Source organism: Mesoplodon bidens (assembly GCF_964165515.1).
Source record: "Mesoplodon bidens genome assembly, chromosome: 13".
Taxonomy (NCBI): domain Eukaryota; kingdom Metazoa; phylum Chordata; class Mammalia; order Artiodactyla; family Ziphiidae; genus Mesoplodon; species Mesoplodon bidens.
In genome coordinates this window covers 17,376,709-17,503,589 of record NC_138169.1, presented here as the reverse complement: position 1 = coordinate 17,503,589, position 126,881 = coordinate 17,376,709, and the positions used below count along the sequence as shown (strand labels likewise).

The following is a 126,881-nucleotide window of genomic DNA, read 5'->3' as shown; positions in this document are numbered from 1 at the left end:
TGGAATTCAAAGCCCTTTGCCCTCCATTTGAGGTAATTCAGTCATGTTTCACTTAAACTGTGTTAGTCACTGGGTGCTCCTTCAACAGAACCAGACATCCTGATCCCTACCCTCGTGGTCTAATGCAGGCAGGCCTTGCTTCAACTTGCTTGATGTGTGGGGAAAGTGGGGTGGCGAGCATCCCCACCACGAGGTTACTCAGCAGCACAGCACAGAGCTGCAGTCATAGCTTTCTGTGCTCGAATCTGGGCTTAGCTGTAAATGGCAAAGGTGTGGCTGGGAATGCTGATTCACAGGGCTGGGTGCGCCTGGCCAAGAGAAGGTTGAAAGCAGGGTTATAAGTGCCCTTTTTTCCTGTACCATTGGTGCAGGTGAAGCCCAGTGCTCCTGAGGGACACAGGCCAGCACTGGGCCAAATGTATCCCTGACAGCTGAAAGCAGTGCCAAGTGCAGTTCAGAAGTCTCACTACTTAGAGCCAGGAGTTAGTTAGCAGGCGCTTTATCTCAGTGTCCTACGGTCCTCTGTGGAAATTCTAACTTCATGCGGTGCTCTTCAGCAGTGATCCCTTTGCTGTGATGTAGAGCTCTTAGATATTTGAGTTATTGAAGATTCACGTGGAAGGCTCAGGCTTAGTTATGGTTTCTTTCATTTGGATTCTGCCTAGTCAAAAATTCTTAAGTTCCAAAAAGTCGGTCCCCTGTTGGGTGGAACCTGTAAAACCTGCCACTGGTTCGCAGGCGAACAGAAGCTCTGAGGAGTCCTGAAATAGGAGAGCCCCTGGGCTTCCTCCAGCACCCACTGAGTCCTAGGGTTCTCACTAGACCCCAGGAAGACAGAGGAGTGGGAAGCCTGTTAGGAAGAGGAAACACGGGTTGGAACTGGGAGTCGGGAGGTCTGCCAGGCAGTGGGCTGCAGATTTCTGCCTCGTGAGGAATGAAAGACAGGAAGTGGGTGTCCAGAGGACAAAGGCAGAGGGCAGCAAGGTGGCCGCCTGCCAGCATTCCAGCCTCGGGATTCTGGGGGCCAGTCCTCTGCCTTGCCACAGACTTGCTCCTGCAGGCAGGTTGCACGTCAACTTTCTAACGAGAGTTCACTCAACCCACTGGATCTTCCTGGGTGCGGCAAGCTCGTGCACCTAACTTCTAGTAGTTGAACCTTTTCCATTGGAGACAGTGGATTTCTTCCCACTTTCGGTCAGTGTTGTGGCTTGATTATTTTAGTTTTTTTCTCCGGGTATACAGTAGCCGTGCCCAGCTATGCAGGCTTACAGGGGGAGGGCAGAATCCTGGCTTCAAAGAGGAGATTGAGGACTTGGTAGTTCAGGGAGGAGCAGCCCAGCCTTGGCCTCTGAGATGACGAAGCGCTCTGCAGATGAGTCTTGGTCTTGCCAGCTGGACAGTGGTGGAAACGGTGCTGCGTTCCCCAACGCTGTCAGCAGGTTGGGCCCCAGCCCCGGCCAGAGCTCTGTGAATGGAGAAACACCCTAACGCACCCCGCTACCATCTCCCACTGCCCTGGCCTGTTCAGCAGCCACTGGTGTTTTCGGGGCCTGCGCCATTGGATGTCACCTACTGGGTCTCCCTGCCTCCATCTGGCCTTCACTGAGCTGTTCTGCCAACAGGCCTTCCCGTGAGAGCTGCCCCGGGCTAAGGGGGGTGGGAAGAACAGACAGAACTTGGTGCCACATTGGATGCAGAATGTGGCGATTAGAAAATGACTCTGGCTTCTGACCTGAACAATTAATTGCCAGAACTGAGCTAAGGAAAAGAGAGTGAGTCCTGTTCTACCCAGTAGAGTAACTAAAGCTAAAAAGTTGGGATGAAAGCATAGAAGTGGTATTTAAAGCCTTAGGAAATATACAAGCTGTTCTCAACAGTGAGAGGTAGGAGAATGGCTCCCACAAGGTCCTGTGCGTCGAGGCACCCGCCAGCACACATCCCTCACAGCCACGTGGGGCCTTGCTTTGGTGACAGAGTCCCTCTGAGCCTTAGTTTCCCGATCTGGAATGGGAATAAAGGTGCACCTTACTTAAAGTGTTAAGCGACTATTAGGCACTGTTCAGGTTTACTGAGTTTTCGTGTACTCCACAATTTACCAGTCTTCATGGAGTTAAAATACAGTTGAAAAAATCAGACTTAAACAGATGCACACACTTTCTTTATTCAAATGACCACAGCTTCTGTAATACTTTCAGTTCATCACTGAGGAAACTGGTTATCCTTCCACTGTTGAGGGGTGAAGGCTCTTCAGTCCTAGTCTAGGCTTTCAAAATTGAGTGGCTGCTGGATAGATAATAGGGTCTCTACCATCATCCTAGGCCAGTCCAGGATCTTGACGTTTTCCTGGACACGCTGAAGGACTTGGCACAAGGAGTGGGAGCTGAGTGAGCCTGAGTAGAGGTGGTCCGGGTCTGCATGTCCTAGGATGTCTGGGCAGTCCCTCCGCTGCCACGGCTCCACTGGGGAAGGGCCCAGCCGGTCACCCTGGTCAGGTTTCAGGAGTGGCCCTTAGGAGCCATTCCTTAGGAGGTCAGCTTAGGCCTTAATCATTTTGCAGCCCAGTCCGAGCAGAAGGCTCGCAACAGAAGCATAAAGTGTCCTGGCTACAGAACACAGAGGGGGGCCTGCAAAGGGTCCTGGACTTGTTCTTGCAGTAACTCAGCTGGGACAGAGTCTGCCTGACGGATCCTTAACATTTTGGCTGCTTAAAGCCAACAGTATCAACCTCTAACCAGATTCTGCAAACAAACCAAAGCTGACCTTTCATTGGTCCAATGTTGACATTTTAATTTTTCTATACTTTTGATTTTTTTCATAATAAATGCTTCCTATGCCCTCTTTTACTTTATTGTACTTTACAGCTCTGCTGCTTGTTTTGAGGGAAAAGGTAACTGCTACACTGTAAAGCTACCCCGTCAGTCACTGTGGGCCTGTATTCTCAAATCTCAAGGCTTGTCTTGAACACACTTGGAACAAAAGACTCAGTGGGCCAAACTCCCAACCTGTTTTCACATAAAGAGCAACGTCTTTCTAAGCCTCTTGGCTCTAGTCAGCCCACAAGACAGGAGAGAAACAGGAGCCAGACTAGGTAGAGGGTGAAGGCTACTCTTTTTCTTTTCTTAATTTTTATTGGCATATAGTTGCTTTACAATGTTGTATTAGTTTCTGCTGTACAGCAAAGTGAATCAGTTAAACATATATCCACTCTTTTTTAGATTTCCTTCCCATTTAGGTCACCACAGAGCATTGAGTAGAGTTCCCTGTGCTATATAGTAGGTCCTTATTATCTATTTTATGTATAGTAGTGTGTATATGTCAATCCCAATCTCCCAATTCATCCCAACCACCCCCTCCCCACCTTGGTAAGTTTGTTTTCTACATCTGTGACTCTGTTTCTGCTCTGCAAATAAGTTCATCTGTACCATTTTTCTAGATTCCACGTATAAGCGATATTATATATTTGTCTTTCTCTTTATGACTTACTTCACTCTGTATGACAATCTCTAGGTCTATCCATGTCGCTGCAAATGGCATTATTTCATTCCTTTTTATGGCTGAGTGATACTCCATTTATATACGCATCACATCTTCATCCATTCCTCTGTCGATGGACATTTAGGTTGCTTCCATGACTTGGCTATTGTAAATAGTGCTGCAATGAACAGTGGGGTGCATGCATCTTTTTGAATTATGGTTTTCTCCAGATACATGCCCAGGAGTGGGATTGCTGGGTCATATGGTAGCTCTATTTTTAGTTTTTTAAGGAACCTCCATACTGTTCTCCATAGTGGCTGTACCAATTTACATTCCCACCAACAGTGCAAGAGGGTTCCCTTTTCTGCACACCCTCTCCAGCATTATTGTTTGTAGATTTTTTGATTATGGCCATTCTGACTGGTGTGAATACCTCATTATAGTTTTGATTTGCATTTCTCTAATAATTAGTGATGTTAAGCATCTTTTCATGGTTTTTTTTGGCCCATCTGTATGTCTTTGGAGAAATGTATATTCAGGTCTACCACCCGGTTTTTTGGTTTTTTTTTTTTGCGGTACGTGGGCCTCTCACTGTTGTGGCCTCTCCCGTTGCGGAGCGGACGTGCAGGCTCAGCGGCCATGGCTCACGGGCCCAGCCGCTCCGCGGCACTTGGGATCCTCCCAGACCGGGGCACAAACCCGTGTCCCCTGCATTGGTAGGCGGACTCTCAACCACTGCGCCACCAGGGAAGCCCTACCACCCAGTTTTTGATTGTGGTGTTTGTTTTTTTGGTAGTGAGCTGCTGCATGAGCTGTTTGTATATTTTGGAGATTAATCCCATGTCAGTTGCTTCGTTTACAAATATTTTCTCCAAGTCTGAGGGTTGTCTTTTCATTTTGTTTATGGTTTCCTTTGCTGTGCAAAAGCTTTTAATTAGGCCCCATTTTGTTTATTTTTGTTTTTATTACTCTAGGCAGTGGATCGAAAAAGATCTTGCTGTGATTTATGTCAAAGAGTGTTCTGCTTATGTTTTCCTCTTAAGAGTTTTATACTATCTGGCCTTACATTTAGGTCTTCAATCCATTTTGAGTTTATTTATATTGAGGTATAGTTGTTTTACAATGTTGTGTCATTCTGAGTTTATTTTTGTGTATGGTGTTAGGAAGCGTTCTCATTTCATTCTTTTACTTGTAGCTGTCCAGTTTTCCCAGCACCACTTATTGAACAGACTGTCTTTTCTCCTGAAGTCTACTCTTAAAAGACTTCAACAAAGCATTTGGGAGATTATCTATCCTCTGGGTCAAGGTGGGGAAATTGGGGCATCAAAATATCATTGATGAAATAGATTAATAACTAGTTGAATGACCCTGTTATCCCAAAGGACCTTGCCTTTGTCCTCAGCCCTGCCCTGCCCAACATTTCTCTTGATAATTTGTCTGAGGACACAACTTCCAGGCTTAGCAAATTTGAGGAGGATGTGAAGCAAGGAGAGGGAACCTAACCATGATCCAAGGAGAGCCCTGAGGCCTAGGACAGGGGGTCAAATCAAACACGGGGAAGTCTGATGGAGAGAGCTACAGCAAATGAGAGCTACGCACCGGACATCAGTGACAGCCCACAAGAATCCCGAGGTAGGTGCTACTATCACCAGTTTTACAGAAGAACTCACCCAACCCCCGATACCACCACCTGGTAAGTGGCAGAATAAGCCCTAAACACTGGCCTGTGACCTTAACCACTGTATTTCTCCCCATCACAGAATTGCTGATAGCCCCTACCCTCAGAAAATACAGCTGGGCCATTAAATACTGCTGGCTCAGTGGCCTATGCCTCACTCCAAAACACTTTCAATCCAACCACTACCCAGAGGAGACAAGGACTGTTAACTGCCGCCACTGCCCTGTTCTTCCCAAGTCCAGTGTATGTTCCACATTGTGGGCCAGAATGGTGGTCAGTCATCTCAGACTTGAAAAATCTCATGATACAATATAGGCAGGGCAGATTTTATTACCAGTGTCACAGACCAGGAGTTTCAAGCCCAGCTAATTTTGCCCCAGGTCTTCCTGCCTCCAAAGCCCGAGTTCATTCTCAGAAGGTAGTTTCAGAAGGTTTTTTTTTTTTTTGGCTTAAACAAAAGCAGGGAAGTTTCTGTAAACAGAGAAGGACTGTGCAAACAGCTTCCTATTGGAAGTGGGGGACCACTGACCCTATTAGGAAGCAGGGAAGAGCTGGAGTTTGGTTGCCTGAGCCCTACGTGACCCAGCTGCTGCCCAGAGGGGTGTGCAGACCTCCCTCCCAGTAACGCTGTAGCAACATGGACTACTACTCACTGAAGTAGGGAACTGCCTCACACAGGGACGACGACGCATGCCTCCTAGCAAGTCACAACCAAACAGGCTTCAGTGTTAAAAGGATGAGTCCCCCATCGCTGTCATTAAAACAAAACAACAAACCATAAAAACAAATGAAAACAACTGTCAACTGCTGTTCTGATCTCCAATAATGGTGGACTGTAATTCAAACCAATCCTGCTAACAATAACTTTAAAATGTAGATAAAATACAGACAATATCTTTTGAAAAGCAATGGAGAAGGTTCTGCTTCTGCTAATGATGGAAGAACTCCTACTCCATCCAACCCTCCCACAAATGACAGCTGTAAATTCTCAACAAAATGTAGAAAGCAACCTTAAGGCAGCAACCACACTGAGGAGCACCTGGAGGGGAGCTGACAGTTGGAAATGAACGGCACTGGGTAAGTTCCCACTTCTATGGCTTTTTGTCTGATAACAGGCCCCAAGTGGCACTCTGGGGGGTAGTTAAAACTTACATAGAAACCTGGCTTCAATAAAAAAAGTGTTCGAAATGATCCCAGCACTGTGAGGGAGTAAATCCCAGAAACGAGAGGGAGCCCCACAAGCCCAACTCTATGATCCCTAAATATAGACTCCAAGCAGCCAGCTAAAAGAACTAAAGAGACGTTATCAGCTGCTGCTCACCAAAGAGGAACCCAAGTTTTAAGTCTGAGTTCAGCCAGGTTAACTGCCTACTTGAAAAATATTCATCAGCAGAATTTCTACAGTGTATTATTAACAAAATATCCAGGATGTAATTCAAAATTACTGTACATACAAAAAAGCAAGAGAATGATCAGTACACGAGAGAGAAAGCAATTAATGAAAACTGACTTTGAGATGATCCAGATGTTAACATTAACAATCAAAATTTTTTTTTTTAGTTGGCTGCGTCAGGTCTTTGTTGCTGCGTGCGGGCTTTCTCTAGTTGCGGCGAGCAGGGGCTACTCTTCGTTGCGGTGCGCGGGCTTCTCATTGCAGTGGCTTCTCTTGTTGTGGAGCATGGGCTCTAGGCGTGCAGGCTTCAGTAGTTGTGGCATGCGGGCTCTAGAACACAGGCTCAGTAGTTGTGGCACGCGGGCTCTAGAGCACAGACTCAGTAGTTGTGGCGCACGGGCTTAGTTGTTCTGTGGCATGTGGGATCTTCCTGGACCAGGGCTCGAACGCGTGTCCCCTGTGTTGGCAGGCGGATTCTTAACCACTGTGCAACCAGGAAAGCCCAACACTCAAGATTTTTAAATCAACTGTTATACATTTGCAGCAACATGGATGGACCTAGAGATTGTCACACTGAGTGAAATAAGACAGAGAAAGACATATGATACCACTTATATGTGGAACCTGAAAAATGTGTACAAATGAACCTATTTACAAAACAGAAATAGAGTCACAGATGTAGAGAACAAACTTATGGTTACCAAGTGGGGGAGGGATAAACTGGGAGATTGGGATTGACATACACACACAACAATATATAAAATAGATAACTAATAAGAACCTACTATATAGTACAGGGAACTCTACTCAATACTCTAATGGGAAAAGAACCTAAAAAAGTGGATATATGTATAACTGATTCACTTTGCTATACAGCAGAAACCAACACAACATTGTAAATCAACTAGACCCCAATAAAAATTAATTAAAATTTTTTTTTAAATAATCAACTATTATAAACATGCCTGAGAATTATAAATGCACAAATAGGAATTGTGAACAGGGAAACTAACAAAACCAAATAAAAATTGTAGAACTGAAAAATACCATACCTGAAGTAAATTTAATAGATGGGATTAACAGCACATTGAAGATGAGAGATTAAAGAATCATTAAGCTTGAAAAAGAGCAAGGATTAGTAAACCTTTTCTGTGAAGGATCAATAGTAAATACTTTGGGCTTTAAAGGTCAAAGATCCATTACAAATACCCATCTCTGCCATTCTAGTGTGAAAGCAGTTATAGTAAATGAGGATAAACAGATTCAACCTGGGGTGGTCCATAGTTACAGACAGAGCAAATAGGCATCCAAAATGAGGAAGACAGAATAAACAAATGGAACCTAATGAAACTTAAAAGCTTTTGTACAGCAAAGGAAACCATAAACAAAAGGAAAAGACAACCCACAGAATGGGAGAAAATATTTGCAAACCAAGCAACTGACAAGGGATTAATCTCCAAAATATACAAACAGCTCATGCAGCTCAGTATCAAAAAAAAAAAAAAACCCAATCAAAAAAAATGGGTAGAAGATCTAAATAGACATTTCTCCAAAGACAACGTACAGATGGCCAAGAGGCACATGAAAAGATGCTCAACATCACTAATTATTAGAGAAATGCAAATCAAAACTACAGTGAGGTATCACTTCACACCAGTCAGAATGGCCATCATTAAAGAATCTACAAACAATAAATGCTGGAGAGGGTGTGGAAAAGGGAACCCTCCCACACTGTTGTTGGGAATATAAATTGGTGCAGCCACTGTGGAGAACAGTATGGAGGTTCCTTAAAAAAACTAAAAATAGAGCTACCATATGACCCAGCAATCCCACTCCTGGGCATATATCTGGAGAAAACCATAATTCGAAAAGATACATGTACCTCAGTGTTCATTGCAACACTACTTACAATAGCCAGGACATGGAATCAACCTAAATGTCCATCGATGGAGGAATGGATAAAGAAGATGTGATACATATATACAATTTGAATATTATTACTCAGCCATAAAAAAGAATGAAATAAGCTATTTGCAGTGACCTGGATAGACCTAGAGGTTGTCATACTGAGTGAAGACAGGAAGACAAATGTGATACCACTTACATGTGGAATCTAAAAAAATGGTACAAATGAACCTATTTATTTCTGTTTTGTAGAGTCACAGATGTAGAGAACAAACTTACGGTTACCAAGGGGGGAAGTGGGGAGAGGGATAAATCGGGTGATTGGGATTGACATATACACACGACTATATATAAAATAGATAACTAGTAAGAACCGACTGTATAGCACAGGGAACTCTACTCAGTGCTCTGTGACGGCCTATATGGGAAAAGAATCTAAAAAAGAGTGGATACATGTATATGTATAACTGATTCATTTTGCTGTACAACAGAAACTAACAACACTGTAAATCAACTATATTCCAATAAAAATTAATTTTAAAAGAGTGTGGCAAAAAAAAAAGAGAAAAAAGAAATATAATCAGTCTTGTTGATCTGTGGGACAGCATCAGTCTAACATACACATAACTGCAGTCCCAGAATGAGAGGAGAGGGAGAACCAGGGCAGAAAAAAATTTTTTGAAAAAACAAATGGCTGAATTTTTCCAAATTAGGGGAAAGTTCAAGAATCACAGCAAACCACAAGTAGAATAAATGTAAAGAAACCCCTACCCAGGGACTTCATAATCAAACTGCTAGGAACTAAAAATTGAAAATACTGAAAACAACAAGATAGAAATGGAGCATTATATAGGGAAACAACATTTCAATTATATGAAATATCCCACAACTTTGTGAGTATACCTAAAAAAAGTACTGAACTGTATACTTCTAAAAGGGTGAATTTTTTGGTATGAGAATGACATCTGAACTCACCAAAAAAAGGCCACTTCCATCTTACTCTCCTGGATCACTCACACTGGGGGAAGTTAGGTGCCATGTCATGAGGACACTTAAGCAGCTGCATGATGAGGTCCACGTGGTAAGAAACTGATGTAGGTCTCTTGCCAACAGCCAATATCAATGTGCTGTGATGTGAAATTCTGGAAGCAGATCCTCCAACCTGAGTCAAGCCTTCAAATGACTGCAGCCCTGGCCAATATTCTGACTGTAATCTCACAAGAAACCACAAGCCAGAATCACCCAACTAAGCCAATTCTGAATCCCTGACTCACAGAAACTGTGGAAGATAAATGTTTACTCTGTTAAGTCACTGAGGTATGGGGTGATTTGTTATACAGCAATAGATAACTAATAAAACTGACAATGGTAAATACGTGGATTAAATATAAAAGGCTTTTCTCTTAATTTCTTTAATACATATAGCTGAGCAAAAATTTTAACATTGTATGGCATACACTGTAAGTATTATATAGTGTATAAAGATGAAATACCTATAACAACTATTGCATAAAATGCGTACCCTTCCCCCATACCTTGCCCTATGCATCTCTTCCATCTGGCTGTTCCTGAGTTAATCTACCTGTAACAACCTGTGTCCACTGATGGGTGAATGAATTTAAAAATGCGACACACACACACACACACACACACACAATGGAATACTACCCAGCCATAAGAAAAGAATGACATTCTGCCATCTATGACAAGATGGATGGACCCTGAAGGGAATACACAATACAATCACCTGTGAACATCTCCCTGGACTGTTGAGAGTTATTAGAAGGACAGCTCCCTGCGGTGCTAGCAAATCTTGAATCTCAGGCAACTGGGTAATGTGCAGGCTGAGGAATATCATCACGAGTTTGAACATTCACAGGAGCTTCTGTCCGATTATAATGTAAGTCTTTGGGGATGAGCATTTCTTCCCAATGCCAGTAGGTCACACTGGCCTTATAAAGTATAATATTAAACGAGAGTGCTAGAGAAATTAGCCTTTAAAGATCTTGAAATGCTCCCCTTATCATCTTCCACAATTAACTTGTTTTATTTCCCTTTGTCCTAACTACTGAAGTAGAAACAGTTATTTTTATGGAAGATAGATAATTGACTGCTCCAAGCAAAAGTAGTAAGATGTGAGGTTCATAATATATAGAAGTAAAATGTATGACAGCTATCACACAAAGGTTGGAAGAGAGGAAATGCAAATATACTGTTTTAACATTCTTGTATTACATATGAAGTGGTATAATATTATTTGAAAACAAACTGTGGTAAGTTAAAGAGGTATACTGTAAATCCTACAGTAACCAAGAAAAGAAAATAAGCCAATGAAGAGATAAAATGGAATCATAAAAATAATCCAAAAGAAGGAAAGAAAAAAAGGAAATAAGAGATGAGGCGAATAGAAAACAAATTGCAAGGTGCTAGATATAAAACCAAACATATAGGGCTTCCCTGGTGGCGCAGTGGTTGAGAGTCCGCCTGCCGATGCAGAGGACGCGGGTTCGTGCCCCGGTCCGGGAAGATCCCACATGCCACGGAGCGGCTAGGCCCCTGAGCCATGGCCGCTGAGCCTGCGCGTCCAGAGCCTGTGCTCTGCAACGGGAGAGGCCACAACAGTGAGAGGCCCGCGTACCGCAAAAAAAAAAAAAAAAAAAAAAAAAAAGTTTGGAAAATATATATAATGCTAACACCAACCATTAGAAAGATGGAGTGGCTACATTCATATCAAAATAGATTTCAGAACAAGGAACATTATTAAAGCAGATCATTCCATAATAATAAAGTAGTTAATTTATCTGAAGTACATAATAATACTAAATGTTTATGCAGCTAATTGTAGAACTTCAAAACACATGAAGCAAAAACTGACAGAAATAAGAGGAAAAATAGTCTAATCCACAAGTATAGCTGAGGTTTCTATATCCCTCCCTCAGTAATTTATAGACCAAATAAATAGAAAATGAGAAAGGACATCAAAGATTTAACACAAACTCCTTGACCTAATTAACATTTATAGAAGACTCCACCCAACGATAACAGAATACATATTCCTTCCAAGTGCACAAAGAACATTTACCGAGAGAGACCATGTTCTGAGCTGCAAGATAAATGAAAAAGGACTGAACAATATAAAATGTGTCCTCCACCACAACAAAAGTAAAAATAATAAAAAGCTAGAAAATCCTCAAATATTTGAAAGCTGGGGCTTCCCTGGTGGCGCAGTGGTTGAGAGTCTGCCTGCCGATGCAGGGGACACGGGTTCGTGCCCCGGTCTGGGAAGATCCCACATGCCGCGGAGCAACTGGGCCCGTGGGTCAAAATTACTGAGCCTGCGCGTCTGGAGCCTGTGCTCCGCAACGAGAGGCCGCGATAGTGAGAGGCCCGCGCACCGCGATGAAGAGTGGCCCCCGCTCTCCACAACTAGAGAAAGCCCTCGCACAGAAACGAAGACCCAACACAGCCAAAAATAAATAAATAAATAAAGCAAACTGTCAACAAGTAAAAATAAACACTATTATAAAAAAAAAATATTTGAAAGCTAAATAATGCACTTCTACATAACCCATGGATCAAAGAGTGGGGGCAGATCACAGGAAAAGTTAGAAAAAACACTTTGGAAAGAAATGGAATTTGGAAAGAAATGGAAACATGACATGTCAAACTTGTGGGATACTGCAAAAGCAATGCTTAGAATGTGTGTGTGTGTGTGTGTGTAGATGTATATATATCTATATATATATAGATATAGATTTTTCTTTTCGCCACGCCACGCAGCTTGGGCGAGTCTTAGTTCCCTGACCAGGAATTGAACCCGGGCCCCAGCAGTGAATGTTTCCAAGTCCTAACCATTGGACTGCCAGGGAATTCCCAAGAATTTATATTTTAAATGCTCATATTTAAATGAAGAAGAATCTCAAATTACCTAAGTTTCCATCTTAAGAAAATAGAATATGAAGACCAAAGTAAGCACAGAGGAAATAAGGCACAAAAATCAAATCAAATACAGAAAAATAACAGAGAAATCAGTTAAACCAAAAGCTGATTCTTCGAGAAGATCGATAAAATTCATAAAAATTTAACCAAATGGATGGGGCAGTGGGGAGACACAAATTACCAACATCAAGAATGAGAATGGGAACATCCCTCCCCAGAGATTCTGTAGACATTAAAAGGATATTAATAGAATGTTATGGATAACCTTAATGGCAATAAATTCGAGCATTTAATTGAAATGGACAAATTTCTTTTTTTTTTCCCCTCCTCATCCTCCTCCTCTGGCCCCATCCTGAAATGGCTGAATTTCTTGAAAGATAAAAACTACCAAAGCTCAATGAAGAGGTAATAGATAACCTGAATAGCCCTACATCTATTAAATTGAATTTATGGTTAAAAACCTTCCCACAAAGAAAACTCCAGGCCCATATGTCTTCAATGGTGAATTCTAACAAATATTTAAGAAAGAAATATTACCAATTCTACACAAATTCTTCCAGAAAATTGAAGAGAAGGAAATGCTTCCTCTATTGGGGAAGCATTTCCCTGATACCAAAACCAGAAAAACACTGCAAGATAAGAAAACTACAGACTAGGGACTTGCCTGGTGGTCCAGTGGGTAAGACTCCATGCTCCTAATGCAAGGGCCCCGGGTTCGATCCCTGGTGGGGGAACTAGAGCCCACAGGTGGCAACTAAGACCCAGCACAGCCAAAATAAATAAAAAAATAAAAAACTACAGACCATTATCCCCCATGAACACAGACATAAAAATTCCTAACAAAATTTTAGCAAAGTGAATCCAAAAACATACAAAAAGGATAATATATCATGATCAAGTGGAGTTTATTCCACGAATGCAAGTTTGGTTTAACATTCAAAGATCAATCATTCATATCAACAGACTAAAAAAGAAAAAAGCAGATGCACAAAAGGCATTTAATAAAATACAATATCCATTCATTATAAAAAACTTTCAGCAAACTAGCAATAGAAAGGAATGTCGTTGTTTGATAATGGGCACCTACAAAAAATAAGCATCATACTTAATATTGAAAGAAATCAGCAGAAAATAGGAATCTGAGGGGGAAAAAAGGTTATTCAGAAATTCATGTTTTGGGATGTGCAAGGATAAATTTTGCTCATGATTTCCCTAATCATTGCTTTAATCAACTATATAATTGACATTGTCAGATTTTTTAATCTTGTATATGCTTGTGCTTGTAATTATCCTTAAAATCTTTTAGATATAAAAATAAACTTACAAGGGGACTTGCCTGGCAGTCCAGTTGTTAAGACTCCATGCTTCCACTGCAGGCGGCGTGGATTCAATCCCTGGTCCGGGAACTAAGATCCCACATGCCACGTGTCACGGCCAAGAATAAACAAGCAAACAAACTTACAAATTCTAAAACAACCACAAAAGAAGATTTTAATAGATGGAAGGGATAAATGGAGACTGAATTACTTCAAGCTGAAGATGGCTGAAGGAATTACCCAGAATGTAGCACAGAGACAGAGACAGAAATGCGAAAAAGAGGTGAAGAAACATAGAAGATAGATGCCATTCAGACCTTCTCACTCTATTAGGAATTCCAGATGGAAATAACACTGCCTGCCACCCAGGTTTGTTCTGAGAGTTAGAAGGGAAAGATGATCATAAAAGCTAGCACATACAATGTTTACATGTGCCAGGGATGTTCTGTGCAGTCATCACTGGAATAAAGAAGAGCTAACGAAAATGTTACATCATGGTACCTCCACAGAAGTGGATGCCACGGAGCTGTTAAAGAAGCACAAGGCAGATCTACAAGTACTAATATCAAGGTGATCTTCAAGATACATTGTTAACTGGAAAAAGCAAGGTGCAGAACAATACATAGTGTGGCCAGTTCACAATTGTCCAGGCACAGACAGCTCTAGAAAGTTACAAGGAAGTAACTTAGAAGGTAACAGTCACTGCGCTGCAGGGAGGGGGGACAGGAAGAAGGCTGGCTTCACTCTGGGCATTTTTGTACTGTTTTGAGTTTTTAATTCGTGCCTGTATTAAGGAATAATAAAAATTCTATTAGAAGAAAATTGGGGGAAGTTCTCTGGTTGCCTAGTGGTTAGGATTCCGGGCTTTCACTGCTGTGACCCGGGTTCAATCCCTGGTCGGAAAACTGAGATCTGCAAGCCACGTAGTGCGGCCAGAGGAAAAAAAGAAAAGAAAATTTTGCGAGGTGGTGGGGACAGCCAGTGCAAGGGCTGGTGGCAGGAAGGAGCCAGTGGTCACCGAGTGTATGCTGACTGCGGTCTGTGTCCCCAGGAAAGCCCTGCTGTTGACCACAGACTCCAGGCCACAGGCCAGGCTGTTGGCCTGTGTTTCCTGGGACTGGATGAGGCTGCCCAAGCTGTCCTTGTCCCAGACCCCCTCCCCATGGGGCGAAGGTGCCTCAGGCCAGTCCCACTCCTAGAGGTGAAGAGAAGCAAGACATCCACCTCCTCCTCCTCCTCACGGAAGGGAATTAGTCATAAAATGATATCACTTGTCATCATTCTTGAAGTAGAAGATACATGATGCAGTAATAAAAAGTGCAGTTTAGGGCCTCCCTGGTGGCGCAGTGGTTGAGAGTCCGCCTGCCGATGCAGGGGATACGGGTTCGTGCCCCGGTCTGGGAGGATCCCATATGCCGCGGAGCGGCTGGGCCCGTGAGCCATGGCCGCTGGGCCTGCGCGTCCGGAGCCTGTGCTCCACAACGGGAGAGGCCACAGCAGTGAGAGGCCCACATACCGCAAAAAGAAAAAAAAAAAAAAAAAAAAAAAAAAAGTGCAGTTTAAAAAATGATAAAAATGCAGGGAGGCACCAACAAAAGTGCGAGGTGAAAGGCAGAGAAGGAAGCAGAAATGCATGGTGATTTCTTGTGTCTGGGAGAAATGAATATCCTGTTCCAGTCCTGAAGATGAGAAACTGGAAATATAGACCCAAGTATATTAAAGATAATGGGGGGGGGTATAAATTGCAAGTTTGGGATTAACATATACACACTACTATATATAAAATAAAAAACAAGGACCTACGTGTAGCACAGAAAACTGTTCAGTATCTTGTAATAACCTATAATGAAAAAGAATCGGAAGAATATGTATATATACATATGTATAAGTGAATCACTTGGCTGTACATCTAAAACACTGTAAATCAACTATACTTCAATTAAAAATAATTAATTAAAATAAAGACAGCAACGAGAAAAACTAAAAATGCCTTAATTTTCCAAATTACCCAGGGGAAGACATTATGGCAAAAAATGAAGAGCAAAGAAAGCAATATGGAAGCCTTAATAAAGGGGATATATGAAAAAGGGAAAAGTTAAGATCAAGAATCTGGTACTAATGTAGGTGGGATAAAGTCATTTATTAGAAGCAAAAGTTCATATTTGACCAAAAAGATAAATCCAACCACTTGTGACTCAGTTCCAAAGTAAAAGTTTGAGCAAAATACACCAAGCAAATAAATACACAAGAAAAGAAAACAAGGACGTGATAGTCATATCCAGCAACGCTGAATTTTGTTAAAAAGTATGAAGTACAACAAAAGTTTCATTAGGGTGAGGGCCATAATCCACACAGTATTTCAACTCAAGCTGTGAACCAGCATTACTTTCAGAGAGGGGAATGGGGCTGGGGGTCATAAATATGGACCGTCCATAATTTCACATCTTTAATGATAACATTTTCAGTTATTACTACAATAATTAAAAATAGAAATCTTAAAATCTGACATTGTTATGAAACTTTACTGTCAAACATATCAAACTGTAAGAGAAATGCAAGACAAGAAACTGACAGACATTAAAATGTGGTTGAAGGGGGCTTCCCTGGTGGCGCAGTGGTTCTGCCTGCCAATACAGGGGACACGGGTTCTAGCCCTGGTCTGGGAAGATCCCACATGCCGCGGAGCAACTAAGCCCGTGAGCCACAACTACTGAGCCCACGAGCCACAACCACTGAAGCCCGCGCACCTAGAGCCTGTGCTCCACAAGAGAAGCCACCACAATGAGAAGCCCGCTCAACGTAACAAAGAGTAGCCCCTGCTCGCCACAACTAGAGAAAGCCCGCGCGCAACGAATACCCAACGCAGCCAAAAATAAATTAATTTAAATAAATAAAAAAAATTTTAAATGTGGTTGAAGAATTGCATAATGTCTTTCAGTCCTGGACAACACAAGTCGGTGGGGGCGGGGGGAGGAGAATGGGTGTAGAAAGAAAAAAGTTCATCATGCCTAAGCCAGGTCTTGTGCTCTCCCCAGCACCACCTCCGACAATGGTGTCCCTCTTCTGCACGAATGACACCATCATCCATGCAGCTGGACAAGACCCTCTACCCTCATGACCAGTCAATCGATCGCTGACTCCTGTCCATTTAACCTCCTGAATGCCCTTGGAATCTGTCCATTTCCCTCCATCATCTCTGTCTCCACCCTGATCCAAGATACTAGCATCCTGCCCCTAGATTATGACAGGAGCCTCCTAATTCACCCTGACAAACCTTCCCTTCCACCTACCATCACCTGCTCTGCACATCACAGCCAGAGTGATCTTTTCAAAATGGAAACATTCTCGTACCACTCCTCTGGGTCCATGAGCCAAGGGTTTCCTGTTGCTCTCAGGATAAGGCAGAAATCCGTTACGTGACCCTCAGGGCCATGCCCACCATGGCCCTCCCTGCCTCTCCAGCTCCTCTCACACCAAGCTCCGTCATTCTGTCCTCCAGACGTCCTTCCATTCATTAAAGACTGTGTTTCTCTCCCACCACAGGGCATTTATCTGCCCAAGCCATCTCCTAGACCTGGACTGCTCACCTCTGGGCTCTTGGTCTCACTAAGGCCAACTCATCCTTCAGATCTCAGCTCAACTGTCACCTTGTCAGGGAGGCCTTCCGTGACCCACGGGTCTAGCTCAGATGCCACTATTTTTTATGCTCTCAGAGAACTCTGTTCCTTTCCTGCATAGTACTTATCCCATTTAGGGTATTACTTGATTAATGTCTGCCCCCACCACTAACACCACCACTAGCCTATAAAGAACTCTGAGAAAAGGAATCCTGTTTTTGCTCACCCACTATCTCCCCCAATGGCTTGCACGGTATCTCAAATATAGTAGGTGCTGCAATAAACATGAGAACCATGAATGAATCTGAATCAAAGCATCAATATTAGTAGATCAATCTTATTCATCTCTATTTACTGTCACAGAAAACCTTTTTAGTTTCTCATGGAATATCGGTGGAAACTGACCATAAATTTCACCCTCACAAAGTCTCATATTCTGAAAAGTGGAAACAACTGATTGCTTTCTCTGACCAAAGCACAATATGACTAGAAATACACATGAGAACTAGAAACTAAAAACAGCAAGGGCAGGATCTTATTCACTGCTGTATCTCCAGCACTTTAAATAGGTGTTCGATACATATTTGTCAAATGAACAAAAATAGGAAGATGAAATTGATGACCCCCAAAGAGTAGGACAGAGAGACAAATAGGAGAGAAAAGAAAATCAAGAAGGAATAATAATAGGAATTTTAGAAAGAAAAGAGACTAAAATGATCAAAGAAATAATGTAATTTTCCAAGAAATTGAGAACATGGATCCCCAGATTGAGAGAGCCCACCAAATACCCGGCTAAATGGATGAAAAAAAAGATGGTGTGTATGTGTACACACACACACACACACACACACACACAGGAATACTACTCAGCCATAAAGAATGAAATAATGCTATTTGCAGCAACATCAATGGACCTAGAGGTTATCATATTGTACTAAGTCAGAGAAAAATATCATATGATATCACTTATATGTGGAATCTAAAATATGACAAATGAACTTATTTACAAAACAGAAGCAGACTCACACAGAAAACGAACTTACGGTTACCAAAGAAGAGGGGCAGATAAATTAGGAGTTTGGGATTAACAGATACACACTATATAAAACAAACAACAAGGACCTATTGTACAGCACAGGGAACTATATTCAATATCTCGTAATTACCTATAATGGAAAAGAATCTGAAAAAGAATATATACACACATACATATACGTATAACTGAATCAATTTGTTGTACACCAGAAACTAACACAATCAAATATACATCAATTAAAAAAAAAAAAAAAAATCACCCACACCAAAAATGACCACACATCACCTTAACATTTCAGAACACCGGAAACAAAGAAAAGATGCTACAAGCTTTCATAGAGAAAATACAGGTCGCCTATAAAGATTCAAGAATCAGAATGGCTCTGGACTTCTAAATGGTAGCACTGGAAGCTAAAAAACAATTGATGCCTTCAAAATTCTGAAGAAATATAATTCCAAACTAGGGTTCTACACCCGGCCAAACTATTAAGGGTTTAATAAAGGATAGAATAAAAATATTTAAGACACACAAGGTTTTTTTGTTTTGTTTTTTTTTTTTGGCCAGGCCACATGGCTTGTGGTATCTTAGTTCCCTGACCAGGGATTGAACCCGGGCCCCTGGCAGTGAGAGGGCTGAATCCTAACCACTGGACCTCCAAGGAATTTCTGCAAGGTCTTTTTAAAAGTGCCTGTCGTTCCCCTTTTCTCAGGAAATTATTGGAGGAAATACTCTGCCAAAACTAGGTAATAAAAAAAGAGCCAGAATCTAAGAAACAAGGAATCTAACCCAGGAAAGATGTTAAGTTCCAGAATGACACTGTGGGAAGTAAGTACAGATCGACATGAAGATGGATGCGTGGAGCCGTGAAAATGCACCTCTAAGACCTCCACACCCAGGAACACGACTGACCAAGGCCTCAACAGCTCTCCCTGAAAATCCATGGTAGCGTTTGCACCAAGACCTCACCTCCCACGCATTACTCCTAGTCAATGACCAAGTGCGACAGGGACACTAAAGCAGGCCTATTCCTGGGAAACATAGGACTCCCCTGATGGCTGGAGACCCTGGAGGCTTTGCTGAAGTTTCCTTAGACTGCACAGAGGTCTAGGATGCTTCCACCCAACCTCCTCTCCTTCACTTGTGGTCCAATGACTCTCGCAGCCTTTGCCGGCTCCCTATTTCCCATCACTGAGGCGTTGCTCTTAATGAATTCTCCCATGTTTAATCCCATCTTGTTTTCTGCTTCTCAGAGGACCCAGAGGAAAACGAGTGGAACCAGGAGCGATCTGAGAAAACAGGGAGTTGGAACTGTCTTGCCCACCACCAGCATGGGAAGAGGATACAGTCCTGGCTGGCAGGTGGCATGGATAGATCCTGGCACACTCAGGGCTCCATTTACTAAAGACCTCACCAGTTGTGACCTGGGGAATATCACGGTGGAGGGAAATGCTGTGGTGGGTGTAACGGTGCAGGCATTTGAAAAAATCAGGGGTGGAAGCTGAGGGGACAATGCCTACAAAAAATAGCGTTGACTATTAGTATTATTAAGAATTGTATAATTGTACCGATGCCCTGCAGAAAGATAGTGAGGAACTGAGCTGTTAACATGCAGTCAATGGCTAAGTGGGGGCACCTGAGGGCCTTGGTTTAGAGTAGAAATAAAAAGATCTTTTTTTAAAAATTGAGATATAACTGACATACAACACTGTGTAAGTTTAAGGTGGACAATGTGTTGATTTGATCCATTTTACATATTGCAATTTGAGTCGCTGACAAAAAGGCCCTTATCACCTGCAGCAAAAGAGCAGACACAGTTGAATGACAAGCTAAAGCCCTAATTGAAGGAGTCAGAGCTCCAGAGACTGAATGCTCAGCCAAGGCACATCTGTTATGCAAACGAGGGGCATGGGGAGGAGGAGGTCCTCAAAACTGAGACATCTGGATGGATGACCTCAGGGATGTGGATTCCACACCCTCCACCCCCAGACTCTGGGCACGCAGAGGGGGCTCAGCCCCGTAGGGGAGCTGGCACTGCTGCTGTGTTGGAAGATGCTTCGGAAGCCTCTTCCCCACAAGGCAACAGGTGCCCCCTCAGAAGCTGCCCTCGCCTCTCCTGGCTGCCCGGCCACTAATTACAACTAAATCACAGCATAACGGGGCCTGCTAAGGGAAGAGAGAGACTATATCCTGTATTAGTCTTCTACTGCCATGTAACAAATTACCACGGACTCAGTGGCTTCAAAAAAGAACCCACTGGGCTTCCCTGGTGGCGCAGTGGTTGAGAGTCCGCCTGCCGATGCAGGGGACACGGGTTTGTGCCCCAGTCCGGGAAGATCCCACATGCCGCGGAGCGGCTGGGCCCGTGAGCCATGGCCGTTGAGCCTGCGCGTCCAGAGCCTGTGCTCTGCAACGGGAGAGGCCACAACAGTGAGAGAGGCCCGCGTACTGCAAAAAATAAAAAAATTTTAAAAAAAAGGTTAAAATGGTAAATTTCATGTTATGCATATTTTACCCCAACTTTTTAAAAAGGGAATATGTGTAGACAAGCTGGCTGGCCCTCAAGCAACCTTTCCTCTCTCTGGTTCTGGGCAACTCTAGGGTGTGTGTGTGTGTGTATGTATATATGTGTAGGGGGAGAAATCTTTCTGCTAAGGAGAGGTACAGAGAGGTCACTTGATGTAAAGGCCGCATAATACATACAGCATTCATCCCATTTGTGGGGGAAAAATACATAACTGAGCTATTTGCAGATGCACAGCAAAAGGTCCGGAAAGAGGTACCCAAACTACCCCCCCAGAAGGGGACTGTCACTTTTTATCATGAAAAGTGTATTTGAAACATTTACAGCGTATAGATAAAACTTCTGAAAGTTTTTTTTTTTAATTTTCAAAGTGGACATTAAAATGTAAAACCACTTTAAAAAGTGAAAGTCACACACTGTATGAGTCTTTTTGCAACTCTACAGCTGGCAAGTGATTAGCATCCAAACTATACCCATTGGACGATTACAAATCAATAAGGAAAAGATAACCCATAGAAGAAACAAAGGACATAAATGGCAATTCACAGCAGGAACCAGAACGGCCAATAAACAGTGAAAAGATGGGCAACTCCTCTAGCAACCAGGGATGCAAGTTAAAATCACAATCAGGTTGAAGAAAAATTGTCAAATCTGATGATACCAAGGGATGGACACTCCTCCCCTGCTAGGAGGCTATGTGCTGATGGAATCACCGTGGAGATCTGGCAAATATCTGTAAAGCCCAAGCGACAAACAGCCTGAGGCCAACAAGCCCACTTCTATTTAAATGCTCAGAAGATCTCACACTTGAACAAGGAGACACAGTCTAGAATGTTCACTGCACCATGGTTTATAACAGAGAAAAACTGTAAACTACCTAAATATAGTATATTTACACAATGGGACACCATACAGCAATCAAAATAAATGAACTAGAGCTATGTGTATCAATAGGGAAAAAAAGAATCTCTTAAAAAGTATTCGGTTTTTATAGAAAATGACATGGGGTCATGATGCAAATCTCAACAAATTTCAAAGAATTTAAATAATGCAGAAAATGTTCTGAGACTACAATGCAATTAAGGCAAAAATCAATAGCGGTGGGGGACTTCCCTGGCGGTCCAGTGGTTAAGGATCCGCTCCCACTGCAGGGGGCATGGGTTCGACCCCTGGTCGGGGAACTAAGATCCGATCCCTGGTCGGGGAACTAAGATCCCATATGCCACACCATAGCATGGCCAAAAAAAAAAAAAAAAAAAGAAAAAGAAGAAAAAAAAATCAATAGCGATGGGTATGGAGTCGCCTTCTGGGGTGATGAAAATGTTCAGGAACTAGATAGCGGTGATAGTTATACAACTCTGTACATGTACTAAATGCCACTGAATTGTACTTTTTTTTTTAAGAAAAATGGTTAAAATGGTATTTTTTTTGGCAGAAGAGCAAGTCATTTATTAAAATTGGAATTCAGAGTGCACATGAGGGTGTACTGATCAGATCTGCATTTTAGAAAGCTCACTTTACCATCACGCACAGGATAGTTCATCTTTTTTTAAAATAACTTTTCTTATTGAAGTACAGTTGATTTACAGTGCTGTGCCAATCTAAAATGGTAAATTTTATGTTATGTGTATCTCACCACTATTTTTTTAAAAATCAATAACAAAAAATACTGCGGAAACCCCGTCTTAATAAAATAATACTCTTTCGGGACTTCCCTGGTGGCGCAGTGGTTAAGAATCTGCTCGCCAATGAAAGGGACACGGGTTCGAGCCCTGGTCCGGAAAGATCCCACATGCCGCGGAGCAACTAAGCCCGTGCGCCACAACTACTGAGCCTGCACTCTAGAGCCCATGAGCCACAACTACTGAGCCCACATTCCACAACTACTGAGCCCGCGCGCCTAGAGCCCATGCTCTGCAACAAGAGAAGCCACCGCAATGAGAAGCCTGCGCTCCACAACGAAGAGGAGACCCTGCTCACTGCAACTAGAGAAAGCCCGTGCACAGCAACAAAGACCCAATGCAGCCAAAAATAAATAAAATAATACTCTTTGAAACAACTGATAAGTCAAAGGAGAAAGCATAATGTAACTCAGAAAACTGAGTAATAATGAAAATACAATCTACTGAAATTTACGAAATGAAGCTAAAACCATGCTTAGAGAGAAATGCGTAACTTTAAATTCATTCCTTAGAAAAAAGACTGAAAAAACCAATGAACATTCATCCCAGGAAGCTGGGGGGAAAAAAACAGCAAATTAAATCCAAAAAAATTAGAAGGAAACTATAAAATTAATTTAAAAACCACAATACTGAATGTCAATAGTCAAAAATTGGTATTTTAGGGCTTCCCTGGTGGCGCAGTGGTTAAGAATCCGCCTGCCAATGCACAGGACACGGGTTCGAGCCCTGATCCGGGAAGGTCCCACATGCCGCGGAGCAACTAAGCCCGTGCGCCACAACTACTGAGCCTTGCTCTAGAGCCCTTGAGCCACAACTACTGAAGCCCTTGTGCCTAGAGCCCATGCTCTGCAACGAGAAGCCACCGCAATGAGAAGCCTGCGCACAGCAACGAAGAGTAGCCCCCACTCACCGCAACTAGAGAAAGCCCGTGCGCAGCAACGAAGACCCAACACAGCCAAAAATAAATAAAATAAATAAATTTTTTTAAAAAAAATTGGTATTTTAGAAAGATGATAAACCTCATCTTAATTAAGAAAAAGATAAAACACTAATAGTCGAAGTCAGGTATAAAATAGGGACTTCACTACACTATCACTGCCCAAAAATACACACCACGCATTTTATTAGAGAAACCATCAGACTAATCTGGACAGAGGGACAGTCTACAAAATTAACCAGCCTGGACACTTTAAAACTGCCAGTATCACCATAAACAAATTCATTATGTGAAACCGTCCTAGAATGAAAGAAACAAGAGACCCCTCAGCTAAATGCAACGTGTGATCCTGGACCTTAAACCACCGTGAAGGGCACTGAGAGGACTGGCAAATCATGAGTGAGGTCTGCAGACCATGGTTAAGCTTCCCAACTTTGGTAACTGTCCCCCTGATGTGTAAGTGAATGTGACTGTCCTTATTCGTAGGAAACACACACTGGGCACAAAGCGACATGATGTCTGCAATCTACTTGCATAGTTCCAGTTCAAGGGGACCCAGGGCAGAGTTCAGCATTCAGTTCTGAGCTGGAGAAGCTTCAACTAAGGAAGGCCTGCTCCCCGTCAAAGCCAAAGGGTTGGCGGTTGACTCTCCCCACACCTCCTGTCCCCCCACAGGACAGGGAGACCCCCAACCCATGAGAGCATCCGGAAGACCTGGAGCGCACAGACTGGACCTTAGCGGAAATGGAGGACAGTATGGCCCTCTATGACCTCAAGGCTGAGGTTCTTCCCAGACTCATCATCTAAGCAGACGCCCAGCTGGGGCGGCAGCTGGGAAAACAGGCCTGTTCCCTGGCCGGGCGGGCTCTGATGGCCCAGCCCTTTGCCCTGAAGAAGCGCTGTGGCCCTAGCTGGCCGCCTGGCCCTTCAAGGCCCAGAGGCTTTTCAACAGGTAGGGCAGACTGGCCCGACCAAGACAGGAGGCGCCAGAGTCCGGAACAGGAGAGCTGGGTTCCCAGCCTGGCGTCCCAACCTGGGATTGGGGGTCGGGCTCCTCTGAGCCTCAAAGCTCCCTCCCTCTCCCCGTCCCCCACTGCCTAGAGGAAAGGTCCAGAGACAGCTTCAACCACTTGCCTGTCCCCTCACCCTCACCTGGGCCAGCAGCCAGGGCTACCTCGCTGGAGGCGTCGTGGAGCCATCTGAACGCCGCTGCCCCTGTTCGTGGGGTCAGCGACTCAGGGAGAGGCCGCCCTTCGCCTGCCTCCCAAGTGGGACGGGTCAACCGTGGCTGCTCCGGGGGAGAAGCCTGGAATCCCAGCCTGCTCCCCGCACCCTCGGCTTGCACCCGAGCCCAGGGCCCCGCAGAGGTGTGAGCTAGCTGCTTACCCGGAGAAGGAGGCAGCGCAGTACACCAGACCGCAGGGCGGCACGGAAGCGGTCTCTGCGTCTCGTTAGCGGGATCCCTCTCCTGTTGCCCCTCGCGCCCCGCCCGCCTGCGCAGTGGGGGAAAGCGGGCCGCAGCTGCGCCTGTCGGCCCTGCGGGGCCCGGCTCCCCCACCCCGCACACCTGGGCCAGGTGCCCAGACCCGAGAGGCCCGCCCCGCCAACAGCGGCCCGTGGAGGCGTGTGCGCCCGGAGAGCCGCTGGCAAGGGAGTCTTTGCTCGGGCGCCGGGGCGCTGCCCGCGAGCCCAGTGCGAGGCCGGCGCTGGCGCGGGAGGGTGGGAGTGGGGGCTGGAGGCTGCCTCCCTCGTCCGCGCGGCGCCCCTCACCCGCACCCCTGCACGTGAACCCGCGCGCCGCGAGAGCCCGCGTGGTTGGGCGCCCACTTGATGGTGGCTCCAGCTGGTCAGGTTCCCGTCCCCTCTTCCCTCCAGAGACCTCACAGCAGTGGCAGGTCAGCTTCCCGGCCCTTCCCGCTCTGCGGAGGGCTGTCCGCACCTCTTCTGAAACTGTCTGCGGGCTCTTCCCGCCGCCCTCACCCCTCTGTTCGGTTTCTCCCCCAGCAGCTCCGCTCTCCACACCGCGCCACAGCGGTTAACAGCATGGGCTCCCCGCGCAGAGGCACGTCGGCCCAAAGCCGGCCCCGCAGCACTAGGACCCAAACCGAGACCTCCTTAAACCAGCTCCCTTGCTGAGCTGGTGATTAATCTCTAACCAAAACTTCATCCCCTTTCTTATACCCTCTGGCCTCAATCCTGTGCTAACTGAACTCTAATCAACCAGCGTCAGATGACTACAACTGCTGTTGTCAATAACATTGTTAATGTGCTAAAATTGCCATCACAGATGCCATTACCACACAAACTCAGGGTGTTTCTCCAGGGCAAGATGAGTTCAGAGACCCCTGAGCCATGGGCCATCCGGCCAGAGAACCCTAAACCAGAGACGTCCTGACTCCCGGAACTACCATTAATCACAGAAATGATTAATCTCAGCCTCTCTGTTCTCCCCTTAAGAAACCCCCAACTCCAGCACCACCTGGAGGGGATCTGAGGCTTGTCTCCACTCCGTTGCTTGGGGCCTGCAATAAACACTTACGTTCCTTCACCACAACCTGCTGTCAGCTGACTGGCTTTGCTGCACCTCGGGCGAGTGGACCTGAGTTTGGTTCCATACAGGACCCTCTCACTACAGGCTCAGTGCTGGCCCTCGGTGAACAGATAGTAAGCAAAACAGAAGCTTTCAAAGTCTCCAGTCTCCTTGGCTTTGCTCCTTCCCCTCTCCTCTCCCCCCAGCCCCTCTGCATCCTCCTTCCTCCTGCCCTGAGGCTGGCACTCACTCACCTGCCCGCCCACGGCCCTAACCTGGCTGGCCCTCCCTGCTCAGCAGTCGGTCTCCTAGACACCCAAGCACTTATTCTCCTGAACTGCATCAACCCTGCTTCGTGCTGGAGCTCTCCCAGGGTGGAAATGGACCCTCCCGCTGCAGCTGGCTTCACATAATCTCAATCTCCCTCTCTCTCTCTCTCTCCCTCTCTCTCTCTCTCTCTCTCTCTCTCTCTCTCTCTCTCACACACACACACACACTCTGTCTCTGTCTCTCTCCCCCCCCTCCCTGTCCCTCTCTCTCTCTCTCCCTCCCTCCCTCTCTCTCTCTCTCTCTCACTCACACAGAGTGGGGGGTTTGCAAGAGAGCAGATTAAAGGACCATCTTTCCCTCCCCAGCAGCACCCAAGCAAGGACATGAGGGTCAGGGAACAGGTATGCTTTATTACTTAGTTCCCACAGGTGATCATCCCACAGCACGAATCAGACCACCCACCTGCACTCATTTATACTTCACAAAGAACAGGTTAATGGGACGCAGGGCAGCTTCCACAATGACCAGCCCCAAGGCTACAGGGCCAGAGAGAACACCACTTCTGCTTTGAGGCCTGGTCATTCCGGCGGCCCCCACCGCACCCCACTCCTCCAGACTCCTGACCTCAGAGGAAAGAGTAGACACCGGGTCTCACGCTAAGCGCCAGGACCCACAGAAGAGAACTGGGGAGTCCTCAAGTGGTAATTTCTCCCTTCCCACGGCCCAGCCTCCAGATGAAGAGAATAAGGCACAGTCGGTGGTGGAGAGGGAGGACGGGCATCCTCAGACCACAGCCCCGCTTTTCCTTTCTCCCAGGCAGCTTAGTCTGGGGCGGATAGAGCTGAGGGCGGCAGGTCCACCCAGAAGACTGGGTCTGGGGACCCTGGCGAGAGGAGGCGTGGCCCCTGCCGTTCTGCCCCACAGGCCTTGACAGGGAGTCAGGGGGAAGGCCACGTGGCTCCTGCCCACTTTCCCCTGGTCCTCAGGCCAGCCCGGATCCTGGCGGGCACTGTTGGCCCTACCGAGGGTTCAGCTCCGGTAGCTCCTGAGCAGGTGCCCGGCGATCACCAGCCTCTGGATCTCACTGGTGCCTTCATAAATCTCAGTGATGCGAGCGTCACGGTAGTGCCGCTCGGCTGGCATCTCTGTCACGTAGCCCATGCCACCCAGGATCTGCATGGCCTAAGGCGGAAAGCAGGGGCTCAGGAGGAGAAGACCCCCACTCGAGGGGAAAAACAGGACAGGATCAGCCGGGGGAGGGGCAGCCGGCTACTCAACCCTTGGGACCTCCCTCGCCCAGGCACCGGGGGCACTCACCTGGTGGGTAATGGCAGTTGCGGCCTCCGATGCAGCCAGCTTGGCCATTGCCGCCTCCTAACCACAGGGGATGGTGGCGTCAGAAACTCGACCTTGGGCGGAGCACCCCGCACATGGCCCTCAGCAGGGTGGGCCTGGGGGAGCCACCCCTTGTAGCAATAAACCCACGGGCCCAAGGAACTGGGACCCCGCCCAGAGGTTTCCCTCAGTCCCTCCACCACGAAAGCTCTGGGCCGTGCCCAGGGAGACCCCAGCCCCACGGGCACCTTGATGAAAGGCCTCTTGTTATCCTTCAGCACCGCAGCACGCCAGGTCAGCAGCCGGGCACTCTCCAGGGCCAGGGCCATGTCCGCCAACTTGAACTGCAACAACCCAGTCCCACCCCAGCAGTCGGTGTCTGCCCTCCCTCCCCTCTCCCTGCAAGACAGGAGGGAGGAGGGCAGAGGACTCGGGAGCAGGTGAAAGCCATCTGGGAGGCGGAGCGGAAAGGCCAGAACTCCCTCCCTCCGCGGCACCCTGCCTCGTTACCTGGATGACCTGCAGCTTGGTGAGGGGCGCCCCGAAGGCCGTGCGGTTCTCGGCGTAGTTCACAGCACAGTCGAGGGCAGCCTGGGCGATGCCCAGGGCCTGGGAGGCGATGCCGACGCGGCCCATGTCCAGGGTTTGCTGTGAGGACAGCCCTGTCAGTGGCCGGCCAGCCGGGGCCCAGGGCCCCCGCCCCCGCGGCTGGGCTCACCATGGCAATCTTGAAGCCCATCCCCGGTTCCCCCAGCAGGTTGTCCTTGGGAATGCGACAGTCCTCGAAGATGAGGTTGGCAGTGGATGAGGCCCGGATGCCCAGCTTGTCTTCCTTCTTCCCTAGCGTGAGCCCAGGCGTTGGCATGGGAACCAGGAAGGCACTGATGCCCTGGAGGCCAGACGCGCCCAGTGACTTTTTCACCAGCTCGAGGCCACGCCCCTCACACAAACCACCACAGCCACCAGCTCCGGTCCCTTCCCTCCACCTCCCTCAGAACCTCGCGGTGACGCCCTCTGCCGGCTCCTCCGGGGAAGGCGCTGCCCGGGGAGGGAGAGGGACAAGGACAGCGGCAAGTGCCCCAGAGCAAGAACAGCTCCATCGGACCAAGGAGGTTTGGATCTAGAAACTGAACATCTCACTGACCTCCCTTCGGGGTCCCCACCTTGTTCTGCAAGGATCTGTCCGTGCTGGCGAAGACCACAGCGGCCGAGGCCTCCCAGGAGTTGGTGATCCAGGCTTTGGTGCCCCTCAGGACCCACGAGTCACCGTCTGCCCAGGCAGTGGTGGCGGCGGCCCCCGCGTCGCTGCCGTTCCCTGCCCCACACGCAGACTCAGAGTCCACCGCCTCCACCCTCCGAGGGCACCGCCACCAACTCACCCGGAACCCGGCCTCACCCCTGGCTGGTGAGCCAGACCCGGGTCCAAGGGATCAGGGTCTGGCTCCTGAGAGAAGGCTCGAGGGCCGCAGCGGCTCCCACAGCTCTCGGGGTGGGGGGATGTGACAGCTGGGTGTCTTCAAGCCAAAGGGACCCCAGGGCCCAAGTCCCTCCCTCCCAGCTCAGCCGAGGCGAGCCCGGGCTCTGTGGCGATCCCAGCAGCCAGAGCTCCACCTCAGGCCCTCACTCCTGCCCCAGGAGGCAACGAGCAGCTGACCCAGCTCAGCAGCGGCCCCAGCCTGAGTCTGTCAGCCCGATTCTGAGGGGAGGGGACAGGGGCAGACCACTGTCCCACGGTGATACCTGGTTCACTGAGGGCAAAGCAGCCAACTTTCTCGCCGCTGGTGAAAGGAGTGACCCACTGCTTCTTCTGCTCCTTGGAGCCAAACTTCAGGATAGGCCCCAAGTAGAGGGACTGGGGGGACAGTGCAGAGCGGTCGGAGGCCTTCCAGCCCAGAACACCTGCCCGCCCGCGTACCCACCCCCAGGCCTCCTCTCTCCAGAGGCCCACGCAAGGGACAGGTGCAGAGGCGGTCAGGGGCAGGGAGCCAAGGCCGGGCTGCGCCCCGGATGCGGGGCTGTGTGGCAGAGGGCCTGCCCACCCACAGGAGCTTCCCCTTCACCGGTGTATCCAGGGCCCAGGCGCGAGACTCACGTTGTTGACGCTCATGATGACTCCAGTGGAGGCGCAGCCCCGGCTGATCTCCTCCATGGCGATGGCGTAGGCCAGGTAATCCAGGCCGGCACCGCCAAACTCCTCGGGCACATCCATGGCCATGAGCCCCAGCTCACCCATCTTCTTCACCTGGCCCCAGGGAAGGATGTCACGGCAAGGGCAGCTGCCGGGGGACGGTGCCCACCCTCTCCACCCCCAACCCTCCTGCCCCTGAGCCAGTGCCTGCAGAAACTCAGGTCATGTGGCCACATCCACCTACCCCGGGACCCCCGAGGCTGAGTCTGCAAGACAGCACCATTCATTCAAGCCGTCCTGTCCCCCAGTTCTTCCCCAACTCTACCCTGTGTCTACAGACACAACCAGTGAGCAGGCAGAAGGCACAGGAAGGCTTTGGGGGCCTCTGAGGTAGGGAGTGGAGCAGGGCAGCACGGTGCCACACAGACCGTCTTTCAGTCCCTTACACGCACCATACCTCCCCTCCCCAGCACAGGGCCTTTGCACATGCTGTGTCCTGTCAGTGATGCCCTTTATCAACTAGTTATTATCTCCTCCCGTCCTTGGGGCTCAGCTCAAGCATCACTTCTGCTGCATGGCCATCTCTGACCTCACTGAGTCCAATCCTTTAATCACACTCTCCTGCAGCATCTGTGCCTCTCCTTAGTGGTGCTTGTGCAGCTGTAATTTCACACCTATTCACGTGCTTGTTCTGATTAAGGTCTTTCTCCGTGACCACGAGGGCAGAGACAGTGCGGTTTTGTCCACTGCTATATTCCAATGCCAGTGAAAGAATGAATAAAGGGGAAGAAGCTTGGAATTTTTGACCTGGAATACCAGTGGTGGTCATCGTTAATTATCAATGCCCAACGCTGAAAAATGCTTTATGTGTACTCTTCAATTTGAGTCTCACCGAAGCTCTGTGAGGACAATGCTGAGTCAACCTCATGTCACAGGTGAGGAAACCGGAGCTCAGGGAGATGAAGCAACCAGTTCGGGGCAGAGCTTGTAAGTGGTGGGGCTGGGACTGAAACCCAGCACTGACTCCAGGACCTCAACCAGCTCAGACCCTTCAGCAGGTTCCTAGGACAGATTCCTTACCCTCTGTCAGCCTGCTCCCCACCTGGGAAACAGGGACCACAACAGAACCTGCGTAGCTTTGAGAAGAAACAACTAAAACCAATGGCCTCTATGCAGCAGGCTGGGGTAGAAGAGGGACCGTTGCTTTTCATTAGAAAATCATTTTAGGACTTCCCTGTGGTGCAGTGGTTAAGAATCCGCCTGCCAATGCAGGGGACATGGGTTCGAGCCCTGGTCCAGGAAGATCTCACATGCTGCGGAGCAACTAAGCCCAGTGTGCCACAACTCCTGAGCCTGCGCTCTAGAGCCCACGAGCCACAACTACTGAGCCCACGTGCTGCAACTACTGAAGTCCATGTGCCTAGAGCCTGTGCTCCACAACAAGAGAAGCCACCGCAATGAGAAGCCCGCGAACCACAACAAAGAGTAGCTCCTGCTCGCCGCAATCAGAGAAAGCCTGCGCGCAGCAACGAAGACCCAACATAGCCAAAAATAAATAAATAAATTAATTTATAAAAAAGAAAAAAAAAGAATCCGCCTGCCAATGCAGGGGACACGGGTTCAATCCCTGGTCCAGGAAGATCCCACATGCCACAGAGCAACTAAGCCCGTGCACCACAACTACTGAGCCTGTGCTCTGGAGCCCACGAGCCACAACTACTGAGCCCACGTGCTGCAACTACTGAAGCCCACACGCCTAGAGCCGTGCTCCACAACAAGAGAAGCCACCGCAATGAGAAGCCTGCGCACCTCAACGAAGAGTAGCCCCCGCTCGCCGCAACTAGAGAGAAGCCTGCGTGCAGCAATGAGGACACAACGCAGCCAAAAATAAAATATAAATAAATAAATACATAAAAAGAAAATCATTTTATATCATTTGATTCCTGTAACTGTGTTCTTAGACCATGCTGACTTCAATGAAGCAGATCAGTAAGAATGTCTGCCATATTTTCTCATTTGTCTATAATTAGTATTACTTCTGTGATTATAAAAGTTTGATTCCCCCTTCCCCAAATAGTACTTACTTCATAGAACTGTTTTAAGGACTAACTGAGACAATATATATATAAAATGCTGAGCCCAGTACCTGGCGCAAGGTGAGTGATCGGTGAATGGCACTGTTTAAAAAATTTTATTGAAGTATAGCTGATTTACAATGTTGTGTTAATTTCTGCTATACAGCAAAGTGACTCCGTTATACATCTATATAGTCTTTTTCATATTCTTTTCCATTATGGTTTATCACAGGATGTTGAATATAGTTCCCTGTGCTATACAATAGGACCTTATTGTTTATCCATCCTATATATAATAGTTTGGATATACTAATTCCAAACTCCCAATCCTTCCCTCCCCTTGGCAACCACAAGTCTGTTGTTCTCTACTTCTGTAAGTCTATTTCTGTTTTGTAGATAGCTTCATGTGTGTTGTATTTTAGATTCCACATATAAGTGATATCACATGGTATTTGTCTTCCTCTGACTTACTTCGCTTAGTATGATAATCTCTAGGTCCATCCATGTTGCTGCAAACGGCATTATTTCATTCTTTTTAATGGCTGAGTAGTATTCCATTGTATATATGTACCACATCTTCTTTATCTGTTCATCGGTCGATGGACATTTAGGTTGTTTCCGTGCCTTGGCTATTGTAAATAGTGCTGCTATGAACACAGAGGTACATGTATCTTTTCAAATTATAGTTTTGTCTGGGTATATGCCCAGGAGTGGGATTGCTGGATCACATGGTAGCTCTATTTTTAGTTTTTTAAGGAACCTCCATACTGTTCTCCATAGTGACTTCACCGATTTACATTCCCACCAACAGTGTAGGAGGGTTCCCTTTTCTCCATACGCTCTCCAGCATTTATTATTCGTAGACCTCTTAATGATGGCCATTCTGACCGGTGTGAGGTGGTACCTCATTGTAGTTTTTTTTTTTTTTTTTTTTTTTTGGCGGTACGCGGGCCTGTCACTTTTGTGGCCTCTCCCGTTGCGGAGCACAGGCTCCGGACGCGCAGGCTCAGAGGCCATGGCTCACGGGCCCAGCCGCTCCGCGGCATGTGGGATCTTCCCGGACCAGGGCACGAACCCGTGTCCCCTGCATCGGCAGGCGGACTCTCAACCACTGCGCCACCAAGGAAGCCCCCTATTTCCCTTTATAACATAATAGCATTATAAACTCATAACTGTTTCTTTTTTTTTTTTTCTTCCTCGGGGGCAGGGGTTAGGTTTGGACATAGAAAGAGTAAAGTTCCGCTTAGGTTACAAAACAAGCCAAGTGAGCAGAAACTGGCACTAGCTTTCCACCTCCTTCGTGGCCTGCCCACCTCTCAACTCTTCTCCCCTTGACTCTTCCCCAGTAAACCCACTTTTCTTGGGAGAAAAAAATTCTTCAGGAAAAAAATATTAGCAATCACTAACTAGGGACTTCCCTGGTGGTCCAGTGGGTAAGACTCCGCACTCCCAATGCAGGGGGCCCAGGTGGATCCCTGGTCAGGGAACTAGATCCGCACGCATGCCGCAACTAAAAGTTCCCGAATGCCACAACTAAGACCTGGTGCAGCCAAAGTAAATAAATAAATTTTAAAAAAAGAAGGAAAAAAAAAGAAAGAAAGCAATCACTAACTAAGCATCTCCTGTAGGCCGGTGGGATTGGGGGTGGGGGAAGCTCAGAGTCTACATCTGGCTCCTCCAATCCCAGCTGTGTGACTGCTGACCAAGAAATGTAACCCCTGGCTTCAGTTTCCTCATCTGAAGACTGGAGATCAATGAAGTAACTGCCTCAGGGTGTTTTGTTGAAGATTTAATGGATAAGTACCTGGAATACAGTAACCCCCAAATGATAGTTACTCCTGTTATTATTACTATCATCATTTTAAAACACTAGTGGACACACAGCACAGGGAGATCAGCTCGGTGCTTTGTGACCACCTAGAGGGGTGGGATAGGGAGGGTGGGAGGGAGGGAGACGCAAGAGGGAGGAGATATGGGGATATATGTATGTGTATAGCTGATTCACTTTGTTATAAAGCAGAAACTAACACACCATTGTAAAGCAATTATACTCCAATAAAGATGTTTAAAAAAATAAAAATAAAACACTAGTGGTATTATTTTTATTTTTGCAAACTGCCCTATTATCCCTGTGTCTACTGCTTTGATCCTTCTGCCTGTTTAAGCCCTGGATTCCCTTCTGTAATGGGGGGAGCTCTGACAGAGAATGATAAAAGCACAAAGCCAACCGGCCTCAATCCTTAGCGAAGGGAAACATTGAGCAACCTCTGCATCCCATCAGCCACCAAAACAAGGCAAGATCAGAAGATCTATTTCTCCCCCGAGGTCTACGACCTCAGGCAATTCCTACAACTGCTCCTACATCCACTAGACAAAGGAAATAATAGCAGGGCTCCTGATCACCTAACCAGATTACAGATATGAAAACACCTGTCCAAGATAAAACCAAATAAATGCTATCACTACTCTGAGCTAGGTCATGCATTCAGCAAGTCTGGACTGAGCAGCCTCCGGGTGCCAGAATGTGCCAGAAGGAAGGAGGCTAATTCTTTTGCTCTCTTCCTTCCACATCCATTTCTGCCACTATTTAGTGGCAGGATTAATTTGCAAACTTTCCCGCCCTACAAAGCAAGAGGACTAGTGAAGAGTTGGTTGGTAGATAGCCTGTTTCTACTGCCAGCTTTCTTGCACAAAGCAAGTCTATGTCTGTAATATAAGTATTATAATTTGAGGGAATATAGGAAAAATAAATCAAGTGGTCTGTCATTTGGCCAGAAAAGCCCCAATATACAGCCATGTCTTGGACAACTGCTCTGAGGGCAGCTCCAGAGTGTGGCGGTATGGAGGATACGGGGTAGTTTAGGCCCTTGACGATAATATTCCCGATTAGAACAGGGCTTCCCAGTTGGGCCTCTGGGACAAGCACGTGGCTAGTGGATGGAGCAGGGTTTTGGAGCCAATCACACCAGGTCTACTGGTCCATAGACAGTATGCCTTGGAAAATCACTTCACCTCTCTGTGCCTCAATTTTCTCAACTGTAATAAAAATAATAGGGCTTCCCTGGTGGCGCAGTGGTTGAGAGTCCGCCTGCCGATGGGGTACACGGGTTCGTGCCCCGGTCTGGGAGGATCCCACATGCCGCGGAGCGGCTGGGCCCGTGAGCCATGGCCGCTGAGCCTGCGCGTCCGGAGCCTGTGCTCCGCAACGGGAGAGGCCACAACAGTGAGAGGCCCGCGTACTGCAAAAAAAAATAATAATAATAATAATAATAGTATTAATAGCTTCTGGTTTTCAAGTACCAGGCACCATGAACTTGACATATGTGATCTCCCACAATCCTTGCAAGCATTCCAGGAAGCCAAATGGAGATTAGACGTGCAGCTGGGGATGCCCTCGGGACTAAATGAGATGACATGATTTCAATGCTTAACACCTAAACGTTGCCCAACTAATTTTGGTGCTCAGAATGCCGCTTGCCTACCCCACTTTGAGCTCCTTGGGTATTCCCACAGTCCAGGCACAGTGCCCGATACATTGTGAACACACAACATTCACTAAGCTGGAAAAGTGGCCCCAGAGCCTATGAGGCATGTTAATGGTGATCACAACTCCTGAATTCCTCAGACTGGAAAACAGGCGTGGAGAAGAGGCCAGACAGATTGGCTCTTTCACAAGTTATGTACTCAACAAACACCTATTGAGTATACTATGTGCCAGCCATCTTGCCAAGCCAGGGGATGGAGACAGCATGAACATCTCAAACTTGTCATTACAGATGGAGTGATACAACGGCACGGGAAGGAGGGGACTGACTGGGATCTCAGCAGCTGGCAGAAGACAGACTTGGGTTCAAACTTTAGCTCTGTAACTCATTAGCTCCATGACCTTGGGCACATTATTTAATCCTCTCATCAATCTGAGTTTCATCAACTGTACAGAAGGGGTATGTAATAATGGCACCTTCATCTCACAGGACAGTTTTAAGAAACAGATAAGCTAGGGACTTCTCTGGAGGTCCAGCGGTTAAGAATCCGAGCTTCGGGCTTCCCTGGTGGCGCAGTGGTTGAGAATCTGCCTGCCAATGCAGGGGACACGGGTTCGAGCCCTGGTCTGGGAAGATCCCACATGCCGCGGAGCAACTAAGCCCGTGCGCCACAGCTACTGAGCCTGCGCGTCTGGAGCCTGTGCTCCGCAACAAGAGAGGCTGCGACGGTGAGAGGCCTGCGCACCGCGATGAAGAGTGGCCCCCGCTCGCCGCAACTAGAGAAAGCCCTCGCACAGAAACGAAGACCCAACACGGCATAAATAAATAAATAAATAAATAAATTTATTTAAAAAAAAAAAAGAATCCGAGCTTCCACTGCAGGGGGGGCCAGGTTCTCTCCCTGGTCGGTGAGCTAAGATCCCACATGCCACGTGGTGCGGCCAAAAAATAAATAAAAAAGAAAAGAAACAGATGAGCTAACCCATCGGAACTTAGGACAATGCCGAGCACGTGGGCAGCAGTTTCTAAGCGTTAACTGTTACTATCAACACAACGCCCAGTACGTAGTAAGCATATCAACCAGCCACCATTACCACTGTTATTCCAGAAGTTACATCCTGGCTATAGGCCTCATTCTGGACAAGGGAAACCTCCAGGGCATTTTCTGGGTCCCAGGACCACCCCCCCACCCCCACCCCCCACTTAGGGTTCCTTGATTGCAGTCTCAGTGCATCTGGATGTCACTGTCACCAATCATCCTGGAGCTGATGGTACCCGTACTCTTAAACTCTCACCTGAGCCGCCGGGAAGCGATGTTCCTTGTCCACCTGGGCCGCGATGGGAAAGAGCTCCTTCTCAGCAAAGTCCCGGCACGTCTGACGAAGCATCTGGTGTGTCTCAGGCAGTTCCACAGACTGGTAGATGGTATGTAAGCAACGCCAGTCCCGAGGCCGGAGAGCTGCCAGTGAGAAGAGTAGTCAGTGGAAGGGGAATGTAAGAGGTCTTGCGTAGTAGTAGTAATAATAATAATAATAATAGTGATCCACTAACTGAGTGGTTCTCCACCACGGATGATTTTGTCCCCCAAGGGACATCTGGCAATGTCTGGAGACGTTTTTGGTTGTCTCAACCGAAGGGTGGTATGGAGTGGGTATAGGCCAGGAAAACTGCTAAACATTGTACAGGACAGATACCATGACAAAAAATTATAGGCCCAAAATGTTGATAGCGCTGCTGTTGGGAATAGCACTGAATGTTTACTATGCTTGCTAAACACTTTGTACAACGATCCCACTCAATCACCAGTATAACACCAATAACAGTAAGAGCACAGCTCTGTGACCTCAGGCGAGGATCCTAACTTCACAGGTTTCTCTAAATGTGGAGGACAGCAGTACTCAGCTCCTGGGCTGGGAGGATGAGATACTGACTGTAGTACTTAGCACGGGGCCTGGCAGAGACAGCTCTCAAAGAGGGTCCCCTTTATTATTATTCAGGGTGAGTGGGTCTTGACCAGGCAAAGGAAGCCCTGGCTACAGGTGTCACTGCTGCTACAGCTGGAGAGAAATGAGAAGATGGGAAAGGTACTGTATGCAATCAGCCACAAGCGCTAATACTGAGCACCTGTAATATGCCAGGCACCTGTGATTTAATCCTTATAACAACTCTATGAGAACAACAGTATTACTGTGGTCATTTTACACAAGAGCCAGCTGAGGCTGACAGGGGCCGAAGGTCACACAAGCAGAGTGTGGGTTCAATCCCAGGGCTGGCTGCCGAGGAATGGCGCACCCTGAACCTCCGCTGAAGGTGCAATGAACGGAGGGGAATGTGGGTGCAGCGGTGAAAACTGGGCTGGGTCAGAGCAGCTGCCGGGGCCACGCAGGCGCAAGGAGCAGCCCAACTGGGGCAAAGGCCGCGCCTTGCCGGAGGGGCACCGCCAGCCCGCCTGCGTCAGGCGAGAATCGGCCTCCGGGACCCACGCCCGCCCGGCCCGCCCCAGGCCGGAGCGCACTCACCTCCGCGGACGGGGCCGCAGGCCCGGGCGAATAGCGCGGCGGCCATGGAGGACGGAGACCTGTGACTGCACTGGGTTTCTTCCCGGAGACCTCGGGCCGCCAGCGCGGGTTCCGGGCTGCGGGGGGCGGGGCCGGCGCGCGCTCGCGCTCCGGGGGCGGGGCCTGCCTCGGGTCCTCCCGAGCCCCGCCTCCCTCCCAGGAGATAAATCAAACTGTCCGGTGTTTCGGGAAGTCTCCGAAGTCGGTTCCAGGCCGATCTTAAAGCTCTTCGCGGGGGGTGGGGTGGGGGCCCATCTCTCCTAAAATCCAATTCCGTGGCCTAAAAAGCCCTATCTGGCCTTCCCCCGCCTCCCTCCCCGGCCCCACGCCCACCGTGCCCTTGCAGGGCAGCTTTTCTCTAATACTTGTAGCTGGTTCCTGCCTCCAAACCTTTGCAGGCACCGTTCCCTCAGCTGGAACTCTCCTTCCCTTCATCACTCGCTGAGGCCTGCCCTGACCGCAGGAGGCCAGTGTTTCCCCCAACTCACTCTCCATCCCGTTGTTTTATTTATTCCTGGCACGTAGCATCTGAAATCTTATCAAGTCCCCTGTAAGTCTGAGCGCCAAGAGGGACAAGGATCTTGTCTTGCGCTGGTGCTCATTATGTAGACATGGGGAGTTGGGTTGCTGGGAGGTTGTGCAGGTGGGGTGGCACTGCTGCTTCCCTGTTCCATTGTGGTCCCACCGTCTCACTCCCAACTTGGGGGCAGACCCCCCCCACCCCTCCACCGGGAGCAGGGGGCACTGGTCCTTAGCGTCCGTCAGGACGCCTTCACCCTGCCCAAAAAACTACAGCGATTTCACTTGCCTGCCAAGGGTCTTGCATGGGCACAGGTGTGAGTCAGACTTCCACAGGCTCCAGACACCTCCCACACGCCCCCAGGAACCCAGTCTCTCCAGCTGCCTTTCTTCCCCCATAACTCAGCCAGGCGTCTGTCCCCAGCACTGACCCACACGCCAAAAGTTCTGTCTTCCTTCAAGACCTTCCTCTGCTTCCTGCAGATCTATTAAAAGATGCGGCAAAGTCTTTCAAATGTTACCTTGCACTTAAAAGAAATGCATTCAAAAGAAAGCCTCTAAATCCACAGTCCTTTTACTGTCGTTGACAAATGCTCCGAAGCTTCCTCACCTTTCATTACCCTACCTGGGCACCAGGAAGAAAAGAGCAAGAAGCAAGAGAAAGGGGGAAGTAAGTGAGTGATGTTTGTGGGCAGAGGCCAATAGACCTTCAGGTGCCACAGACCATCTAAACCAGACTTATTTTTAACTTGTATTGTTTGTGAGCTTAAACATGGATGTAAGTTTTATATGAAAAGTATACAAGTTTTCCAAAAGAGACACAAATCAGAAGATGGTTGCAAGGGGTTGGATAGAGGGAGGAAACGGGCTGCAAACACCAGGCACTTGAGGGAACTTTCTGAGGTAATGGAAATGCCCTGTATCATGATTGTGATCATGTATCCATTTGTCAAAACTCATCAAACTGTACTCTTAAATGAGGTGAATTTACTCTTAAATGAGGTATAGTTAAAACACACCTTAATGAACATGTTTTAAAAACATGTATATACATTTTTAATTCTCAAAGCACTCCATCAAAATGTGAAGCAAAAAATACTACGCCTAAAGCTCAATACTGTGCCCTAATCAGCCTAGAAATCAGCTCTACTCATTAAACCAATATTTACAGAAAGGCCACGTAAAGAAACTCAGAGCCCACCCCCGCTCCACACCTGCCCGCCCCATGACCCAAGGGGCCCAGTCAGGAGACCAGAGAGGGTACGCGCATACTGTGAAAATCTTTCTTTTATTACTGTCTCTTGTGGCAAAATAACATTTTATACAAATAAGTCACCTAGTTTATTTTGGACACAAAGACAATACAAACTGGAATGAGGACCTCAGGTGAAGGGGAAAGGGGAAGGACAGACCAGGTCATTAACGCTTCTTACATTCTGTGAAAAATAGATATACAGGGAAAAAAATAGACTTTCACCAGTTCAGTGACTTTACATGATCCTTTGTGCAACAAGGGGTAAATCCACCTCCACCAGACCCTTCTTGTACCTAAGATGTCCTGTGATGCGGAATGTGAGAAACATGGTGATCCGATGATTGGGCCCCTACGCCAGGCACGGCAGCACCCTCTGCATCAGGGGTCCGCACACACAGACGAGTCTGTGCTATGATTCTGAGAACTGTCCCCATTCCCCAACCTCACTGACGTCAGAATGACAACGGCCACCAGAAGGAAGGGACGTTACAGAGAAAAAAAAGAGAGTACCCTGGGAGCCTATTGAGGGTGGCAAGACACACTAAAGCAAGACTCACCCAATCTGTATATTAGACACAGCCTATTAAGTCCATTCCGGAAATGAGTCCCACTTCAACTGAAGAAACAAGCTGAAGATTCCCCCAGCTACTGCCACGTCAAGAATCTCCAGTCTCCGCATAGCCCCAACGCCCCCAAATCACCGCCCCTATTTGAGAACTGGATGGCCCAAAGACTGTGAGGTCTTCAGGAAGGCTGACATGGCCCTGAAAAGTACTTTCCCTGCAAGACAGCTCTGAGCTAACACATGAGGAGAGGATGACCTACTTTATCCCAGGACTACTTTTACTTATTTCCTCTGTTTACTCTTTAAAACACAGAATAAATTAAACCAGGATCTTCTTTGCAGCAGCTAAAAGGGCATCTTAGCCCAAAAGCTCCACAGGAAAAGAGAGTCACTCTCCCAGGAGACTCCAGGCCAGAGGGACAGGAGCAAGACACGAGAGGGAGGGGTGCAGGCAGCAGGCCCCCCGGCGCCAGCTGGGCCTGTCAGTCTGCTGGAATGTGTTCCCTTCAGGAGCTGCCTCTCAGGTACCAGCTCTGAACAGAGGGCACGGTCTCCCCCAGGCAGGTAGGTTTTTTCCTCCCATTTTATTGCCCACAGGTAACTGCTACCAACAGCCCAGACTCCTTAACAACATGGCCTCCTGATTCAACTTCTGATGAGTTCAGCTACTTTCAGAGAAGGTGTGACTTCCAATTCTCTCCCCAGTTCGGGTACAAAAGCTTGAATTTCAGACTTACCCTAGCTAACACCCCAGAGAGGTAATGCTTCTCAAGGTTTCCTGAGTAGCTAGACACAAGAATCCAGAGTCCCAGGTACAGAATACCAGACCTTCAGCAGCAGAAGATAGCAAATCCCTGTGCCGTTGGGCACAGACCGAGCACTTGGCCTCAAAACGGTCTCCGGTGAGACTAAAGCAAGCTCTTGGGAAGAGGATACAGCACTATTCAAGCCAGAATGCCTGCCTCCTCGGCCCTCTTCCCAGCAAAAGCTAACACCGCAGGTAAGAGACAGCCCACTAGCCTACAAGACGTGGTCTGCCTGGGACACATTTCCAAGACACACTCTACTGAGCAGAGTTCTGGGCAGTTCCAGAAACCACATCCTGGATAATAATTAAACATCAAATAGTAGAAAAACTCTCCCGACTGGGCTTCTGTCACAGAGAGAAGGGGTTATTCTGAAGCTCAATGAACACAAATCTGTTGAGGGAGCCCCAGTGAGAAACAGAAGGTGAAGAGGCAGTGCTGATGTCTGTCCGGCAGTGTATGGGATAGAGCCACACATAAGGCACCTGGATTTGCAGCCGACTCCAGTTCTGGGATTCACTGGTCTGGGGATGAGTAGCCCACCCTGCAGGGAACCCGGTCTCTTCCTCCCTCGGGGGTTGGGTGCAGTGCCAGCACACAGGGCTAACCAGGGTTTTCTCAGTGAGGAAGTTGCCAGCATCTGGCACAGCCCAGACTCTGGCCTGGCACAAAGCACTGGACCACAGTTCAAGGCCACTCACGCTCTAGAATGCAAACAGGGAGCAACACTGGTCAGTGAAAGCACAGGAGCATCTGTGGCAAAGCGCTGGCCCTTCTCTCCCTGGCTCCACCTGGCCCTTCTCCTAAGCACCTAGGGAGACAGCTCTCCAGTCACAGATACCACGTACCTGGGCCCTTCCTACTGCGACCTTTCTAGCAATGCTAAACCCTGGCCGCAGCAACAGTCTTATCAGAGGGTCAGGAGTTGGGCCTGAGCACTTAAATCGCCCACACAGTCGGACAACAGTAGGGAGCTAGGCACGGACAGTCCATCCAGTGAGGGCCTGAGGGATGTGTGAGGAAGTTTTTTGAGAACACGTCTCTCTGATAGGCCACCTCAGCTGACTTCCCCCTTTCCCAACGCCCAAAACCATTCCAAGTGGCAGTCCAAAGGACCAGAATACACATTACTTAGGTCTGACTGGCCAGGATGGTTCCAGGAACTACTTCAGTACAAAAGCAGGTACGACATGACCCAGATTAGCCCCGGGAGCCTGACTGATACTATCAGAAGTCTGGCCACACATCCTATATGCTGGGAACGCCACTGACATTTTATAAAACCTCCCCACAAGAAGCTTAGAAATAAAAAAACAAAATACAATAAGGCCTGCTCTGGCCTCGAGAGATACTACAGTTCCAAGAGCAAAGCTGACACACTGTATTTCAGAAGAAACTCAAAAGTGAGGAGCCAGGAGAAGCGGAGCAAGCTCATCTTCCCTCTGGAAGGAGGACAGGAAGGCACTGCCAGGTTGAAACCTCAGTGGAGCCCCAGGAGGACCGGCTGAGGATCCGGAAGTCAGACAGATAAGCGGCCCCTACGTAAGACAGATCCTTCAGTTTGGCAGCCTTGCCCACCCCAGTGCCTCAACTCCTGGCACCACTCCTTCCTTCTGCCCGCCCCCCCAGTTGGTTTAGGACGATGCACAGGCTGAGGTCAGAGTGTGCTGACGGTGACCCCGCAGGCGAGAGAGGAGTCTCAGCTTCCCACAGTGCCCCCGAACCTACAGAAGAGCGTTCTCTCCCCGGCGCAGCTCTGCCTGGACAGACCCAGGCTCATCAGGACAACCCAGAGGAGCCATGACTACATGAAAATAAACTTTCTATTTTTATCTGGATTCCAGGAGCCTTATGCTAAGTTTTACTATAGTACCTCTGTGACCTAAGGGGCAGGGAAAAAAGGAAGAAAAAATACTGGGGAAGGAAACACAGCACTGCTTGGCACCTCTCTTGGAGCACAGGTAACTGCCACCCCAGCCTCGGCTTCCTGGGGCCAGGTTCCAGATGTGTGTTGACAGACTGCAGCTTCAGCCACCTCCGTGCACCAGGACCTCGGACCACAGCAAAGCACCTCCCCGTCCGCTCCTGTCACAGCTACTGGCCCCCATTATAGGCATAGTCAGCCTTGTTGTGCATTATCAGCTTGTTGTCGACAAAGTAGAAGCTGTCAGAACGGGTCTCATAGGGATTTTCAATCATCAGACGAACTGCAAGTCAGGGAAAGGAAAAAAGCAAAGACTTATGTGTGAGTCTGCCCCATGGGCCAGGTGGGAAAAAACTGAGCATTCCCTTGAAAATTTGTAAACAAGCCCTTCCTGAAAATGTGAGCTCACGCTGTCAGAATAATGAGGTCAGAACAGAGGGAGCCAGGCCTTGAGAGCTGGGGAGACCTGGGGACCACAGAGGCCCCCAAACTGAGCATGCTGTCCACCTCAACAGAAGGATGCAACCAGCTCTGGACCTGGCCCTCCGAGGCCATCGCCAGCCTGTTGCTCCGTCAGAACCCCAGGGAGAGGTGCTCGCCCGCTTGCTAAGAGGCACCACAGCAGCCTACTGACTTGGTGCTTCTGGTCCCCACCTCTAGACACTCTGGTCCAAATTCAGAAAGCTGCGCCTCACTGTGCTCACATCCCGCAGGCAACCCTGACAACAAAGGAATCCCAGATGTGCGTGGATGCAGGGGCACAAAGGGCAAGGAGCCTTCTCCAGAGATGGCTCGGGGTATTAACTTGCCAACAATCCAGCAAAGGGTGAGCCTGTCTTGGGATCCAGATTTAAATCTTCTGTTTATTCAGGCAGTTGCCCCGACCTCTTTAACCATAACTGGAGGGTCAAGAGAACTGCGAGTCACCACCTCTGGTTGGTTCTGAGTCAATGGTCACATGCTGTTCTGAATCCTCTGGAGGAAATGCTGTTGCTGACCACAGTTCTCAAAAGGAGAGCTGACTGTTTCAAGTTCTTTGAACTCAGCCAGGCCAGAGTTATTTAGTTCATATCCAGAGTATTGACCCCCACGCTCTTTTAGCTTATTTGGCTTCAAGAAGAAAAAGTTACATGGCCTTAGATAAAAACCTGAAATACTGTACATAATCTTTTCTCGCAGTATCTACATATTCCAGCCCAGCCTGGGGAGCGGGCTTCAAACGAGGATCCTAACAGTTGATGCGGTCATCAATGCCCTGCCCACTTCTCAGCAATCCTCACTTTACCTGGGAACAGTACTGCTGCACCAGTCAAGAATACCTGTCAGAAAATGACAATTTTAAGGATCTGGGATTCTGAGAAAACTGGTCGGTGTACGTAGACCTTCGCCAACAATCCAACTAAACTCCACCACTACTCACAGGATCCCACTCACATCCTGACTGCTCTAGAACAACCTCCCCTAATTCCTCACAGGGGATGCTAACGTGAGAGGGCCAGACCGAAGCCATGGGAATACACAGACTGTTCTTCCTCTGTCATTCAGTCCATCTCCTCCCCGGCCCAGCATTCTCCCCCCGGCGCCTTCCCCAGCTCTTCCTCCACTGAACTACAGGGTGACTCTTCCTCAGACACGGCTTCCCTCGTGTTACTCCTTCTGCTCCGAGCCTCTAACAGCTTTCCTAGCGCCTGCTGGATCTACTCTAACAGTTTCATCTAATTAACCTTCTACCTGCAGAGAATGAGAAAGGGGTGGTCCTCAGGACTAGAATTCTACTTAGCCCACAGTTTCCCATGTAGTTCTGATTAGGGAAAAAGCAAAGAGCTAAAGGAGTGCTGAGCAGGAGCCGGTGACTAGAACACAGTGAAACCATGACTGGCCATGTATCGAACTGCACTCCCAGGGATTGTCAGGGGCCTCCTCTTATCTCCCTCAGCCACTCTCTTCCCCGCAGCAGGCATCTAAAAGGGATGGCCTGTAATAAAACCTTCAGTGCTCCCATGCAGGCAGAGTCAGAGTTTGAAACATGAGACAGGAGCAGTAGGAAACGAGAAGCCTGAGGTCGAAAGACTAGAGACGCATCATGTCCCTACTTCTCTGCAAATGAGGTTGTCAGACTAGATGGATTTCATTTCAAGGTCTGTTCCTCTAGCCTGAAGAATCCAGAATGTTGTGAAAGTCAGGGGATACGTACTGACATCCTCAGAAAGCTGGGGAAACTCATAGATATGTTCACAAGTGTTCCTACTGCTGGGGATGCAGAAGCCGAAATCAAAGTCAAAGTTTTTCAGCAGGCGTTCCCGGAAATAGTGCCGTTCGATCATCCGGAAGTTTGACACAGGTTTGTCTCCCACCGTGAACTCCACCCTGCAGAATAAATCTCTGTGAGCCTGACTTTGCCTCCTCCCTCCTCTAAAGCCAACCCCAAACCTAACCAAGAACATTCTTCTCTGAACCAGAAGAACGTCCTCCCTTCAGGAAATGCTGGTACTCACGTGGCGCCCACGGTGCGGAGGCGGAGAAATGCTGGCGTGAACTGATAGCGGACGAAGCGGCCCGCACTGACATCCACATCTCCGCCTGCCGCCGCCGCCGCCGCCGCCGCCGCCGCCTCCTCCTGGTCTGCAAGAGCACACGGAAGCTGAATCACCACCTCGGCAAAGATCACGACCGATCAGCAGTACCGACACCGACACTGATACGGCAGGGCAGCCAGTACTCACTGAGCATATGCTGTAATTCCAGGCCCCGTGCTGCACGCCTCACAGGATCCTGTGATCCTGTAGATGTTGTCTTCATTTTATCTCCACTTTACAGACCAGGAAGCTCAGACTCAGAGAGATTAGCTAACGTGTCCAAAGTCCCCCAGATATAGGCAGACCTCAGAGAGACTGCGGGTTCAGTTCCAGACCACCATGATAAAGAGAGTCACATGAGATTTTTGGTTTCCCAGCGTATACAAAAGTTATGTTTACACTTTACTATAATCCATTAAGTATGCAATAGCATTATGTCCAAAAATAACAATGCACACGGCTTAATTTAAAAATAATGCTGGGCTTCCCTGGTGGCGCACTGGTTGAGAGTCTGCCTGCAGATGCAGGGGACACGGGTTCATGCCCCGGTCTGGGAAGATCCCACATGCCGCACAGCGGCTAGGCCCGTGAGCCATGGCCGCTGAGCCTGTGCATCCAGAGCCTGTGCTCCGCAACAGGAGAGGCCACAACAGTGAGAGGCCCGCGTACCGCAAAAAAAAAAAAAAAAAAAAAAAAAAAAAAAGCTGCTATATTCAATATCCTATAATAAACCATAATGGAAAAGAATATGAAAAAATATACATATGTATAACTGAATCACTTTGCTGTAAACCAGAAAATAACACAACACTGTAAATCAACTATACTTCAATAAAAAAGTTTTTCTTTAAATGCTGTTGAAAAAAATGGAGCCAATAGACTTATTCAATGAAAGGTTGCCACGAACCCTCAGTTCGTAAAGAACACAATTTCTGCGAAGCACAGTAAAGTGAAGCACAATAAAATGAGGTACGCCTGTAGTAAATGGAGGGAGCAGGGATGTGAATCCGGGTCCATCAGACTCAAGACCTGTTCTTAAACACTAAGCTGTTTGCCTTTTATATAATCTGGCGCCTTGGGCCATATCCTAACGGTGAAGCCTGAAACACCAGCTGGGTGGCTGTGACGTGGTCTCTGCTATACAGACTAGGTCTGCTGTTGACCCAGTTAAAGTGCTTGCTGCTAACGAAAAGAATGAGGCTATAAAAGTTGAAACTATTCAAAAGGCACCTTCAAAGAATGCAAAAATTTCTGACACAGCAAAGACAAATCCCTAGAAATAATTTTGCTATTTAAATGGAAGACACTGGCCTATAGCCTTGGGGTACTGCACTTTCTTGGACTAATGCCTATTCCAGGCCATACCAGGCCCAACACTCCGAGCACCTGGGAAAAGGTGAAGCGGATGGGCCATGAACCAACACGTGAGATCAGAGAGAGGGTCCACAAGAGTAACGACGGGCTCTGGTCTAGTCCACTCCTGAACCCAGGAATGAAAGATTTGTAAAATGAATCAGAGAACATTCTAATGTAAACAAGGAGTTAGTTCCCTCTCTAGTAGCTACAGCCACCCAGTATCCAGCAAGGGTATTTTTTCCAGTTCTAGGCTGAACATAGGTGCAGTAAAAGAGGAGTCTTTTTTAGCATCAAACATCTCTGCCTGTGACAAGCCCAAGAGGAGCTGGGCAACCAGACTGAGTAGGGGTTCAAAGACAGAGACTCCACAGCCCTGGCTCCAACAATGGGATTCAAAAAGGATCAGACGGGCCTCCCTGGTGGCACAGTGGTTGAGAGTCCGCCTGCTGATGCAGGGGATACGGGTTCGTGCCCCGGTCCGGGAGGATCCCATATGCCGCGGAGCGGCTGGGCCCGTGGGCCGTGGCCGCTGAGCCTGCGCGTCCGGAGCCTGTGCTCCGCAACGGGAGAGGCCACAGCAGTGAGGGGCCCGCATACCGCAAAAAAAAAAAAAAAAAAAGGATCAGACCAAACCTTCTGAGGGATTCGAACTCATCCGAACAAGTGCTGTAGGAGGGCACTGAATCAGTGTGTGCGTATTCTTAGTGAATCAAGATCCTTAAAGGTAAAGACTGGATGGGTTGTAAATCAAGGTATTTTTACAGTATCTGCAGCTGACCTTCTTCTTGAGATTTAGTTTTATACTGAAATGACTATTCTGAGCCCAGTCTCATCCAAATCCATACACCTGAAGTAGCCCTGGGGTCCTGGGAACATCTTAAGTACTAGGACCTGTGGCTTAGAGATACGAACAGCACAGACCCACGAAGCTGGCTGGCCCTGACCCTCCCAATACAAGATTTAAGTACCCACAAGCTTGAGCCTTTAGACGTCCTGGTCAATACTAGATTACGACAGCATAAAGAATACTGGGTAGTGAGACTTCCCTGCTGGTGCAGTGGTTAAGAACCCGCCTGCCAATGCAGGGGACACGGGTTCAATCTCTGGTCCGGGAAGATCCCACACGCCACAGAGCAACTAAGCCCGTGTACCACAACTACCGAGCCTGCGCTCTAGACACCGCGAGCCACATCTACTGAGCCCATGTGCCACAACTACTGAAGCACGCACGCCTAGAGCCCGTGCTCCACAACAAGAGAAACCACCGCAATGAGAAGCCCGCACACCACAACAAAGAGTAGCCCCAGCTCGCCGCAACTAAAAGCCCGCGTGCAGCAACGAAGACCCAAAGCAGCCCAAATATTAATTAATTAATTAATTAATTAATTAAAAAGAATACTGGGTAGGGTGAGGAGACCAGTGCTCTAGCCTTGGCTGTATAATTAACCTGAGCTGAGACTTTTTCATGAAAGCCTTTTGACTTATCTGGGTTACTAACAGCTGTCTTACCAAATTTACAGGCTCTTTCTGAATAGCAAATCAGATGAGAAAAGCTTGGCAAAAAGAGTCATCAACACAGACCATGGCTGATACTCTGAAGGACTATCTAGGCTGGTGTTCTAGTAACTAACTCCAGGGGGTGCTCCATTTCCAGTGATGTGCTCCAAAGACGTACATGTGGTCCCCTGGTCAGAAATGAATCACCCTGGAACTGCATCACAAGCACAGGAAGTGTCCATTCAAAGCTACCTTAAGGGGTCCCAAGGAGATGAGTTCACAGGTCTAGGCCTTCTGTTCATCCAAAAAATGGCAGACATTAAAGTCCAAACTAGGACTTACTGGGAAATCTGAGACACTATTTAAAGGAAAGGGTGTGGGCTTCCCTGGTGGCGCAGTGGTTAAGAGTCCGCCTGCCGATGCAGGGGACACGGGTTCGTGCCCCGATCCCGGAAGATCCCACATGCCGCGGAGCGGCTGGGCCCACGAGCCATGGCCGCGGAGCCTGTGTGTCCGGAGCCTGTGCTCCGCAACGGGAGAGGCCACAGCAGTGAGAGGCCCGCGTACAGCAAAAAAAATAAAAATAAAAAAAAAAAAATAAAAATAAAGGAAAGGGTGTGAGAAGACACTGCCTCATGATCTGGACTGGAATCCTCCGTATCACCCTTCCAGAGTGTCCCCAGGACTCAAGGTTCAGGTAGGCTTCCTCATTGGAGTTTAATTTCAAGGATTCCTTTCCTAAGTGGAGGAAACATGGTAAGATCAAAGGGCAGAGGACCTTAGGAAAGTCACCTGGAAATTCTGGGCCTCAGTTTCCTTATCTGTAAAATAAGGATAATAACCCCCCACAGAGGTGTGAGGATTACATGAACTGCTGTAAACAGAAAGATGTGGAACACAGTGACCAGCACAGAGTAGATACTCAACAAACAATCAGCCTCTCAGCACAGCTTCAAGCCAACAGGCCCACAGGCAGGCTTCAGGAGGCGGCTGGAAGCAGGCCGCTGGAGTCTGTGACACAGGATGCAGTGGCATACAAAAACTCAAGCGTGAAAGACCTTTTGCTCCAACTGTCAAGTGGCTACTGCAATATTAAGGCCTACCTGACACACAAGGTTTGGCAATCTCAAAAAGCACTGTCCCGGTTTCCAAATCTCGAATTTTGAAGCGTGTGAAATCAATACTGTAGACGTTGTCTTCGGGTTTACATAAATAATCTGAAAATGAGAGAGAGAGACCAATGCCGTTAAATAATCCTCCAAATCTACCATTTCTTTCTCAAGTTTTGAAGCAAACTCAGGTTTTTTTCTTACACAATTCACTTAAAATATACCCCAAAACTTCCTTTTATGTTATAAGCAAAAGTTGTGTGGAGAGAATTAGGGGATCCAAGAAAGAAAAAATGTGCATGGGCTTGTGTGGATGAAAGATTACTATAACACTTTAGAAATAGGGATGGTAAAAGGGGATTTCTTTGGAAACACTTCAAAAATGGCCTATAAACCTTTCATTGGATATCACAACAGGATAGAATTTTTTTTAGAAATCCATTTTAAAACATTTATGCTGATCTAATGGCTAATATGGTGCATGTTTGCTGACCGTATCACAAAGCACAGATCAGCAAACTTTTTCTGTAAAGGGTCAGATCATGAATAATTTAGGCTTTTGGCCACACAGTCACTATCACAACTACTCAACTCTGTCGCTGTAGCACAAAGGCAGCCACGAACATGGAAATGAATGGTGTGGCTGTATTCTAATAAAACTATTTATAGAAACGAAATACAAATTTTATATAACCATGTGTCCCAAGATTTTTTTTTTTTCCAACCATTTGAAAAGGTAAAAACCACTCATAGCTTATGGGCTGCACAAAACCAGGTGGTGGGCCATACCTACCCAGGCACAGGACAGATCTGCTATGGAGGGCGTGAGGCCAAAGTGATGTACAGCCCCCAAAAACCTGATCAACTAATCAAAGCAGTACTGATCAAAGACAATTTCATTGATTTCTTTCTATCACGACTCCTGAGAGCATCTTCTCCACAACTCACTTTGGCACTTTATCTTATACTGCCTGTTTGTGTTAGCTGTTTCATGTTTTACAAGCTGACTCTCCAATAAGATGGCAAACTTGAGAGCTACTGATTATTCTGTAACTCCCAAAAGTGCTGAGATTGGTTCTGCACCTTTAGAGGGGACTCAATAAATAACCTGCTGAATGGAACAGACTTTAAGAGTAAAAAATCCAGAGATCACCAAGCTGACTTGTGACTTTCTCCAATAAGCTGCTGAGGTGTGTTTGAGCAATGGCACCAAGCTCAAGTTCCTACACAGGACCTCAGTGCTCTCCTAGAATGCCGCTCAGGGCCAGGCATTAGAGTGGCCTAATTCACCTTTGGTATCAGGAGAAAGCATGGGGTGAGAAAGGTGAGGTGGTGAGCATTTCCGTACCTTCAGAGCCCCAAATGAAATCTGGGTCAGAACAGAAGCAGCTTTTTCACAATGTTTCTATGAAACAGAATAGCAAGACCTTCCAAAGATATACTCAGGCATGCAAAGGACAGTCCCAACCCAAACAGTGATGGAAAATGGGGATATGAAAATACCCAGACTCAAATTAAAGCTATTTTAGGAGATGGGAATTCCCTTTCAAACAGGCTGGACCAAGGCCTATCCCCCCAAACTGTCATCCTCAAATCACTGGGGCGGCCTCTATCTCCCTGAGGGACACCTGAGCAGCCCTGGGCTGCCGACTAAAGCAATTCAGCAGATAATAGGACGGCAGTCTTTAATCCATCAAGGGAGTGCTGGTGTTTCAACGTTAGAATTCTGGAGGACAGGGCCGGCTGGGCAAGCAGGGTCTAACCAACTGACTGCAAACTCTTAGGGGGAAACAGCAGCAAGAAAAAGGGCATCAAGTCAGGGGTTGGCCTGGAAGAGAACAGAAAAGAGGAAAACCAGGACAGGGGGTGAGCTATATATTTCTCCCCACCCCTCGTACTATCAATGAAAAGGTGTAGGACGGTTGCATTTTATGCAAGAAATGCATCTCTGACACCCTGACATATTCTTAATTCACTGGAACAAGTGTCAAAAGCAGGATTCACATTTTGGTTTTGTACGTGAACTGAAACTTTATTAATATTTTTTTAATGCGGCACGAAATGCCACGGCAATGTATTTGAGGAAGGAGGAGCCCACCTGCACACAAAGGGGCAACGCTAGGGGCCCAAAGAGGTAGGGGGCCAAGGCAGGCTGGAAAGGGGGCGGGGCTGTCAGGGGCCGGAGGGGAGGGAAAGGCAGAGAAAGCAGCTAGGGTAGGGGTCTGGGCTGGCAGAGGGCGGCAGAAGCTGGCTGTAGACAGGTTGAGGGGGCCTAGCTGATCAGGAACTTCACTGATGGCTGGGGGGCAGCGGCCCACTTCCCAGGGTCAGAAGGATCCGGTTAAGCCAAGGCGGGTCCCCACCCAAACAGATCCAGCTGAGGAGGAGAACGGCCGGGCCTGAGGGCCCAGCGGGGACGGGCCACAGGGAAGCCTAGCGTGGCCGGACTCAGAGGAGGGCAGTCAAGCCCCCGGAGAACTCCTCCCGACCAGGTCTAGGTGAGGGTGGGCAGCGCGGCCCGGCCGGCCGGGGGCGCCTGGGTGGACACCCTGGGCCGGCCGAGCGGCAAGCGGCCGGCTCCGCTTAGGCTACGAGGGGCCCGGGGACCGGCGCGAGGGGAGGGCGCGGCCGGCCCCGCACTTACTCTCTGTGACCCGGCTGAGGCGCAGGACGTGCTCGGGCCGGATGGTGTCCAGAGCCAGCAGTTCCTGCTCCGTAACCGCTGCCCCGATGCCGTCGTCGGCCGCGTGGTGGGGCGCCTGCCGCCGCGCCTTAAGCCTGTTCAGGACGCCGCCGCCAGCCTTCTTCTTCTCCTCCTTGCCAGTCACCAGCCCCCCGGGCCCAGCCGCCGACCCCACGGCCGCAGCCTTAGAATTCGACCCGCTCATCGCTCCGCCGCCAAGATGGCCGCCGCCTCCGCAGCCGTAACTATGGAGAGCGGGGGCGGGGCCGGGCCTGTGTGGGCGGGACCTGCGGGCCGCGTCGCTAGCGCCCTCCCGCCAGCGTTGGTTCAGCCAGGTGGCTGGCACCTTAGCACTCCAGATTCTCTATCAGGCCCCCGAGGTCACCCCAAATGTCTAAAAAAAAATATTCCGTACAGTCAAATGACTTTCCATCACATAAAATGTAGACGAGGCATCTTGAGAAAATGTTTTTTCATCTGTAGTCTAGAAGGTAAGGCAGTTCTTGCTATGCAAAGGCAGCTTTCCAATTAGATTGCCATTTCTAAATCGTACCGTGTCAGGCTTTGGGCTACACATTGGGCTGGGCTACAGGGAATATAAGAATACGAAAGAGGGAGGGATTGAGTCTGCTGTATTCAGCACTGTATTCAGGCAGTCTAGCTAATGCCTGACATGTGGTAGGTGCTCAATGATCGAATGAGTGAAGGAAGGCCTGAACAGCACCGGGCTACGGAGGAGCTCCCACTTTGTTGGGGAAGACTGTGAGGTACATAATTCATCATGTGGCCCTTCCTCTAGACCAGCCCAGTAAGTATGAATGAACCAGAAGACAAAACAGACTGCTAATTGCTGCAGCAGAGGTGCTACCAGAGCACACAAGAGGGGTCTAGGGGGTAGGGGAGAGGCTTCAGGAGTGACATCTGGCACTGAGCCATGGAAATTAACCATGATTTCAAGGACCGGAGGTGAGTGGGAGGGGGGAGGACATTGCCCTCTTATACCCCAAGTGGCTCCTTCTCTAGAGATTCTGGATCGACACCCTTCTCTGTTGGAGGCTTGGGCCTGACTGATGCAAAGTGTGTCTGCTAGGTTGATGTCACCTCTTAGATAGACTCAGGTCGAAGTGAAACTCTACCCCTCTCCCCACTGGTCAGCCTCAAAGCCTGGATTTATGCAGGACTTGTTGGATCCCTCTCATCCGACATGAGGGGTTTGGGAGTGGCTGACAGGCCTCACCTGGTTCCTGGACCAAACCCAAACCTGACTCCACCTCAGCTGCCCAGCCTGGTGGAACAGTATGTGGCCAGTTCCTATCTAAATGATGTCCTGTCTTTGAGAGATTACCACCCGGGGGGGCGACTTCCCAAACTGTTCAGGGAAATTTTAAGATGTGTACAAGAATTACACATTTGCACATTGCAATTTCCCTTTGCAAACAATTCTTTTTAAACTACTCAGCAGTAAGTGGTTACTGAAGAATTTCCAGAACTCTTAATATGCTACTTGATTGTGAATCACCAAGAAGGGAATTTAGCATGGAGCCATTTCCCACAATCACTTGCTGACTGAACATTGTCCTCAGCACCAGGACTAGTTACCTGGATCCCAGCTTTTCTCTTTTTAGGGATGATAACAAACGTTATTGACCCGTTTACCTGCAATTCCACATCCGGGAACTTAGCCTACATGTATGCACGAAGATGTTTACTGCAGGACCATTTGTAACACTGAAAAATTACAACAAGTTACAGTTGCACCCATTCATGTTATGCAGCTGTTAAAAAGAATGAGGTCCATCTCTACTTACTAGTATGGAGAGATCTCAAAGACAGATAGTTTGGCGGGGGTGGGGCTGGGGACAAGGCACATAATCCCATTTGTTTAAAATTTGAAAGTAGGGCTTCTCTGGTGGCGCAGTGATTGAGAGTCCGCCTGCCAATGCAGGGGACACGGGTTCGTGCCCCAGTCTGGGAAGATCCCACATGCCGCGGAGCGGCTAGGCCCGTGAGCCATGGCCGCTGAGCCTGTGCGTCCAGAGCCTGTGCTCCGCAACAGGAGAGGCCACAACAGTGAGAGGCCCGCGTACCGCAAAAAAAAAAAAAAAAAAAAAAAAAAAAATTGAAAGTATATGAATATTTCTATCTGTAACTACACGGGAAGGGGTTTGGATATACACTAGAGTTAAGTGAGGTTCCCTTGGGGGAGGAGAGTATTGGAAGGGATTAAAGGGGGATATATTCACTTTTGACACTCTTTAGAGCTACTTCTATACTATTTTATCACAACAAGCATATGATCATGGGCTGCTTGTATACCTTTAAATAAATAAATAAATAAATAAATAAATATAACTAACTAACTTAAGATCTGCGTCTGGAAGGCAGACTCTAAGTCAAAGTAGACTTATTAAAATCTCTTAAAATTTAAAAGCCACCTCAAACTTGATCACTTTTTTCTGCTCAAAAAATTTTAAATAAATACTGCCATATAAGGGAGTTGAGGCCTGTCTGTGATCACTACCTATAAACTGTGGTTAAAAAGCAAAAGATTATGTCTTTAGGAGAATAGAAAACACACAGAAAGAAATGAAAAGTATCCTTAAATATTACTTTTTAAGAGGGAGTAGGAAAAATTAGGGCCATAACCTCCAATCTGCCTCTGCCTCTCCTCACCAAATCTTTCTAAGGTATGTCAAAAGGCTCTTTAAAAAAAAAAAGTTTTCTGAAAAGTACATATACTAATTCCCTGTTGGGTGGAAAAAGAAAAATAGAGATTGACTGCATTAAATAGCAACCCCAACGTCTCCTTGGGCCAGACATGGGAAGGCTGGAGTGGAAAGGCTGGCCTCCCTTTCACCGCAGCTTGGTGCTCTTCAAGTCCCTCTCCTTAAGCTGGTTATTTTCCTCACTGTAAGAGGTGTGACAGTGGCTGTTTTCCAGGGCAGTCCCAGAGCTACCAGGCAGTCTGCCTCAAATCAGGCCAGGCAGGTGGGGCCCACAGCTGATGCGGCCAAGGTAAGCAGGACATCAGAGGGCTTTTTTCTGCCGAGGCAGGGAAGTTCAGTCCTCCTTCCTGCTGCTTCCCTAAGGATGGCATCCACTGAATCAGCAAGTCGTGGCTGGGACTGCAGGCAGGCCTTGTGGTCTGGGAAACAGAGCTAGTGATTTCCATAGTACCCAAGTCACTTCTCTCCCTGGCTGAGGGCTGTTCTTTAAAAGCATTAATTTATTATTTATATCCCACCTCTTTCCAAAAAGGATTTGTGGCGTATTCCAAAGTCGTACAGCACAAGACTGGTGGGTGGAAATTCACATAGCCTTGCAGAACTTTCAAAATTTTAAGTGCATATACTGCTTTTTGTTTTGTTTCGTTTTATTTTTGGCCTCACTGCGCAGCATGCGGGATCTTAGTTCCCCGACCAGGGATTGAACCCGAACCCGCTGCAGTGGAAGCGCAGAGTCTTAACCACTAGGCTGCCAGGAAAGTCCTGTGCATATACTGTTTGATTTAGTAATTCCTTAATGGAATTCTGAAGGCACACTTGCACATGTGCAAAATAAATATATTATGTAAATATGTGTGTACGTACATATAAATATATATAAATACATATAAAATGAAAGATATACACCAAAGATAATACACCTGTATATCCTCTAGGGATTAAAGAGGTAGGTCTAAGAAAGAGGAGTTTTCACATTCTGCACCCCATATAAATTTTTTTTTAATATTTTATTTATTTATTTGTTTTTGGCTATGTTGAGTCTTCGTTGCTGTGTGTGGGCTTTCTCTAGTTGCAGTGAGCAGGGGCTACTCTTCATTGTGGTGCACAGGCTTCTCATTGCGGTGGCTTCTCTTGTTGCGGAGCATAGGCTCTAGGTGCGTGGGCTGCAGTAGTTGTAGCACGCAGGCTCAGTAGTTGTGGCTCATGGGCTCTAGAGCACAGCTTAGAAGTTGTGGCACACGGGCTTAGTTGCTCTGTGGCATGTGGGATCTTGCTGGACCAGGGCTTGAACCCGTGTCCCCTGCACTGGCAGGCGGATTCTTAGCCACTGAGCCACCAGGGAAGTCCCCCGATTTTTAAAATGTACTTACGCACTTTGTATCACTAAGTCTTAAAAGGTTACTTTCTTTTTAGAGAAAGAATAATATAAACCTCCACATAACCAACACCCAGCTTCTTCAGTTATCTACATTCAAAAGGTTCCTTCTTAAAAGTAGTACATCATGACGTTAAGAGCACAGGCTTTGCTTTGTTAGACAGAGCTAAGTTCCAGTCCCCACTCTGCCACTTACCAGCTATGTGACTTTGGGCAGGTCATTTATGCCCTCTGAGCCTAAGTTTTCTTATTTATAAGTCAGGCTAGTCACTGGTCTTTCCTAGGGTTGTAAAGAGGAGATGAGGGCTTCCCTGGTGGCGAGTCCTAGTCCAGGAAGATCCCACATGCCGTGGAGCAACTAAGCCTGTACGCCACAACTACTGACCCTGCACTCTAGAGCCCACGAGCCGTAACTACTGAGACCACGTGTCACAACTACTGAAGCCCACACAGCTAGAGCCCGTGCTCCGCAACAAGAGAAGCCAACGCAATGAGAAGCCCGCACACTGCAACGAAGAGTAGCCCCTGCTCGCCACAACTACGGAAAGCCTGTGCACAGCAACGAAGACCCAACACAGCCAAAAATAAATAAATAAAATAAAATTTTAAAAACGGAGATGAAAACAGCAACGAAAAGCACTCTGCTGGCGCCAGGGAGAGTGTTTCATGAATGGTCGCTATGGCAATACATTTAAGTGGCCTCTTTCTCCAGGACCCCTCTGCTGAGGGCAGGCACCCTGGGCAGGGAGAAGCCATGGAGCTGGATTGGAAAGTGTGGTGACCAAAAAGAACAGTCAAGTCAGAGCAGAGAGGAAACGAGCTGGGGACCAAGGCTTGAGGAAGCAACAGACGGAGGCAAGTAGAAGCCGTAAGAAAACCCAGGAGAGGGAGTCTTAGGACAAGGCCCAAGCCAAAAAGTAAGTGGGGTTATTTTTCACTAATATAAGTGGTTAGCAACAAACAAAACTAAGACTCTTGGGCCAGAGTACCGCAGTGAGGTGCCTACCATCTCAGGTTGCTAGAGAGCAGAGGCCTGCCCACTGCACGCCTCTGTGCTTCACCTCTGTTCTGCCTTGACCCCTCACCATTGCTATGGCAACAGGCTTTCCAGTAAATGTTGGAAAAACTCATCTCTCTTCCTCTATGGGGGGTGGAGGGGCATGGGGTACTAAGTATGGAGAAAGGTCCGACACACCGGCTCCAGCCAACTGGGAGCCTGATTTCCTTAGTGAGATTAAGATCTGGACCCAAGAGTGGTTTAACCCAACCCCCCCGCACTTGGCCCAAGATCTTTTCTGTCAATTTCCCTCCCTGCGAGTCCCTAGAGCAGGGCTTCTTCAGGTCTCTTCCCCATTTGGCAGCTCATGCGAAGCTACTTGAAATAGTAACAGCCAAGTCTAAATTAGTAAAGAACTCCAGTTATGGGTGGGTTCAAGCTAAGAATGAGGCTCTGTGGGCCTCCTGGCTTATTTGGGCCCTGAGAACAGACTCCATCCACACAGGCTTCACTCTTGGAGCTGAGTGCTGAATTCTGCCCTTCAAGGGATAACTGAGGGAGGTAGGCCAAGCTCTCCCTCCCATTCCCCAAACCAGCAGCCTCCATTCCTGCTTGGAGAAACACAGCACATGGCATCAGGGCAGGAGTGGAAGGCTGGAGAGAATAATGATTAAGAGCAAGAGTCCTGGTGTAAAACCTCAGTTCTGCCTTTTGCTGGCTGTGTGGTCTTCGGCAAGTCACCTCACCTCTTAAAGGTGAGTACCAGCTGGTTGGTTGAAGATTAAACAGAAATAACATCTGTAAAACTGCTTGGCCTTGTGCCTGGCCCATTTCAAAGGCTCAATAAAAGATATCTGTGATTATTATTCTTATAGCCTTAGAAAGATCATGGGCTTTGCAGACAAGCAGACTGGGTTTGAATCCTGGCTTGATCATTTACTGACTAGCCTGGGGTAAATTACTAAAGTTTTTTGAGCTTCATGCTCCTCAGCTATAAAACGTGATGGATAAATTATAGGAAAACAAAAATCCTTCCTGCTCTTCCTGCCCCTCCCCTTGTCAACACTGACAACACATCAGAAAAGGAGCAAGCAGAGGAAACCGTCCCACGGCTTAGTCTGTCCACAGGCTATCGTGGAAGCTGAGGGGAAAAAGGGAGGGAAGGCAGCAGGCTCAGTGTGCCTTGGCAGCGACAGTGTCATGGCCTGGTGTTCCAGTGGAAGTGGAAACATAACAACTGTTTAGTTTTCCTTGAATGCGCTGCTGGTTGAAATGGCCGGGCAGCATTTAACAAAACTCCGTTCCCTTAACCAAACATCCTGGTGGCAAGAAAAGAAAGCTCCCAGACTCATCACGGAAGAACCCTTAGTAGCCAAGAGAACCCCTGGGTTTCCCTCTTCCCACCCCATCACGTCACTTCTTTGCAATCAAGTTCAAACTCAATCCCAACACAAGAGTGTCACTGCAAATTGTTTATTAAAACACAAAGCAATGGACAGTGAAAAACATCCTGATTTTTTTTACTTTTTGGTGGGAGTAGGGTGGGGCATGGAAGGGGTAGGGACAGATGGAGACAGCCCAGAAGGAAAGAGCTCTATCCACCCCTACAGCTTTCCCGGGCCAGCCAGGTTCACAGCCCTCAATCACATCTCACTGCGTCGCTGGAAATGCGTGTTGTGGCTACAGACAGAGAGTAGGTTTGGCCTCTGCAGGGAGAGGATGGGAATCTAGAGTAGGAGCTACAGGGGCTACTGAGAACTTGACACTATTGTCCAGTACTTGGTACAGAATAGAGCAGCCAGGCCCGATCTAGAGGGGTGGGGTTGGTTTCCTGACGAGCCAGGTTAGGCCAGTAGTGGCTGAAGAGGCTGCCCTGAGCTCTGAATGGGCAGCTGGTCCAAGCGTGGGAGAATTTGGTGGAAGGAAAATCCAAGGAGGGAACTAATCCAGGGTCAAATTTCTTTTCATTCCCTGGATCATGACACACCAGGGAAGACAGGAGTCAAGGATGTCTCATTCCTGGTTCTGCCACAATGCCTCTCCCTGCCAACTCTCCCCTCCCACCTGGCAACTCGGCCCTCCTTTCCCGACAGTTGTCCTTTGAAAGGACGGAAAGCGCACTTCAGATTGTTGTTGTTTTTCCTCGTACTGAAATAAAGCCCCAAAGCTCAAAATAGAGGTGAGAATGGAGTTCTGCTTTTCCTGGTGCTACGTGCTCCCCTCTCACAAGACTGCCTGGATGCGAGAGGTGCCAGGGCCCTCTGTGCCAACTCCAGCAGGCACTACTGTTTCCCAGGCTGCCAGCGAAATCCTGGCTCCTTGTTTTTATACTCCTGGGGGGTGGGGAGGGGGGAACCCGTCCCAAGAGATCCATCCTGCTCTTTTCCTGCCAACCCAGCCAGGCCCCAAATCATCTGCCCTTATCCAAATGATTTGGCAGCCTACAGCCAGCTTGCCAAAGGCAGCTGGGCAAGGACAAACCAGCGGCTGCAAGCCACCCATGTACAGGGAAGAAACCGCCCTCGCTGGGAAGCGGACCCATTGGTGCCAACCTAGTCTTGTAACAAAATGAGGAAATCTAGCCCTCTTGCCCCAGGAGAGGTATAAATACAGAAAGAGTCCTAGCTCGGACTGAAAGGGAAAAATTACTCTGATCTCTCCTAAGTTTGAACGTGAAGCCTTCTTTGCAATTTTCTTAGAGCTCTTTGGTCCCTAATTACATCTTCCCATAGAAGAAAAGCAGATTCCTTCTCTGGTCTCTGAACCGATCCTGGGTGTTTCTGGTTCTGCTTCTGCACCATCACTTAGCCTCGCCCCAGGCTCCTTCCCCAAGGGCCACAGCGGAAGGAGGCCCAAAGCTTACCCTCCCTCCCCAACTTGTTTTTTTAAAACAGGAGCATCTATTCGTCTCTCACTCTGGAAAGCTCACCTGCTCTTCTAGGTCCTTTTGGAGAGGCATGGAGGATGGTATTAACGTTGCCACTTGATGCCATTAAGGCTCCTCGAGGCAAGAAGACACCTGAATTAGGTCAGAGCCAGGCAGCAAAGGGGAGGGGAAGGAAGGGACTGTGAGACCCCCCTGCCCAGACCTGAATCTAGAGGGAACGCCCACCCTGGCTCAGAGCAGGAGAGGACAAGGCACTGTGCTGGCCAGGTGGGTCCTTCCCCAATCCCCAGGGAGGGTCAAGATCCTGCTGATTCTCCCCCTGTGCTTCCCAAGGTAAACCAATTTCTAGGGAAAGGAATATAAGTGCTAGGAAAGGGAAAATACTGCTGCTGTTTTCTGAAGTTCAACTGAGATTCTAGAAGCCATGGCCAGGCCTTCCCAGGCGAGGGCAGAGGCAGGATACGGAGGAAGAGAAATTCCTTAAAACAGAAGCTTCTCCAAAAAGAAAAGAAGTCAAATCACAATTCTAAAACTGGATTAAACAGTTCCCAGGCAAAGAAAGGGGGCGGGGTAAACTTAACTCAAACTTCACCCCATCTCTTCCAAGCCTAAGTGACCTCTACTGTGATCCTCCAATTTCAGGCCAGTATCTCCTAGGCAAACAGTGGGAACAAGAAAACAAGATCACACTCTCAAACCAACAGGTAGGCCTGCAGGCCCTGTGGTCCTCCTGCAAGTCTGACACCACTGACACAAAGAAAACCACCTTTCAAGTCACCAGAACGCAAGGTAAACACTGAGCAGCTTCTCCTCAATAGTGGAGGCTTTTTTAGAAAAACGTAACTGGTTTAGGGGACATGGGTCCCAAAGATTGTTTCCTGGCATGATGTTCCCGTCAGCAATGAGTGAAGCCCCCAAAAGTCTGATTAGAGGCCAGTTGGTCCCTGACCCAAATCAGGGCTACACTGCAGACTCTCAGCCCACCTCCCTCAGACATCTTAGCCCAGTTCACCCGGAAACTGAACCCAAGCCACACTTCTGGCAACAAGAGTTTCACCTTGGCTATCTGCTCTTGGCTTTGGCCAGCTGGGCTCAGGAAGATCTAAAACCCTAGGACGAGGGTGGATCCAGTAGAAGAGCCCAGGCCTCTCCTTCCTCACGCCTAACGGGCGTGACTTCTCACCTCCCCAACCCCAGCCAGACTCCCCTACAGCGCAGCCTCTCAGCCCCTAGCACCAGCTCAGGATACAGACGTGGGGACAAACAGTGCAAAAAGCAAAAGATGAACAACAGAGTAATTCTTGACATACACAATACAAAAATAAAAATAAAGAGTACCCCATCCCCACCCCTTTAACCCAAATTTCATGTACCTATATCATCTTGAAAGAGCCAAAAAAAAAAAAAAAAAACTTTCAAGTTCAGCATCACAAGCCAACCGTAACCAGCCCTGGGCAGCTCTGTGATCTGGGTGTGCTTGGCTCCAGGGGACTCTACCCCAGCTGCCCCCATACTTCTTCCTGTTTCCTCACTTCCCCTTTAGTTTTTCTGAGCCACAGAAAGATGTTCCTTCCTTTCAGACACAACCAAAGAGGAAAGTGCCCGTCCCTATCCCTGAGCTCAGGGGGGAAGGGTGGGCTTGGAAACAGAGGCAGAAGCAAAGCTGCTTGGCTTACAGTACCGTTAGGAAATGGCCCCAGGAGCCAGGGTTTCCTTCTGAGACTCTGAGTCACCGAAGGGAAGGGTTGAGGTGAGGAGGCGGGGAGCCCTCCTTCCTCAGAGAGACCCAGGCAAACTGATGAACAAGGCAAAATGGAGGCAGCACCCTGTTTACTCCACTGGCAGTAGCCTACGGCTTTGGAGAGCTGTGACAGAACGGGACTCGAGGCCCCTGTCAGAAGCCCAGTTAATAGTCAGGATGTCCACTGCCCCAGGCAGGTGGTCCCCAGGACCAAGGCTTCAGGACATCATCCTGTAACGCAGGGAGCTTCATGAAGCACTCCAGAAGTGTTCCTCTGATTATAGCTCCAGGCCGCAGCTGTCCAGCTGCCTGACTCAGTACCCAAGTATCGAGGCCTAAGTCACAGTTGAAATAAAGGGCTACGACTCTCAAAGGACTAAATGCTGACCTGGAGTAACTCATTAAGAACCAAAACCCAGGACATGAGCCCAAGGGCTACTTAGTCACATAATGAGCAGTTCAAATATATGGAGCTCTTGGAAAACATATCCAAAGAGACAAACTCAAAATTAAATGCATTCTAAAAAGATGAGCCTGGCCTGAGCTTCTATGCTGCTCCAACCCAAGCATAAGCTAATCCTGCAGCTTTCCATCCACAAAATTCCTTGTAGCTTAGCTGGGTCCTCCCTCATTGCTCCCCTAACTGGGAAAAGGATGACAGGGACCAGAAAGGAGAGGAACAAGGAAGCCTCACTTCCTGCAGAAATTTTCCCATGGAATTCAAGACAGACACTTAGAGGCTAAGGGTGGCTTCAGAGCTGCCAAGACTATGGCTGACTGGCAATCTTTCAGCCCCATCACATCAAGAACCTGGCTGAGACTTGGACAAGGAAATGAAAGGACAAAAAGGGCAGGCTATTAAGGTCAGTGAGAGGCGTCACTGGGCCAGATACAGACAATCAGTCTAGCTCCTTGGGGCAGCTCTAGGCTTAAACCAAAACTGGTTGAACCGTGACATGGAAGGATGTGGGAATAAATGAACATCAGGTACTAGATACTCTCAACAGTGGTCAGTCACTTAGTAGGGCTCAAGTCTCCGAGGTTGCTCTTAAGTTATGCTAACATAAGCCTTTTCTGATCCAAAGACCAGAAGAGACTTTTAAGGTCAAGTGTTCTGTTGCTGCAGGCTGGAAAGCATCCCTGTCCCCTGGCAGCAAGACCCTACAAAGGGGCCAATAAAAGAACTGCTGGGTCAGGTCCTCCTGGCTGCTGGCTCAGAGATCCAGGGAGGGAGGTACCAGTAAGGTGAGGTGGTGGAGGATAAGACATTCAAGCAGAGGGAACCCCAAATCCCTATGTCTCCTTCCCTTCTTGGCAATAACTTAGCGGGATGGTTGAGAGAGAGATTTCAAATGAGCCAGGTTCAGAAAAAAAGAGAGAGAGAGAGGAAATCAAGTCCCCAACAGGCACTGAAATCAAAATGATTTGTTTGTGGTAAGAAGTCAGAGGCAACTTGAGGACCTGATATAAACTAATCGTCTCGGATACCAGACAGTTCTCTAACTGGCACATGTCCGGGAGACAAGCAATGACAAAGCTCAAACACTTAAGATGGAACCATCATTGGGCTAAAACCAGAAAGGCTTCCAAGTAAGGAAGTATCTACTTTTCTTTCTTCTTTTTAATCCCCCTTCCGTTTTCATCTTTATCATACAAATTATACACCTTCACACACACACACACACAAACCACACACACTTTGAATCCCAGGACATCTGAAAACTTATCTAGACATAACTTCAGAATATACCCAACTCCCAGCGCTAGTCTTCTCAGGTAAGAAGATGACATTTCCCTGCTGTTAATTTCTAACCTAAAAAAAGGAACCGTGTCTGCTCTGAGTTCAGAGTCCTTTCCACTGCGTTTACGGACGAAGACCCTGGACCAGGTAGGATCCAGTTTACCCTATGTACCCTGGAGAGAAAAGAGACAGCTGGAGGCCACCACAAAGAGAGAACTAGGACTGGAGCAGGTCTAGGACCAGGTGGTGGATGAGGGCTGCTCTCTACTCCTCCGCCTCTTTTCATCTCCTTTAATTTTGTGTGTGTGTGTGTGTGTGTGTGTGTGTGTTTCATTTGTTTGTTTTTGTTAATCACTGTAAAAAATACAGAAACCCAAACCAACATGTTTGGTTTCTTTCCCACACCCCTCCACCTGTTCAGGATGGTGATTTGTTCTCACAACCGGCAGAGGCAGAAGAGGGTTGGAATGAAGACTCCAAAGGCCACCAGGATGGGAAACATGAGGCTGCTGTTGTCCGAGGCATAGGGGTTGGGCGTGCGGGGGCCCGACTGCACCCGGTTCTTATTGGTCTGTCTTTTGAGGTTAGACCCTTCATCGTATTCTTCCTCCTCCTCCTCCTCTTCTTTCTTCTCCAGTCCTGGATGAGGCTGCAGCTTTGGTACATCTGACACAAGAAGAAGAACACTTTTTAAGTAGGACCCATGGCATTTAAGTGAGGCCCTTAAGGGCAGTAAATGAGTCACAGTAAAGAGACCCTGTGACCTAAGCAGGATGCACTTAAGCAGGATCCACAGGAAGGAGCAGAAACAGTTCCCAGCCTAGAGAACAGCAGATTGCTGCGCAAACATCTGTCTTCTTTAGATTTAACTAAAACATAGTAAAAGCCCTGAGCACGGAGAGGTTCACTACCTCCCCTTCCTGTCCTACTTCTTCAGAGCCCAGAAAGAACCAGACTGGACAAGGATAATGACCCGACACCCAGAGATTAACCTTTTCAAACCTCTCCTCCTCCCTCCTACGATCCCACATTCCCTTTTGATTCACACAGCAATCAAGGAATAGCTGATCCACAGAGTTGTGGGTTCTCAGCACACACTATCCCTCTGTTCTCTGTCCCCTCCTGAGGGACTCTGGCTACAAATCAGTTTGGTGGCAAGACATCCTCTGGGATGTCAAAACAATAGGATGCAAGCCTCGGTGCATCCAGGATGAGGTGGGGAAAGGCACAGAGGTGGGATGGGGGAGAAAAGTCACTAAGACAGAAACTTTCTCTGCAAAAATCAGCCTGGGAAAGCTGGCAGCCAGGACCCTCAACCCTGAGAAAGAGATGTACTCTCAGGCTGGATCCCAAGGACAGGGAGACATTAGTAAATGAAGTTTTGCTCAGTGCAGCCCAGCAATGCTGCACTCTCTTGGAGCACACCAAAACACTCAAGGACCCTTCCTTCAGCCTTTTTCTTCTTTCTGCCCCCAGGACACAGATGTCAAAGAAACAGAATAAGGATGAGTTTTAGGCAATTCCAAATGACTACAAGGCTCAGGGCACACCATAGGTCACATTATTAATCCCAATTTACAGTAGGGTTAAAGGATTTTATCCAAAACCAATCCGCTGATTAATTGGGGCAGCAAGACGTGAACACAGATCTTACTCACAAGCTTACGGCTAGCACCATGCTACACTTCACCCCTGGCCACTGGACTCTGGGTTCCCCACAGTCTGGCTTTAAGTATTAGTGTTTTCAAAACATCGATCAGCTAAACCATGCCCCAAGGGCTTCCTCGATCAGATCCTTCAGACCACGTCAAAAAGCAGATCAGAGGGCTTCCCTGGTGGCGCAGTGGTTGAGAGTCCGCCTGCAGATGCAGGGGACACGGGTTCGTGCCCTGGTCCGGGAAGATCCCACATGCCACGGAGCGGCTGGGCCCGTGAGCCATGGCCGCTGAGCCTGCGCGTCCGGAGCCTGTGCTCCGCAACGGGAGAGGCCACAGCAGTGAGAGGCCTGCGTACCACAAAAAAAAAAAAAAAAAAAAAGCAGATCAGAAACACAACTTACCATCCACTGTCCCAGCCATGATGTAGAGTGCACAGACTTTGGGATTGTCATAGTATCCCTAGGAAATGGGAAACAGTGGTCAATCCCACACAGCAGCAAACATCCCCCTGCACCTATTCTTTTGAGTTCGTCCTCAGCTGTGAGGGCAGAGTAGGAGCATTACCTTGACAAACTCGATATAGAGTTTCCCTGTGAAGGTGGACACCTCCCCCTGGACACTCAGCTTCCCCTTTCTGATGCTCATCGGGATGATTTCATCATGAGCTGTACTGTGCCCAACACGATCAAAGATATCCAAGTCCTTCACCACAACATGGCCATTCAATCGCACATCAAATACCTGCCAAGATGAGAAAAGGAGACAATGTCAAAACCACCCGCTTCACACCCCTTCCCCAGTTGGACATCAGGTACCTGCCTGGGCTTCAAGTTCAAAAGTAATTCAAGGAATGACAGGACTGGATATACTCCAGGGTGGCTAGAGTCCTTTACCTGAGCCAAATCAAAGCCATGTTCCTTCACTGTCAAGGTCGCACACTGGCCGTAGGGAACAAAGAATACAAACAAAAAGCTCAACATGGAAAGAAGGAAATTCAGAGGAAGGGACAGGAAGAGAACAGGGCTAAAAACAAGAAGGTGCTGACAACCAAGAAGGGAGAGGCTATAACCAGGAGGGCCTGAAGAGGATTAGTTAGTGGCCAAGAACTAGGATTCTGGCGTAGCCTTCTGTCACCAACCCCAAGGCAAGTTCAGTCGTGTAGTAATGGGACACAGCTGGGCAAAAGGAATCCAGCTTTGGGAGTTCCCTGGTGGCCTAGTGGTTAGGATTCTGGGCTTTCACTGCCATGGCCCGGGTTTGATCCCTGGTCGCAGAACTGAGATCCCGCAGGCCGCATGGTACGGCCTTTAAAAAAAAAAAAAAAAAAAATCCAGCTTTTCCTCAAAGCTCATCTGTTCCTCCCTTCTGGGAACGCGTCTCACACTCCCTGGCCCTTAGCAGAGGGCTATCCGAAAGTGGTAACATCCCACTGGTCAGGCAGGGGCCTGACCAGGCCTCACCTTCTGCTGGGACTGTGCAAAGTAGACCTCGGCAAATTTCAACACCAGTACATAGTCCCCCTCCTCCTTGATGGGCACTTCATAGCCAAAGGTCTCCTCATTGTACCGCTCTGTTTGATACAGGATCTGGTCTTCGGGGTTGGAACGCAGGATTGGCAGTTTCATGCCATAGTCAGAGGCTGGGCACAAAGACAAAGAGAAACCATGTCAGAGGCAAAACACAAAAGAGTGGAGACCCCAGAACCACCAGAGGCATTTGCAGAGCTATGCTAATAACCCTCCCAGGGGAAGGGGCCACCCACATTGCACCTGGCTCTCAAGAGACCAGCCACAAAGGCAAGAATCAGATACCCGTTACCAAGGAAGAGTAAAATGAAAGAAACCAAGCACTGATCACCCCAAGAAGCTCCCATAACCCTCATAGTGGAACTTTTTGAAAGTACTTGAAAATGACTTTTCCCCAACTATATCCAGAGTGATGGGAAGGGAACAAGTCTAACTCATTACTAGAACAAAACACTGTGCTACAGCTGCTGGGCTCCCTGGTGAGGGAGAGCTTCAGAGAAACCTCATAAAACCAGGGGGATGGCCAGGAACACAGCAAGACAATTAAGTTCAAAGAATGTTTTTTTTTTTTTTTCTCATTCAGAAAAGCTCAGTCTAAATAAAAAACAGGATATCTGTTAGGAAAGTCATTCTTCATTGTCTTTACTACAAATTAAGATACCAGCTTTGGCTGCTTTTTATAATTATTTCATTCAAAAAGTTCCAAGGCTGGTCAAAAGAAGTATGTGCATTAAAAAAAGGATGTGATGCTCTCTAATTTCCTTTGGGTCCAAACACCTTACTTCCCACAGACTCATAGAACTCAACCTCACGCAGGCTCTTGAACTTTCCCCCAGACAAACCGCAAGGAAAAAAAGCCCCTACTATACCCCCAGCACCTGACACAGGCCCTGGCGCATACGCAGGCACTCAATATGATTCGCTGAATGAACAAATGGCAACAAAGGAGGTGCCTGCAGAGCAGTCAAGCCATGCACTCCTCTCCACAGGGCCAGAGTCACCCGAGCAGGGAAAGAAAATGTGCCACGGTCCTATTGGCACCTCTGGCCTAAGATGCCCAGGTCCAGAGGGAGCACCTTTCCCATTTCAGACAGACAAGGAGTAAGGTGGAGTAATAGTAAAAAGTTCTTACTTGGATGGGTATCAGAAGAGCCAAAAACCTCTGTTGCCCTAAGCCTGCCCCCAATCTTAGTAGGAGACGGATCTGTACATGTTTTTCTTTCCCCCACGTTATAAACTATACCCAGGTCTTTCCTCAAATATAAGATTCCACACTCCAGCCGCAGAGATGACTAGCTATGCTTTCCAGGGCTCCATCAATCTATTGATACTTTCCAAACCACAGATTTAGCAGTGATTTCAGTACACGGGCCTAGTCTCTCCTCCACCTTGGAGGAGAAGCCTTGGAATTAAGATTTTAAGACCATCTTCCAATCTCACATGGTGACTCTGAAGACATCTGGCACCTAGATCCTTTGGGTGACGTTTGAGAGTGGTCATCCCGGGAGCTTTATCTTCTGAAACTCCAAGGGAGAGGATCTTTTATCTCTAAGGGAGGTAAAAGAGTAACTAAAAGATCCAATGGCTAAGGTCAAGCCCTTGGAAAAATAAACAGAAGTGTTAACGGTTCCTGTAAGTGAATGGCAGCCCGGGAGATGAGATGCACCGATGAGACAATGAACAGGAAACTCATTGCACTTTTGTCTCCAGACATTTTTTTCTTCCTATTTCTCCTCAAGAAATCAAAGAAGGTGGGGGCTGAGTAGCACTGCAAAGGGTATACCGCCAGCTGGCCCAGGTCTGTCCCAGGCTCAGACCACAAACCTGTAAAGATTAAAAGATTGCCAGTCCTCTTCCAACTGAGTTCTAAGAATCTCCCTCTTCCGCAAGGACCGTGATCCTTACAAATTTGGAACGGTCACTAGATTTGCTTTTCAGAGACACAGAAAGGTTGTGCATGTGTAGAGAATCATTTTTCCCCCCTTCCAGCATGGAAAAAGTGAGGAACTGACGGTAATGTAATCTGTGGCACTCTCAGTCCCACGGCTATGAAAAACTCTGCCATGTGAGCAAAAAACTACTTAACAATCTTGGAATTATCTTTAAATATTTTCCCAAGTGGCTTTCCAACGAGATTTGCCACAAGCAAAGTTTTGCCCAAGTCCCAAAAGGGACAATAGCAAAAAGGACTTTTTCTCCCCCCCACCCCCCTGAGCCTTTATGCATTCACAGCTACGTTTCTCTGAAATACAGTGTACACACGCAGCACACCACTGCAGCTGGCACGACATGGTTCAGATAGTTAGCCAAAGAAGGAGGGGGACCAAAGGGCCCACACTATGTCCGCAGCTTTTTAGCTCTAGACAATGGAGTCACCAAGCTACTTGAAAAATTCAGCCCAGGTTTGAAGGTAAGATGGGTCTGGATTTGCATCCTGGCTCTGCCACCTACTATGTGATGTGGAACAAGTTGTCTTCTCTAGGTGTTTTCTCACCTGGAAAATGGGGTATCACCTACCTAAATTCTCTACCAGTGAACTGCTGCTAGGAGGGCCTGCAAACAAAGCCTGCCCCGTATGTGGCAGTACAGGAAGAGAATTCTAAGCAAATCCCTTGGCCTTAAGCAAATCAGAGGTAGCAGTGTCTCTCTCACACTATCTTTTCAAGCTCTTATCTCCCCAAAGCCAAATCCTTCCCCAGCCAAAAGGAAAGGGTCTTCAGAATTAGGTCTACAGAATTAGTCATCCGATGGGCTCAGGCCCCTGGCCAGCTTTTTTCCCCTCCAGAGCCACATTCTGCTCCACTTTTAATTCCATGTAAAAGGTCACTGAGCAAAGAAAAAGATAGAGACACTTTAACCTACTCTGGGCAGGAGAACTTTCAGACTCGTGTCACTGATTTCAAAAGCATGACAAATTTTATGAAGAAGGAAAACAAGGCTCAAGAGAGGGAAAGCGAATATTTCAAGGTCATACAAATGACTAGCGGGCATCCTTCTATGAAGAGGAAATATCTCCTAAAACCAAGCCAAGTTCAATGCCCTCAAGCCAAATAACCAGGTCTTTTCCACCACAGAGTCAAGAGGAACCCAGAAAGAGCAAGTTAAAAAGGACCTGGAATGCAGAGCACGCCAAAATCCCACATGGAGTGCTTCTGAATCACTCGGTAGTGGTACCTCCATCTGCTGAAGCACACGGGTTGAAAAAAGCCTTTCCCAGGCTGTCAGCATCTTCTATGAGCACTAGCTATCCTCAAGGCAGAAATGAAATTTAATAAACATTATGAAGTGCCTTTGAAAGCAAAAGCCACTGGGTGCCCTGGGCCACTCACCGTTACGAGAATGCTGAACTACAAAGACGCTATAGAGAAACAGCAAGTTCAAAAGCAGGCCAAACTCTTATCTGGATTAACATGGCAACAAATACCTGAATTCATTCAACATAAAAATGGACTTTCCTCGCGTGCTGGAAACAACATCACAGGCAGGGAAAGGAAGACGTACAGCTCCTACCGCAACTAGTATAAATAGCTGCAGGGGGCAAGGGTCTCCAAATACCTGGCAACCCTTACCCAAACAGTGCCAGAGGGCAGGCAGAGGGAACCGCTGCACCACCCTTGGTGGTGCTGACTCCTTCGCACAGAAAGAAACTAGAGAGCTGCCTTCTGAGAGAGGAAGATAAATCACTTCTCAGCCCTAGACCTAAAGCCAGCAAAATGCTACTCTCAGGAGCCCTCCAAGTGCAATGTTGCAACTGGCTGGTCCAAGCTACAACAGCCTACAAGCCCACAACCGCCCTCTACTCTCCATCCACGCCTTAATACTGCTACAATTCATACCCAAATGGACCGCCGGTGTGGAGCAGGGGGCCTCCGTTTATGGAGTGGCAGGGTCTGAGACAGGACTCCAGTACACATGAGCTTCGGTAATTTGGTATGTCGCATACTTTTACCTGCTACAATAAACTCTTCCAAAGGAACTGCGACCATGAGCCAATAACCCAAGGACAGAGAGCCCAGCTGAGTGCTGACCAGACCAAAAAAAAAAAAAAAAAAAAAAAAAAACCCAAACCCACCGGCACCAGCAAATTAAAACCAGGATTTCTGAATAAGGGGAGTAGCTGGGGACTAAACCTGTGTGGTCTTAGCTCCCTCCTCTGCACAACGGACCAAAGAGGATAATGTAACCTATGTAAAGTCTGGTATCTGTTAAGTGAAAGGAACCATCTGCACACTGTCTCACCATGGCTATCTCTAGAGGCAAAGTCCACAAACGGTCTCCTTCCTCCCTGCCCACACCCATGAAGAAAGAGGAAGGGTCCAGGATGGAGATAGCAATGACCTCCTGCTATTAAGTCTGGCTTTGGCTGCTGTTACAGCTGCTACAGACCAGGGCCCTGACTCAGCTGAACCCAGGCTACTGAGACCTACATGCCAGGGCTAAATAAATTCCAGAGCTAAACTGAAGACAAACATAGTGCTTCAGAAAACAGCTCTGTGTCCCAACACCCTGACATGTATGGAAGCAATGAACTCCCCAATATAACAAACTCCAGGACACTGCAATTAACTTGGTTGGAAGAACTAAGTTAAACCCTTTAGGAAAGGCAAGAGCCAAATCTGGCATCGTGGAAAAAAGAGTGAGAAAGTCTGTCTCCTACTTTTCTGGAGATGGCATATTGCCAATCTGGCAGCCTCTGAACCCAGCATACGGCATAAATCTCCTTCCAACACATGAAGCGAGGAACTTCCTTCTTAATCTTGTTTTCCAATCCTACTAACAGAAGAAACAGTCTAGAGCAGATTTTCCCAAAGAGTGGTCTGCAGATGTCCTACATCAGAAGCCCTGGGTGCAGAAACCTGGGTTTAATCTACAGGTCTGGAATTTGTATTTTTAACCAGCTCCCGTGGCAGTTCTTACACTAACTTTGAGAACTGTGCAGCTCTGTCAAAACTACTGTTGCTCAATCAATTAAGTCAAAATCATTTTTCCCATAAGCTGGACTCACACCTCTCAGGACCACTTAGGGTAGGTTCTCCGCACTCGCAGACGGAATATTCAGACCTTACTCAGGCTGACCCAGGTGACACACCACCAGCCCCCTGTGCAGTATGGTTTCGACATAACCGCCCTCTGGAAAGGGCCTGCAGCTTCTACTTTTATGCACACATGCCCCGCTCCAAAGGGGGTTGGGGGAGGAGGCCACAATCAAACTTTCCTGGCCCATGCTCTTCGAAGATTCCTTTCCATTCTGGCTAAGAATCAAGCCCCGCTCCTGCAGAGAGGGTAAAGAAAGCGGCCCATTTCTGGGTCGGCAGGAATATACCAGAAACTGACTTGAAAGGCGAGCAGAACCTCCGGGTCACGGACAGCGATAACCGAAAAACCCGTGAGGCCTCAAGGTGGCAATAGGCCGCCCTCGTCTTTACTTTCCTAGCTTGGGTGGAGGTGAGGGGTTAAGAAAATGCAGGATGCGAGGTCCAAATATCACTTCTCGCCAACTCTCTGCCTCGACGGCTCTAGGTAGCTTCGAGCCAGTGCCAGGCTCTGGGCTCTGATCGGGTTCCCGAGGAAACCGTAGAGAGAAACTTCGCTCCAGAGACGTGGCCCCAGGGTCGACGAAGGGGCTCGGGGCCCGCAGCCCTCGGCGCGCTGCGCCGGGCACGGCAGGCCCGGGATCCGGCGGCTCGGGATCCGGCGGCTCAGCCGAGGGGCTCTCACCTCGGCCCACCCGGCCTTCCAAAGGGTCCTTGCGAAAGTGGATGCCGTGCACGTCCACATGCGCCTCTCCGCCGGCGTTGACGGCCCAAATCACGCTCTCAGGCAGCCCGGCCCCAGCCGAGCCCACCACGCCGAGCCCCGGTCCGCGGAGCACCGGCAGCAGCAGCAGCAGCAGCAGCAGTCGCAGGAGCGCCACGGCGGCTCCCTCAACCGCCCGGGCGCCCAGCATGGCGGCCTCCACAGCGGGGGGCAGCCTCCGCCGAGCCTTGTCCTCAGCCCCGCCAGGCCGCCCCGGACTCAGAAAAACAGCGCCACGGGCCGCTGTGCCTCAGCCGCCGGAGACATGTCTCTCTCAGGCCTACTTCTCAGCCACGGGTGCCACCTCCCACCTCAGGAACAACCTACCCCACCTCCCAGCCCCGGCCACGACCCTGCAGCCAATCAGCACCCGGCCCTCATTAACTACCCACCGCCCCGCCGGGAAACGCCCGCCCATTGGCTGCCAGGCGCGGGAAAAGGCGTGGCTACTCCCAGGCGCCGGCCCAACCATCAGGCACGAGAGGGCGCGCGCGCAGAGTTGGGTTGAAGCGGCGGTTCAATGCGGAAGTGGTGGGGTGCAGCGCCCAGGCGGCCCCGGAATCCCACAGCTGAATAGGAAAGGGGGCCTAGCGGGGAAGGTTTAGAATAGGGCGCACTGACACGTCGCCAGCACTTCCGGTGTTCCAGGTTTTGGGGACCGAATAGGCTCCCGAGGGGGCGCTGCCGACTTTCCCGCCCCCTTTCTTTCTCAGGGAGAAGCATGAGCATACGCTCTAGTAGGAGAAGCAATGATCACTCTTCCGACCTGAGACTCGGCCTTTTTCCCCGCGTGAGAAGAGAACCCATCCTCCTCTAGAAAGGCCACAGGCACAGGTTTTCAGGGAAAGGGTCTCACGAAGACAAGATCCCGCCCCCACCCCTTAGCGGGCTCGGGGCTGGTGGTAGCGTCCAGACGGCCGCCCAATCAGAAGGCTCCAACGCAGCGGAAACGCGTGGCTTGGGGGGAGGGGCTCCAGGCTACCCGTATCTCCATGGCGACAGCCTTGGGCAGGCCCCAGCTATGGAGGGGCGGGGCTGGGGCTTCGCCGGCCCCGGCAAGGACTTGGAGGTACCCAGTATGGAGGTCCAGGCTGTCCCGTACAGGCATGACCCTAGCTTCCTCCCTGCTCTTTGGCAGTTCACCCAGCGCTCTCCTGCCTTGGCGATCCCTGCGCTGTGGTCGCTGCCCGAACTCCCTCTTCTCAGAGAAACTTGAGGCCCAGAGAGGGGCGGAGCGTTACCCAAATGGTCATACCGCAAGTTTAGGGCGGAGCCAAGGCAAAACCCCATTTATCCATTTGTTCCACATTATTTATCAAGACCCTACTACTAGGATTGTCAGATTTAGCAGATAAAATACAGGAAGCCCAGTTAAATTTGAATTTCAAATAAATGGGACATACTCATACTAAAAATAATTTATTGCTTGTCTAAAATTCAAATTTAACTGGGCTTTTTGCATTTTATCTGACAACCCTGCCTTACTACCTGCCAGGCAATGAGTTTTGGGCAGCAATGAACAAAACTACACCCAGGATCTTGCATGAGAATCACAGTCCTGACTCAATTATTTAGTTAGAACAATGAGGAATGTTGTAAAGGAACAAAGTGAGGTACGGAAAAGGAGTATAGGTGGGGAATTTAAATGCACCTGAATTCCTTCCCCAGACCCCAAGAGCAGATTCCCACAGAGACAATTTTTGTAGTATCCTCTACTGGTCCCACTTTTTTCCCCCTGTTTTGCAAGAATCTGGACTTGCTTCCTTCCACAGACTTGTTTCCCCTCCCAAGGCCTCTTTGGGGCCCTGCCCTAGAGTGTCTAACCCTACTTTCCTCTGAAACCTGTCATCCTTGGAGGAACCTGACAAGTCAGAGCTTGAAGAGCCCTCAGTGCAGGGGCGTGGTGCAAATGGGGGAACACAGACACAAAGAGGTGATGGAGACTTCCTCCCTCCTGGGCAGTTGACCTGTAAAGCCTATGTTCTGGCCACTTACTACACTGCTTCCAGGAGCTCATGTTTATCCTCAGGGCAGTCTAGTCTAGGAGAAACTATCACAGAAACGATTAAACTTTTGAAAAGGACCCAGAAACCCTAACCTTAAGCCTTCTCCCAGTCTCCTAGATCCTTGGTCACCCCAGGAGGTGAACAAGATAACTGGCTAGGAACTTGACTCCCTCCACCCCAGTCAAGTCGCCTTGCCCCCAGGAGACTGCCCCTGAGCCAGAATCTCTCAGATGAGACCCCATTCTGTAGCAACCAACTTCTGCTTGCAGGAGCAATGCCCATCATTTGAAAACTGCTGGCCCCTATCCCTGCGGGCTTGTTTCCTCTGTTATATACATGGGGATAGTAGGCTACGCGGCTTTCAAACACTGTAAGAATCTCATGAGATAAGAGAAAGAGCTTGGTGAATTGAAGGGCCCAATTCTTCTGTTAGGAAGTACCCTGTTAAATGGTACCACCAATTTCACCTGCCCCAGGGTGAGGGGGTGCTGCCTACAGAAGACATTGTCACCCTCAAGGGGCACAGAGTCCTTCAGCAGAAAAGAGTTAGAGGAGGCTGCAACCTCAGTGATTATACTTATCATGAGCTCTGGGCATTCCTAAAAAAGCCTAACTCTGGCAGTCTGTCACAGTGCAGGTGGGGTTACATTGCAGAAAGCAAAAACTCAGGGACCCTAGGCCCTTCAGAGTCCATGCCTGGCTGGGCTATCCTTGTACCGAGAGGCCTGGCCCCATTTTTGAGATTCAGATGCTGGTCGATTAGGCTACCTCTTAGGTAAAACAAAAGTTCTGATACCCTGGAGGCGGGATGAGCATGGGATCTGAGTTAGACTTTCTGGGTTCCAAACCCTGCCCACCATTCACTCACCATGTGGTCTTGGGCAACCTCTCTGAGTTTCAAGTTTCCTCAACTGTGACATAATAGTTTCTACTTCAAAGGGTAGATGTGAGAATTAGAGAAGGTAATGCAACCATTTGACTCAGCAATTTCACTCCATTTCACCCAAGAGAAATGAAAACATATGTTCATACAGACACTTGTACATGAATGTTCATAGCAGCATTATTCATAATGGCTGAAAAGTAGAAGTAACCCAGATGCCCATCAACTAATGAATGGGTTTTTAAAATGTGGTATATCTATACAATAGACTATTCAGCCAGAAAAAGTAACAAAGTACTGCTACAGACTACAACATGGATGAACCTTGAAAACATTGTACTGAGTGAAAGAAGCCAGAAAAAAAAAAGGCCATAAAGTCTATTATTGCATTTATATACAATGTCCAGAATAGGCAAATCTATAGAGACAGAAAGTAGCTTAGGGTTTGTCTGGGGCTGGGGGAGCAGGGAGATTGGGGCGTGATAACTAAAGGGTATAGGGTGTCCTTTTGGGGTAATGAAAATATCTAAAATCAATTATGGTATGGTTGCACAATTCTGTGAATATACTAAAAACCACTGATTTGTACATGTTAAATGGATGAATTGCATGGTATGTGAATTATATCTAAATAAAACTGTTACCAGAAAGAAGAGGGAAGAGAAGGAAGAGAAGGGGGTGGGTGGAGGAGGAAGGGGAGAAGGCGATGTACATTAGAATAGAATAGACATTAGGATAGTGGCTGGCACAAGCCAAGCACTCAACCAATCATTATCCTGGAATGAAAGGGTCCCTGAGTTTTTGCTTTCTGCAATGTAACCCCACCTGCACTGTGACAGACTGCCAGAGTTAGGCTTTTTTAGGAATGCCCAGAGCTCATGATAAGTATAATCACTGAGGTTGCAGCCTCCTCTAACTCTTTTCTGCTGAAGGACTCTGTGCCCCTTGAGGGTGACAATGTCTTCTGTAGGCAGCACCCCCTCACCCTGGGGCAGGTGAAATTGGTGGTACCATTTAACAGGGTACTTCCTAACAGAAGAATTGGGCCCTTCAATTCACCAAGCTCTTTCTCTTATCTCATGAGATTCTTACAGTGTTTGAAAGCCGCGTAGCCTACTATCCCCATGTATATAACAGAGGAAACAAGCCCGCAGGGATAGGGGCCAGCAGTTTTCAAATGATGGGCATTGCTCCTGCAAGCAGAAGTTGGTTGCTACAGAATGGGGTCTCATCTGAGAGATTCTGGCTCAGGGGCAGTCTCCTGGGGGCAAGGCAACTTGACTGGGGTGGAGGGAGTCAAGTTCCTAGCAGCTGAGGGGTTATCAGGAGCGGGACTCAGGGCTGGGATGGGAGTGGGGGCAGGAGACAAAAGGATTAGGGTTGCAGCTGCCAAGCCAGACTGGAGGTCCTGACCCCAAGGCAGGATTACATCCAAAGTCCCTGACCTAGGGAATTCCCTGGCAGTCCAGTGGTTAGGACTCCGTGCTTCCACTGCAAGGGGCATGGGTTTGATCCCTGGTCAGGGAACTAAGATCGCGTGGTGTGGCCAAAAACAAAAAACAAAAAAACAAAGTCACTGACCTAGAGGAGTCCCCAGATAGCCCCAGGCCTGCTCTCAAGGCTGGCTGTCCACACGGCAGGGAGTATGAGCTCTAGGAAAGTAAGGGTGTCAGTTCCCTGGTGGTACTGGGCCCAGGCCATTTCTCTCCAGCCTCCAGTGTCTCCTGCCTGCTGTGGAAGGTCAGCCCCATTTGAGAGCCCAAGGACCCTCAGAGTGGCTGCATCCCCACCTCCTTCAGCTGGGGCTGGTTTTCTCCAAAAATTACTTCAAGTCTTCAGAGGAGCAGAAACTCTCATTCATTGCTGGTGGGAATGGTCAGCCACTTTGGAAAACAGTTTGGCAGCTTCTTACAAAACTCAGCATACTTTTACCATGAGATCCAGCAATCAAACTACTGTGTATTTATCCAAAGGAAGTGAATACCCACGTCCACACAAAAACCTGCACACGGATGTTGACAGCAGCTTTGTTCATAACTGCCAAAACTTGGAGGCAACCAAGATGCCCTTCAGTAGGTGAATGGATAAGTAAACTATGGTACATCCAGACAATGGGATAGTCTAATATTATTCAGTGCTAAAAACAAAATAAGCTATCAAACCATGAAAAGACACGGAAGAATCTTAAAAGTATAATACTAAGTGAAAGAAGCCAATCTGAAAAGGCTACATACTGTATGATGCCAACTATAAGCCGCAAAACTATGGAGACACTTAGATCAGCGGTTGCCAGGGGTTATTGCAGGGGGTGGGGGGACGAAAGGTAGAGCACAGAGAATTTCTAGAGCAGCAAAACTACTCTGTGTGATATTATAGTGGTGGATACATGTCATTATATTTTTGTCCAAAGCCGTAGAATGTACAACACTAAGGGTGAAACTTGGGCTTCCCTGGTGGTGCAGTGGTTGGGAGTCTGCCTGCCGATGCAGGGGACACGGGTTCGTGCTCCGGTCCGGGAAGATCCCACATGCCGCGGAGCGGCTGGGCCCATGAGCCATGGCCCTTGAGCCTGCGCGTCCGGAGCCTGTGCTCCGCAATGGGAGAGGCCACAACAGTGAGAGGCCCACGTACCGCAAAAAAAAAAAAAAAGTGTGAACCTTAGTATAAACTGGACTTTGGGTGATAATGGCATGTCAATGTAGGTTCATCAATTGTAACAAATGTACCACTCTGGTGGGGATGTTGATGGCGGGACGGCTGCGTATGGGTCGGGGGAGTGGGGACGTGGTAATCTGGGAACTCTATGTATTGATGTTTTCCACTCAGCTTTGCTGTGAACCTAAAACTGCTCTAAAGTATAAAGTCTATCTAAAAAAACGCTACTTCAAACCCTCCAGAACCTTCTCAGGGTGGAGGATCTGCCCTCCATGGAATGACAGGAATGGAGATTTGAGGGTCAGACAGAACTGGGTTCAGGTCCTTTCTTAGTGGCTCCCCAGCTCTGTCACTCCTTTTCTCTCTAATCACTTCTCTCCTAAAGTGCAAATAAGATCATCCATCTCATAGTTGTTGCAAGGATTAAATGAGATGGTTTAAAAATGTACCTAGGGGCTTCCCTGGTGGCGCAGTGGTTGGGAGTCTGCCTGCCGATGCAGGGGACACAGGTTCGTGCCCCGATCCGGGAGGATCCCACGTGCCGCGGAGCGGCTGGGCCCGTGAGCCATGGCCGTTGAGCCTCCGCGTCCGGAGCCTGTGCTCCGCAACGGGAGAGGCCACGGCAGTGGGAGGCCCGCGTACTGCAAAAACAAACAAACAAAAAGTACCTAAACTATTTTTCTCTGTTTGTGGAAGAAAGATAAATGTTTTGTGGAAAACTCAGAAGAGAATTTTACAAAGATAAAATTCACCATAATTCCATCCCAAACTGGGATAAGGCATAAACTCAGGCCCTGAGAGAGCAGGTTCTCAAGAACCATTGTTTCCCAGCCATTTGATTCTCACCTCAAGAAGTTGGGAAAATAGAATGTCCCCATTTTGCACATAAGAAAATGAAGTTCAGAAGGGTTAAGTGAATTGCCCACACAATGAAGAGGCAAAAGCTGTGGCTTTTTTGGCTTCTAATCTACTCCTTTTCCTCTGAGCCAGGCTACCTATCAGACACAGATTGGTGCAAATCACAGCTCCACCATTAATTGCTGTGTGATTTTGGGTAAATGAATTCACCTCTCTGAGCCTCAGTTTCCTCATATGTGAAATGGAGAGAATAATTATACATGCCATGTAGGACTGTAAGAAGGAAAAAGACATGTTTTAAACAAGGAAAATAAAAAGGACATGTTTTAGAAGCTAGCATCATGGGACTCTTGAGCCCAGAGCTAAGTACTCAATAAATATTAGTCATGGGTGTGTGGAGGCATGGAACCCTTGATTCAAAGCCTAGCTCAACTTCTTAGAGTTGTGCAGCCTTGGGAATGTCATTTCTCCTCTTTGGGCCTGTTTCCTCATCTGTAAAATGGAAATAAGACCCACCACCCACTTTTGGGCCTGTTTCCTCATCTGTAAAATGGAAATAAGAGTATTAGGAGCCCTTAATGGAGTAGGTCTTCAATGCATAGTAGCTGTGAATCATTTATGAAGAAATAATTATAACATGTGACACTGGTAGTTTGGCAAATAGAAAAGGTCTTGGTGAAATCCTCAGGCTAAGGAGTTGGAAAAAACCTTTTCACCCCAGGGAGGGAAAAGCCAAAGGGACCCACAGTTCAAAAGTAGAAAATGGAGGAGCTGTTTGGAAGCCCCCAGGGGCAATTTCGCCTTGACCCACAAAACTGAAAAGGGGTGTTTCTTCCTATATAGATAAGGATCAGAAGAACAAAGCATGCTATTAATTAAGTCTTGCCTATTTTAAGTTTATGGAATATTTTTCCCCTTTAAAGATAAGCTCACAATAAAAGTTCAAAAGGTAAACACAGAGAAGGGGTGGGAGCCAGCCCTGCCTTCTGCTCAGCTCGCCCTGCCAGCCCTTGGTCTTGGAGGTGGGTGGGTCTGGTCCCAAAGCCAAGTTTCCATGCCTAGGGCCTCTAGTAGTTAGATAGCAGGGGGACCAGAACCACCCAAAGAGTCAGGGAACCAGCCCATGGTGTCTCCTGGTCCTGCCCCAAGTAGGCAACTTGAACCAAGAGAAACCTGGCTGGGTCTCCAATGTCATGGGAGGGAGAATGGACTTGGCTATTCTTTGCTTCCCCCAGGAGGATATGAGTCACAGGAAAGTTGCCTGGGACAAGGACAGAAAAAAAAACGCCTTCCCATCTGGGTGGCCTTGGGCAAGTCACTTCCTTTCTGCATTTCAGTTTCCTCACCTGTAAATGAGGTGGTGAGAACCCTCAGTCGCCCAGGGTTGGGATGAGGATTATATAAAAGCAAGTTTCCAAGAGTGCTTTACACAGCCATCGTCAGCACTCCCTATATATTAGCTGTTCTTATTATCTCCCAGACTCTTCCTATGTTAAGGACACAACTTTTTGGAGTCAGGAACACCAGAGACAGTCTTGGCAAGTCACAACCCCTCTCTGAACCCCAGTTTCCTCATCTGTAAAATAAGGTGGTTGTATAGATGGAGTGAGATGATAGATGAAAGGGACTTAACACATACCCAACAACACCGCATAAATAAATAAAGCAGCTGCTGTATCCTTTCCATTCTCTCCCCTTGACCTGGGCAAATTAGGGAAGCAAGAAGAAATACAATAGCCAGTGCTTGCATGCCAGGTTACTTGTCAGCTGTCCCTTTAGACTTGAACTTTCCACCATGATGGAAATGTACCATATCTGCACATCTAGTACAGCAGCCACCTGCCACATGTGGCTATTGAACTTGTGAGATGTGGCTGGTACGACCAGGGAACTAAATTTTTACTGAATTTGAATTCACTTAAATTTAAATAGCCACATGTGGTGAGTGGCTACCATATTGGATGGTATTACAGATGAGAAAACTGAAGCTTCAGCAACTGACTTAAGGTCCCAGAGATTGTTAATGATTGATCATCAAAGACTAGCATCTAGGTCTGCCCAACTCCCAATCCTTTGTCTGTTTTCTGATTCCATGGCACTGCCTGTGACTTTAAACCCCTGTAGCACAAGGACATGGTCCCCAAAGATCCAACATTGGAACAGAGGGAGACCTGAGGTCAGGAAGCCACCAGGGATGGGGCCTGGAGCCCTTCCTGCACACGACGGCAGTGGTCACAGGTGGCTGCCACCCTCTGCACCCCCAGGCTTGTGTCTACCAGACAAATATTGTATTCACTGTATGCTGTATGCACTGGCCAGTACAAGGGATTCAGGAGACACAGCAGAGAACAAGTCAGACAAGGTCCCTGCCCTTATGTCCCTCACAAGCCAGTCAGGGAAGACAGACTGAGGCAGGAGATAGACGGGCCCCAGGCTGGGTAGCTGGAGTTGTCCCCTGTGGACAGATACTCCAAAATAGCAGGAGCAAGAGAGGAGCTGAGTCCTGCCCAGATAAAAGATAGAGACCACATGTTTCTCATTCTCTAGGTCAAGGAGATCTTCCTGACTATACATGTGCAGAAAGGCTCCTCAGAGGTCAAAAGAGAGGGGGAGTCACCTCATAGTAAGTGATGTCAACCTACCCATAGGCCTCTTCGCTAGAATCCATCTTGGCTAAGAGATGTGTGCGCACACAGGGGAGGACCCTGAGATATACCAAATACGGACTCAGAACCAGGCAATGCAAGATGATTGGCCAAAGGCAACCTGGAAGAAATGCCTCATATAAGTGATTCAAAGTACCACGAGGGCATGACTCTTTCTCCGAGTCCACCCGTGTGTCTATCCACATGTACCCCTTTCCTCCTAATAAATACTTTACTTGTTTCGCTACTTTCCGTCTCTCTTTGGAAGTTCATTTCTACAAAGCTGATGGGTTAGGACCTTGTCATTGGCCACTGGTCTAGTGGCTAGGATTCAGTGCTGTCACTGCTGTGGCCTGACTTCAATCTCTGGCTGGGAACTGAAACCCTGCTTCAAGCCACTGCAGGCCGAAGCCACCTGAAATCAAGAGATAGAGAAGTGAGCAATACATATTTATATATTTGTGGATTTTGTTCATTTGTTCAGTAAATAATTGCTGAGTACCTACTAGACACTGGAGATACTGCAGTGAACAAGGTAGACATGGTCTCTGCCAACATGGAACTTACATTCCAGTGAAGGGCAGGGGGCATCAAATGATTTTAAAAAATATTGTAATATAACAAATGTATTAGGCCAGAAATTTCATATATGCTCTAAAGAATATAAATGAGATGTGGCAGTGGCTTCCTTCCTTCCTTCAAGCGGGAAGCCAAGGAAACATTCAAGCCCAGCCCCAAGAAATGAGAAAGATCCAACAGCTACTCAATGAATGCAGGGAAAAGCATTCCAGGCAGAGGGAACAGCATGTGTGAAGGCCCTGAGCCAGGCCCTCTATTAAGCATTATGCATGGATTATTTCTCCACAACCCCCCCAGGTATGTGCAATTATTATCATTAATAATGGATAACAAGGCTCAAAGAAGAAGAGGGACTCCCTTAACACCTATATCCCTCAACTTCTCTAAGTGGCAGAGATGGGTTAGAAAGCAAGTTCATGTTACCACCAAAGCCCATCCCTTGATCATGAAACTCAGCCCCTTTGTCCTCTTTCTAGGGAAGACAGACATCAGTAAGATCATTGGAGCAGGTGGCAGGCACCTCCAGAGGGGTGAAGGGACATTCTGGCCCTGCAGCCTAAGCCACAGGCACAGCCAACAGCATCAGGACCGCTTTGCAGGACCATACTGTGCAGATCGTCACTCCCTGGTCATAGAGCCAGATCCCAGACTTAAGCTGTGATTATATTGTCACTGTCAATGAGAGGTTCAGCTGCAGTTATTAAAGAATGCCAAGGCTGGCTCTCCCTTCCCCTTTCCTTGAGAGGGGATCATGGAGGCATGAAGACACATGGGAGAAGGGATAGGGAAATAGGGAATAACAATGCAATAATCATAAAAGTAGCAAAAACCTGTATCAGGCTTACTGTGTGCCAGGCACCATTCCAAGGGCTTCAAGTATACTAGCTTGTTTCATCTTCAAAACAACCCTGTAACCTCATCCCCATTTTGCAGATGAGGAAACTGAGGCCCAGAGGGTCTTATAACTCACCCAAGATGACATAGCTTATAAGTGGCAGAGCTGAGATTTGAAACCAGGTGGCTGACTCCTGAGTTCACACTTTAAAAAACAAACAAAAACAACAACAACAAAAACCTTTTTATTGTAAAATAAGACAAACAGAAAAACATACAGAATAAATGTACAACTTAGCGAGAGGCAAACACCCTTGTAACTACCACATGGATCAAAAATAGAACTTTGGGAGTTCCCTGGAGGTCCAGTGGTTAGGACTCGGTGTTTTCAGTGCCATGGCCCTGGGTGCAATTCCTAGTTGGGGAACTAAGATGCCACAAGCCTTCCACAAGCCACATGGTGTGGCCAAAAAAAAAAAAAAAATAGAACTTTGCCAGACTCCCCAGAGACTCCCCTCTCTGTGCCCCATCCCAATCACAGCCCCCTCCCTCTCTCTCCCTAAAAGGAACCACTGTTCAGACTTTTTTTTTTTTTTTTTTTTTGGCTGCACAGGCATGTGGGATCTTAGTTCCCTGACCAGGGGATCGAACCCACGCCTCCGCTATTGGAAGCACAGAGACTTAACCACTGAGCTGCCAGGGAAGTCCCTATTCAGATTTTTATAGGAATAATTCCCTTGTGTTTCTTTATGTTTTTTTGTTCCACTGGAGTGCACATCTCTAGACACTGTCATTTATTCAGGCCCATTTTTGATTGTTTGTTTCTTTGTTTGTGGCCATGCCACATGGCATGTGGGATCCAGGATCTTAGTTCCCCAGCCAGGGATCAAACCCATGCCCCCTGCAGTGGAAGCACAGAGTCCTAACCACTGAACTGCCAGGGAAGTCCCTATTCAGGCCCATTTTTTAAAAAACCTTGATACCTGGGACTTCCCTGGTGGCACAGTGGTTAAGAATCTGCCCGCCAATGCAGGGGACACGGGTACGAGCCCTGGTCTGGGAAGATCCCACATGCTGCGGAGCAACTAAGCCCATGCGCCAACACTGCTGAGCCTGCACTCTGGAGCCCACGAGCCACAACTACTGATGCCTGCACACCTAGAGCCCGTGCTCCTCAACAGGAAAAGCCACCGCAATGACAAGCCCGCGCACCGCAACGGAGAGTAGTCCCCGCTCGCCCCAACTAGAGAGAGCCCGTGTGCAGCCATGAAGACCCAATGCAGCCATAAATAAATAAAGGTTAAAAAAAAAAAAAAGAAACCTGCTGTATAAAAAATAAATAAAATAAAATACAAAAAAAAAAAAAAGAAGTCCCACCTGAGCCACTCTACCCTCCAAGGTCTGCGGTGGGGTCAGGCCTTGCCTCTCTGACCAGCATCATCTCTGCTCCTCCCTCCAGCCCAGTACACCAGGCAAGTGGAATTCTGCTTCGTTTCCCAAAGGAGCCACACTCTCCCTTACCTCCAGGTCTTTGCTTCCCCTCACTTCCTCTGACTGAGCACGGCTGAGCCTTCAGGTCCCAGCAAATCTGTCCCTTCCACCCCACTATACTGGGTGGGTATCTTTTAGTACCCTCACTTCTCCTAGGCTAACCTCATAAGTAACCTAGTAAATAGCACGTATACCACTACATTAGCCTCGTCTGTTTTCTTATCCGTTTCCCCTTCCAGTCTGAGCTCCTAGAAGACAGGGACCCTCGCACGGGACCTGGCACATAGTAGGTGCTCAATAAACAGTGGTTGAATGCAAGCATGAATGAGTGAATGAGTTGCACTTTACAAGTCACAAGGAGGCAAATCCAGGCCCAGTTTAATACCTTACAGACAAGGAGAACTCTTCTAAGATGACACCCACCCACCCAGGGGTGAAGATGCAGAAAGAATTCCTACCTGAGATAGGGTCCATCTCGGAAAATGGGTCTCAGTTCTTGGAAAGTAAGAGAAACTTTTCTTCAAATGATCTTATTAGGAACCCCTAGATATAAGACAAATTCAAGGGGAGAAGCACTAGTTTCAGCATTGGCAGAGGCGGGAGCCCCACCTCTGGGCCTCCCCTTGGCTTGAGCGCTCCTTTGAACAGTGGCCTGTCATCTTCTCAAGTCGCTTTATCACAGCTACCTTGTCTGTGATTTGAGGAGGCCACAATACTGAGGACAGAAGTGTCCTAGCTGACACCCTAACTCTACTATCTCCCTGTGGTGCCCCCAAGGGCTCATCCTGTCAGCTGACACAGATGCCCCTAGAACCCCCCTTTCTACAAATGGCTCCTCTGGCCCTCCAAGATCATTGAATTTCTGAAACAGTGTAGATCTGGGGGTCTTTGGGCAGAGCTAGGTACAGGAGCAGGCAGGGCTGCAGGCCTGCCTACTGGGGCACAGAGCCAAGGGCTTAGTCTCAGAATTGGATTATTCAAGTGAATTTGGAGCTCCCAGCCACCCTAGCTTCGGGGACACGGGGATTACCCAGGCCTCTGGCGGGGGGGGGGGGCGCCCACAGTCCTTCCCTGCCAGATCCGAGAGCACAAATCCTCCACCTACCTTCTGCTTCCAGCCTTTAGCCCACAGCACACCTGCCTCCCTCGTGTCTGGGATTTACAGCAGTGTTATTCAAATTGAGGTCCTGAGAGCATCAAGCATGCCCTGGAACTTGTTAGAGATGCAAATTCACTGAATCTGAATCACTGGGTGGGGCCCAGATTGGGGGGCGGGGCTAACAAACCCTCCAAGCGATTCTGATGAAAATACTCAAGTTTGAGAACCACTGGCTTGGAGAACATGGGTCCATCCCACACACCTGTCCGATTATGCCGCAAGCCTGTCAAAGATTCTGGGCGACTTCTACCCACAAACTTCTCCTTTGGATTCCTTCAGCCCTTGGCTTATAGAAATTAATTACAATGATTACAATGGATCCTGTTTAACAATGCCACTTTGCACAATTTCACAGCCCCCGGAGGTGGGCAATGCAATACCCTGAGATCATTTACTGTGGACTTTATTATCCCCTTATTGCACATGAGGAAACTGAGGCTCAGAGAGGAGACGTGACTGGCCCAAAGTCACACAGCAAGTAAATCCAGGACCTAACCAGTATACCATCCTGCTTCTCACTCGGCAGAGTGTCTGGCAGCTGATTCCATTCTAATACATTCGTGTCCTCACACACACTGGGATTTCCTCCAGGGCAAAAACCTTGTTATCACTTCCTCAGGAAAGCCTCTCCTGATCTCCCCAGAGAGTAGTCCAGGCCTCCTTATCCTACCCCACCAAAGGTCCCTGCATTTTTCCTTAAAAGCAGGATCACAGTTTGTAATCACATATGGATGTGATTATCTCGACCAGTGTGAAAGCTCCAGGGAGGCAGGAAGTGAGGCAGACCCTGCTAGATGCTTACGCAACCAATATCCAGTCTCCTTTCCGTATAGAACTTGACCTTGTTTGGTGTAGCAGCAAATCCAGCTACATCACTATATGCCCCAGTCTCCCTTTCAGTTAAAGGTGGAAGAGGCTGGGTGCCTAATGGGAACTCAGTACACATCGAGGGCAGGGAGATTCACCCAGTTCTGGGCACGCAGCTGGTACTCAGGAAACGCGTGTGCCATCTAACCAGGCTGGAGAAGCAGAGATCCCCCCACGGCTGCCTTTCTCTTGGAAATATTTTTATTGGTTCTGAGATAACAGGGCTGAGGCGAGGGGGGACGGGCACAGAGTTAAGGAGGGCGGCGAGAGGCTCTGCCCCGGGGGGCAGACATGCTGTGTGGGGCGCCCCCAGCCAGCAGCGGCTGGGTCTATGGCACTCGGCGCCCGGCCTGACTTCCGCCGGCCTGGCGCGGTGGCCTCCTCCTCGGCGGGCGCCCCCCTTTCCAGTTGCAGGAGTCGTGAGTCTTTCACAGTGCGGAGGGGCGGGGGTCCGGGGTGGGCACCTCCCCGGGGTGCAGGCAGGCCCCATCCGCCAGTACGTCCCGGGCTCTGGGCGGCGGCGGCGGCGGCGGCGGCGGCGGGATGAGGCGAGCTCCGGCTCCTCCTCTCCCCGCCCGTGGAGCTTGGCAGTCCTGGAGGGGCCCTGGCGGCCTCAGCGGGACATCATCCGGACAAACTCTGCGGTGGGGTGCACAGGAGGGGGTGGGGAGAAAGCAGCAGTCAGGGCCCAGGACGCTGCCTCCAAACCGCCCTCGGATCGGTGGCCCCGTGTCTGTTGCCGCGGCCCCTGACTGATGCTGGTCCCCACCGTCCACCCAGGATCTTCTTTTTTTTTTTTTTTGCCCGCGCCACACGGCATGCGGGATCTTAGTTCCCCCACCAGGGATCCAACCGCGCCCCCTGCAGTGGGAGCGCGGAATCCTAACCACTGGACGGCCAGAGAATTTCCCCCATCCAGCATCCTCCAATCCACCTTCTACACAGCAGCTAGCAGGAGCTTTCTATCTGCGTATCTGACCCCTCTTAAACCTCTCATGGTCCCCACTGGATAACGTGCTGGATCCTGACACGACCCCAGGGCCTCCCTGTTCTGGCCCCAGCTGACATCTCCAGCCTCACCTGTCACCACTCACCTCCAGCCACTAAGCTCTGACTCCACAGAGCTCCCTGTCAGCGCCTCAGGGGCAACCAACACACGCCCCTCCTGTTCACCTCTCAGCTTTCCTGCAGCCTATCCCTGCTCCCTTCTCTTTTAACTAGACTTCATTTTTTAGACCAGTTTTAGGTTCACAGCAAAATCGAGCAGAAGGTACAGATTTCCCATACGCTCCCTGCCTGCCATACACACGCACGGTCTCCTCCATCGTCAACATCCTCCAGCAGAGCAGGACGTTGGTTACAGTCAATAAAGCTACGCTGACACGTCATTATCACCCCAAGTCCACGGTTACATTAGGATTCATCCTCCGTATTGGACATTCTGTGGGTTTGGACGAATGTATAATGACATGTATCCCTATTGTACTATCATACAGAATAGTTTTATTGCCCTAAAAATTCTCTGTGTTCCCTGTCTTCATCCCTCCCTCTCCTCACAACCCCTGGCAACCACTGATCTTTTCACCGTCTCCACAGTTTTGTCTTTTTCAGAATGTCATATCGTTGGAATCACAAAGTATGTAGCCTTTTCAGACTGGCTGCTTTCACTTACTACGCATTTAAGGTTCTTCCATGTCTTTTTATCACTTGAGAGCTCTTTTTTTTTTTTTTTTTGAGGTACATGGGCCTCTCACTGTTGTGGCCTCTCCCGCTGCGGAGCACAGGCTCTGGACGCGCAGGCCCAGCGGCCATGGCTCCCGGGCCCAGCGGCTCCGCGGCATGTGGGATCTTCCCGGACCGGGGCACGAACCCGTGTCCCCTGCATCGGCAGGCGGACTCTCAACCACTGCGCCACCAGGGAAGCCCCTATAGCTCATTTCTTTTCAACGCTGAGTAATATTCCATTGTCTGGATATACCATAGTTAATTTATCCATTCACCCACTGAAGGACGTCTTGGTTGCTTCCAAGTTTTGGCAATTATGAGTAAAGCTACTATAAACAACAAATCCGTTTGCAGTTTTCTGTGTAGATATAAGTTTTCAATTCCTTTGGGTAAATATCTCTTCCTTCTTTTTCACCTGCTGGCTCCTACTCATCTCTTAGGGCTCTACTTACTTATAGCCTCCTCCAGGAAGTCTTCCCTAATCCCCCCTCCCAGCTTGGCAAAGGTGCCACCACTGTGCCCCACAGCCTACTGTACTTCCCCCAAACAGCATGGACTATACTGCTGGCTTCGGCTTTCCTTGCTGGTCTTGGGCTCCTCAAGGCAGGGATCAGGTCTCGGCACACACTAGGTGTACAACACACGCTGATAGAATGAATGGGGGATGCTGGGCTTTCAGGGAAGAGCCAGCATCTGTAGGAGTCACTACCTGGACATGGGGTGACCTGAAATGTTCAGCTCTCGTGGTAGCAAAGCCTTCTCTCCATTGCCACACTCTCTTTGACCTTGAAGACCAGCTACTCCCCAGAAAAGGCCTCCCAGCCTTTGTGTTCTGGACATATTCACAGTCTTGCTCGTGTTTATCTTGCCTTTCTGCTCAGAATGCACGTTCCTGGAGTGCAGAATCAATGTTTTGCTGTTTGTTTGTTGTTTTTCCTGTATCCCATGGTGCCTCGGACGGTGTCATGTACAGTGTAATGTATGTAGTGGTTGAGATTCCAGGCCTGAGTTTATGACCCAGCTCTGCCTCTTACCAGTTAGCAAGTTATATTACTTCTCTGAGCCTCAGTTTCCTCATCTATAACATGAGGTAATAATGTGCAGTCCTTAGAGTCATCATGAAAATTAAATGAGATAATATGTGTAAAGCTACTTAGTACAGTGACTGGTATACAATAAGTGTACAGTTATAAATGATCACTATTATGATTATTATTGGTTATTTTAAAAACACTTTTACTGAGCATTCATTACGTGTCCGGTACTGAGTTCTGTGGGAATGACAGAGATAAAGAAAGCGGAGTTCCTCCTCTCCAAAAGTTCAGAGTCAAGCAGAGATATAACTAGCATTTAGGGGCCAGTGTGAAGAATGAGGGTGAGCCTGAGGTGTTGTGAAAGCCCAGAAAAGAGGAAGTTCAATCTGGGGAATGAGGAAAGCAGTGTTTGAGGGAGTGGCCCCACTGCTGGGTCTTGAAGGATGAATAGAATTTAGGACCAGCGAAGAATAGGACAAAAGGCATCCTGACAAAAAGAACAACATATTCAAATGACAGCTTAGGAGGTTCATGGACCACCTGTGGCTTTAAGGTGGAGTGTGAGTGAAGGAATGGTAGGAGCTGTGGCCAGAGAGGTGAGCCGTGAAGAGATTTTAGGGGGCCTGAGTGTCAGGTTGAGGAATGTGGTATTCAGAAAATACCTACATGGATGGATGCAGGAGTAGGTGGACAGATAGATGGAGAGAGATGGATGGGGGCAGATGGACACAGGGATGGATGGATGAATGAGTACATGGATAGAGATGGGAAAATGACTGTACAGACTGATGGACAGATCATTGGAAGTATGGGTAGAAATATAGGCAGATGAGTAGAGATATACAAATGTATGAATGAATGTTGAGAAGTAGAGATGCATGGATAGATGGAGAGAGGTACATGGGTAGATGGATGCATGGATGAATGCATGGGTGAATGTAGAGAAGAATGAATAGGTGCATGGATGGATAGGTAAGGCCATAGATAAATGGTTCTATGGATAACTGTTAACACATGGGTGAGTGGGTAAATAGGCACCTGGACAGATAAAGAGATAGATGGATGAAAAGATGGAAAGATAGATATGGAAAGATGGACAGATGGTTGGATGGGTGTAGGGATGGAAGGCAGATTAGAGGGGTGGCAGGATGGAAGGGTAGGGGGATGGAAAGTTGGAGTGCATTGATGATTGCATCATGGATACACACGTGGAGGGCTCTATGGATGCCCACTACTACCCTGGTTTCTCTTCCATTCTCAAAACCACTTCCACCTACCTTCAAAGTCCACTCGTCCATCCCCATTGAGGTCCACATCTCGGATAATTTCCTCTATGTCTCGGTGTCCCACCTGATGACCCAGGAGTTTCCTCATGGCCTCTCGTAACTCACTGGTACTTATCTCCCCATCACCATTGGTGTCAAACTAGAGAGGGCAGGAAGGAGGGAGGAGTAGCTACAACATGAAGACTGTTGGAAGCAGATCCCGAGGTTGAGCCCCTTCTCCAGCACCACTGTCCCGCCTTCCCCGGATCCCTTCTCTGTCCAAGCTCCTTCCCCTGGTCTGGGATCCAGAGCTCACGTTTCCGTCCCGGGTTGGAATTCTAACAAGCTCCCCACCGCTGCCTGTCCACTGCCCATCACTCACCTCTCGGAAGGCATCTCGCAGTTCCTTTACTCCAATCATATCTGCTGTCTCCGCCAGGAGTTTAGGTCCCATTAGCTCCACAAAGTCATCAAAATCCACATGGCCACCCACTGGGGACAGAGGAACAGACTGGATCATCCATCTAACCCCTGCCCATCTGGGACTTCCCTGGCAGTCGAGTGGTTAAGACTCTGCACTTCCACTGCAGGGGGCACGGGTTCGATCCCTGGTCGGGGAACTAAGATCCCGCATGCCACGTGGCGCAGCCAATAAATAAATACATATAGATTTAAAAAAATTAAAATTTAACCACTGCCCATCTCCAACTAGGCAACCGAGGGAACTGCCAACCCTCCTTGACCTGCCCAGCTCCAGGCCCAGGGTATAAGCAAAGGCCAAATGAGGACACAGAGGTGACCATGGATGGGGGGTTGTCACAGAATGGCTCAGGCGAGTGGCTGGAGTTTGACTAAAGGAACAAGTCAGGAAGTTGACAGGGGTAGATACGGAGGGGAGAAAGAGACAGGCAAAGAATTTCAGAGAAGGAGAGACAGAGACACACATGCAGAAAAGCAGAGAGAGAAGCAGAAGCCGTGGGCACCTGGCCCACCTGCCCCCGCCTTTCCCTCGTTGTGCAAATAGAACTCACCTTCCAAGTGGCCCTCAGTGGGGAGAAATACAGGGGACCTGCCCCCTGGGGCCTGCTCACAGCACTTTCAGCCAGTGACTGAGTTTGGGGGATAAATACCCAGCCCGAGAGGTAAGGGCTGGGGACAACTCCGAGGTGGGCCTGCTACACCAGCTTCCCGAGCTCCCGGCAGAACTAGACTCCATCACCCGCAGTGGCAGCTGCTCCAGTGCCTCGTGCCTTGGCTCCTGTTTCCGCCCTCTCATCTCCCTACCCCCTACCGATGCCGTCCTGCCCCTACGGAGTAAACTACCGCACTCAAAGCCCTATCTCCCGGTCTGCTCCTGGGAGAATGAAAATGAAGACAGAGAAAAACATAATAATGGCATCCTCTGTTCACCTCTTACTGTGTGCCAGGTATTTGGCTGTTTTAAATACGTCCAAAAAAGAAAAACAGACTCTCAGATACAGAAACAAACTAGTGGTCACCAGTGGGGAGAGGGAAGTGGGAGGAGGGGTGAGATAGGGACGGGGGATTAAGGGATGCCAACTACTATGTATAAAATAAATAAGCTACAAGAATAGAGTATACAGCACAGGGAATAGGGCCAATATTTTGTAATAACTTTAAATAGAGTAAAATATATAAAAATTTTTGAATCACTGTGTTGTACACCTGAAACTAATATAATATTGTAAATCAAGAATACTTCAATAAAAATAAAAAAGAAATTTCCAGGGCTTCCCTGGTGGCGCAGTGGTTGAAAGTCTGCCTGCCAATGCAGGGGACACGGGTTCGTGCCCCGGTCCGGGAGGATCCCACATGCCGCGGAGCAGCTGGGCCCGTGAGCCATGGCCGCTGGGCCTGCGCGTCCGGAGCCTGTGCTCCGCAATGGGAGAGGCCACAACAGTGAGAGGCCCTCGTACGGCAAAAAAAAAGAGAAACTTCCAGAATAGGCAAACCTGCTTAGACAGAAAGTAGATTAGTGGTTGCCTAGGGCTGGGGAGGGACTTGGGGGTAATGGCAAAGTGATACAGGGTTTCTTTTGGGGGCCATGAAAATATTCTGAAATTGATTGTGGTGATGGCTGCACAACTTTAAATACACTAGAAGCCACTGAAGTGCATGCTTTAAGTGAGTCAATTGTATGGTTTATGAATTATATCTCAGTAAAGCTGTTACCAAAAATAAAAATAAAAAATAAATGAATAAACCACGAAAAAATAATAAAGAAATAAACGTGCCCCCAACTGACTTCCTGTGCTCTATTCCACCCCTCATTTTACAGGTGAGCAAACAGAGGCACAGAGAGAGTAGTTTGCCCCAGGTCACAGAGCTGGGAAGAGGTGGGCCGAGAACTTGAACCCAGGAGGAGGACAGCAAGGGCGAGGCTGGGGAGGGAAGGAGGTACCCGCTGGAGGAACTCACGGTTCATGTTGATCTGCTGAGACAGCTCGATAAGCTCCATCTCGGTGGGCATGTAGCCCATGGTGCGCATGCAGTTGCCCAGGTCCCTGCAGTTGATGTAGCCGTCCTTGTCTTTGTCAAACTCTCTGAAGGCCTCGCGGAGCTCTGGGGAAGCAAAGGAAGTGGGGGAGGGTTGGTTGTGGACTGGGGTGGGGGGGTGAGGGGATGACCTGCAGAGTCTCTGGGGCAGAGGCAGCCCGAGGGCCTGCTGACTCTTGCATTCCTCCAACGCCTGGCTCCACAGAGGATGCCTGGCTCTGCACCAGGCCCCGTTTGCAGGAGGCCGAGATACCTCTGCCTCTCTTCCCACCCACCTCCCTCTCCTTATCTTTCTGGATGGTTGAGCAACCCTCTCCCCTAAGGGGCCAGTTCTTACCTTCAATCTCCTCTGGCCGCAGTGACCTGTCCTGAAACAAAAGAACATGTCCTATTAGCAGCTGCAAGGGGCCCAGAAGTCATACAGTGCCCAGCTGAGGGCCGTCCCAGTGGCAGCAGGCACTGGGCGGGAGGTGATGGGGCAGCAGCGGAGGCGTGCCTGGACCAGGGCCTGGAGGGGAAAGGATGCAGCCCCACCTGTCCCACAGACATGGGAGATGCCCTCTCCAGCCTGGGTACAGAACCTCTGGGCCCCCAGCCCCTTATTCCAGACACAAGAATGTGTCAGCGAACAGGGCTGGTCTGGAGGCCAAAACCTGTAAATAAAGCGGGGTTAGCGGGAGGTCACAACAGAAAGAAGAGGGCTCTACCCAAAGAAACCAGGAAGAGCAGTGGAGAAGAGGCCTGCAAAGCAATGGGAGAAGCGAGGGGCTGGGGGGGAAGTGGGGGCCCAGACAGGCACCCAAGAGGGAGGAACAGGAGGCGGAGGAAGAGCTGAGGGAGCGGAGGCAGGATGAGGCTGTGCCCTGCTTCCTGGGCACCGCCCCACCTTCTCCAGTTGGACCCCCATCCTATACCTCGCCCTGTCACAGGACACAGCATAGGACCCTGGGGGCTGCCAGTGCCTCTGGCGGCTGCCAGGGTCCAAAGCGCACGTCTGCGGCCTCAAACAGTGTCCAGGTCTCCTTGGGGAGTCAAGGAAGCCCTGGGACGAGGCATCTGAACAGATGGCAGAGAAGTCTCCAAAGAGCAGGCCCAGAGGAAGCAGGGGGGCAGGCTCCGGCTGGTGAGGCGTCAGTCGCCCCAGGCCTGCCCAGGAGGGAGACAGACCGGCATGAAATGGATGCGGTGCCCAGATGGACATGCTTAGCAGGCTTCAAAACTGGTCCACGGGGCTCATCCTCTCCATATGTCACAGCTCTCTGCCTTTGGGCAGGGAGAACACGGGGCAGGGTGTGTCCGCCCTGAGGAAGTGCACACCAGGTGTGGGCACACCGATCGCAAACACAGACACACGGGTGTGCCACAGCGAGCGGGCCACAGCGAGCGTGAGGCATCTCAGCTGTGCACACAGGCTGCTCTAGCCAATAGGGCCAGGGCGGGTGAGAGGCTGCTGCCCACCTGCTCCAAACTGGCCCCAGGGCAAGGGACCCCAGTGCTGGAAAATCTGAGAATCTTCTAGAAAGGGGCTGCTGAGCAACATTTTGTGGGACCACCAGCTGCGCAGGAAGGACCCGGCTCTCAGAAGTGGCCGTACGTGCGTGGTAGGACAGTGCTGACAGCGTACGTGAGCCTGGAACGAGTAGGCTGCAGGCTACCAGGTCCTGCTAGCGGCATTTTTAGCTGAAGGTAGGACTCACCTCAAGGTGTCTGTTTCTTTGAAATGACTGTGAGGACTTCCACTTTAAAAACCTGTCACTGTGCACAGGGAGGGGTTGTCACGCCCTGTAATACCTACCTAATCCTACCTCTATCACCCACTAGCTGCTCCGAGTCAGACTGGGATCTTGGGTGACCAAAAAGAATGTCTTTTACAATGCCCGGTACCCCCAGTAAGTGAAAGTGTCAGCGACTATATGCGTGCATTCACACGTGCAGAGTATGCTCACTGGGACAAGTGACACAACCCTTCCCACCCTGCAGGCCTCAAGTAGCCTCTCACATCTCCAGGACCCAGCTCTGCAGCCCCCACCCTACTTCTTATAAACCCAGAGCCAGGGAACAAAAAAGCTGGGTACCCCCTTGGCAGTGTGCCCGTGGCCGGAGCTGGTCCAACTGAGTCCTGCTGGCTGGTCCCTGAATCATACACTCCTCAGGGCAGAGCAGCGGGAGGATGTGTAGTAGAGCCGGGGATGCCCACCGATGGGGCAGAGAAACCATGAGCACTGATTTGGGGGGTCAGGTGGGAATGGAGCCCACCACACCCCTCACTCCTCAACTTAAGCAGTCGGGGGACGAGCCTGGCCTCTAGAGTCAGACGGACTCAAGGGCAAAGCCCAGATCTGCTGCTTCCTAGATGTAGGACCTTAGGCAGGTTCCTTCAACTGTGTGCGCCACAGTCTCCTCATCTGTAAAATGGGTTAATACCAGTACTCACCTTACACGGCCTTTGTAAGCATCTGTGAGGCAAGATGTGTAAAGTGTTTAACAGGTGGCATTTAAACCTACTGATGTTTGAATCTATAACATCACTGTTAATACCCTCCTCTCTGTGACTGTTCAGATACGCATGGGAGGCCATCCAAAGCAGTGGCCACATGTGACTATTTAAGTTGGAATTGGAATCAAAGAAAATTAATAATTCACTTCCTCAGTTGCACTAGCCACATTTCAAGGGCTCGGTGGCCACATGTGGCTAGTGGCTACTGTAGAGGGAGGGCAGCGCAGATTGGGCAGTGTTTCCACAGTAAGTTCTACTGGATGGTGCTGCATATTCAGTACTGTTGTTCAGAGCACAGGAGGTCTTTGAGTCAGTATCCCTGAATCTGAATCCCACCTCTATCACCCACCAGATGTTACCTTGAGCATGTTACCTCTCCAACTCAGTTTCCTCATCTGTAAAATGGGGAGGATAATAGTACCTACCTCTTGGGGTTGCTCTGAGGCTTAGGGGAGGTGATGAGCCAACGCACTTAGCACAGTGCCTGGCACATAGTAAGTGCTCAAAAAAACCCAAAAACTCCAAGCAATATTAGCTGCTATTATTTCTTGCTGGTGGATGTGGACTCACCAGGGCTTTGCAGCCATCAGTGGGAAACTTTGGGGGTCAGATTCACAAGTGGCGGGTTTGAGGTGTATCCGTTGGGGGACGCGCACTGCTGAGTACAGAGCCCCCTCTTCTTCCCAGCACCTCCTTCCTCACGCCCTGTGAAGCCAAGTCGAGCGCGGCTCCACCGGGGCCAACTTACGTACAGGCTGCCTGTTCTCCGCGAAGCCCTTACGCAGGAAAATGCAGGCCGGGCCCAGCAGGTTGTGCATGACGGCGCAGTTCTGGGCCAGCATCAGGAGCGGTCCGGGGAGCTCGCCGCTGGCCGCCAGCCCTTCCTCACTCGTCTGCACCACCGTATAGCTGGTCTCCTCCTGGCGCATCTTCAGCCAGCACCAAGCAAATACAAAAGAAAGGCAGGGCATCACCTCCCTGCCCAGCTGGTCCTCCTGGCCCCAGCCTGGCTCCTGGTCCTAGAAGGGGCCCTTCTCAAGAGCAGACCTTGCGAGGCAAACAGCAGGGTGCAGAGAGCCCTCAGGATGCTCTGGGGCAGGCATCAAACTGGTCCAACAGGTGGAGTCCCCGATCCTCGGCCAAAATGGATGCTCCAGGGAGAGGTGGGTCTGATACCCTCTGTGTGGCCCAAGTGCAGACACAAACACACATACACACACACGTGCACAGAACCACACACTTGTGTGCATGCAGAAGCTCAGAGAGAGAAGCAGGCAGAGGGAGGCTTCTGTTCATTCAGGGAATAATGTCCTTTCCCAAGATGCTCCCAATGTCCCAGCGCAATTCCCGGGGCTAAGCTCCCCGGTCAGACTGACCTCTGACCCTACCCCCACTGGAACCCACTGGAAGGCAGTGAGGACCATCAGAACTGGTGACACAAAGAGCAGGCTCAGCTAGTCTGCAAGACAGGAGGTTGCAGACACAGGTGCCACAGTGAACAGAAATGAAGCAGGCAGGTGTCAGAGGCAGGGCCTGGGGCAAAATGGATGCTGTGTGTCCCCTTTGAAGGGACAACATTACGTAACTCCAGCCCTGTGTTGCCAGATCTTCTGATTTAAAGCACCAGGTGGGCTAAAGAAAGCACATCTATGGGTCAGATTCCACCTAGTGTGTGGCCTCGAGACTAGACGCTCTCTACCACCAGCAATTCTCCTCGTCCCTCCCGCCTTCACTGGCTCCCTGCCCAGCCCAGTCTGCAGGGCCTCTAGAGGCTGAGGCAGGGGCCCTCTCTGCTGGCCGAATATAGCTGTGCTCCCAGGCCACGGCCAGCCCACCCTCTTCCCTGATGTTTCCCATGCAGCTATAAAAAGTCAACACTGCCCACAGACCGTCCCCTTAGGGCAACAGCGGCATCCAGACACAGTATTCTCTTCCACCCCAGCATCCCGGCCAGGATGCCCAGCATCCCCCCCAGAATCCAGGTCAGGGCAGTCTGCCTTCGGCCCTGAGCTTGATGCCTCCCCGCCGGCGTGGGGATTTGGAGCCAAACCTTCCAAGGAAAGAGAGAGTGGTGGAAACTTAGAGGGCTGTCTTTGTCCAAGAACACCAGAGCTGCATGCCCTGCCCGTCCATCCTGCTGCACCTGCTTTCTAACAGTTTCCTCCAGCTCAAGGAAGGCCACGTCCAGAAGAAGGTCCCACGACCTAACAGGTAGCCTGTCCTCCTAGGCGGACAAGCAGGGCAACCTCCCCCATCTCACCCTGTCCTCGTGGTCCTCCTCCCCGGAGCCCCACACTGTGGAGCTATAGTCTAGACTCTCTTCCAACTTCCTAAGCCTCTTCCAGGACTAGAGATGAAGGAGCAATATTCTGGCCCCTCAAAGGGAAAGCAGCAACTCAGACCTGAGGTGCAGGACCTCAGTCCAAGGCCTGAGTCCAGTGAGTGCAAAAAAGGGTCACCCTAGGTAATCTTAGAACTTGAGGGGTGTCAGACATGACCAGGGTCCATTCTGGTTTGATGACCAGGAGAGGTTCAGAGCCTCGGCCACACTCACATAGGCTTCGGGGACCTGGCTAGAGCCAGGGCAGGACCAGAGAGACCTTCCTGACAGAGGGAGCCCAGGAGCCGACCATGGCTTAACCCCAGGAAACAATCTCAGGAGATGTTTGTAGAGAATCAGCCTTTTCATTTGTGGCTGAGTCTCACTCAGTTGGCTTGGATGAGCACGCCCAGAAGCAGGCAGCAGGCAGCACAGAATTCCGAGAGGAGCTTGAGTATAACTGGCTTTGGACTCAAACAGTCTTGGGGACAAATTCTGGCTTGCCGCTTGCTTGCTATGTGACCTTCGGCAGGTCACTTGACCTCTCTGGGCTCTGGTTTCCTTCTCTGTCCAATGGGTATGATCAGGGCAACTCAGAGGATTCGGTGAGAGGTAAATGGGCTATTGCATGGTGCCTAGAGCATCGTAAGAGCTGACTGTGTAGAGTTGCCATGGTGATGACAACGATGATGACAACGATGATGACAATGATGATGATGATGCGACTTAAGAGATGCTGGATGCCAGAAGGCATTTACTTCTGGCTGCAAAAGAAGTGGGAGAATATTTGCCAATCAGGAAAGAAGTGAGAAGGACAGAGAAACATTTGCTCCCACGAAGGAGGAACCAGTGATGGCTGGGAAATTTCCACTGCGTCTCTTGATCTTAACCCTGCCTGGCACCAAGTTGCCCCAGGACGCTTCTGTTCTTCCCTGGCCAGTGATGGTACCTGACAGCCCAGTCCTGCCCTGCTCAGAGCCTGCAGGAGGCCTCCTCCTTCCATTACCAATTCCCAGCTACTACTTAGGAAGCCAAGTGGGCAGCGGCCCACAGGCTGACAATGTTTCCTGGCACCGAGGGGACGTCTCCTGAGTGTGGCAGGGCAACAGAAGGGGCTGGCACGACTCATGACCTAACAGCTCTCTAACAGTACAAGCTCGCCAAGCACGTGCTCCCTCTCACTGAAGGTATTCAAGGAGAAGTTGACTGAGGAAGCACTTGGTGAGGTGGACGAGAGCACTGCCCAGTGAGTGGGAATTTGGACTAAGATGACCTGTAAGGTCAGGTTCGTGAATCTATGAATAACATCTCTGACAGCAGGAAAAAGAGAGAGGCAGCCTCTCACAGAGGCAAAAATAAAAACAAAATACCAGATTGGGATTGACATATGTATACTAATATGTATAAAATAGATAACTAATAAGAACCTGCTGTATAAAAAAATAAATAAATAAAATTCAAAAAAGAAACCCCAAAAAACAAAAAATACCAGCTCTGGATTTACACAGACCAGGGTTTACATCTCAGCTCTGCTTCTGGTTGGCTGTGGGATCGTAGGAACGCTCTTATCTCTGAGTCCAGCTCCTTTCTCTAGAAAATAGCCAAGAGAACTACTTGGTGGAAAAGAGCAAATGAGATAACAGGTGTTGGAGGTCTTGCAGATATTCAGGAAGAAGCAATGATTACTATTACAAAAAAACATGAAACTGAATGCAATACGTTTTATGATCTTTAGCCCTACTCCATGGATGCAAAACCTCTCCTATTTCCCTTTTTATTTCCATCCCCCTTCTCAGAAAACCCAGAGTGGAAAAATTATGATTATGATGCTAATAACACTAGCTAACATTTACTGAGTACTGTATTCCAGGCAGCGTTCCCAGCTCTTCCTTTAGCCCCCAAAATCACCTTTGGAGGTAGATGTTAGTATTTCCACTTGATGGACAAAGGAACTGAGACCCAGACGGGTCAAGTAACTTATCCAAGGTCACATGGCTAGAAAGAGGAGACCTGAGAAGTCTGACTCTTAAGCACTCTGCTGTATAAGGGAAGATGGGTTGGGTAGGACAGACGGACAATACCTGTTCTTGAGTTCACCTCTTTAAACTCTGGACAGAACCCAGGGAAAGGGCCTTTGCCCTGTGGTCCTCTAAACTAATTCAGATCCGTTTCTGCTTCTCTGCAACAGTGTGGAGGCCACCTCTGATGCAAAAGACTCTCCTTTAAGATGACAGATGATTGGGGGGTGTGTGCACAGAAGAAACAGTCAACCCTCAGAAGGATCCAAGGAACAGTGAAGATTAAAAGGAATTTGATGTGAGCAGCTTAGCTAAGTGAGGAAGATGATGAGCAGAAAAGGCTGAAATGTCCTAAATTGAGAGGCTGTCAAACTAACAGAGGAGGTAGAATGGGGCTGGGGGTAGAGGAACCATTAGCTAACCTGAGACCTTGGGTAAGTTACTTACCCTGAGTGGCAATCAAGTTCCTCGTCTGGTAAATAAAATAATTTGGAGGAAAACATCCCTCACATTACTTCTTCCTTTAAGTAATATCTATGAGTTTCTTCTATGGCCTGACTACAGGGGGCTAGAAATACAGGCAGAGCCCACTTAAAGCAAGACCCTACAGATGTAAGCCCACGTTTGCAGGAAAGATGCTTTGGAGGTGATTATGTGCTTTCCAAAAAGGATTCTTGCAAAAGGATATTATCATGGTGTATAAGCAATACATCCACTACAGAAAGCAACTTACAGATGCCTTTGCTGTACACTCTGTTTCTCGACGGAAACAACCCTGGGGCCCCAAACCAGTCTGGTCCTAGCTGTGAGTCTCTGACCTGACTCAAGAATTATCAAGGGTGGAAGGGGACACCTGGCTTGGTTCCTCTCAGGAACAAGGCGATCTACTTCAAAACCCACAACTCTGAAGGCTTAGAGACCACCAGAGAGGCTCAGAGACCCTCAAAGGAGCTGAATGAGCCCCCATCCTACTGCCGGGAAGGAACCAGCAGCAGCAGGGTCAAAGCCCAGCTCAACCCTCTTCTGATCCTGTTGGCTCCAAGGGGGTCTGTCCACTCACATCCTAAAGATCCACGCTTTTCATGGAGCTACGTGGTTTTTTTCCTAAATCTTGCACAAATTCCCAAACACAGCGCCCCATGCAGCTTTAAGTCCCAACTTCAGCTCAGAGCCTGGGACACAGAAAAATGTGATAGGAGGGAATCTGGAGGGAGAAACAGGGAAGCAGCTCTAGACAGAACCCATGGGAAGGGTAGCAAGCTTCAGATGCCCACCCTCTCTGCCCCCAACTTCTGGGGCAGAGGGCAAGATGCCCCAATCCCCCGCCCCAAGTCTTAGGAACTCCAGAAACATACCTTCCTTGAGAGATTTCTCAGTGGAGACTTGACACAGTTGCCCATCCTAAGCTGAGGCAGCCCCTCTCAGGACCCCCGGGTCCATGAAGGAGGCTCCTGGGGGCTAAGAGACCTTAGTCTGGGTCCCCACCAACCCTAGCCTCCCTCTGCCTGCGCCGTTCTTCCTCCAAGACCGATCTGAGTCCTCTCTCTTGCGCGCGTGCTCTCTCACTTGTCTGCCTGCTCCTGTTCCCAGATTTTTTTTTTTTTTTTTGGTAGATTGTGTGTGTGTTCATGTGTGTGGGTTTAACTTTCTGGACACTTTCTTAAGGAGATGAAGGCAGGAGGGGAGAGTGCAGGCATAGAGGAAATTGCCCGGAGAGCTGATGGCAAAGGGCAGCCTAGCTGGAGAAGGCTGCCGGATCATCTACATCAGATTACAGCTGAGTCCTCTCCCCGGTCCATTCCCCTTCCCTCGGCCCCTCCTCTCTGGCTGTCAAATCTGCAGGGAGATTTCCTCGGGGAGGGGAGCCCAGAATGGCAGCTGCAGCTGGGAATTAGGCCAGCAGACCCAGAAGGGGAAGCAGGCTAGTTTGGGCCCCCAAAGCCAGGGTGCCTCCCAGCTTCCAACCTTATGTGTGCATTCTCTCTCTCTCACACACACACACACACACACACACACACACACAGAGAGGTGCTCAGGGACAAACTCGCATCTCAATCACCGCTGCCATGACAGCTGGATTGAGAGCAGGCAGCTCCAGCGAGGCCCTGGGAGATCTTGTGACGAGTCTCCATCACGCTCCATTTTTCACACTTGCCTCCTCACCGAAACGGGATGAGGCTCCAGGGCTGGAAGCACAGCTGAGCCGACGCAGCTCCTTCGGCTCCCTTCACTGTGCGCGCTCTCTCCAACCCAAGGGAAATCAAGAGCCGGCCCTGAGGGGGTCCTGATGGAGGCAGTGCTGGCACGGTGGGCGGCCGTGAGCGAGCGAGGGCGACAGACCTCCTAATCCTCTGCCTGATCCCCATAGAGGATCTTTCACCGGTTTCCTTCGGGGTGCAGAGAGGCCGCCCTTTACAAAGCCGTCTTCAAGGTCCCATGAATGAAACTTTTTAGGTAACTGGCACGTCCTCGTCCCTCCAGCTTCCAGCTTTGATGTGAATTCATCTCAAGCCTCAGATGTCACCTCTGTGACCTACAGCCCCAGCCAGATGACCCAGGAGAGGAAGTGTCCCCGTTTCCCTGCACCCGGCTTTTCCCAGCAGGGGGCACCAGAGATAGGCTGGGAAGCCGAGCTTTTCCCAGGCCCTGAAGCAAAACCATTTACACGCACGGCTGAGAGTTTCAGTCCAGAGGGGCTCCTCTCGCAGGAATTTTTGTACAGTTTTGGGTGGCTGGTCAGAGCTCCCGTTAGGGGGAGATGGATGGGGACGCTGCCCAGAAGGTGCCACAGGCCAGCTCCCAGGGAGCTGGGGAGGGAAGTCCCTGGATAGCTTTTGAGGACCGTGCCGCTGACGACGATGCAATGGTTTATTTTAGTCGGGGGAGTTGCTCAGCAGCCTGGTTCCGGCCTCTGGAGGCCAGAAGGAGAAGCCTGGGTGGGGCTGGGGGTGCGCTGTTGACACTTAAAGGGCAGGAAAGGGGGTGAAGATGCTGCTGGGGAGCTGGTATGGGGAGAGCCAACAAAAATGCCTTCTTCAAAGACCTGTTCCTCCGAAACAGAGCGTGATGGCAGGGTCGTGGGAAGAGCAACGGACTCAGATGGATGGGAAGGATCTGGAGGTCTGGGGTTGAGTCCTGGCCCCGCGGCTCCTGAGTGCTCACATGGCAGCCCTCAGTTCCCTCGCCTGGTGATACGGTGCGTGTGGGGAAAGTGCGTGGCACAGGACAGGTACTGGATAAGGAATTATTAAAGCGGAAGAAGGAAGTATCATTTGTCCCATGTGCTTGGCTCTGGGAAAGTTGTGGAAACAAGATACACATGGTCCCTGCTTTCAGGGAGCTCACATTCTGGCAGGCGGGCAGGAGATATTAAAGGGCTATCAACATACTTAATCTCAGTTCAGGTAAATGCTATGAAGGAGAAACACAAACACTCTAAGAATGTGAGACAGGGGTCTGACTTAGTGTGGAAGGATCAGGAAAGACTTGTAGACAAAATGTAGAACACTGACCATCTGCAGACTCTTTTGAAAAGCTAGGTCTCACTGCGGACCCCAGAGGGGAGATGAGTTAGGCTCCAGGTACAAATCCAATTCATATGAACTAAACGGGTGGATACATGAAAAGTCAGCACAGTGTGAAGCAGGGGTTCTGAATGGTGGCTGCAGACTAGAATCACTAGGGACCTTCCCCAGAGATGCTGATGGAGTAGGTGTAGGTGAGCCCCTGGAGTTGTTTAATACTCCAGGTAATTCTAACCTGCAGCCAGTGTTGAGAACCACTGATCTAGAGGTAAAGAGCCCAGCATACAGAGTCGGACAGACCTGCGTTCAAATCTTGCCCACCTGCCTACCAACCATGTGACCTTGAGGACTTCTTAATCTTTCTGAGCCTCAGTTTCTGTATTTCTAAAGTGGGTACTCTAATAACCCTTCCTTCATAGGAGGAGTTAATGAGATAATACATGCAAAGGGCTTGGCACAGTTCCAGGCACATAGAAGGTGCCCCTTCCCCTGCCCGGTGGCGACGTTGGTCCTAAAGGGCCCAGCAGGGCCTCCATTCACTCAGCAGGGCACCCACAGGCTCAGACCTGGTGACTCCTGCCCCCCACAGGCCAGTTCAGAGCACAGCACCCATCTGTCGACCTTGGGATAGGCCTCTGTCCTTAGAGACAAGGAGACAGGAGACAGCAAAACCAGGCCCTTGTGGAAAAGTCCATGCACTTGGAAGAAATCCCATCCTTCTTTAGCGAAGAGGGTGCTGACACCAGCTTGAGGCTTAAGGGCAGCCAGGGATTCAGGATTCCAACCCCGAGCTTGCTTAATCTATTTTAGGTTGAACAGATGGGGTGTGTGGTGGTTCTGTGTGACGGGAGTCACTACTGATCTTGAGGAGGCAGATGGCTTGACCTTTGGCAGAAAATTTCACAGAGGGCTGAATGGTGGGGGCTTCCCTAAGGAGTGAAGCACATCCCACGGCCCCGCCTCCCCACCCCTATGCACCGTGGCAGCAGCCCCTGGGCCTCCAGAAGCCATGCTTAGAGTTCTGGAATGGAATAATAGGATCAGAGGGATGAGAAGGATAAACCCATTGCTGATGATTCCTGATTAGGAGGGAGGCTGGCTCTGGGCCCTGATCAGTCCTATCACCAGCATTTGAACTTGGATGGCAGCCCAGTGTTAAGACACTTGGGGAAAGCTGGGTCGTAACCTGAGAAGTGCTTTGTGGATGCTTCTGACAAATAGGAAACACGCTCCTGTGACTTTCCACTGGCCAGCATGGTGTGGCACTGGCAGGTTGTTTGGAGACAGACACACCACATCACAGTCCTGCCTTTTACTTACACTGTGACCTTTGGACAAGCCACTTCCCCTTTCTTGAGCCTGTTTTCTCGTCTCTAAAATGGGGCAAGATAATGCTAAGTTTCACAGGTTGCTATGAAGATAACATAATGAGAAGATACTTTGTCCATTGTTTACTGGGCTCTAGACAGAGGTTGAAAGTGCCAATGCTGCATCTGCAAAACCTACGAACTGACACCTATCATCTACGATTGATCTCAACCACAAACTGACCTTCTCTTCCCCTTCCCCAGGACCCAGAGAAAGGCCACAGGGACTCCCAGCCCTCTCAGAGAGCAGTAGGGAGTGACTTGGCTGGGCAGGAGTAAGTAATATTCACAAGCCATCATTCTAGGCACACAGGCCTAGTGCACTTGAATCCGTTAGGATCCAAACCGTACGGTCCCTCTCCCTCATCTAAGCTATAGGAACCAAGAAACTGAAGTGCAGAGCCTGGAGATTCATTCATTCACGCATTAAATACCTTGACCCTCTTACGTACAAAGCAGTTTGGGAATTGGGCTAGCCTACTCAAATCAGAAGAGATGTCTCTATAGTTAAAGAAAGGGGAAGGATGGGACAGAGCTATGGGTTTTTTCCTCTTTGCCTCGTCTACAAGAGGTGTTTCTTCCCAAACTTAGGGGAAGGAACAGAAAGACTATTCTTAAAATAGTTTTCCAAGACCCAGTGCCAAGAGTTGCCCCCAAGTCATGCCTGTCCTGAGTTAATTTTTGATACCACATCTTCTCTCTAGGCAGCTGGGTGGCTTGTCCTTAGCTGGCCACAAAGAGGGTACTAGAGGAGGTCCTTTGTCATTCAGCTCCTTTTTTTGTTTTTTTTTTAATTTATTTAATTTATTTATTTTGGCTGCATTGGGTCTTCACTGCTGCACGCAGGCTTTCCCTAGGTGCAGCGAGCGGGGGCTACTCTTCGTTGCGGTGCGCAGGCTTCTCATTGAGGTGGCCTTTCTTTGTTGCGGAGCATGGGCTCTAGGCACGCGGGCTTCAGTAGTTGTGGCATGTGGGCTCAGCAGTTGTGGCGCATGGGCTTAGTTGCTCCGCGGCATGTGGGATCCTCCTGGACCAGGGCTCGAACCCGTGTCCCCTGCATTGGCAGGCGGGTTCTTAACCACTGCGCCACCAGGGAAGTCCCTCAGCTCCTTCTTTTAATGGCCTTCCTCACTGGGCTCAGAGACAGCTTTCAAACTACCTGACGCAGGCCCTCGTTCTGACAATTACTCTATTAATAATAGTATTAATGAAGCCTGAGCCCTTTTCCAGCACTCACTTTGAGCCAGCCCATTTGACATCCTTAATCTTGTATAACCCTCATAAGAGCTCTGCAAGGTAGTTTTTTGTCAATCTCATTTCTGGATGAAGAAACCCAGACCAGAGAGAGAAAATAACAGGCTCAAGGTCCCAGCAACAGAAAGTAACATTGCTGGGATTGGAACCTACAGCTCTAACTCCTAAACTACCATTCCATGCCTTAGCCTCAAAACCACACCATCTCCCTGCAGGCAGTAAGGATGCTCTGTTAGGTCACTGGAAGAACCCTAATTCCTGTTCCCCCTAATGAAGGAGTCCATCTTGGTACCTTCAGTGTCACTTTGGCCCCTGGCCCTCCCTGGCTCTATCACAAATGGAAAGAAGTTCTGACACAGTCCTTGGTAGTTAATCAACAACAACAAAAATAATAATAACTAACATCCATAGACCCTTGCTCTGGGCCAAGCTCTGTGCATATCTCCATATCCCCTTTAATTCCCCCCGAAAACCCATTAAGATACTATGATTATCCCTATTTTGCAGATAAAGAAACATAGGCTTACTGAGGTCAAACGATTCACTGAAGGTTAAAAAAAACAAAAAAAAGGAACTTGGGAGACATGAAAAATATACTTCCCCAGGGCTATATTTTGCCCAAAGCAGATCCTATCTGAAAGGTTCTATATTCAGAATCTCATTTCCCTTCTCTTGGTCCTGACCCTGTCTCTAAGGACAGAAATCTCAATGCAAAGAGAAGGGATGGAAAGCCTAATTCTTGCAGGAGGCTGGAGACTCTGACACAAAGTCCCAGGCCGGGTTTTGTTACTGTTACCGTTGCTGGAGCAGATGCCTTGGAGCCGTCAGCAGGAAGGCCAGACGGGATGTGCCCAGCTTTAAAGAGAAAGCCTGCAGCTCCAGGGACAAGAGCTTCCAGAGGGAGGTAGTAAATATTTGATGGGACCTTCCAGTTCTTCCTGACTCAGGTGACCCTGGTGACATTTCAGAACATGGAACTGGAAAACAGCCTTCATTTTATGACTGAGGAAGTAGAAGAAGAAAAGCACATGAGCTGAAATGCTCTGAGCTCACAAAGGGCCCAGGCAGGCAACTTCTGCAAGACTGGAAAGAAAGGGCACTTTTTCCAGAAACGAAGTCAGATCACCAGCAAACTAAATAACCAGAAAGTGTGTGATCCTGGGCCAATGACCTACCCTTCCAAACTGCTAGATGGTAAGCTCCAAAATAGCCAGAACCCCGGCTATCCTGTCCACTTTCGTCTCCATAGTGCCCAGCAAATGCCTGGGCAAAGTAGGTGATCAAAATATATTGGATAAATGGATGAATAGTTGTCACCAATTCAACGGCACAGTATCCCTTTTGCAATCCAGACCACTCCTGCCCTAACACCTGACACCCCCTCCCTAATACCGAAGCCACTGCAGTCAACTCTTCAACATATCACTGCACTAACTTTCACAGCTCTGCATCTAAACCTCTACTCTGGAGAACCGTTTCCCGGTAACTTGGCTAACGAGGGCTCCTGGCAGGAACAAAGCCACACTGCTGCCCTATCACGCCACCACAGCAGCCCCGTGCAACCCGAGTCTACGTGCAGCTGCCTTCGTGTCAGCTGCCTTCATGCCTCCACCGGCATCAGCCACTGCAGAGTAGTATTTTGAAAAGGAATGTGCAGATCTGAAGCAAAACACGCACGGCCTCCTTGGAGTTCTGATCCAGCATGGCAAGCCAGGAGCTTGAAACGGCTTCTTTACGCTACATCCTAGCACAGAAACGCACAGGCCCCACCTTCGCCCACACAGCACGCGACACTCTGATCAGACCTGTGTTACACCCCTCCTCGGCTGCTGCAGAACTGTGTCCATGCTGTGCCAACGAGTTTGACTTAATTATGGACTCAGAACTAGAGGAAATCCTGGCTTTGCTCAGGAGTTCACAGGTTCCTTTCTGCTGAGCCTCTCTCCCCAGCAGCACAGCCCCTAACTGTAGACCTGGATTATGACCACGGGGCCATTTTTAAAGGGCAGATGCCCAGCTGCTTGGGGCTCTTAAGAGAAAAGAAACAAAACGAGTCATTCATGACCCCTTAGTGACCTTTCTGACCCTAGAGTACTCACTAACTCAGACTAGGGGTCTCTGAGTGTTATTCCATGTCCCACAACTCGACAACTGCCCACTACCGTCTTAATGGCATCCCTAGATGACAATCTCCTTAAAATACCCCCAAAGTTCCAGTTTGAGCCATAGCTCTGTGCATCCCTCCATGCCTACCCAGACACTTCGCTTTTCTCATATTTTTAGCTCTCCTAACTTTTCCCAGGCCTTTGGGGCCACCACAGGCAATGGCTAGGGTCCCTCATCCCCAAGCAAGGCTGTGTACCCCGAGGTCCCCACTCTTGATCCCCAGACTCCATGCCCATTGCTCTCTTGGGTCGCTCATTGGCCGTCTTGGCCAGAGGCCGGAGGAGTGGGTTTGGTGCCACCTGCTCGGAGCACCCCTCCTTGACCCCTGCAAATTTCCAGGCGGTTTGTGGAGGTCGCTCCCGTCCAGGACTGGCCCATTCCGGCAAGTGGAGGGAGGCTAGGCGGTGGGACCTCGCCCTGAAGATGCCCGAAGCGTGGACAGCTCACAGGGTGCTGAATCAGGCACGGGGGAGGAGGCGCGCGGGCTAGGGCGCCAGGCGGCGGGAGGACCAGAGGAGCGTGACCCGGGGACCCGCGGGCAGCGGGAGGAGGGCTGTGGGCGCGCAGCCGCGGCAGGGTCCCGAGCGCCTCTCCAGGGAGCGGGCGGGAGGCGCGGCCCTTACCTGGCCGAAGGCGGAGCTGAGCATGGGGCGCAGCTGGTGGAGGAACGGGTCTGCCTCGGACGCGGCGGCTGGAGCTGAGTCCCCGCGACCCGGGGCTCGCAGAGAGCCCCGGAGGCCGAGCGCCGGGGACAGCCCCCGTTCCTCCCCATCCCGCCCGCGGGCCGGCGGCAGCGGCGACGGCGGCGAAGGTCGGGACGCCGCGGCCGGCGGCGCCTCCCGGGGCCTGCAGTGCGCCTGGGGGAGCCCGCGCCGGCTCCCCCGCGCGCCCTCCTCTCGCGGCGCCGGCCGGCACAGGGGCCTCCGCAAACTGGGGTCCCCGGACGGCGGCGGCGTGCCCGGGCAGGGGCCGGGCAGCCGGCGGCTGGACAGCACTGGCTCCCGGGCAGGGCCGTGGCGGGGAGCCCGGCTGCCCCCGCTCGCCGCCGCCTTCAGCAGCGACGTCTTGGACTCGCTTTTAGCGATGTGCGAGCTCATCGCAGCGGGGCCCGCGCTCGCATGGCCCGGCGGGGGCGGCGCGGTGCGGCGCGGCGCTGGGCCCCCGGCGGGCAGAGAGCGGGGCGCCCGGCGGGAGCCGAGCCCGAGGACGCGCTGGAGGCGGGCGCCGTCCCCCGGCCGCTTAAATGCGGCCCCGTCGCCGCCGCCCATGTGACAGCGCAGCCTCTACGCCTGGAGCCCCGAGCTCCCCGGCGGCTGGCGGTGCGAATCTGGGGGGGCCGCCGGCTGTCCCAGAAGAGCCCACCCCCGGCTCCCCGGCGGCCCAGGTACCGCCGCGCCCCGCCCCTTGCCCCGCCCCGCGCTCGAGGAGCCCCGCTTCCCGGCGGCCCCTGGCGGCTGAGGGGACGCTGCGGTGCGTAGCCGGGAGCGCCGGGAGCGCGAGAGAAGGGGCTAGGCGAAGGGCCCCATAAATACCCAGACCTTGGTGGCGCCGGCAGTCCCCCTTAAAGACATGCCCGGAGGTTTCCAAATGACCCAGAACCGCCGGAACGTCCAGAAATGCTGGCAGGGTGCACTGTCCACGGGGTACAACTTTGGAAACGATGACGAGAGAGGTGAAGGAAGTAAACTCAAGACCCAAGGAGGATGAAAGCACGCTATTCATGACACCACCACTACAAAGCCCAGAGCCAGAACGGCGTGGAAGGACACTGCTGGAAGGAGAGGCTCCACTCTATGGGGGCTTCACCCACTCCCAGTACCCTAGAGTGGGACCAGGATGACCCTGGGTGAAGCAGCTACAGGATGTTCAGTTCTCAGAACAGAAGCCAGGTGGTATCCGCTTAACCTGGGCTTTGCAGGGTCTGGTGATGCTCAAGTCTCAGGTAGGACCCATTTGCTGCCCCTCCAGCTCTTGTCCCCCCTCTCACCCTCTTGCCCTTCTAGATGTTAAAGAAATTCCTGCTCTTGGTAGGCAGCCAGGAAGTCACACAGGCCTGGTTTGAATCTCAAACCCCAGCTCTGCCACTTACCATCTGGGTAACTTGGGCAGGTGTCATCAGCCTCTCTGAACCTTGTTTTCCTCTTCTGTAAAATGCAGATAATAATCATAACTAACTTCTCGGTGACATCCGATGACACCATCACATAAAAGGCCTAGTCTAGTGTTTGCAACAGGGCCGCACGTGCAGTTAAGCTAGTTCCCTTCCCTCTGCGCCTATGAGGCCCCATCCCCTACTCTTGTTTAGTAATCGGATACTGGAGATTTGAAGGAGTGGGGTGTGAACCTCCCAGGCTCTCCCTGTTCTGGTCTCTGGCCCTGATGCCATCCATGCAGGAGAACAGGGCAAGTCTGGTCACCGCTTCACCTCAATAGAAGGATAGATGGACAGATGCTACACTTCACTCATGCCAGGGCTTCATCCTTCTCTGCACTTTCTGCATATGCAGACATATCATTCCATATGCAAGGAATTAAGAAAAACGGGATGGGTGGGAAAAACAACTGCCCAGAGGCCAAAGCGAACAAGGGAAGTTCCTCTTGTTCTCCAGCAACTGTTCCCCAGCTCACCTACTCTCAGGGGCTGAATTGCCACATCAAAGCCTAGGAGTTTAGGAACTCCCAGGTTCCTAAAGCACAAATACTGAGGCCGGCTGGGGTGCAGTAACCCCATGGCCTCATTGCCATGTCCATTCTCTCGGAGTCTGAGGTCAATCAGTGTCTTACCTGTTCCAGCCCTGAGAATAATCAGTGTTGGGCAGGATTAACAACAAATGTACATTCTGGATAAATCACAGGAGATAAAGGACCTTATCCGAATCCCCCAGGAGCTTTTTTTTTTTTTTTCCCCAGGAGCTTTTGAAAGCAGTGGGCTGAAGGGTATTCTAGATCCCCGCTGTGCCCCTCTTGGTGAGCTTTCTGAAATTCCCTAAATATTCTTGGGCAAGACCTCAGTCAGTGACTAGTTTCTGAAAAAGGGAAGAACTTGGTTATATCACCTATGATCTTAGAGTAAATAAAACAAATCAAGATTATGTTCATGGAGCAAATGGATGAAACACTTGCCTCCAGATCCTGGATTATCGTGGATATAGGCCAAGATGCCATTTCATTTGTAAAATTCGTTAATTTGGTCATTTACTTAACAAATCCGTCTAGAAACAGGCACTGTGTTAGGCACCTGGGATACACAGATTCATCCATTCATTCCACAAACACTTGAGTGCCTGTTGTTTGCCAGGCACTGTGTTAGGTACCAGGGACATGGTGGTGAACAAAACAAAGTCTGTATCCCTAGCAACAGATGAACAACTAGAGATGCACAGATAATTAATAGTGACCAGCTGGTGGTTTAGTGCCGTGAAGAAATTAAAAGCAGGTAGGAGAGGAGGGCTTAATGGAGGGCGCTATCTTAGCTGGTGATTAGGGAGGGCCTTTCTAAGGAGGGGATGTTTGAGCAGAGGTCATAATGAAGGAAGGGAGCAAGGCAGGCATATATTCAGGGGAAGCACTTTTCTGGCAGAGGGGAGACAGTTCAAAAGTCCCGAGGAGGGGATGAGCCCAGTCACAGAGAAGCAGAGACCAGTGGGGCTGGCATGAGCAAGGGGGAGAGTGATAGAGATGAAACTGGAGAGGAAGACAGAGGCCAGAGAGTCCAGGGCTTTGGGGTTTTGTTGTTGTTGTTTGTTTGTTTTTTGGTCATGCGGCATGCAGAACTTCCCCGACCAGGCATCGAACCCGTTCCCCCTGAATTGGAAGCACGGAGTCTTAACCACTGGACCACCAGGGAAGTCCTCTGGAAGTCCAATTTGCTTTTTTTTAAGTGTCAAGGGAAGCCACTAGCAGGTCTGTAGTAGAGGCGAGGCATCTGGTTGTTTACATTGTTTGAGGAGCATTGGCGGCTTTGCAGCAAGTCCATTGCTGGATGGCAGTGTGGCAAGGGGGAGACGGTCGGGTGCTGTCGTGTGGCACAGGCGAGAGAGGGTGGTGGTTTGGACTAGCTTGATAGTGGGGGAGGCGGGAAGGAGTGGTCAGATTCAGGAGGTGTGTACAGAGTCAGTACGATTCAGTTCCTGCTGTCCGGGAATTTGCAAAAAGAAAAAAGAGAGGATAAACTCCGCTATAATATAATGGGTAGCATGCAATAAGGGAAGGACAAGCAGGCTTATATGGAAGCACCAAAGTGGAACCCTTAGGGGAGTTGGAGAAGCATCAGAGAGGGTGACACTTGAGCTGCGTTTTGAAGAAGTGAAATTCCACCAGGTGAATAAGGAAGGTAAAAGGAAGGTCATTCCAGGCAGAGGGGACAGCTTTGGTGAAGGCTTGGGAGTGTGAACCTGCAGAGGGTGTTTGGAAACTAGTGGTTTGGCGGGGTTGGGGGATAAGGGCTGGAAGACAGGCCTGGAAAGGTGGTTGGAACCAGGCCATGAAGGCCCTGGAATGTGATATTCAGGAGTCTGTCCTTTATTCTACAAACAACAGAGTCATCTAAGGTTTTATAAGTGTATATATGATATAAGCAGAACTGTGTTTTTGAAGATCATGCTGATGTATTGTGGAGTAAACTAAAAGGACACTGAAGGCAGGACCAACCAGGAAATTAGGTTCATTTATGTAACAAAATGCTTGAGTGCCCACCATGTGCTAGGCATTGGGAACAGAGCAGTAAATAAGGGAGCATCCTGCCTTTTTTTATGGATTGTAAGCCTGATGGGGAGGTAATAAGGCCTAAATGTAGAGGCTGGGTCAGATTCAGGAAGTATTTCAGAAATGTCACCATTAAGACATGGGAAGTTCTGCATGTGGAAAATGAGAATGGCTTGCCTCTCTGATTATTGCTATAATGGGAGTATAGTTACTGCAAAGTATCCTGCTATGTAGAAATAATTTTTTAAATAATCCTTTTGGATTATACATATTTTTATAGCTTTAAAAGCACTTTCACATAAAGCCTCTCACTTGCCTTTAAATGTTATACAAATTATAATTATTAAATAATTACATGTCGGGCTTCCCTGGTGGCGCAGTGGTTGAGAGTCCGCCTGCCGATGCAGGGGACACGGGCTCGTGCCCCGGTCCGGGAAGATCCCACATGCCGCGGAGCGGCTGGGCCCCTGAGCCATGGCCGCTGAGCCTGCGCTTCCGGAGCCTGTGGTCCGCAATGGGAGAGGCCGCAACAGTGAGAGGCCCGCGTACTAAAAAAAAAAAAAAAAACAGAACCGTATGTCACGTTCAGAGTCGTGAAAAAGGTGGGGAGCATTTGGACAGCGGTGCTTGGATTACTTCTCCAGGACGTTTCTTGTCTAGCTGGTTCCTTTCTGCCATTGTCAGAATCAAATTCTGTACTTAATCTCTTCCTTGTTTTCAGATGACAAAAATCTCTCTGTTAGGTTTCAGAAAGCTGGGATTACAAAATGTTCTTATGGCTTTAAGTCCTCTGTGGTGATTGGGGAACTTGGGAAAGGATTGGATGAGAATTTTTTTCCAGGGGGTGGGGGGAGGGGACAGTCAGTGGACTGAATAGGGGATTCCTTTTCAGAAATCTGCCTTTGGACCCAAATGTTCATCCCTTAAGAGGATTCCAAGATTTTTAAAATAAAATGAAAAGGGATGTGGGTTATAAGAATATATATGCATATGTCAAAACTGAACTGTACATTTGAGACTAGACATCCTGCTGTGTATAAATTATAACTCAATACAAAGAAAAATCAAACAAGCGGGACAGACAGAGCAAAAATAATTAATGCTGACAAGTAGAACCAACTACCAAACTATTTTAGGGACATGAATTATGATTTTCAAAATAGTGGTGACAATTCCATTGGGAGGAGGCTCTGACAGTGAGGCCAAGGTTGTCACGAGCTGATTCCTACGTAGACCATTAACCATCCATGGTTTTGGGGGTGCAGTTTGTACCCCTCCTCCTAGCTAGCAAGTTCTGTGTTTATTTGTTCCCTGGTTTCAAGGGCAAAGGAGAGAAAAAGCATAGATGAGAGAAATTCTGTCCCCTACCGATGACTGATTGGTCAGAAGTTACCATCTTCTTTTAAGAACAGCATACCTGGGCTTCCCTGGTGGCGCAGTGGTTGAGAGTCTGCCTGCTAATGCAGGGGACGCGGGTTCGAGCCCTGGTCTGGGAGGATCCCACATGCCGCGGAGCGACTGGGCCCGTGAGCCACGACTACTGAGCCTGCGCGTCTGGAGCCTGTGCTTCGCAACAAGAGGCCGCGATGGTGAGGGGCCCGCGCACCGCGATGAAGAGTGGCCCCCGCTTGCCACAGCTGGAGAAAGCCCTCACACAGAAATGAAGACGCAACACAGCAAAAATAAATTAATTAATTAATAAAAACTCCTACCCCCAACATCTTAAAAAAAAAAAAAAGAACAGCATACCTGATCTCCAAATATTAAATATATCATCATCATCATGCTCATTAAGAATATTCCTTATTTTCTTTCCCTAGTCCAAAGCAGTTCTCAGCCTCTCTGAGATCTTGACTGGATACAGGAAGTAAACTCACCCCCCGACCCTCGCCCTGCCATTATTCCTTTAATACTAATGCCACACACCCCTGTACTCTAGCAGTGTAGACACATGTACTCCATACACAATTCACTGGAAGTCACCATTACATCCATACAGTTTCCATCAGCTGAAATGCAACCCATGTTCAGATGACCTAAGGACACTCCAACCATGGTGGCCTCCTTAATTATCTGTCTCCCCCACTAGAGTGTATGTTCCATGAAAGTAGAGATAGGGTCTGTTTTATTCACTAGTAGATATCCCGCACCTAGCAAGGTGACCGACACATAATAACATAGTAGGTACTCACCTGACATTGAGTGAATGAGTCACAAATTGAAAGAAGCAAAGCATTCATTGTTTTTATAGAAATTAGTCCCCTATGCTTGGACTCAGTGGGGGGCAGGGGATGGAACTGTAAGAAGATTCTACATGATTTGGTTTGTTTTCCTCCTTCAGACAGATCGTTTCTGTCATCTGTATATACAACCTGGATCGTGAGTGACCAGCCAGCGTAAAGGTACATGTGACCTTCAAGGACCAGCCATGTTTGTGCCACAGGCAGGAGGGCTCTATGCTTTAATTGCCTGGAAGTTCCATCCAAAATCCGAGTCAGCCAACAGTCCAGTCTGTGAGCAGGGCAGTTACATCTGCAGCACTTGGAGTTGAGCCTGGCCCTGACACCAAGCAGACATCCTGGTACCACACGTTTGAAAACAAAGTAGCAAAGGAGGCTCACAGTGCTGCATGGAAAGGTAGAGCTGCTCATGAAATCACCTAGGGACTTCCCTGGCGGTCCAGTGGTTAAGACTTTGAATGCAGGGGGTGCGGGTTGGATCCCTGGTCAGGGAACTAAGATCCCACATGCCTCGCCCCAAAAAACCAAAACATAAAAACATAAAACAGAAGCAATATTGTAAAAAATTCAATAAAGCCTTTAAAAATTATTCACATCAAAAAAAAAAGAGATCACCTAAAATAAGAGCCTCTCAATAGACTTACATATTAGCAGAAGGATGGGAGGCACTTGGGAGCTCAAAGATATAACTATTTACCAACTGATATGGACGTATTTCAATATTTTCACAATCAGAGCATGTCAGCTGATTTCTGGTACAAAGTATCAGTAGAACTATACCCACCACAGGATGCTCAAGAAGCCTTTGCTTCCTTGGAAGCTGCCATTTCCACGTTTTTAGATTAGCTACATAGGCAATATCTTTGCCTGGACATCTAAACATTGTGGTTCTAGCTGACAGGGCCTTGCTGGGAGGCTCCTTCCCTTACAGAGTATGGAGATAATTTTCCTGAAGCAAGGATGACATCACTGGCTTGAAGGCGGATCCAGGCAACTGCCCTATCTGGGGAACAATCATTCTTGCAGGTATGTGACTCACAGAGAGCCAGAGAGAGAGAGAGAGGGAGGGGGGGGGGAGAGAGAGAGAGAGAGAGAGAGAAAGAAAGAAAGAAATTTAGAGACCTTATCAAGCAGATCTCTGGTCTCCCAGCTCTGTCACAGCCAACCCCGTCCCTGAGCTATGTGTAACCCAGCAACAAGGATGGACCCGGGGACCAGCTGGATGAGGAAGGTCTGGAGCTAAACTCTCCAAAGATGCTCAGCCTTTAATGGAGGAGGCCTTTGAGAAGAGATGTGGCAAATTCTCTGCCCTGGCAACTTCACTTTCTGTTCTCTTTTTATCTGCTTTCTGTATTTCCAATTAATCTTGGAATGAGAGCCCAAGGCAAGAAGCCAGCGGTGCCTGAGGAATGCTAAAGAGCAGACTGAGCCAGGGAAACAAATGCCAGCGAGGGACCCCACAGCAGAGAGACAGACACCGTGAGCAACTCTCCTGTTACCATGAGGCTTGCGAGGCGTGTGTGCGGGTCTCCGCGTTGGCACCATCTGCCAGTTCCTCAGGAGGACAGAACAAACCAGTGAGGCATGGAGATTAGATTATGTAACGCTCGAGGATTGCTGTTTTCAAAGAGGAAACAAATGGAACGAATTGATTTGCTTGTCAGAGTCATGTCACTAAAGAAGGCCCGTTCCCTCCTCTTCCAAGAGGACCTCATTAAAGAGGGGGATGATTTTTACAGATGGAGAAAATGTGAGACCACAGTCGACTCCATTCACAAGAGCAAGTCCTATTTCCAGAATTGCACTGATAAATCCTCTTCTGGTCCCCTAGCCTGAAAAAATGACTATTCAGCCACTACCTAAAAGGTACCAACACGGCAAGAAACATAACTGCCTGTTGCCAGCCACCAGATTCAGAACCTGTGCGCCTTGCCTGAACTGAACTCTCTTGCTTCTGGGGAAGGAAGCAGCATCTAATTTTGAGTCCAGTGGGGTCACAGAGCTCTAAACAAGTGCTTCTCTGATAGAGTGGGAATGTGTTCTTAAAGTACATGCATCAGGAAGGAGAATTCATTGCATTTCTGGGATAATTTCGTCATTGCCGGGCTTCTCTCAAAGTGCCCAGCGTAATACTTTTTATAGAAGGTTCAGTAGATCCAAAGAACGATCAAATGATAACCTTGAACCTACTGCCAAAGGACCATTCCTAAAGACACATTGTCTAAGACACCAAGATTTAAATGTCGGGTATTTATTCAACTTGGAAATGAAGCCCATTGTACCAGGTATTTTCTATTTGCCCTTTCCGATCCACCGTCTAGCCTGGGATACTCCCCTGTACAGACGCCATCAACTTGACCCTCTAGCTTCCGTTTGGATACAGCCAGTGGGAGGCGTCAGCAACAGCAGACTGGAGGGCGGAAGGGCAGGGAGGGTGAAGTATTTATTTCCCTGGTTCCCTCCCTGCCAGATCACCGCAGGTTGGTTATGTCTTCTGATAAAAGGTCACTGCTCCCTCTCAAGGCAGCCCTTTCCCCACGGCTCTCTTTCTGGGTTCTGGAATTTCTCCCTCCCTTCAACTTTTAGATCTAGGAATGGTAAAGACCCCAGCTATCCCTAGCCCCCTGGGTACTGCACTACCCCTGTGGCTTCCCTACACTCTACCCAAACCTTTGTAAATAGTTCCTTTGTTAAAACCTCCTCAAATTATCTAATTTGAATGTACCATCTGCTTCTTATACAGAACCTGACTGATACACCTACCACACGTCAGTCTGTTCCAGGCCCTGCACCACAGTTTAAAAAAAAAAAAAGTAGCAAAATTAATAATACGATATGCTACTACTTTATAGTTGTTCTCAGTGTTCACCTTTTCACAAGGCTATAATAACAACTTAAAGATAACACCTAATTCTTCCTTACAACATAATTGTGCAGTAGTGTTTGTATGAGCTAAATATAATTCGAGAACAAGCTTTTTCATGCCATCAAAATTCATGTGAACAACTATAAAGAGAGAGTTGCAGAACTGATGCCCCCGACTTGAGATTTAGCAGAAGATTTATTCCAATATTTACATCAACCACGCAAATATTCAAATGCCTACTACGTGGCCAGAAAGATGGAAATCTTACGGTGAGGAATAACATCACCATGGGCTCTGACATGGCGAAATGCGGTCTTGTTTTATGCTGTTAAATGTGTTCCTAAAAAGTTGAATAGAGATTGTATTTCCATAAATCAGATAATATGTTGTATGATCAGGGGGACCTCACTATTTGAATAATAATTTGGTAAAATAATCACCCTTTGATCTTTTGAACCAATTCTGTTTTTTCATCCATCTAAAGTACTTCAAATGAAATTTATCTTTAGTCTATAGGGAGGATTGGTCTCCTTCCGTGCTCTTGGAATAGCAGAAATTGTGAAATGGAATTCAGAGGAAGGATAAGGGAACTACCATTTATAGACCACACATAGAATGCTAGGCAATTTGCATCTGTTAGCACATTTAATCCTGGAGGTAAATGCATATTCTACCATTCCCTTGTTTTCTCCTTCTGAAAAATAAAAAAACCCAAAAAATTACTTTGGCAGGTGTGGAATTCAAAATCCTTTTTTTTTTTTAATGAGCAAGCAAGGCAAAAATATTATTCAGTGAAGGATCATAAACACCACATTATTCCCCAACCTCAATGGCTTTCCACTGCTCTTAGGATCAAGTCCAGAATTGTTCACAGGGCCACCGTTCTGCCTCAGTTCCCTCGACCATCCAGGCTTCTTCCCACTTGAAGGCCTTTGCACTCTGTCCCCAGATCTGTCTGCAACCTCTTCCTCTCCCTTCTCCAGACTAACTCAGACTCACCCCTCCAGTTTCCACTCGGTTGACACTTTCCAGGGAATGTCTGTCTCCCCAGCTGGGCCTGTGTCATTGTGTCCCTAGATCCGAACACCAGTGAAGAGTTGAAGGCTCAGTTGTTGCCTGACTGAACCCAGGAGGACTGCCCTGCCTGATGGTGGCCATTTCTACCAATTCTTTGGTCCCAGAGGCCCAGCAAGATATCTCTCAAAAATGAAAAGGTCAAAAGAACCTCTTTGAGGTTCTGGAAGGTCTTTGCTTTCTCTCTCCCCGCCAAGTGTATACCTAGGCGCTCCAAGACCTGAAGCTCCAGCTGAGATGAGAACATGACAGTACCGAGTCCCAGTGGTAACATAACTTTCCTTCAGCCTCATACCTTGGGCTTGTCTGGCATCCAGCCACGTGACTTTTGGAGGCTTCGCGTGTGCGGGAGGATTAGTCCTCTCGTTATCTCTCCACCGTCGCCCAGATGTTGCAGCTGCACATTTCAACCTGGTCCCCTTAAAGGCAGGAGGCAGTGTAGGAATGGGAAAGAGATTCAGGAGGTCAGTGGGGGGCGGTCAGGGTGGGCTTGGGATGTATTGAGCATCGCCCAGTGGCAAGGGCTTTACGTAGTAGGTATTGCTGTGTCTATTTACAGATAGAGAAACTGAGGCTCGTGGTTTGGGGGTCTTGTCCACAGGCACAGGTAATGACAGTCCTGGGATTTGAACCAAGTTTCTCTGGCTCTCAAACGCCCAAGCTCTCTTAGGCCCTCCCTCATCTTTCAAAAGTAAAGTTTGTTTTCCCGAAGTGTGGTCACCACTGGGAAGTGGTTCCCTCTCTCCATCCCTAGTAACTCTGAGCCAGCTGCCTGCCTGGGTTTGTGTCCTGGCTGTACGATTTCAGACAAGTCTTGTCACCACTGAGCCTCATCATCATCTGTAAAATGACAGTATTGCCTGCCTTCTGCTACTCAGGAAAATTAATTCTTCTAACAAAAATGTAGTGACGCCTACCAGATGCCAGGTACTGTACTATGTAAGTTCGGGGTGTGCAAAAACAGAAGAGATCGTGTAATTAAATGAGATAGAGTATGAACATGCTAATAATCTCCAAAGCCCTTTAATAATATATGTAGTGTGCTAGATGGTAGCAAGTGCTACGGATAAAAATGAAGCAAGGAAAGGGAATAAGGAACGTATTGCCTGGGTGCGATTTTAAGTAAAAGTGTCAGGGCAAGGCTTCCCTGAGATGTTGGCATTTGAGGAAAGACCCGAGGAGATGAGGGAAGAAAATATGCCAGGGATTGTTCTAGAAACCTGGTCAAGTTTGGACCCACTTCCCCTTAAGAACAGATAAGATCTAAAACGGGCCTGGCACCCCCAATGAAGGCTGCAGTGCTCCTGTGGGCCTCCCTCATCCAACAATGGGCAGTGCTGCTGTGGGGTTCTCACAGCTGGCTCCAGAGGAAGTGAAAATAGCCTGTTACAGGTATGAGGATTCACAGCCAACAAGCTCTTCCCTTGCATCTCCAGAGGAGTTGGTGTTTCCATCAGTTAATTGGAGAAGGGTCAGCCATGCCCTTGGAAATGTCTACTTTTTGCTCCATTGAAAACAAAAAGAAGCAGGAAGACAGAATTAGGACCTGTACTGACATTTTGCTGGAATGTCCCATCCCAAACACATGTAGAGGCTCATTCACACAGATGCATCTGCTCAAAGCCCCTAACATAGATATAAGGGTGCTGGCATATGCCTGATTACAGACCCAAAAGCTCTGCACAGAGAAGCCTAGTCTGGGAGAAAAATATCAAGCCAGGCCTTGGCCAGATCTCCTTTCAGCAAATGTTAAAAAAAAAAAAAGTATATCACAGGAAGCAGGATGAAGGGATAGAGCCGTATGACTATCCAAACTGGAAGGCCACTGAATCCAACAGACTGAGGCCCAGAGAGGGGAGGTTAGCTGTCCAAGGTCACACAGCAAGTCTGTGAAAAATCCCAGTGGGCTTCCCTGGTGGCGCAGTGGTTGAGAGTCCGCCTGCCGATGCAGGGGACATGGGTTCGTGCCCCGGTCGGGGAGGATCCCACATGCGGAGCGGCTGGGCCCGTGGGCCATGGCCACTGAGCCTGCGTGTCCGGAGCCTGTGCTCCGCAACGGGAGAGGCCACAACAGTGAGAGACCCGCGTACCGCAAAAAAAAAAAAAAATCCCAGCGAATTCATGCCACCAACAAATACTTTTTGAGTGCCATATATGTGCCAGGCACTGTTCTAGGCACTAGGGTTACAGCAGTAATCAAAAGAGACAAAAATTCCTGTCCTCCTGGAGCTGACATTCTAATTGAAGGAGACAGAAAATAAAATGATAAATTAGTAATATATGTAGTGCGTTGGATGATGGCAACAGACACGGAGAGAAATGAGGCAGGGAAAGGGGATTGGGAGTATACTGGGTCGGTGCAATTTTAAGTAGAAGGGTCAGGGAAGGCATCACTAAGAAGTTGGCATTTAAGCAAAGACCTGAAGGAGGTGAGGGAGGAAGACAGGCCAGTACCTGGGGAAGAGTGTCCCAGGAGGAGGAAGCAGGGCCGAGGCCCCCAAGGCAGGAACATTCCAGTAGTGTTCCCAGGAGCAGCAAAGGAGCCACATCATGTATGAGCCTTGTAGGCTGCTGTGAGGACTGTGGCTTTTACTCCAGATGAAATGGAAAACCACTGGAGAGTTTGGGGCAGAGACGTGACATCATCTGACCCAACAAAAAGTCTGAAGCTATGGCCGTTCATTCGTTCATTCATTCGATCATTTATTCAAGCCTCTTAGGTGCCAGGCACTATGCTGATGACAAGCCAGACTCCCCCAGAGCGAGCCACAGGGTACTTGAGTGTGTATTTTGTGCTGATTAAAGAGTCCAGAGCAAGGAGAAGGAAGGCTGGGCCATGGCCTTCCCTGACCACTTGCCTTCCCTCCTTGCCCTGAGGCCCAGGGCAAAGGGCCCCAAGCAGCTTCAGGGCTCCGTGATCCAGAGGCTGCTAGAACCTGCAGGTTATAAATAGCATCTCCTGTGGCTGGGAGTCAAGCTGCTCAGTCTGAATGACTCAGAGGCTCAGAGCCACAGCCCCCTGAACTGTAACATCACTTCCCAACCCCACCATCCCATCCTGGGCTCCCTTGCTGACCCCCTAATCAAAGCTGGGCCTCTGTTCTCACCATGACCCTCTCTGGCCCTGTCACTCTCCTCTGATTCCAGGCTCTACATCCTGGAGCACCAGGAGGCCCACTGCTTCATTGGCTCTGGGAGGCAGGATTGTATAATATTTAAAAGCTCAAGATCTGTACTTGGGGACTTCCCTGGTGGCACAGTGGTTAAGAATCCGCCTGCCAATGCAGGGGACATGGGTTCAAACCCTGGTCCGGCAAGATCCCACATGCTGTGGAGCAACTAAGCCTGTGCGCCACAGCTACTGAGCCTGCGCTCTAGAGCCCGTGCGTCACAACTACTGAGCCTGCGCACACAAAGCCCATGCTCCACAACAGAAAAGCCACCGCAATGAGAAGCCCGCGCACCGCAACGAAGAGCAGCCCCCACTCACTGCAACTAGAGAAAGCCCGCGCACAGCAACAAAGACCCAATGCAGCCAAAAATAAATTAATTAATTAAAAAAAAAAAAAGATCTGCACTTGGGCCTACCTGGATTTCAGGCCCAGCTCTGCTGCTTCCCGGCTGTGTGACCTTGGGCAAGTCACTTCACGCCGGGAGCCCCATATTCCTCATTCATAATAAGAATAGTATTATAGTGTGACTTCCCTGGTGGCACAATGGTTAAGAATCTGCCTTCCAATGCAGGGGACATGGGTTCGAGCGCTGGTCCGGGAAGATCCCACACGCCGCAGAGCAACTAAGCCCGCAAGCCACAACTACTGAGCCTGCACCACAACTACTGAAGCCCGCGCTCCCTAGAGCCCACACGCTGCAACTACTGAAGCCTGCGCTCTAGGGCCCACGTACTGCAACTACTGAGCCCACGTGCTGCAACTACTGAAGCCCACGCACCTAGAGCCCATGCTCTGCAACAAGAGAAGCCACCACAATGAGAAGCCCAGACACTGCAACGAAGAGTAGCCTCTGCTTGCCGCAGCTAGAGAAAGCCCGTGTGCAGCAACGAAGACCCAATGCAGCCAAAAACATAAAAAAAAATTTTTTTAATTTAAAAAAGAATAATATTATAGTAATAATATCAATACTATTGTGATGTTATGATGATGATAATAATAGTACCTACTTCATGGAACTGAAGTAGGTACTTTTCAACAAGATACTCCACATAGAGTGCTTAGCCCAGCGCCTGGCTTATAGTAGCTGCTCAATTAAGGGAGTGACCTTCCCTGTGCTCAATTAGATTATAATCTGGAGAAGGGTAATAATAAATAAGAAAATGACAGCTTTCATCTAATCTACGGAACATCTACCATGTGTTTGAGGTATGGGCTCCTGACATCTAATGCCATATGTCTAATCTTCATAACCAAGCCAATTTCACCATCTCCATCTTTTTTTTTTTTTTTTTTTTTTTGCGGTACGTGGGCCTCTCACTGTTGTGGCCTCTCCCGTTGCGGAGCACAGGCTCCGGACCTGCAGGCTCAGCGGCCATGGATCACGGGCCCAGCCGCTCTGCGGCATGTGGGATCTTCCCGGACCGGGGCACGAACCTGTGTCCCCTGCACCGGCAGGCGGACTCTCAACCACTGCACCACCAGGGAAGCCCCACCATCTCCATCTTACACAGGAAGAAACAGACTCAGAGAGAGCCGTATGACTTGTCCAAGCCATACGGTACCCGGTGAGGCAGAATCTGACATCAGCAGAAAGGCTTAACCAGCCCCCGTCTGACCGTGGGGACATGTGCAGACACTTGCTCCTAGCCCACTCCACACGTGATGTGCCACTGAGTGGAGGTAGGGGGTCAAGGGAAAGAAGAGGGCAGGTGGGCGGGGGGTGTAAGATATCTCTGCTTCCTCTGACCATCCCTCCCACCTCCTGAGATAAGAAGCCCTCTCTCTGCCACCTCCCTAAAGCCTAGTCTAGCTCTCCTTTGGGTGATATTGAATAAAATTCTCTCTGCCTAATGGCTCCCAAAAGATGATCTGTCTGTTTAATAATTTTTAGATGTTACACACATTGTTTAAGGATGAAGGTGATGGTGACATTCTGGCTTCATTGACCACCCCCCACTTTGATCCTCCGGAGTTGTGTCTGGTCATTCTCCAAAACCCCCAGGTTCCAGAGAAATCTCCTTAAGTCCCCATCCCCTGCCCTCACCATGCTGGAAGCCTTATAAAATAGTAGAAATGGCATGCATTTGGGAGTGAGATAAATCTGGGCTCCCTCCTGTCTCTGTCATTTCCTAGCTGTGTGACCTCGGGCAAGTCACTTCACCTCTCTGAGCCTCATTCATTTAGCTAATGCATATTTAGCAACGTGGTCAGGAAGAAAGTGACATTTATTCTGAGACTTGAATGGTGAGAAGACCTAGAGGCACAGAAGCCTCGAGAAGGGACTAACTTTGGTGTGTGGAGCTGGTGTGGTGGGAAGAGAGCGAGCCAGGGGGAGAGAGGGAGATAAGGTCAGAGAGGCAGGCAGGGGCTAGATCACAGAGTGCTCGGTGACGAGAATCCCAACTTCTCACGCTTGTGCGCGTTTGGTGGGATGATGCATAGATCTAGCACAGGACCTGGCATACTGTGGGCGCTCAATACACAGTAACTATCATGATGATGAGTTTTCCTTGTCCTCCTCCTCCTCCCAGGGACCCTCGTGTCCGTCTCCTGCCTCTTAACCCTCTCTGCCCCACGGTCTCTCCCTGATCCCGGGAAAAGGACAAGGAGTCAGCAAGAATCACAGCAGGAAGGAGGAAGCATTCCCCATTCTCTCCCCCGCCCCAAACCCTCCCACCGTAGCCCAGTGATTTTCCTGCCTCTCACAGGCGATTTTATTAAACATCTCGAAAAAATATTCTCTCACTCCCTCTCTCTTTATTTATAAAAATCAACTTAACACCCTGCTCCTTTGTTCTATTTGGAAACTGGAACAGCCTGGTTTATATTTAGCTGAAATCCTGCTCCTTTCCCCACAGATTCCAGCACAGCCCAATGAGCTAGAGGGGCTAAGGAAGGAGAGGGGGAGAGGGGACTGGGGGAGGAAAGGGCCATGGGAAGAACGGGAGGTGCTGTCCCCCAGGGGCCCAGGTCTCCGCTAAATTCGAAGGACCTGGAAGGGTAGGAGCTGAACAGTCCTTCCCAAAACTTGGGATGATCCAAGTCCACGCTTTGCCCATCATCCTGTCACTCTCTAGTCCCATTCAGTTATCCCCAGAACAAGAGACGAGGAGAAAGAATACGGAGAAGAAAGACCCCAACCCTAATCTGGAACCAGGCTTGGAAAGGCAGTAAAAGGCAGTCATTAAGGATGTGGGTCTGGGTTCACATGCAAACTCTCCTCTGCCCCTCACTAGCTGGCTGCCGCCAGGGAAGTTGATGTGCTCATTACAGTGCCTGGCACATAAACAGCGGCCGTCATTATTAATCACTGTGGGCTGAAGGAAAGCTCTCACTCCTCAAACTTTAAGGCTCTCCTCAAAAGCTGCTTCCTCCATGAAGCCTTTCCAGATTAAAACTCATCTCTTCAGTGGCTTCCCTGGTGGCGCAGTAGTTAAGAATCCGCCTGCCAATGCAGGGGACACGGGTTCGAGCCCTGGTCCAGGAAGATCCCACATGCCGTGGAGCAACTAAGCCTGTGCGCCACAACTACTGAGCCTGCACTCGAGAGCCCACGAGCCACAACTACTGAGCCTGCACTCTGCAACAAGAGAAGCCACCGCAATGAGAAGCCTGCGCACCGCAACGAAGAGTAGCCCCCGCTCACTGCAACTAGAAAAAAGCCTGCATGCAGCAACAAAGACCCAGTGCAGCCAAAAATAAAATAAATTAAATAAATTAATTTAAAAAAAGAAGAATCTATCTGTGTATACATACACCCCTATGTTCAGAGCAGCACTATTCACAATAGCCAAGATGTGGAAGCAACCTAAATGTCCATCAACAGATGAATGGATAAAGAAGATGTGGTACATGGGACTTCCCTAGTGGTGCAGTGGTTAAGAAGAATCCGCCTGCCAATGCGGGGGACACAGGTTTGAGCCCTGGTCCGGGAAGATCCCACATGCCGTGGAGCAACTAAGCCCATGCACCACAACTACTGAGCCTGCACTCTAGAGCCCGCGAGCCACAACTACTGAGCCTGTGTTCCACAACTACTGAATCCCGTGCACCTAGAGCCCATGCTACGCAATAGAGAAATCACCGCAATGAGAAGTCTGTGCACCACAACAAAGAGTAGCTCCCACTCGCCACAACTAGAGAAAGCCTGTGCACAGCAACGAAGACCCAATGCAGCCAAAAATAAATAAATAAATAAAAGTTTATTTTAAAAAAATAGATGTGGTACATATATACAATGGAATACTGCTCAGCCATAAAAAAGAACAAAATAATGCCATTTGCAGCAACATGGATGCAACTAGAGATAATCACGCTAAGTGAAATAAGTCAGAGGGAGAAAGATAAGTATCATATGATATCGCTTACACATGGAATCTAAAATATGACACAAATGAACCTATCTATGAAACAGAAACAGAATCACGGACATAGAGAACAGACTGGTGGTTGCCAAGGGGGAGGGGGTTGAGGGAGGGATGGAGTGGGAGGTTGGGGTTAGCAGATGTGAGCTTTTATATATAGAATGGATAAACAACAAGGTC

The 126,881-nt window shown here is 49.1% G+C and overlaps 4 protein-coding genes across 15 annotated transcripts; all 4 read right to left on the bottom strand.

The window, feature by feature from the left end:
* Positions 1-5,451: 5,451 nt before the first annotated feature.
* On the bottom strand, positions 5,452-37,983 carry ACADS (acyl-CoA dehydrogenase short chain). 4 transcript variants are annotated; one of them, XM_081252292.1, is made up of 11 exons: positions 37,841-37,983; positions 36,617-36,780; positions 29,726-29,875; positions 29,374-29,485; positions 28,797-28,948; positions 28,352-28,522; positions 28,144-28,281; positions 27,882-27,977; positions 27,616-27,672; positions 27,321-27,480; positions 5,453-7,118 (listed from the first exon to the last, which is right to left on the bottom strand). In XM_081252292.1, the coding sequence occupies exons 1-10, from the start codon at positions 37,884-37,886 to the stop codon at positions 27,328-27,330; spliced, it is 1,239 nt and encodes a 412-aa protein (XP_081108418.1). In that variant the 5' UTR covers positions 37,887-37,983; the 3' UTR covers positions 5,453-7,118; positions 27,321-27,327. The 4 variants fall into 4 exon arrangements, with proteins under 4 accessions (XP_081108420.1, XP_081108418.1, XP_081108419.1 ...); XM_081252293.1 differs by lacking the exon at positions 5,453-7,118 and adding an exon at positions 20,787-20,803; XM_081252294.1 differs by lacking the exon at positions 27,321-27,480 and having other exon boundaries at positions 5,452-7,118; positions 37,841-37,982.
* Positions 37,984-39,667: 1,684 nt separating this feature from the next.
* Positions 39,668-52,402, bottom strand: UNC119B (unc-119 lipid binding chaperone B). The gene is made up of 5 exons (XM_081251981.1): positions 52,131-52,402; positions 49,481-49,594; positions 45,444-45,570; positions 45,143-45,315; positions 39,668-43,231 (listed from the first exon to the last, which is right to left on the bottom strand). The coding sequence occupies exons 1-5, from the start codon at positions 52,372-52,374 to the stop codon at positions 43,119-43,121; spliced, it is 771 nt and encodes a 256-aa protein (XP_081108107.1). The 5' UTR covers positions 52,375-52,402; the 3' UTR covers positions 39,668-43,118.
* A 6,322-nt stretch (positions 52,403-58,724) lies between these two features.
* Positions 58,725-85,766, bottom strand: MLEC (malectin). Of its 6 annotated transcripts, none has more exons than XM_081253317.1 (6): positions 85,673-85,766; positions 85,026-85,110; positions 66,755-66,933; positions 65,859-66,035; positions 65,696-65,753; positions 58,725-64,302 (listed from the first exon to the last, which is right to left on the bottom strand). In XM_081253317.1, the coding sequence occupies exons 2-6, from the start codon at positions 85,039-85,041 to the stop codon at positions 64,073-64,075; spliced, it is 660 nt and encodes a 219-aa protein (XP_081109443.1). In that variant the 5' UTR covers positions 85,042-85,110; positions 85,673-85,766; the 3' UTR covers positions 58,725-64,072. The 6 variants fall into 6 exon arrangements, with proteins under 6 accessions (XP_081109443.1, XP_081109445.1, XP_081109444.1 ...); XM_081253319.1 differs by lacking the exon at positions 85,673-85,766 and adding an exon at positions 83,213-83,281 and having other exon boundaries at positions 85,026-85,104; XM_081253318.1 differs by lacking the exons at positions 85,026-85,110; positions 85,673-85,766 and adding an exon at positions 81,661-81,684.
* Positions 85,767-86,994: 1,228 nt separating this feature from the next.
* Positions 86,995-109,548, bottom strand: CABP1 (calcium binding protein 1; the record flags this gene model as incomplete). Of its 4 annotated transcripts, none has more annotated exons than XM_081252777.1 (7): positions 86,995-87,232; positions 90,630-90,777; positions 91,000-91,109; positions 93,057-93,200; positions 93,472-93,502; positions 96,384-96,560; positions 108,904-109,548. In XM_081252777.1, 7 exons carry the CDS (start codon positions 109,546-109,548, stop codon positions 87,207-87,209), a joined length of 1,281 nt encoding a protein of 426 aa, XP_081108903.1. In that variant the 3' UTR covers positions 86,995-87,206. The 4 variants fall into 4 exon arrangements, with proteins under 4 accessions (XP_081108903.1, XP_081108905.1, XP_081108904.1 ...); XM_081252779.1 differs by lacking the exon at positions 108,904-109,548 and adding an exon at positions 101,325-101,369; XM_081252778.1 differs by lacking the exon at positions 96,384-96,560.
* Between the last annotated feature and the right edge of the window lie 17,333 nt (positions 109,549-126,881).

Excerpts from the sequence above, each read along its gene's own strand:
- MLEC (XM_081253316.1), bottom strand. The coding sequence starts at position 72,767 with ATGCTGGGCGCCCGGGCGGTTGAGGGAGCCGCCGTGGCGCTCCTGCGA. Across the intron at positions 66,934-72,538 it reads GGAAGGCCGGGTGGGCCGAG|CCTCTGACTATGGCATGAAA; the intron begins GTGAGAGCCCCT and ends CTTTGTGCCCAG. Across the intron at positions 64,303-65,695 it reads CATGGCTGGGACAGTGGATG|ATGTACCAAAGCTGCAGCCT; the intron begins GTAAGTTGTGTT and ends TTCTTGTGTCAG.
- ACADS (XM_081252292.1), bottom strand. The coding sequence starts at position 37,886 with ATGGCCGCCGCGCTATTCGCCCGGGCCTGCGGCCCCGTCCGCGGAG. Across the intron at positions 29,486-29,725 it reads TCATCATGAGCGTCAACAAC|TCCCTCTACTTGGGGCCTAT; the intron begins GTGAGTCTCGCG and ends CTGTCCCCCCAG. Across the intron at positions 27,481-27,615 it reads CAACTGCCATTACCCACCAG|GCCATGCAGATCCTGGGTGG; the intron begins GTGAGTGCCCCC and ends TTTCCGCCTTAG.
- UNC119B (XM_081251981.1), bottom strand. The coding sequence starts at position 52,374 with ATGAGCGGGTCGAATTCTAAGGCTGCGGCCGTGGGGTCGGCGGCTGGG. Across the intron at positions 45,571-49,480 it reads TGCCAAACCTTGTGTGTCAG|ACCAGGAGGAGGCGGCGGCG; the intron begins GTAGGCCTTAAT and ends GTGCTCTTGCAG. Across the intron at positions 45,316-45,443 it reads CTCCGCACCGTGGGCGCCAC|GGTGGAGTTCACGGTGGGAG; the intron begins GTGAGTACCAGC and ends TTTATTCTGCAG.